Below are 144179 nucleotides of genomic sequence, written 5' to 3'. Positions count from 1 at the left end.
GATATATATATAGATATGAGAGATGTGAGATAGATAGATAAAGGAAGATGTGAAGCAGCACAACCACAAAAAGAGGCGGTGATGGGTGCCAGCAGACCGTTGTCCCAGGTAACGGGTCAGTAGTAGACACCAGAATGAATAAGTTCCGCAGCACTCCAAAATAAGATGCAAAAAGTGATGGATTTATTAGCCTGACGGCAAGATCTATCTATCTAGATAGATAGATAGATAGATATTTTTCTGAAGTGCTGTGTATTGGATGTATACCATTGCTGATGCATAAGAAAGGGAAGGGCTGTTGCATCATCTCTTGTGTTTAGTGATGTGTCACTCTGTGGGGTACCACATCCAGGAACACCACATACATTATAATGCAGTCATTGCATGAAGAATGACTGATCCTTTGAGAATTGGTGAATCATCAAGTCTCACTTTTTCAGAAGTGTTTGCCTTTATTTTCTACTTCTTTCCACAAGCAGATTCCTTTCCAGCTCCTTACACTTCCTTTCCTCCCACATCGGGCGGCTGGAGTGACTATAAGGACACAGTGATTCCATCCTGATTCCATCCTGCCCGCGCTGAGATTCTGGGAATATGGATTGTGTCATTTCACAGCAGCTTCTCAGCCATACTCTGTGCAGAAATCATCTACCCCCATGGTCAGGTGGCTATTATCTTATAACTACTATTAGTGACAATGCATCATAAAGACTTGCATGTCTAATATTATATAGGTTATACTAAGCTCTGCAATAAAATAGTGCCAATTGGGTATTATTTTAGAAAGTATTCTCCTAATTCTTGGTACACAAGATATCCCAGACATGTGCATTATTTAAGGTTCCGTGGCGGTCACCTCCCCCGCTTCATGCAGGATTGGCAGACGTGGCCAATTCTTTATTTCCAGACCCATAAATCATTTTCATTCCCCTAACACCCTTGTACCCAGCTGTAATGACCCGGGGATCCTGCCATGTACTGGCCATCCAACCACAACCCTGGGATAGTCCATATATTCAATATAGAGGCCAACAACTACCCACTATACACAGAGACCTCTTATCATATGCCTGTACTTTTCGCTGTACGGTTTATGGAGGTAATTTTGCTCCCTCCCGCATGAGGGTAGAGACTGGTGGATCTGAAACCTGACCCATCCCCTTCCTTACCTCTCCTCCATAACTCCTTCCATGATAGGACAGGTGAAACTTTTAAAGGGGTATTCCAGGAACATTTTTTTTTTTTTTTTTTTATCAACTGGCTCCAGAAAGTTAAACAGATTTGTAAATTACTTCTATTAAAAAATCTTAATACTTTCAGTAATTATCAGCTGCTGAAGTTGAGTTGTTGTTTTCTGTCTGGCAACAGTGCTCTCTGCTGACATCTCTGCTGACATCTCTGCTTGTCTCGGGAACTGCACAGAGTAGAAGAGGATTGCTATGGGGAGTTGCTTCTAAACTGGGCGGTTCCCGAGACACGTGTCATCAGAGAGCACTTGGACAGAAAAGAACAACTCAACTTCATAAGCTCATAAGTACTGAAAGGATTAAGATTTTTTTATAGAAGTAATTTACAAATCTGTTTAACTTTCTGGACCAAGTTGATATATAAAAAAAAAGTTCTTTCCTGGATAACCCCTTTAAAGGGGTACTCCGCCCCTAGACATCTTATCCCCTATCCAAAGGATAGGGGATAAGATGTCAGATCGCCGGGGTCCCGCTGCTGAGGACCCCGGAGATCACCGCTGCTGCACCCCACTATCTTTACTGCGCAGAGCGAGATAGCTCTGCACGTAATGACGGGCAATACAGGGGCCAGAGCATCGTTATGTCATGGCTCCGCCCCTCGTGACATCACGGCCCGCCCCCCGTCAATACAAGTCTATGGGAGGGGGCGTGACGGTCGTCACGCCCCCTGCCATAGACTTGCATTAAGGGGACGGGCCGTGATGTCATGAGGGGTGGAGCCATGACGTCACGATGCTCCGTCATGTGATGTCATGGCTCTTCTTAGATAAGTATAGCTTCCTTTGTGCTATTTACCTTTTGCAAGTTTTAGCTTTTGTCTTTGTTATCACTTTTTGGCGATACTGGAAGTTTACTTAAATTTGCCTTCTAGATTCTGTGTTTGTGGCTGCCATCTCTGGGTCCTGTTGATTTTATCTGTTTGTGTACCTAATATAACTTGTGTGCGCAGTTTTTTCAGCGACTATATCACCTTTTGTGTGACAACAGCCATTGTCTTTGAATGCTAAAACAGACAAAATAGGGTACAGCGCTCCATGGTGCATTAAAAGATAACCTGTGAGGCGTATAAGATATAAATTGAATGCTCACCTATAGAGGTTATGTTTCCACATACACAACAATGGTGAGCACATGTAGTGGTAGTGTCCGCAGGCGGCCGGTCAGGTATAGAGATCAAACAGGTAGCTTCAAAGAGGAACACCAGTCTTGATATGGCGCTGGACACAAATGGTGCACACGAATGGACAAAAGCAGGTAGTTTATTCTCCCATCATGCAACGCGTTTCACTGCGATAGCAGCTTCATCAGCTTCATAATGCCTGATGAAGCTGCTATCGCAGTGAAACGCGTTGCATGATGGGAGAATAAACTACCTGCTTTTATCCATTCGTGTGCACCATTTGTGTCCAGCGCCATATCAAGACCGGTGTTCCTCTTTGAAGCTACCTGTTTGATTGACTTTGAATGGACTCTCTTGGATTTCCATAGCATGTCCATTGTTTTTCAGGAGATGAGGGGAGAAAAAAATGGACTGATCAAATCCCGTTATTTGGACGGGGGATTCTATTATTGGTCCAGACTCTGGTCCAAGGAAAGCCTCTCCTAACAGACATCATTTGGCCTGCAGATAAAGGCATGATTCTCTATATTTCAACAGTTGTACCCCTCATCACCTATCTTCTAGCCCTCCATACACTCAGAATGTGATCATTTGGGTTCCTCAATAAATGAAATAAAGGATGAGCTTATGATTTCACTCTATAGAGATGTCAAGAGTTCAAGGAATGTTAAAGGTTTTGTGCCCAGTCAAGTAACTAGCACTGACCTTATGGTCCTTGATGCGGTCCAGAATCAACCATAGCTGTTATGGGCAGCACTCTGGCCATTCATTTTGGCCGTGAGTGCTCCCTCCCTGCTGGTACCAGTGGCTCCGGGAAAAGGGTGCGAGATGTGGCCGCATGCAAGTCCCGGGTGTTGATATGGGCAACGCTCCGGCCGTTCTGCCCTGCCATGAGTGCACCCCTTCCTATGCTTGCGGCGGCCCCGGGACTCATTGTGCGTGACGCACCCGCACACGAGTCCCGGGCATCTCCTTACCCCACAGTGCTCCCGGCCTCTCTCTTTCATCCCCTTTCCTTAGGGCGCTGCTAGATTTAAAGGGGCAGTGTGCCCTTAATTGGTCTGCTGCAGGGCGGACCTTATTTAAGTCCGGCACCTCCGTATCATGGTGCTCGATCTTCGTGCCTTGTGCCAAGAGAAAGCGTTTCTACTGTGATGGCCTATTTTGTGTTCCTGACCTCATGCTCGTTACCTGAGCTTGCTCCTTTGCTGCCTGCCTCCTGACCTAGTGCTCGTGACCTGACCTTGCTCCTTTGCCACCTGCCCTTCTGACTTGTGCTTGTCCTGACTACGTCTCGCCATCTGTGCCAAGTTACATCTGGGCAACCTGCGTGGACGGATAGTAACAGGGGTTGCGGCCTGGGTGCCGCCTACTGCAGCAAGCCCATCCTGCTTTTCGGCGGGCTCTGGTGAAAACCTGTGGCACCTTAGACTCCGATCCCTGGTACGGTTCAGCCATTGTCCACACAGGCCAGTGGATCCACTACCCAGTGCTTACAATAGCTCATGCAATGCAGTTCAGTCAGAAGATGTGGAGACCAACCAGAGGGATAGTGACAAGTCTATGGTAAGTTTTCAAGAACCTCTGTCCTTGGCAAAGCTTATTATTAATCTGCTGAGGAAGAAAGCACCAAAGTCAGCTTTTAGCATTGAGAAGAAACTATGCTCATTCAGGCATTCTGGTATGGGTTCCTAGAGACTGCCTAGAGGCAGGTCATTGTGAACCTTGGCCTTTGTCAAGGCTCATTCTTCCCTGCTGAGAAAGACAGAACCAGACTCAGGCTTTAACATGAAGTTACCAAAGTCATTTGGGCATTGTGGTCAGAGTATGTGGAGACCGCCCAGAGGTACAGTGACAAGTCCAACCTAGAGTCTAGGGTTTTCTAAGTGGACATATCTGTCATAGCTCTGATGTCCTCAAATATAAAGCTTCTCACCATCACTAGTCATACAGCGCCATTTGTTTTGTTCCAGCTCATCTGCATCTAGGTGTTTCATCTTTCCCTTGATCATGTGATCACCAGTCTGACACAAAGAAAGTTACTGTGCTTAATATGAGTGACAGGATGTCAGAACTGGTTTGTGACGTCCCACGAACTACAGGATGACATAATTACATACCAGATCCCTCCTACTTGCTATCTGATCGTCCCCTACCCCTCCCAGCTCCATCTGCTTTCTCTATGAGATCAGGACATAGAGATCAGGATATATAGTAGTGATAAGTTTCCCCTGAGATGTAATTTACATGTTTCATTTCTTTCTGCTTTTTTCTGTATTTGCTATGATTTTTCCCAAGTTATGACAAAAATAAAGATATCGTTTGACAATTGTGCAAAGTATGGCAAAACCATCCACAGTAACAAGTCACTGACTTTAGTGAGCATAATGTAATGCTTTATTTTACCTGTGGAGGGGCTGCAGATTACATGTGATCTCTGAGGTCCCAGGCAACAGGTCACTATGTGATAAGGTTATGTTTGTCCGCAATGAGGAATTGTCTAAAGAGCACAACCTCCTTAGGTCTCATTTACCCTACTTTCTCTTTTTTTTTTTTTAGCATTCACTTTGCTGCTTGAACATTTTCAAGGTTAAATATGAATTGTAAATTGCATCATGTAAAACTAGGGCTGACCGAAGGAAATTAATTTATTATGGCTTATCAGGCAGGTTGCTTACTGTAAGTGAAGTGTAAGTAAAGGTCAAGAACAGCGTCTCGTCTGTCTGTAATTAATAGAGCTGGGAGTCTGCCTTCAATTAAAGGGGCGTCCATCCTCTCTGTTCATCAGCCTTTTGGATGTTCATAATAGAAGTACTGCTGCTTCACCCCCCACCCCCACCTGCTGTTTACTGAGAAGTGATCAAATAGCAGAACACTTTAGACTTTTTTTCAAATTGGAATAATTTTGTGTTTTATTGTTTTTGCTTAAAAGCAGAATCCTTAACTTGTCCTTTTTACTCATGAAAAAATAAATAAATACATTTAGTCATGTTTTAGCTTTAGCCGATTCTTGGAAAGCTGGTTAAGCTGATTTTATAGGAGCATCGGAGATACCTTTGTGTTGTAGCTGGGTATCTCCAGTGCTCCCATAGACAATGCATTGAGCAGATGCCAATCCCACCGCTCAATGCAGTCGAAATCCCATTCTGGAAATCATGGGGATCTCAGGGGTTGTACTCCCTGCGATCAGACACCTATTCCCCATCCTGTAAAATACCACTTAAGGGTTTATTCACAAGTATAGTATCCAGCACATATTTGATGCACAGGATCTGATGCGCAGGATTTCAAGCTGTGTTCAGTCATTCAGTTTACATAGGAATCTGCAGCATAAAATCCTGCACCAGTCGCATTGCTATAGGGGGCTGAGCGCACCTGGTGACACCACCCAAGTAATCGCGCAATGGTGTCACCCCAGAAACGCAGTGCACTAGAATGCTGGAGGTGGAGCTGTCAGCTCCGGCTTCACCATTTACACTCACTTCATGCTTGCAGCGTGTGAGCAGCAGGGATGCTATCCCCGGCAGCAATGATGTGACATCATCACGCCAGCCCGAGATCCTGTCCCTGCGGCTCACATGCTGCAAGGATGAAGAGGAAGAAAGCTGCCCGTGCATTAGGTGGGTATAATTGTTTGAGAGAGAGGCCTGTAATTTTCATCATAGGTATACCTCAACTATGAGAGACATAATGAGAAAAAAATCACATTGTCTGATTTTTAAAAACGTATTTGCAAATTATGGTGGAAAATAAGTATTTGGTCAATAACAAAAGTTCATCTCAATACTTTGTTATATACCCTTTGTTGGCAATTACAGAGGTCAAACATTTTCTGTAAGTCTTCACAAGGTTTTCACACACTGTTGCTGGTATTTTGGCCCATTCCTCCATGCAGATCTCCTCTACAGCAGTGATGTTTTGGGGCTGTTGCTGGGCAACAATGACTTTCAACTCCCTCCAAAGGTTTTCTTTGGGGTTGAGATCTGGAGACTGGCTAAGCCACTCCTGGACCTTGAAATGCTTCTTTGAAGCAACTCCTTCAATGCCCAGGCAGTGTGTTTGGGATCATTGTCATGCTGAAAGAATCAGCCAAGTTTCATCTTCAATGCCTTTGCTGATGTTTTCAATCAAAAGCTCACGATATATGGCCCCATTTATTCTTTCCTTTACATGGATCAGTAGTCCTGGTCCCTTTGCTGAAAAACAGCCCCAAGGCATTATGTTTCCACCCCCATACTTCACAGTAGGTATGGTGTTCTTTGGATGCAACTCGGCATTCTTTCTCCTCCAAACACGACGAGTTGAGTTTTTACCAAAAAGTTCTACTTTGGTTTCATCTGACCATATGACAGTCTCCCAATACTCTTCTGGATCATCCAAATGCTCTCTAGCAAACTTCGTCGCTGAGCCACGGAAGAAACAGAAAGAAATGATTCGCCTCGGACGTCAGAAGATAGGAAGGACAGAAGCAAGAACACACCCCCCGACATCCCACTTACCGAACACAACATGGCGGAGGCCGAGGTTACACAGCAAGCCGCTGGAAGAAAAAGGGGCCAGCTTCTGGATCTTCACAATAGGTAAGAAAATACATATATACATAATCACAACACACGTAAAAAAACACATACTTATACACACATAACACACAAACATAATAACAAAAAACAGTATAAACAAGGGAGAACCCCTTTAATTTTCGCATGTGCTAATTTTTCGCATATGCGAATTTTTGCTTATGTTAATTTTTGCATATGCTAATTTCCGCATATGCAAATTTTCTCATATGCGAAAATAAAACGCGAATATTATGAATATGCGAATTTAGCGAATATATGACAAATATTCGTCCATATATTCGCAAAATATTGCGAATTCGAATATGGCATATGCCCGTCAACACTACCCACTAGTAACCATCACCCAATCAGAATAAGTACCATTAATAACCACCCTCTGTTTCCTATCACTGAGCGAGTTACTTACTCGCTTACACACATTCTCCCCCAGTCCAAGCCTTCTCATTTTATGCACCAACCTTTTATGTGAAACCGTATCAAATGCTTTGGAAAAATCCAGATATACGACATACAGCGACTGCCCCTGGTCCAGTCTGGAGCTCATCTCCTCATAGTTGAGGTATACCTATGATGTAAATTAAAAGCCTCTTTCATCTTTTTAAGAGGGAGAACTTGCACAATTGGTGACTGACTAAATACTTTTTTGCTCCACTGTATGTGAGGGCCATGAAATGGCGACATAATATGCGAGTGGCAATGAACGGGGGCCTGAAATGTGAGGAGCAATGAACGGGGGCATGATATGTGAGGAGCAATGAACGGGGGCATGATATGTGAGGGGCAATGAACGGGGGCATGATATGTGAGGGGCAATGAACGGGGGCATGATATGTGAGGAGCAATGAACGGGGGCATGATATGTGAGGGGCAATGAACGGGGGCATGATATGTGAGGGGCAATGAACAGGAGCATGATATGTGAGGGGCAATGAACGGGGGCATGATATGTGAGGGGCAATGAACGGGGGCATGATATGTGAGGGGCAATGAACAGGAGCATGATATGTGAGGGGCAATGAACGGGGGCATGATATGTGAGGGGCAATGAACAGGAGCATGATATGTGAGGGGCAATGAACGGGGTCATGATATGTGAGGGGCAATGAACAGGAGCATGATATGTGAGGGGCAATGAACGGGGGCATGATATGTGAGGGGCAATGAACAGGAGCATGATATGTGAGGGGCAATGAACGGGGGCATGATATGTGAGGGGCAATGAACGGGGGCATGATATGTGAGGGGCAATGAACAGGAGCATGATATGTGAGGGGCAATGAACGGGGGCATGATATGTGAGGGGCAATGAACAGGAGCATGATATGTGAGGGGCAATGAACGGGGGCATGATATGTGAGGGGCAATGAACAGGAGCATGATATGTGAGGGGCAATGAACGGGGGCATGATATGTGAGGAGCAATGAACGGGGGCATGATATGTGAGGGGCAATGAACAGGAGCATGATATGTGAGGGGCAATGAACGGGGGCATGATATCTGAGGGGCAATGAACGGGGGCATGATATGTGAGGGGCAATGAACAGGAGCATGATATGTGAGGGGCAATGAACGGGGGCATGATATGTGAGGGGCAATGAACAGGAGCATGATATGTGAGGGGCAATGAACGGGGGCATGATATGTGAGGAGCAATGAACGGGGGCATGATACGTGAGAGGCAATGAGGGGCAATGTCTATATGTGAGAGGTACATGACAGGGGCCAATGTGATTATGTAGGGGAAAAGGATGGGGGCATCATTATGTGGGGGGCACAGGACAAGGGGCATTATTATTATGTGGGGAGACAGGATGGGACATTATTGCTACATGTGAGGGGCACAGAGTGATTTGAATTTCAGTGGTATGTTGTATATTATAAGGAAATTCTGGGAATGGTACAGTTTTTATGGGCCACAATATGTATTGTATTCAGAGGGTGCACTTTAAATGGTGACACCATTTTCTACCATTTCCTGTGGCAGTGACTGCCGGCCCAGTAGTGGGCAATATGCTCAAGGTACATTGTTCCATCAGTGACCCATTCTCTGCATATAGCTCTAAATGCACTTACAGTGATAAGAAAAAGAAATATAGAATAAATAATAATATAAATATACACATATACACTGCATATATGTGATGCACAAACTGGACAGTAAATGCGCTATAGGTGAAGTCTCTCATTTTTAAACGTACAAACATGGCATCAACCCCCCTCTCCTTCCCCTCATCTCTCCTGTATGACTTTATTTCTGCATGGATAATATTCCTTTCAAAGCAAAGCACCTGCCACTAAGCTCAAACATATCTGCTGACCATGGAGAAAATGTGAGCTTTGTTGGCTGTCAGTGAAATGCATATTGCTTTTCGGATGATTGAATCAGATAATTTACATTTCGGACTCTTCCAGTCTATTGATTCCACTGGGAGAAGGTACAGGCTCTTCTCTGCGCTCCGTATGTAATAAGCTAGGCTAGTGACACCTGAGGCCAGCCGCAGAAGACGTATTACAGCTACATCATCCATAGGAGGAGAAGCTCAAGTTCTTGGTTAATCCTATGAGATGTCTATGGAGGATTGAGAAATAATACTGTCTACATTTGACCGCAGCAAACAGTAGATATAAGAATTTCTAAGGCTGGAATCATACATTTCCGCTATTAATGTAGTTTTTTTTTTTACCAAAGCCAAAAGTGGACCCATAAGAAATGAGAAATAAAAGTCCTTTCTTTATTTTTAACATTACACAACTTTAATCTGATCCTTCCACTTATATGGGGAAACAGTCACATGTGAGTCCCGTCAGCACCTCCAACTTGCTAAGATGTTCAGGGGGCTGTTTAGTGGATGCAATAACACCAGTAGTTTAACATTTACACATGAGGTTCTCTGCTGCCTAAGGCTATGTTCACATAAGAATTTCATAGTGGATTTCAATGGAATTCTGCTGCACTGTGCACACGTCCACAGGAGATGTTTCTGCTGTGGAAATCCGATTCCGGGTCCGCAGAAAGAATAGACATGTCTATTCTTTTTGTGGATTCTGTTTAGAAATGCATTGCCATCTATGAGACAGCGCATTTCGAAACATGGGCAATGTATACCCCCATGTTGTGACTCCTAATAAAGCACAGATGAATCAAATGGTGAGTGCAGACTTTCATTACCTCTCTATTGTGGATCTATGCTGGATGTCTGGTTGCTAAGGCTTTTTGCACCATCATACCACTGCTTGCCAAAGTGAATCTACCATCTTAGGGGGCATACCTTGTACTTGATGAACGGATCATAGGAGTGCCAGTGCATTTTCTCTTTTTGGAATGGCCTTAGGTTATGTATTCCAGACAATCCCCTGACCTGAGACTGAGTATTTTTGTAGTTTGCTATTTTTACCCTGAAGTCCCATCACATAGATAGGCAGGGACCGTCTTTGTGGTTGTGGATCTGTCAGTTAGGGTGGATACACAATAGGAAGGGAAAGACGAGTGCAGGACTTTACCTCTTCCCTGCCCATACGTGACAGCCATGGCTCAAAATATTTTCCAAAAAAGGATTAACAGCAAAAAAGAGCTTGCAGTCATTTTTTCAGCAGTTCTTTGGGACAGATTTTTGAGACTCAAAAGACAGATGAACAAAATGCGTGGGAAGATAGCCTTAAAATAATAAAACCCACAAACAAACCTGACAGACCCCATTAAGGCTATGTTATCACATAGTACAAATATATATAGTGGAACTGACACAAAGCAAATCTATAAAGGAAAGATTTGTACCTTTTTCCTACAGTAAAATTTCGGTTTCTGCAACACAATTTTGGCTCACAAATTTGAATGCAGATTTCTTTATGGAATTACAAAGTGGAATTTAGAAGGGACATGCCATTAAAATGAAATGCTCCAGCATGATCATATTATGCTACATAATGTTTTTTAAATAATTTTAGGAGTGATCTATAACGTATCTATTGTCAAATGAAATGATGTACTTCATTTACATAGAAATGTAAACAGCATGCAGATCTCCTGGATGCTTCCAGATCTGTTAAAGCCAATAAATAAATTGATAGCAGCTTTGTGCTAAATGTAATTTAAACACCATTATGACACCACGGGATACATTTATTGGCAAACAGTGGATTTGGCCTATTGCCCAGTTCATTAGAGATGCTCAGAAGGACTGAGCCGGGTACATTTATTACCAGCGCTAGACCAGAAGGAGACATTTCATGTTCCAGGATCGTTCCAGAGTAATATCATGTATCACACTAATTGCTGCAAGAATTCTACAAATGTATTTTGATAGATGCCAATGGATCTTGATGCGCACAGCTAACAACATAACCACATTCATGTCATGTATCAGATACACTTGTCATCCTGCTGGCACTAAGATAGTCTGCAGAAGTTTGAATACAGAAATGATAAATTATCATACCTAGTAGCATTTTTGGCTTTACATATTTAGAGATGTGTATAAAAATATACCCCCTACTCATTTTGGCATCAGATTATTATTAATATTATTAATAATAATATTATGCCAAAAGAGGCAAAGTGTTATTTTTCTCCTTTTTTTTTTCACTTCTTTTTTTATTTTGTATTTCTTTTTAAAGCTTAAAGTGCACATGTTGTGGTTATCTTCCTTTTGATCTTTAGATTTAGTGGGCATCTAGGTTACCAAGACCACTGTATTATACCCAGTGAATTTCATGCATGACCCATGCACAAAACCCCCTTGGGGATTCATATGGTTGCATTGGCAATTGATACACGCAAAGTGTACTTGTGCCTCTTTAGATAGGGTGGGAGGTAACCATTATGGGTACACTTTAGCTCCATTTCACTGTCTATGTTTTATAATAATCCTAAAATATTGCAGTTTCCATTTTGGCTTCTAGGCCTAAAACTAATCAGTATTGTACAGATCATTTCCCAGTAATGCCTTTCTTCTCATCACAGACAGGATTACAGTGAAATGTCACAATAGTTGAGAGATAACACTGGATCCACCACCATTCACAGCAGAGCTTAGGGTCCCCCCTCCTTGTAGAATGACCTCTGAAAATGTTACAGAGAATTCCCAGTAGCATCTTCAATTTATCTAAATGGGTCAGATTCTGTCTATTGTTTTCTAGCATGTTAAAACAGCTCAAGCTAAATGGCAGCCCAATAATAGTGGACAGAAAATGTAATAAAAATACAATGAGAAAATAGAAATAGGAAGGTGTTTCATCATGTGTCTCCAATCAGGAGAACAAATCTATGTGATACATTCCATTTAAGTGTCACGATTCGGCTTCCAGGTAGTGGATCCTCTGTGTCAGCGAGGGATTGGCGTGGACCGTGCTAGTGGACCGGTTCTAAGAGGCTACTGGTATTCACCAGAGCCCGCCGCAAAGCGGGATGGTCTTGCTGCGGCAGTAGCAACCAGGTCGTATCCACTAGCAACGGCTCTACCTCGCTGACTGCTGAGAAGGCGTGGGACAGAAGGACTAGGCAGAGGCAAGGTCAGACGTAGCAGAAGGTCGGGGGCAGGCGGCAAGGTTCGTAGTCAGGATGGGTAGCAGAAGTTCAGGTACACAGGCTTTGGACACACTAAACGCTTTCACTGGCACAAGGCAACAAGATCCGGCCAGGGAGTGCAAGGAAGGAGACTAGATAAAGGCAGGGAGCAAATTAAGCTAATTGGGCCAGGCACCAATCATTGGTGCACTGGCCCTTTAAGTCTCAGAGAGCTGGCGCGCGCGCGCCCTAGAGAGCGGAGCCGCGCGCGCCAGCACATGACAGCAGGGGACCGGGACGGGTAAGTGACCTGGGATGCGACTCGCGAGCGGGCGCGTCCCGCTGTGCGAATCGCATCCCCAACGGCCAAAACAGTGCAGCGCTCCCGGTCAGCGGGACTGACCGGGGCGCTGCAGGGAGAAAGACGCCGTGAGCGCTCCGGGGAGGAGCGGGGACCCGGAGCGCTAGGCGTAACAGTACCCCCCCCCTTAGGTCTCCCCTTCTCTTTGTCCGGTAACTGCCTCCCCTGGGATGAGGACACCGGGAAAGAATGGAGGGTTTCCTCAACGGCAGGCAGTACAGCAGGAGTGGGGATGGGGAGGGAGGGCAGAGGGCGAGGCCTGGCACGGGGCAGTGTGACACCAGGACGGGGGCCATGGGGAGGCACAGAGGCTTGCCTGATGGGACTGGGAGGGGGGGAGAGGCACTTCCTGTGGCAGGCAGAGTCCCAGTTCCTGATCTCCCCGGTGGTCCAATCAATGGTGGGGGAATGAAGCCGGAGCCAAGGCAGACCGAGGAGGACCTCAGAGGTACAGTTGGGGAGAATGAAGAACTCAATCCTTTCGTGGTGGGGTCCAATAGACATCAGGAGGGGTTCTGTGCGGAAACGCACGGTGCAGTCCAATCTGGCTCCGTTGACCGCGGAAATGTAGAGCGGTTTGACGAGACGGGTCACCGGGATGCTGAATTTATTAACAAAGGACTCCAACATAAAATTCCCGGAGGCACCAGAGTCCAAGCAGGCCACGGCTGAGAGGGAGGAGTTGGTAGTAGGAGAAATCCGCACGGGCACCGTGAGACGTGGAGAAGAAGACTTAGAACCAAAAGATGCAACACCCACGTGAGCTGGGTGCGTGCGTGCGTTTCCCAGGCGTGGAGGACGGATAGGGCAATCCACCAAGAAATGTTCAGTACTGGCACAGTACAGACAGAGATTTTCTTCTCTACGGCGATTCCTCTCTTCCTGGGTCAGGCGAGACCGATCCACTTGCATGGCCTCCTCGGCGGGAGGCCCAGGCGAAGACTGCAAAGGATGCTGTGGGAGAGGTGCCCAGAGATCTAAGTCTTTTTCCTGGCGGAGCTCTTGGTGTCGTTCAGAAAAACGCATGTCAATGCGGGTAGCCAAATGGATGAGTTCTTGGAGGTTGGCAGGAATCTCTCGTGCGGCCAGCACATCCTTGATGCGACTGGATAGGCCTTTTTTAAAGGTCGCGCAGAGAGCCTCATTATTCCAGGATAGTTCAGAAGCAAAAGTACGGAATTGTATGGCGTACTCGCCAACGGAAGAATTACCCTGGACCAGGTTCAGCAAGGCAGTCTCAGCAGAAGAGGCTCGGGCAGGTTCCTCAAAGACACTTCGGACTTCAGCAAAGAAGGACTGGACTGTGGCTGTGGCAGGATCATTGCGGTCCCAGAGCGGTGTGGCCCAAGACAAGGCCTTTCCTGAAAGAAGGCTTACTACGAACGCCACCTTAGACCGTTCTGTAGGAAACAAGTCTGACAACATCTCCATATGCAGGGAACACTGAGACAAAAATCCACGGCAGAGTCTGGAGTCCCCATCAAATTTGTCCGGCAGGGACAAGCGGAGGTTAGGAGCGGCCACTCGCTGCGGAGGAGGTGCAGGAGCTGGCGGAGGAGATGGTTGCTGCTGTAGCAGAGGCAGAATTTGCTGTAACATGGCGGTCAACTGCGACAGCTGCTGTCCTTGTTGGGCAATCTGCTGCGATTGCTGAGCGACCACCGTGGGAAGATCAGCGAGACTTGGCAGCGGCACCTCAGCGGGATCCATGGCCGGATCTACTGTCACGATTCGGCTTCCAGGTAGTGGATCCTCTGTGTCAGCGAGGGATTGGCGTGGACCGTGCTAGTGGACCGGTTCTAAGAGGCTACTGGTATTCACCAGAGCCCGCCGCAAAGCGGGATGGTCTTGCTGCGGCAGTAGCAACCAGGTCGTATCCACTAGCAACGGCTCTACCTCGCTGACTGCTGAGAAGGCGTGGGACAGAAGGACTAGGCAGAGGCAAGGTCAGACGTAGCAGAAGGTCGGGGGCAGGCGGCAAGGTTCGTAGTCAGGATGGGTAGCAGAAGTTCAGGTACACAGGCTTTGGACACACTAAACGCTTTCACTGGCACAAGGCAACAAGATCCGGCCAGGGAGTGCAAGGAAGGAGACTAGATAAAGGCAGGGAGCAAATTAAGCTAATTGGGCCAGGCACCAATCATTGGTGCACTGGCCCTTTAAGTCTCAGAGAGCTGGCGCGCGCGCGCCCTAGAGAGCGGAGCCGCGCGCGCCAGCACATGACAGCAGGGGACCGGGACGGGTAAGTGACCTGGGATGCGACTCGCGAGCGGGCGCGTCCCGCTGTGCGAATCGCATCCCCAACGGCCAAAACAGTGCAGCGCTCCCGGTCAGCGGGACTGACCGGGGCGCTGCAGGGAGAAAGACGCCGTGAGCGCTCCGGGGAGGAGCGGGGACCCGGAGCGCTAGGCGTAACATTAAGACTCTTTATTGGGTTGTACATTGATCTGCAAGGAAGCTACTTCCAATGGGAGGCACTCAGGGCCATCTGCCCTGGGCCCTGTCATTCATGGGGGCACAAAGCAGCTAGCCCTTTAGCCCCATGCTAAAGCAGCTAGCCGCCGCTGCTGGTCCAGGCAGGGCCGGCCCTGCCGCTGCGCTGCGGCTCACTGTTCTGAAGCTGTGCCGCGGCCTTCAAAACAGTGAGCCTGTGGCCGGGACTGACGGGGGATGTCGGGCAAGTGACGTTCCTCCGCAGACTTGCGCAGGAGGACATCAGCTATGTCATACGTCAGTCCCGGCCGCCGCAGGAAAGAAGAAACCACGGACGGGTAAGTGAGTGTGTCTGTAAGTGTATCTGTCTGTAGTATGTGTCTGTAAGTGTATATCTGTTAGTGTGTGTGGGTCGGTCAGGCGGGGGGGGGGGTAGCATGCTGTCTAATGTCTTATGTGGGAAAATTATGCTGTCTACCTAATGTGGGGGTACTATGCTGTCTACCTAATGTGGGGAAACTATGCTGTCTACCTAATTTAGGGGTACTATGCTGTCTACCTAATGTGGGGGTACTATGCTGTCTACATAATGTGGGGGTACTATGCTGTCTACCTAATGTGGGGAGACTATGCTGTCTACCTAATGTGGGGAAACTGTGCTGTCTACCTAATGTGGGGAAACTATGCTGTCTACCCAATGTGGGGGAACTATGCTGTCTACCTAATGTGGAGGAACACTGCTGCATACCTAATGTGGGGGGAATATGCTGTCTACCTAATGTGGGAGAACACTGCTGCATACCTAATGTGGGGGTACTATGCTGTCTACCTAATGTGGGTGAACACTGCTGTCTACCTAATGTGGGGAAACTATGCGGTCTAACCTTATTTGGGGAAACTATGCTGTCTACCTATTGTGGGGAACTATGCTGTCTACCTAATGTGGGGGAACACTGCTGTCTACCTAATGTGGAGAAACTATGCTGAGGTATTGAGATTGTGCAATTGTGTGTGCACAAAAATTGCTTGCCCAGGGTCCAATCAAAATTTAAGACAGCCCTGGAGGCACTAGACAGTTTCTTTCTTCTAAAGGAGAGCTAATGTAAATACTTTTTCCCAGGGACCATTGTGTGGCCTGTAAGACTCACTAGCTGGCGGTTTCTGCAAGTAGAACAAATATCCCTAAGGTTGGCATCTTACCTAACCAACCAGAACTCTCATCTATACTTAATATGGATTGGAACCCCAAAATAGCTGTCTGCAGATGATGTTTTGTACATCAAATAGGCAGCTTTCTTCTTCTTGGAGGACTGCTAATTTGCATACCTTCTTAAAGTTGAAGGACATGTAGACTTTTGTAATCACACATAAAAAGTTTGGATTCAAAAGTATTCCGGCCATTTGGTATATTCTGATATACTGTGACTTTAACCATAGAGACATAAATGTCAATTTAGGGCTCTATTGTCAATTTCACAGTCAGGGATGTTGTCAGTTTTATAACTATGAGGCTATGTTCACACACAGTATTTTGATCAATTTTTGTGAGTGTGAAATGGTCCAAAAACATCAAAAAATGGTAAAAAAAAAATCTCTACTGAATTTTTTTCTACTTAATTCCATTAAACTTGAATGGAATAAAGACTGATAACTCATTTAAAATTGTACAGCTTTAAAATTAAGGGGGTTATCTGGTAGGAGGGTTCTCTTTTTTTTTATTTTTTTTTTATTTAAAGAACAATGCTCATTCTACATCTGCCAGTCAAGCGTCACACTGCAGTTTAGGAAGAGGATTGCAACTGGGGGCTGGAGCAGGACTTCAGGGGCACCTCAGGAGCACTGAAGGAAAGTAAAGGTTAATGCCTACTGTACAGGGTGGGCCATTTATATGGATACACCTTAATAAAATGGGAATGGTTGGTGATTTTAACTTCCTGTTTGTGGCACATTAGTATATGTGAGGGGGGAAACTTTTCAAGATGGGTGGTCACCATGGCGGCCATTTTGAAGTCGGCCATTTTGAATCCAACTTTTGTTTTTTAAATAGGAAGAGGGTCATGTGACACATCAAACTTATTGGGAATTTTACAAGAAAAACAATGATGTGCTTGGTTTTAACATAACTTTATTCTTTCATGAGTTATTTACAAGTTTCTGACCACTTATAAAATTTGTTCAATGTGCTGCCTATTGTGTTGGATTGTCAATGCAACCCTCTTCTCCCACTCTTCACACACTGATAGCAACACCGCAGGAGAAATGCTAGCACAGGCTTCCAGTATCTGTAGTTTCAGGTGCTGCACATCTCGTATCTTCACAGCATAGACAATTGCCTTCAGATGATCCCAAAGATAAAAGTCTAAGGGGGTCAGATCGGAAGACCTTGGGAGCCATTCAACTGGCCCATGACAACCAATCCACTTTCCAGGAAACTGTTCATCTAGGAATGCTCGGACCTGACACCCATAATGTGGTGGTGCACCATCTTGCTGGAAAAACTCAGGGAACGTGCCAGCTTCAGTGCATAAAGAGGGAAACACATCATCATGTAGCAATTTCACATATCCAGTGGCCTTGAGGTTTCCATTGATGAAGAATGGCCCCACTATCTTTGTACCCCATAAACCACACCATACCATCATTTTTTGTGTTCCAATCTATGGATCTATCCAATGTGGGTTAGTGTCAGACCAATAGCGGTGGTTTTGTTTGTTAACTTCACCATTCACATAAAAGTTTGCCTCATCACTGAACAAAATCTTCTGCGTAAACTGAGGGTCCTGTTCCAATTATTGTTTTGCCCATTCTGCAGCACCTGAAACTACGGATACTGGAAGCCTGTGCTAGCATTTCTCCTGCGGTGTTGCTATCAGTGTGTGAAGAGTGGGAGAAGAGGGTTGCATTGACAATCCAACACAATGGGCAGCACATTGAACACATTTTATAAGTGGTCAGAAACTTGTAAATAACTCATGAAAGAATAAAGTTATGTTAAAACCAAGCACATCATTGTTTTTCTTGTGAAATTCCCAATACGTTTGATGTGTCACATGACCCTCTTCCTGTTTCTCCGAAAATAAGACCGGGTCTTATATTAATTTTAGTCGCAAAAAACACACTAGGGCTTATTTTCAGGGTAGGGCTTATTTATTTACGATATGTACCTTGAACAACATGGGGGGGCTGTAGCAGTGTGGAGGATGGGGGGCTGTAGCAGTGTGGAGGATGGGGGGGCTGTAGCAGTGTGGAGGATGCTGCACCCCCCATCTTCCACACTGCTGCAGCCCCCCGATCCTCCACACTCCTGCAGCCCCCCCATCCTCCACACTCCTGCAGCCCCCCATCCTCCACACAAACAGCCCCCCATCCTCCCCTTCCCCCGTCGTCCTCCTCCACACTCCTACAGTGCCCCCCACCCCTCTGCCATAATAAACTATGGTACACATTTCATCCCCAGCGGAGACCAGCACTTCCCTACCTTCATACGGTAGCGTCCGCAACTTGTACTGTATGGAAGCTGCAGCTCTTGGTGGCGGCGGGATCTCGTTCTGTTGCTTAGCAGCCGGGGGCGCGGACGTTTTAAAGCGACAGCGTCCCTGCCCCGGCTCGGTTACGGTAACTTGCCGCAAGACCAGCCAAGGGGGGGGGGGGGGGGGGTTGGGAAGTCTGTGGGCATTACTGGCGTACTGGCGGATAAGGTCCAGATCTGGACCGCGGTCTGCCAGTTGATTACCCCTGGCCTAGGTCTTATTTTCGGGGTAGGGCTTATATTGCATCCCACCCTGATAATCCTGCTAGGGTTTACTTTCGGGGTAGGGTTTATTTTCGGGGAAACAGGATATTGAAAAAACTAAAGTTGGATTCAAAATGGCTGACTTCAAAATGTCCGCCATGGTCACCACCCATCTTGAAAAGTTTCCCCCCCTCACATATACTAATGTGCCACAAACAGGAAGTTAATATCACCAACCATTCCCATTTTATTAAGGTGTATCCATAGAAATGGCCCACCCTGCAGAATAGGCATTGTTCTTACCCCTCACCGGGAAACCCCTTTAAGAGTCCTTTTTCATCCAATTACGGCTACAAAAAAGCAGGATTTTTTTTTTTAGGAAAAAAACATTTCACATTCTTTGGGCTCCTTCCCAATTAATGGCTGTTTTGCAAATTATATGAGAGCATTTGTCTTAGCCATAAAAAAGGATAAAAGATGTCTCAGTGTTACAAAAAGGTTTAGAAAATGGCTTAAAAAAAAGACTATATGATACATAATATTTTCTCTGTTGTATGAATACAAAAGATTTTGAGGCTGGACAGTAGAGGCAACCGATTGTGCACATAGCCTTACATTCGTATTAGTGATAAACTTTGGGAGATAAAGGGGGAGATTTATCAAAGGATTAAGACTGGTTTTTCCCATCTAAATTTATCGCACAGAAAGTCGCAGTCTAAATATGTGCGACTTTTTTGCGAATTTTTAGAACATGATGCGTTCTAGTCTATTTTAGACGGAAAAATGCATTGGTGCTGAATTTATCAATAGCGACTTTTCGGGGACAAGTCACATCGGCTGAAAGTACGCTGAAATGTCAGACCATGCTGGAGCAGGTTTAAATACAGTCTAAAGCAAAGATCCCGAAGTCCATGTGCAGAATTTATCAAGAGCTGTGCGACTAAACTGTTATGCAATGTTTAATGTATTGGTATTTTCTATGCACCTGTTACTTTAAAGATCCTGTTTTTAGGGGCCTTGTTGTTAGGAGAGTATGCAGAGGTGAACCATGTGACTTATATGCCCAATGGGACTATTCCAAACCTGCTCCATATATAGTTTAACCAGAGTTTAGTGTTCTGCTGAGGTACAGATGAGAGAACTATGGAGTCTGTCTGTGAGGTGATTCTGAAGGAGGCCTGAGGCCTAGTCCAGCAACCATGCATCTGCTACCAGTTAACCCCTGCACCTGGGGGAAAGTCAAAGCCTGGCCGTAAGCCCTAAAGTCCGGGGATCAATTCAAGTGAAGTTAGTCAAGTCCAAGTAACTACAGTATAGTGTGGGTTGCAGAAAACTCAAGTCAGTCATATACAGCACAATCAACTATAAGTTCCAGCAAGCTGATAAGCTTCCCAAAGTTCACCGTGCATCTCCTTCATGCTGATCTAAGCTGTAACTGATTGTACCATCTTTCCAACCTCAGTAAAGCAAGCCAGTTTTCCGTATCCTTGTGTCGGAGTAATTATTTGCCCTGTACCTGGCACAGGAGAAGCTGGTCTACCTAGGGTGGTGTATAGGTAAACCAGACCTCGGTCTCTCCCAGTTACCCCTGTAACATCATCTGGGCCACCACTCATTATTCTGCTTTCTACTTCCTAGATGGACTTGTCTTTGCAGTGACGGCTCACTCAACCAATCTTTGACTGCAGTGGTGCCACAACTCAGTCACGGAAGCAGTAAAAAGAGTGACAAGCGAGGGATCTGCAAGAAACCGAAGTATGTATAACTTTTTTCTTATTTTCATGCCATTCACAGACATATTTGTAGCATTTTTTTTAACATCAGCTACTATCACATTTATGGGTCTATAAAAACATTTAAAAAAAAAGAGCAAAACATTTACAGCAGTATCTTCTGTGTACCAAATGTACTCATTTCTTGCTATGGGGGATAGGAAGTGGTGGGGAATAGCAGGGACAGGTATGTAGGGAAAAGAAGTAGGGAAAATCAGTTCAGGCCATCAGTGACCTCTGCAGAGATATGCTGGCCTGAACTGACAATCTAACTTAAATTCCCCCCCCTCTCAGCTACATCTGGAGATCGGTCTCAAAAGTGGGACCCTGGCTAATCAAAACCTTTGACATGTCCAGGTAACGCTTTAAAGGGGTATTCTTAGTTGCTTTTGTTTTTTTCATTTAAGTGATGTGCTCAGCCTATGGGGGGGGGGGAGTATAAAAAAGTGGTAAAGTGGTTCCCTGCCTCAGCTGCTGATTGGCTGCACTGGTAGTGAACAAGCCCTCCCCAAACATGGCAATGGCTGTAAAACGGAATCGGCTCTAGTAGGACAGCAGTGATGGGAGCAAGTTAAGTATGTATTCACTTTAGTATGTTCTGCCCTAGGCTGAGCACATTGTTTTACTAATTAAAAAAAACACCTTGGAATACCCTTTTGACCATCTTACATATAAAAATGTATGATGTAGCACGTGATAATAGAAATTTAGAAGGAATTTAGACATTTCTTTTGTAGATACCATCTTACTTGGACATATCTTGTATTCGCCCCTGACTTTGACCTACACTCTCAGTATTATTACCATGGCAATCCATCTTGTAGGGACCAGGGCCGAGATCCCTCCTAAACCATAGTCATTCTATTACTTTTTAGCTTTTGTTCTGCACTGAATACAAATCAATAAACCAACACCATAATACCCTGTAATAATGAGAATTTAATGAGAAAGAAAGAGTGATGTGCAATTCATAAGCCCTCCACAACACTGGAAAATGTAATCGGTCATTTATGGGCCTAAGTAGCTGCTATTATGACACATCAGTGCAATGTAATCCCTGTTCAATTATCAATGATGTATGTTTTATTTCTAAAAAGATAGCTTAACATTGCTGACACAGCTATGGAGAAAATGCCCGGGCATTAAGGTAAGCACGTTTTCATTAGTAATGTCAGAAAAATAAAAACTGCGGTTATCTTTCAGATAGAACATGTATCTTATGAAATATTTATAGAGCATATAATATGATTATTCATTCCCACCGGGACGCAGATTGCAGATGACTGATGCTCCATGCAGCCTGAATGGCAGAGTGCATGAGGTAAGGCCCAAGTACATTAACCATCGAGGCTCTTTAGTGGTGTAGCGGTCAGATGGGGAGACAACAAGGCGTCTCTGTGACACCATTTATCCCACTTACATAATAGATCATTCTGATGTCACTTTTCATTTAGTGTAGAGGCAAAGGTGAATCCTCAGACATCTCAGTTACAATTAGCTTCCTGTTTTTTTTTTTTTTTTTTTCTTTTTTTACTTTTAAAGTGAAGTTCAACCTGTAAACATCCAAACTATAGAGGCCTATGTGTAACCTATGTGTAATAAAATAGAACTGTCCTGAAATAGGAAGAAGAAATAATGGGTTTGGAATTCAACTGCCTGATCCTTTTGTCAATATGTATGTATACAAGAAGAAACAATAAGAAGAGATAAAGGAGGGGCATGGAGCGCAGAGTAGCGTGGGCCAGGCATGTTTGGGTTTGATTGGATGCAGGGAATGGTAGTTGTGGCTGGGGTGTCCACAGTTGTAATACGCTCAGATATATCCTAGTAAAAAAAAAAAATTGGGAAGACCCCTTACTATACACCAGTGGCGTTCCATATGGTCCCATGCTTCTAAATCCTCGTTCTGTGTCATACACAAAGAAAATCAGTATAAACTACTGATGCGCTGGTACCGGACTCCAATGTATATTCCCTAATGTATCTCCTTTATGTTGGAGGTGTAACCGTGAAGTGGGCACTATTACCAACATTTTTTGGGATTGTGCTCCTCTACGCCACTTCTGGCTGGAGGTTCAATCGCTCATCAAGAAACTTCTTGGAGTGGATATTCCTCTACTCCCAGAGACCTATCTACTGAACCTCCCCCCTGACCATATCTCCAGCAGCCAAACTAAGTTACTATTGTCTGTCTTGACGGATTCTAAATGCATAATAGCCCGTTGGTAGAAACGCCCTGACGTTCCTTCTCTTCAGATGTTAAAGGGGTATTCCAGGAATTTTTATTTTATTTGACAATGCTACCAGGGCTGTAAAGTTAGTGTAGTTCATAATATAGTGTCTGTACCTGTGTGTGACGGTTTTCTCACAATTCTTCTGTGATTTTCACCCCAATATTTATTTTTTACAGCGTCCAAAATAACTGTTGTCTCAGATTTTTCCCAGCTTGCAATGCGGCCGAGACCTGACCTCACTAGTCAGCTGATGACAGGGAGCCTGTCTGCTTCAATGGGTGGAGAAACAACAAAAAACGTGGTCTCAAATGGCTGGAGGTGCTCAACCCCAAATGCGGTTGTGCATTTATACTGGGGGAGCAGATCCTGCCCTTGTAGTCCGTTGCTAAGGGCGATCCCCAGCATAAAAATGCATACAATGGAGGATGCCTGCAGCGGACTACAAGTGCCACAATAGAATCCTACACCAGATAAACGGTGTGGATGTGTAACAATTAGAATACAATACAGGAATATGGGTGCACTACTGTGGTAGATGTATACGATGACATTGGCTAATCCCTCAACACTGATGTTAAAATTGAGACATTCGCCAGTGTATCCTTATATGAAGGACACACCAGAGCCCGCACACCAACGCCAAGGTTTTTCAAGATGGTGCGAGACCTAACGCTAATCCTACCTGTGCTTGATAAGCAAAACAGGGGCCAGTGGGCAATTACGGCAGCATTCGGTCGACTCACAACTTCCTCCCAGATACCCTCCAGCGTGACTGAGCACACATGCAATGGGAGGAGGGAGGCAAGCTGCATCAATGGGTGGAGGGATCGCTTGGTGGGAGAGTGATCAATCTGCAACTAATGCAACAGCTGTAGGAACCCTGATTGAAAACCACAGGTCTTTTGAATGGATGCAGCTTATTTATGTTTCAATGGGAGGGGTGGCTGATAAGTGGGAGGGAGGAAAATGGAATTGTGGGATTTGTAGTAAAAAAAAAAAAAGAAAAGTCAAACAGGAAATACAAGTTTACAAAAAGCTAGCCACAGTGTTATGGTAATCTCACAACATAGCTATTTAGGCCCAAGACAAGTGCAGATCCTTCCTAAGCATGTACATTACTGTCTGCCAGGTACGTACTAAAATCACCTTTATGGTGGATAACCCCTTTATCAGACAGGATAAATGAGGATAAGAGGATGGTATATCTCTCTGCCACGATAGACATTAAAATACCTATCTTTCAGAAAATCTGGTTGTCGTGGGATTCACTAGATATTAATCAACCCCCACAGTAGTCCCCCTTTAAGGGTGAGGCCATGTGGGCCTATGTTCTTTGCCTTTCTGTCTCTTTCTATATTTCTTTCTCACCTACTGTATCTTTCTGTTAGTATATGTCTTACACTATTTTTTTCCTCTCATATCTTTTATGTGGCTTTCAATTACTCAATCTCTTTACTAATTGATATACCTTGATGAAACGATATTTCCAGAGCATGGTCTACAGCTAAATCAGCTTATTTATGTTTACATAAAAAGAAATGTCTTTTATTACTTCTGCTGAACTCTTCAGATTTAAAGGGGTTATCCAGGAAAAAACTTTATTTTTGTATATCAACTGGCTCCAGAAAGTTAAACAGATTTGTAAATTACTTCTATTAAAAAATCTTAATCCACTCAGTACTTATGAGCTTCTGAAGTTAAGGTTGTTCTTTTCAGTCTAAGTGCTCTCTGATGACACGTGTCTCGGGAAACGCCCAGTTTAGAAGAGGTTTGCTATGGGGATTTGCTTCTAAACTGGGCGTTTTTCCCGAGACACGTGTCATCAGAGAGCACTTGGACAGAAAAGAACAACCTTAACTTCAGAAGCTCATAAGTACTGAAAGGATTAAGATTTTTTAATAGAAGTAATTTACTAATCTGTTTAATCTTTCTGGAGCCAGTTGATATATAAAAAAAAGTTTTTTCCTGGATAACCCCTTTAATCCTTTCAATAATTATCAACTGCTGAAGTTGAGTTGTTCTTTTCTGTCTGCCAACAGTGCTCTCTGCTGACATCTCTGCTTGTCTCGGGAACTGCACAGAGTAGAAGAGGTTTTCTATGGGGATTTGCTTCTACTCTGTACAGTTCCCGAGACAGGTGTCATCAGATTGCACTTAGACAGAAAAGAACAACTCAACTTCAGCAGCTCATGAGTACTGAAAGGATTAAGATTTTTTAATAGAAGTAATTTATAAATCTGTTTAACTTTCTGGAGCCAGTTGATAAATAAAAAAAAAGTTTTTTCCTGGATAACCCCCTTTAATTCTCCCTAGTGACATTTATCTACCTCCTCATATAACAAGTGGATTCTAATACAATGTCTAGGAGATACTAATATGACCATGCAAAACTTACTTGTTCCATTGGTATTTACATTGAAGATATGTCTATATTTCTATTTCTTATACTGACTTATGTTGTTTGATATTTGTAAAATGTCTTTAACATTTTAAAAAATAAACAGTTATTTAAAAAAAAACGGAAAAGAAAAAGTAAGAAAGAAGAGCGTAAATGGAGGAGGGGGACTGAGAGTGGTTTTGAAGTGGTACTGTTTTTGCGTGCGGGGTCAGCCACGCTCCTCGTGCCATCACGGCAACGCCCCCACCTCAATGCAAGTCTATGGGAGGGGGCGTGATGGCTGGCACGCCCCCTCCCAGAGACTTGCATTGAGGAGGCATGGCCATGACATCACGAGGGGGCATAACCGACCCCCACAGCGCAAAAACAGTGTTTGGAACATTTAGTTTTGAGCGCTGGCCAGTGAAGTACCCATTTTAAGACATTTTTGTCTTGTTTGATATTATAGGTGTAATCGACTTTCATGGCCAATTCACTTAAGGACGGAGCTACACTTGATATTCAGCATCTGGGAATCACCATTCTGGCTGAAGTCAAGAAGTCCCATTTTGAGGTATAAGAAGCATGTATCACTGTCCCGAAAAAAACTGAGAAGAGGTAGTAAAAGGATGGCCATTAAGGTTATTAAGTGTGGAAAAAAAACTTTACTCAGAGTCTGTAAGAAATTTGGCATTCCCTCCAGATATGTAGTATGGACCCAGGAGCATTACCATGTTGCCATGGTTCTGACACAGAGGGGAATATTTTATATAACAGTGAGACAACAGTACCATCTTTTTTTGTCAGCTTTGATTAAACATTTGAGTTGGTGGAAAGATCCTAGGAAAGACTAGAGCCATATGTATGCTAGTCAAGATAAAGGCCTCTGCCAAGAAGAGTATGAGAACACTTATGGGTCACTAGACCATAGAACCAGGCTTCACCATTAGCAGTTGCCTTTATTGGATCCTAATAATAGCTGCCAGTGCTCTGATACCCCCAGGACTTTCAGAACCAAAAACAAAGGGCAACTCACTATTAGATCTTCATGGTCCATATGGATAGTAGTCATGCGGAGAGTATCAGTCTTGCAGGATGGCTTAAATAAAGTGCAAAACACAAACACACACTAAGCCAATAAAGATCGAGGGAAATACATACCAACAATACACAGAATTGTGCAATACACCAGTGAAACTTCCAAAACACAGTGGGCAAAACCCAGAGAGCACATGGCAGTTCTTGACCAACAAAACACTATATCCAGCTACTGAGGTTAGTAGCTTGATATTTAAATAGACTACAGCATCACATAAAACCAGATATAACAAAAACCTGGCATGGACCATTACTCCAGCAAAAACTAACCCTTCTACGAGCAACACATCTAAACTTCGAAAGACGTGCATAACAAGATAAAATACCCTTCCAGATATATGAAAATGTTGTGTGGGTATTATACAGTTTTGGGCACATGACAATAATAGTAAGGATTTATTAGTAGTATCAAATGCCCGCTTACTCTTTACCAAGAGAACTTAAAGGGGTACTCCGATGGGTAAAAAACATTTCAAATCAATTGGTACCTGAAATTTAAACAGATTTGTAAATTATTTCTATTAAAAAAATCTTGTAAGATAAGTAGTTATTTTCTGTCTGACCATAGTGCTCTCTGCTGACTGTAAGGAGCAGGAGAGGGTTGCTATGAGGATTTGCTCCTGCTCTGGACAGTTCCTGACATGGACAGAGGTGTCAGCAGAGAGCACTGTGGTCAGACAAAAAATAACTACTCAACTTCCTCTGTAGTATACGGCAGCTTATAAGTACTGGAAGGATTATGATTTTTTTTATAGAAGTAATTTACAAATATGTTTATCTTTCTGGAGTCAATTGATATGAAAAAACTAGCTTTTCCCTGGAGTACTCCTTTAACTGTTAACAATCTTTAGAAAAAGATAGGGCCATGGTTTTTACTTATTTACAGACCCTATTTCTTGATCAGCGAAGGTATTGGCTAGGGCTTCATGACCTATAGGCTTCAAGACAGGCAGGGCAGTGTCTGCTACCGATAGGGTGGGCGTCCTGTGTGGTGACTTGAGTGCTTCTTTATGTGGGCATTGGTTTCTGGGATGTTTTATTGCCTGTTTTCTCTGTTTGCACTTGCATTAGACTTATGTATTTTATTAGCGTTGTCTGTACCCAGAGTTGCTGCTGTCTTTTTACACCTGTTTTTTGTATATATGTGACTGTGTCTTGTGTATGTTTTTAATGTAAGCTAATAAAATATATATATATTTATTGAAATTCAGTATCTGCTGCAAGTGGTTCCTATAGGTTTATATGTTTTTTTTTTGTTTTGTTTGTTTTTTTGTGTGTGTAAACAGAGCGGTATTGTCCAGGTACTGTAGCTAGGAATACATACAGGTTGTAGCATTAAAGGGGTACTTCGTTCCTAGACATCTTCTCTCCTATCCAAAGGATAGGGGATCAGATGTCTGATCACGGGGTCTCGCCGCTGGGGACCCCCGAAATCTCGTCTGCGGCACCCCAGACATCCAGTGCACGGAGCGATCTTCTCTCCGTGCCGGATGACTGGCGACATGGGCGGAGGCTCATGACGTCACGGCCATGCCCCCTCAATGCAAGTCTATGGGAGGGGGAGTGCACTAAACGAAAGCCGGGTGCAGCAGGGAGATTGCGGGGGTCCCCAGCAGAGGGACCCCCGCGATCGGACATCTTATCCCCTGTCCTTTGGATAGGGGATAAGATGTCTAGGGGTGGAGTACCCATGTAAGTTTATGCCCCTTCCCATATATTGCTTCTGTTCACACTGGTGTGTGCAGTGTCATTTATCATTGGTGTGTGCAGTGTCATTTATCATTGGTGTGTGCAGTGTCATTTATCATTGGTGTGTGCAGTGTCATTTATCATTGGTGTGTGCAGTGTCATTTATCATTGGTGTGTGCAGTGTCATTTATCATTGGTGTGTGCAGTGTCATTTATCATTGGTGTGTGCAGTGTCATTTATCATTGGTGTGTGCAGTGTCATTTATCATTGGTGTGTGCAGTGTCATTTATCATTGGTGTGTGCAGTGTCATTTATCATTGGTGTGTGCAGTGTCATTTATCATTGGTGTGTGCAGTGTCATTTATCATTGGTGTGTGCAGTGTCATTTATTATTGGTGTGTGCAGTGTCATTTATCATTGGTGTGTGCAGTGTCATTTATCATTGGTGTGTGCAGTGTCATTTATCATTGGTGTGTGCAGTGTCATTTATCATTGGTGTGTGCAGTGTCATTTATCATTGGTGTGTGCAGTGTCATTTATCATTGGTGTGTGCAGTGTCATTTATCATTGGTGTGTGCAGTGTCATTTATCATTGGTGTGTGCAGTGTCATTTATCATTGGTGTGTGCAGTGTCATTTATCATTGGTGTGTGCAGTGTCATTTATCATTGGTGTGTGCAGTGTCATTTATCATTGGTGTGTGCAGTGTCATTTATCATTGGTGTGTGCAGTGTCATTTATCATTGGTGTGTGCAGTGTCATTTATCATTGGTGTGTGCAGTATCATTTATCATTGGTGTGTGCAGTCATTTATCATTGGTGTGTGCAGTGTCATTTATCATTGGTTTGTGCAGTGTCATTTATCATTGGTGTGTGCAGTGTCATTTATCATTGGTGTGTGCAGTATCATTTATTATTGGTGTGTGCAGTGTCATTTATCATTGGTGTGTGCAGTGTCATTTATCATTGGTGTGTGCAGTGTCATTTATCATTGGTGTGTGCAGTGTCATTTATCATTGGTGTGTGCAGTGTCATTTATCATTGGTGTGTGCAGTGTCATTTATCATTGGTGTGTGCAGTGTCATTTATCATTGGTGTGTGCAGTGTCATTTATCATTGGTGTGTGCAGTGTCATTTATCATTGGTGTGTGCAGTGTCATTTATCATTGGTGTGTGCAGTGTCTGTTACAGTATGAAATCATCCGCCCCCTCTCTCTGAGGCCATCTGAAAATATGTCACAAAATGACTGTGTCTATTATAAGGAGAAATGTAGGGTTGGCGTGTCACAATTCAACTTCCACTGCCTAAAGCAACTGGAATAGTCAGGTATTGTAGAGTCAGGTGAGTAGATGGTGGCTCGTAGCTGATGGCTATGAGGAGAGTAATAAGTGCAATCTCTAACTTCTGGATATAGAACCAGCCAGATGTCAACAAGTTGTAGGGATTGGAGCTTTCATGTGGGAATGAGAATGGTGATTCCTGCCAATAGCATATCCAAAGATGGATCGAACACTAAATGGAAATCGTCTCCTATAACAAGAACCTCTGCGCATTCTTCTAGTCTTTGCAGAAAAGTCTTCTGCATGCTTGGATCTGACCCTGGTTAGGGAAATTAAAGTTAGCCAATGTGAGAACTTTGTAGTATACAAAAAAGGACGTATGCTCCAAGACAGAATGTGGCAAAGCCTGTGTCTATTTTGTAGAAATGTGAGGTATTTTTTAATATTATTTTTCATTTTGGCACACTACTGACCAACAATAATGAATATGCTCTTTAATTTAATTTAATTTAATGGCTGTTGGCATTACGCCTATTTTTCCATAGACTGTAGTATGACACATTATCAAATGACAGCCATTTTTTACCGACTCATAAACTGTAAACCGGCCATCTTGCAGTGTAAAAAAAACTGGCTGATTTTACAGCATGTGAACATGGCCTTAGAGTGTAATTGTGTAGAAAGAAGTGACACTTTTTTTTTTTTTTTTGCACAGTTCCCCTGTCTCCCATTGAAATCAATAGTAAACAGTCTTTTAAGGTGACTCTACTTGGTTTTCAAAGACAAATCGGCATTGTTTTTTTGCATGATAACCATACAGTAATAAGCCTGTGAACATGTCCTAGCAAGGAAGAAGTGACAAGTGAGTGGGGGAGCTCATGATTATTGGGGACTCAACGTACATAGCGCTGGAAACCTTTTCCAGCCCACCGGAGCATCGTAAAGCTAAACTACCGTATATACTCGAGTATAAGCCGACCCGAATATAAGCCGAGGCCCCTGATTTCACCCCAAAAACCCAGGAAAAGTTATTGACTCGACTATAAGCCTAGGGTGGGAAATACATCATCCCCCCCCCCCATGTAATCATCCAGACCCCGTCATTAAGATCCTCATCATCATCACCTGTCATCATCCCCCCTTCATCATCATCACCTGTCATCATCCCCCCCTTCATCATTACCCTGTCATCATCCCAGACCACCCCCTTCATCATCACCGCTTGTCAATGTCTGATTTAACAGTGGTCTTCAACCTGTGGACCTCCAGATGTTTCAAAACTACAACTCCCAGCATGCCCGGACAGCCGATGGCTGTCCGGGCATTCTGGGAGTTGTAGTTTTGAAACATCTGGAGGTCCGCAGGTTGAAGACCACTGCCCGGGCCTTTGTCATCATCCAGCCCCCCCCCCCCCTTTAGTTTTGTACTCACCTCCGCTCGGGTGAGCTGGTCCGGGCCATCTGTGCAGCAGGACTGTCCGGTGGGGAGGGATAGTCGTTCCGGGCTTTCCATCTTCACCGGCCTGTCCATCTTCACGGGCCTCTTCTCCGCGCCCGGCCCCGGAATAATGACGTTGCCTTGACGACGACGCACAGGGACGCAACATCCCTGTGCGTCGTCATCAAAGCAACGTCATTATTCCGGGGCTGAGCCTGAAGCGCGGGGAAGAGGCCCCCCCGGTGAAGATGGACAGCCCAGAACGACTATCCCTCCCCACCGGACGGTCCTGCAGCACAGATGGCCCGGACCAGCTCACCCGAACGTCCCGCCGAGCGGAGGTGAGTACAAAACTAAAGGGGGAGGGGGGGGGCTGGATGATGATGAAGGCCCGGGCAGCGATCTTCAACCTGCGGACCTCCAGATGTTTCAAAGCTACAACTCCCAGCATGCCCGGACAGCCATCAGCTGTCCGGGCATGCTGGGAGTTGTAGTTTTGAAACATCTGGAGGTCCACAGGTTGAAGACCACTGTTAAATCAGACATTGACAAGCGGTGATGATGAAGGGGGTGGTGTGGGATGATGACAGGGTAATGATGAAGGAGGAATGATGACAGGGTAATGATGAAGGGGCTGTCCGGGCATACTGGGAGTTGTAGTTTTGAAACATCTGGAGGTCCGCAGGTTGAAGACCACTGAGGGCTGAGAGTTCACTCAAGTATAAGCCGAGGGGGGTGTTTTCAGCACGAAAAATCGTGCTGAAAAACTCGGCTTATACTCGAGTATATACGGTAATTTATTCAGGCTAAAGTCAGCAACTGCCGAGCCGTTCGTGACAAATCAAATTACTGTAACTTTGCTCTACTGGCAACTAATAATTTGTAAAAATACTGAATATTTCCACATAAGTAACTTAATCCAATGCGCCACACAATATTACATTCAGCCCTCTGGGCAATAAGAAGATGATAGATTCTGGTATACCTGGTTTGAATGTATTTAGAGAATAATTTCAAGGAATTGAGTTACCATTTTTTCCCAATGTGCCCCTAAGTTTCCAGGGTAATTTACATTCTTCACTGGCTTTCTACCAGCATACCTGCTGTTTTATGATAGCCTGTGGCCTCTGTGCAGAATGATGTGATGGGGAATGTGAAACTTCACTGACTGACTGACCCGCTCTACTTTACAGCTGTATACACTAGCATGCTGCTGTGTAGGAAGTGACTTTATTTGCTATAACTTAATGTTAAAATCCAAAAGCAGTAGTCCGAGTTGTTAAGCTATTTGAGCTTCCTAGGCTGGATCCATTGCTTTAGATCCATGCTATTAGAAGAACTAGGTCAGTGCTGTTTTCAGCATCTGAATAAAAAATTAAAAATAAATTAAAAAAAAAATCAGAATTATAGTCAGAATTTCAATAACGTTAGAAAGGTTTAAAAAAAAATGTTAACACAGACTACCCCTTTATTCCTTGTCAAATCAGTAATTTTTTTCCTTCTCAATTTCTAAGAACCATTAAAAAAATGTCATCAATGGGGCCACATGAAGGCTTGTTTTTTGCGGGACAAGTTATATTTTTTTATGGCAAGCTTCATTGTATCAAAACAAAAAGAAAAAAAAATTCTAGGATAAAATTGGAAAAATAAAGAAAGCTTTGGATCTTAGGGGCTTTAGTTTTTAGTGCATTTACCGCACAGTAAAAATGACATGTTAACCCACCATACTCTGACTCCTGTAACTTATATACTGTATACGTATTTTTTCATTTACTGAAGTGAATTAGGGCTGATTTTTTTGTTTAGCTAGCTGTTACTATCATTGCCCTGTTTTTTGGGTCGAAAGAACTTTTTAAATGCTTTTTATTCACTGTTTTCTGTGATGGAAGGTGACAATAATAATTGTATTAAATATGATGACCAAATAATGGTGTAATTTACCATGCAGGATAAATAATGGAATATTTTACTAGTTTGTACATGCAGTACATACAGTTTCTACATGCTCCAATACAAATTATGGTCATTTGTTTTAAAGTTAGTTTTTTTTTTATTTACAAATTGGAAAAGATATATTTAAGTTTTTATGATGCAGTTTTTTTTTATATACTTTTAAGACTTTTTCACTTTTTTTTAGGGAACTGTACACTGCAATACTAATATATTGTAGTGTACTTTTTAAAACTTGTTTTATTAGAACAGTAAAAAAAACACCGATTTACAGTAGGGATACCATCAATACAAAGGCATCAACTTCAGCATACAGCATACAGTTTACGCATTGACGCATAAAAGTTAACATTCCAAGTGTATACTTGGAAATAAATATGTAGGAGATTACGGTATCAACGTAAAAACATAGAACATAACATTGCAGTCCTGCAAAAGTGCAAATCATCTCCGTCCTGCCCAATCCGTGCAAAACAATTGTAGTGTACTTTGACTTTCACTATCTCCTATTACACCATTAGGTGGATGCCTCCTGCAGATAGATAATTTCCTATGCCCCCAGTAGGTAGGTAATTTCCCCACTATTAGTTAGATACCCCAAATAGGTAGATGCCACCATTAGACAGACCCCCCCCAATTAGATAGATGCCCCATTAGGTAGATATCCCTGTGGTGGGTCACCGGTGTTATAGCGGGACCACGGGGTGTAGCGGTGTAGGTAGTGGGGCCAGATGGTATTAACCCCGGGAGCAAGATGTTGTTAACCTCTAGAGTTCGTGACGCCAGGATGTGGTTGTACGGTGTAGGGTACCGCCAACAACCAACCTAAAACGGCATATAGTAAATCAGAGTCCAAAGCAGGGTTTTGATGCAACTAGAACTTTACTGAAGGAGGCAGTATAACCGTCTTTTTTCATATAGCCAACTTCCACAGAGGTGACCGGGACACAGGGAACCTCTCAGGCTTGCTTGGACTTGTAGTTGCAATAATAATGTTGCAGGCAACTGTGCTACTGTTATGACTTGGTAGGGACAGTAGAGACTTGACTTGTCCTCACAGATTTGATGTGGCTGCAGATTTATAGCCTTTGGCCTAGATATGCTAGACTTGAATTGTACAGGGGGCTGGACTAAAGCCCATTGGTGGCTGGTTGCCTGTGGTTACCTGTGCCTCTGGAACTCTGGGTATATCATGTGATTACATATCACATGACATATCACATGACCTTAGGAAGGTCCAATACAGTGAAAACGTCCTAACAACCTTCATATATTACTTACATTCACTGTACAATAAATACAATAGATGTACATACATACGTATACAATACAATACCATATCATGACTTAGGGGGGAACCCTGCAGGAGAGCCCTGTGGACCTGAGGGACTCTACCTGAGGGGACTCTAGGACTGTACAAAACCATGTTTTGTACCGGGACACTGCATCCCCAATAGGTAACTGCCCCTATTAACAGTTCTCCCATTAGGTAGATATCCCCAATAGGTAACTGCCCCTATTAACAGTTCTCCCATTAGGTAGATATCCCCAATAGGTAACTGCCCCTATTAACAGTTCTCCCATTAGGTAGATATCCCCAATAGGTAACTGCCCCTATTAACAGTTCTACCATTAGGTAGATGTTCCCATCAAAAAGATCCACCACATTAGATCCCCACCTCTCACCAACATAAAAAAAAATAATAAAAGTCAAACTCTCCTCCTTCACTTCCATGACAAGGTAGGTCACCCTTCCTCCCCACTCCTTACCCAGTCACCTGCTGCCTACAAAAGGTTGGATGCAGCGCAGGACTTGTGCAAGCCATGCGTGATGATGTCATCATACACCTTCACCAGAAGCCCTGCACCGCTATAAGCGCAGTACAGTCCATAAGTACAGTACATGAGTTTAGGAGTCCCTGCTCCTGTCCGTGAAGCCATAGTGCACAAAGCTATTGGCGTAACAAACTAAGTAATGTGCGTGCAGGACCTCCTGTTTACTGCCAGACTCCCTGCTGCTGAACATTACTGAGTTGCAACGTGTACATTGTATGGTACACGTACAAGTATATTGGAAAAAGTATTGTTTTGCCAAGATGTACAACATATAAAAATTTTTTTTTTTTAATCTGACAGTGCCCTTTTAAATTTTTACCAACTCTGAATTGTTCAAATAACAATAGAAATATAATGATAAATATAACATCAATCTGAAAAAGGCCAGCGACATTTAGTAGACAACTGTAAATGTTAGCAGCATGGTCTGCTATAAATGCCTGTTCGCAGGTTCAGAGCCTATTCTCCTATCTGCAGCTACAACATAATGCGTGCCTATTATATAATTTTCCCCAGGGCTTTTAGAGTTTAATTAACTGCAAATCCTATATTTATGGCCAGAAATAGAGAAGATCTTGGCAAATATTATCAAACCATCATCCAGTTCACAATTCTTGGGTGTTGACTCAAAAGCAATCTGCCCAAGCTTGTGGTGTGGTGGTTTAACATCTCATTTGTTGGCGAATGTGTTTGCACGAGACATTGCTGTGTGTGGCTGGTAATAAATCAGATTTAATTTTATTCTAGTTCTATAGATACAGGCCTTTACCTGTGTCAAGAGGGAGGTCTAGGTACTAGTTATTAATATGAATCAGAATTAGAAACAGTAGTTTCACTTGCAGTGTCCTAGTACAAATCTAAACGCCGATGAAGTATAAAGGTTGCAGCAGACTGTAAAAAAAATATCCTAGATATCCTTGAATTAAATCTTGTTCAGGTAACTTAGTTGAACTTGTACAATGCTTCTCATGTCCATACACTAAAGTACTAATATGTGCAAGGGTTAATTTCATCTGTACTGCCACCGCTGGTGAAAAAATGTAAAAGTATATGAGTTACATGACCTTGCTACAGACAGGCTTTTGCCATCAGCTCTGCTTCTGCTCGGAAGACCATAGTCAGTGTCATGGTTAAACCCGAAAAAAAAGAGGAGATGTAGCTCTAGTCCAGTGTGCCTCCCTGCCAGTAAGACCATAAGAACAGTCTAGTTTCCTTACCTAGTGCCACAGATATAACTGTGGAAATAGCGGTTTGGTACCATTTTTAGAAAAGTGCCACCTTCCTTCCTCACATCCTCCACCCAGGGGCGGATCCAGAGTCGAGTCTCGGGAGGGGCACTATTAGAGTATTTTGTGTTAGCGGCCAAAAAAAAAGGTGTTGCTTACGGAACTTACAATATTATTAAATGTATCATACAGTCCTAACCTTGTTTAAGACTCTTAGGCCATGGTCACATGTCAGAATAATTATCAAATATACCAATTGCCACAGAATGGGAAAGTGCTAAAGAAGTTTTTACCATTTAAAACTACAGCTCCCAGTATGACCTAAGTAGTGGTAAGGGGATGCTGGGAGTTGTTGTTTCACCCATCATTACTGCAGAACTTCTTCAGTGACTACAGCTCCGATGGGACACACACAGGAGGATACAGAATGATATCAGTGATTACAGGTGATGTCTTCTCTATAGTCTTTCCTTATCTAATTCAGATAGTACATACCACCGGGACTTTTTTCAGCTAAATGTTCTCTCTGCAGAACTTGACGCCCAGACGTCTCCTCACTATGTCAGCGGATTCTGATCCTCTATATGAAAACAATAATTATTATAATACTGCCAGACACTGTATTCTTCTAATATAATACTGGCACATACCTTCTGAATATAATTCTGACACATTGTACCTCCTGAATATACAACACACTGTACCCTCTGAATATAATACCGCCACACACCGTACCCTCTGAATATAATACTATCACACACTGTACCCTCTGAATATAATACTACCACACACTGCACCATCTAAATATAATACTACCACACACTGTGCCCTCTGAATATAACACTACCACACACTGTGCCCTCTAAATTTAATACTACCACACACTGTACTCTCTGAATATAATACTACCACACACTGCACTCTCTGAATATAATACTACCACACTGTGCCCTCTAAATGTAATACTACCACACACTGCACTCTCTGAATAGAATACTACCACACACTGCACTCTCTGAATAGAATACTACCACACACTGCACTCTCTAAATATAATACTACCACACACACTGTGCCCTCTAAATTTAATACTACCACACACTGCACTCTCTGAATAGAATACTACCACACACTGTACCCTCTGTATATAATACTACCACACACTGCACTCTCTGAATATAATACTACCACACTGTGCCCTCTAAATGTAATACTACCACACACTGCACTCTCTGAATAGAATACTACCACACACTGCACTCTCTGAATAGAATACTACCACACACTGCACTCTCTGAATATAATACTACCACACACTGTACCCTCTAAATTTAATACTACCACACACTGCACTCTCTGAATATAACTTGCTGTGCAGTGCACCCTCTGAATAAAATACCCAAATGTATTGTGGCCCATAAAAAAACGTCCCACCCCAGAAATTCCTCATAATCTACAATATACTTCTGAAATGCAGAACACTCTGTGCCTTCACATATAGTAATAATGCCCCATCTTGTGCCTCTACATATAATAATTATGACCCGTCCTGTTCCCTCCACATAATAATGCCCTGTGCCCCTAACATATATTGCCCCCTGTGCTGTGCCCTTCACATATAATGCCCCCATCATGCGCCCCTCACATATAATGCCCCCTGTCCTGTCCAGTCAGGGGGCATTATATGTGAGGGGCACAGCACAGGGGGCATTATATGTTTGGGGCACAGGACAGGGGGCATTATATGTGAGGGGCGCATGATGGCGCATTATAGATGAGGGGCCCAGGATGGGGGCATTATATATGAGGGGCGCATGATGGGGGCATTATTTGAGAGGGGCACAGCACAGGGGGCATTATATGTGTCGGGCACAGCACAGGGGGCATTATATGTGATGGGCACAGAACAAGGGGCATTATATGTGTGGGGCACAGCACGGGCATTATATGTGAGGGGAACAGCACAGGGGACATTATATGTGTGGGGCACAGCACAGAGGGCATTATATGTGTGGGGCACAGCACAGGGGGAATTATGTGTCGGGCACAGCACAGGGGGCATTGTATCATATAATGCCCCCTGTGCTGTTCCCCACACATATAATACCCCCTGTGCTGTGCCCCTCACATATAATGCCCCCTGTGCTGTGCCCACACATATAAGTTATATGTGTGGGGGGCACAGAACAGGGGGCATTATATGTGTGGGGCACAGCACAGGGGGTATTATATGTGTGGGGCACAGCACAGGGGGCATTATATCATATAATGCCCCCTGTGCTGTGCCCCACACATAATTCCCCCTGTGCTGTGCCCCACACATATAATGCCCCCTGTGCTGTTCCCCACACATATAATGCCCCATGTGCTGTGCCCACACATATAAATTATATGTGTGGGGGGCACAGCACAGGGGGTATTATATGTGTGGGGCACAGCACAGGGGGCATTATATGTGAGGGGCACAGCACAGGGGGCCCCCCTGTCATGTGCTCTTAACATATAGTGCCCCCAGTGCTTTGCCCTGCAGCACCTCACATTAAAAATTCCCCTTTCTCTCCCCCCCCCCACCTAAGTTTTTAAATCCCCCTCCCCCTCCGATACAGTGCCCTTAACAGTGGCAGATATTCTGTCTCCCAAATCCCCTGGGCCCTGAGCATACTCTTCTTACTTACTGTATGCTGGCTGCGGGAACGGGATTTCCGTCATCGCGCCGGCCTGCAGAGGATCGTGTCTCCGCAGCTCACACGCTGTGTACTCACAGCGTGTGACTGCCTAGATTAGTGAATGGTGGGGTGGAAGCTTACAGCTTCGGCTCCACCATTCTAGAGGGTGGGGGGCAGCAATCTCGGGGGGGGGGGGGGGGCAATTGCCCGGTTGCCCCCCCCCCCTGGATCCGCCACTGCCTCCACCACAACAAATTAATCCTCTGGATAGCTAAACACCCAGCAGCCCTTTTTTAGGGAATCTAAAGACCCTAGGGAATATGAGAATAAGGGACTTCTTCCAACCCAAAAAAAACAAAAAGGACAAACACAGAAGAGGTAAATGAGGAGGAAAAAAAGAAAAAAGAAAGAAAAGAAGTATAATCCCAGCAAATCCATCCTCTCCAATCCCTCCACAAAACTCCACAATAAAAATATTTAACCTTTTTTCCCATAAACTCACACCCCACGAGATTAGTCTCATACAAAAGGGACTATTCTACAGTCCAAGAAATTATCATGATGATTGTGAATTATTTCTAGATTTGCACCAATATACCCATAAATCGACACTGCATCGCCATTTTTTGTTACCCTCCAACCGGAATCCTGCTACGCCGGCCAGCACAGGAAAAGATGAAGGAACCCATATCCTTGGTAAACATCCAGAGTTCCAATGTCCATCCCAATTTTATGCTGTTCACAATCAGGATTCTCATATAAAAGTATTTTATGATCTAGTATCCCGGGATTTAGAATCCATGGTGAAAAATCGTCACCAAGGAAACAAAGAGGGATACCTAACCCTAAAGGAAAAGAAAGCCCTAAAAGCACTTAAAAATAATTATGATCTGGTAATTCACCCAGCCGATAAAGGTGGGGGAGTGGTGCTACAAGATTACTCAGATTATCATGCAGAAGCTCAAAAAATATTGAGTAATGTGAACTATTATGAGATCACCAAAGAAGATCATTTTACAACCCTGGAGAAAAAACTGCAAGATCTACTGATGGAAGCAGTACAAAACTATATATTGACAAAAAAATTGAAAAAATTCCTGACTGTAACCAATGCATCTATTCCATACTACTATCACCTACCGAAATTACATAAAAATCCAACATTACCACCAGGTCTCCCAATAATTGCAGGTACTAATAGTTTATTATCCAACATGTCACAATATTTAGACTTAATTTTGCAGGAACATGTGCAAAACCTCGATAGCTACCTTAACAATTCAGATCAGTTATTAACAATACCAAGACCCATAACTTGGCAAGCCAAATACATTTTCCTCACATTAGATGTGGAAGCCCTATATACCAATATCCAACATTCTATCGGCTTCAAATGCATTTAAAAGGTGTTACAAGAAGATGCTGACATTCCAGATGTACAAAAAAAACTTTCTTCTTGCAGGTTTGGAACTAATCCTGGGGAAAAAAAAATCAGATATGACAGATTTACCTATCATCAGATCCGCAGGACCGCCATGGGGACACGGGTAGCCCCTTCCTATGCCAAACTAGTCATGGGTGAGTTTGAGGACAAGTTCCTAAGGTCCCAGACATTGTTTTCTGCCCATGTGAAAATATATAAGTGATATATAGATGATCTCTTTATTTTATGGGGTCTAACCCTTACGGCCAATTGGGCCACAGATAACATTTTTAGATCTTGAGATCACTCACCAATCAGACGAGATCATCACATCCATCTATTTCAAAAGCGTGGATTCCAATAGCTATCTTGCATTTCATAGAGGACATTTGAAGCAATGGCAAACCAACGTGCCCTTTGGACAATACAAACAGGAAAGGAAGAACAGTACCCGTAATGATACCTTCTTTAAGCAAGGAAAAACACTACAAAAAAGGTTTATCGACAAGGGCTACCCAAAATCGCTTTTGAAAGATGCCTTTAAGACCAAAAACCTGATCTAACCATCAAAATCTGACCCAACCATCAAAAACTAGAGAGACCTCCAATGAACAAAATTCCATTCCTAAATGTATTACAACATACACAGTGGCCAACACCGAAATAAAGGGTATGCTAAGAAAACATTGGCACATACTAAAAGAACATCCCATGCTGGGACCAGATCTGAAAAGAAACCCAGACTTAAAGGGGTACTCCGTGGAAAACTTTATTTTTTTTCAATGAACTGGTGCCAGAAAGTTAAACAGATTTGTAAATTAGCCCCTTAAGGACCAAGTGTTTTTCAGTTTTTGCACTTTCGTTTTTTCCTCCTTACTTTTTAAAAATCATAACCCTTTCAATTTTGCACCTAAAAATCCATATTAGGGCTTATTTTTTGCACCACCAATTCAACTTTGTAATAACATCAGTCATTTTACCCAAAAACTACATCGGAACAGGAAAAAAAATCATTGTGTGACAAAATTTAAGAAATAACACCATTTTGTACATTTTGGTGGCTTCCCTCTCTACGTCGTACATTTTTCGGTAAAAATTACACTTTATTTTTATTCTGTAGGTCCATACAGTTAAAATGATACCCTACTTATATAGGTTTGATTTTGTCGGACTTTTGGAAAAAATCCTAACTACATGCAGGAAAATTTATACATTTAAAATTGTCCTCTTCTGACCCCTAGAACTTTTTTATTTTTCCATGTACAGAGTGGTATGAGGGCTCAGTGAATTATTAATCTGTACCATTTTAGTTTTGATCAAACTTTTTGGTCGCTTTTTATTCCTTTTTTTCATGGTATAAAAAGTTACAAAAAATACGGTATTTTGGACTTTGTAATTTTTTGGCCGTACGACATTGACTGTGCGGTTTAATTTATGATATATTTTTATAGTTTGGACATTTACACACGCGGCGATACCATATATTTGTTTGTTTTTATTATGTTTATATATTTTTTATATGGAATTTGGGAAAAGGGCGGTGATTTAAACTTGTAATAAGGAAGGGGATAATGTTTGTGTTTTAAAACTTTTTTTGAACTTTTTTTTTTTTTTTTACACTTTTAGTCCCCTTAGGGGACTTTTAGGAGGAATCATTTGATTCCTCATACAGATCAATGGGATTCCATAGAATCCCATTGATCTGTGTGCTCTGCACGGGCACAGTTATAGCAGCAAATAATTTTAAAGAAATGTTATTTTATAAATGTAACATGTTTCCGGGCTGACACCTGATGAATGGGCTAACACAGCCCAGAAACGTATTGCATGTTTTAAATAGAATTTTGAAATAATATTTGCTGCTATTATTGTTTGTCTGACGATACAAAATCCTTGAATCTCTACAGTGATTTGCCCTTTGAGCGATTTACATTGCACAACTCTGTTTTGTAAGTGCATTTTATCCCATCATCGGGTAATGAAATTAAAGGAATCCACAAAGGGGACGCTATTTCTTTTGATTTCATCTTTCCTATTCAGGTCACTCTAAAGAAAAAAAAGTGCGTTACACAAAATATGCCAAAAAAACTGCCATTTGGGCCACATGCAGCCATAGGGCATTAATTTCAAGATATGGAAATGGGAAATTGGAATTTTTGTTAACATTATCCCCAGCACCATAATGTACTTCATATTTGTAGACAAATAGATTCCAACCAGTGACTGGCTCATCCCCCTTTATGTGTATAACCCTATTTTATTTTATTATTTTTTTTAGAAAAGATGTCTGTACCATTAAACAAGAACCTTTTACCTTTTTCCCCCTATTTAATCATAAAGTGTAAGCCCTCACTTCTATTGTTTGAACTGACAATTAATTTCAAAGGCCCTGTTCACACCAATTTTATGGCAGCATCTGTGTGTTGCAGCGCTAAAATCCTTTTTTGCTCTATGAAGTTGTCCTTTAATGGGATTTCAAAAAATTAGCTCGCAGAATAAAACAAGTGACATCTCCCTTCCTCTGTCATCTAAATGATTTTATCTGTACCTGTCTCCCATGCATTGTAGAGTGCTGCGTAATATGTTGGTGCTTTCTAAATAAAAATGTATGTTCTCATGGGTTTGAGTTATTTTGTGTGTATTTTTTTTTTTTATATATATATCAACTGGCTCCAGAAAGTTAAACAGATTTGTAAATTACTTCTATTAAAAAATCTTAATCCTTTCAGTACTTATGAGTTTCTGAAGTAGAGTTGTTCTTTTCTGTCTAAGTGCTCTCTGATGACACGTGTCTCGGGAACCGCCCAGTTTAGAAGCAAATCCCCATAGCAAACCTCTTCTTCTCTGTTCAGTTCCCGAGACAAGCCGAGATGTCAGCAGAGAGCACTGTTGCCAGACAGAAAACAACAGCTCAACTTCAGCATCTGATAATTATTATTAAGGATTAAGATTTTTTAATAGAAGTAATTTACAAATCTGTTTAACTTTCTGGGGCCAGTTGATATAAAAAAAAAAGTTTTTTCCTGGAATACCCCTTTAAAGGAGTACTCTAGTGCAGAGTATTCCTGCTCCGTCCTGTCCGGGCTGCAAAATAAATGAAAATGAACCATCATTCACCTCCCTGGGTTCCCGCAGAGCGCCACTACAGCTGATCGGTCCTCCGGTCCATCTCCTTCATACTTCCGGGTGTAACGAAGCGTCACATGGCGCTTAGCCTATCACTGGCCTCCGCGATCTTCTGCCTCGGCCGGCGATAGGCTGAGCGCCATGTGACGCTTCATTACACCCAGAAGTATAAAAGAACACAGAGAGCGCTCCGTAGTGCAATAAAAGATGGGTAGGAATCACATACAATAATAATTTGCGCTTACCCAAAGAGTTGTGCTGACAAACAGGCACAACTCTGGTGATCGTGTATAGGAAAATGTCCAAAGTGCAGCCGGTCCCTCTCCACCACCTCGTGGTGTTCAGTATTCCAATAAAACCTCCAAACCACTAAGGGTTAATTCAGGCGCAGGCAATGGATCGTGGTGTGTACAGCAATGCTGATAGATGGCTTATAGGGAAGTAGGATCAATGTGGATAACCAAAGGTCATTTATTCAGAACAACGCGTTTCAACGCCGGAGCAGGCGTCTTCCTCAGGTCATGAACCTGAGGAAGACGCCTGCTTCGGCGTTGAAACGCGTTGTTCTGAATAAATGACCTTTGGTTATCCACATTGATCCTACTTCCCTATAAGCCATCTATCAGCATTGCTGAGCACACCACGATCCATTGGCTGCGCCTGAATTAACCCTTAGTGGTTTGGAGGTTTTATTGGAACACCCAGAAGTATGAAGGAGATGGACCGAAGGACCGATCAGCTGTAGTGGCGCTCCACGGGAACCCAGGGAGGTGAGTGATGGTTCATTTTCATTTATTTTGCCGCCCAGACATGACAGAGCAGGAATACTCTGCACTAGAGTACTCCTTTAATGTTGTGGCTGCTGCATGGAACAGATAAAACAACTTTTATTCTCCACATCCCATTGCAATATACAGCATTGTTCTTATTGTTCCTGTTTAAGGCAATAAATAGCATTCATTACCCAAAAACTGTGCAAACATCCTAAATCCCTCACAGGGAGTGCCTTACCCACACCTTTCACACACTGTGCTGCTTTCACTTAGAATTAGGAGATGAGCCGGTATCGATTAGCGTCTTTAATGCAATGTTCTTTGTGCTATAATTACAGGGATTGTAAAGCTATTGATGCTGCTGGGTCCTGAAAAACTTGTGTACATGAGTATTTAAGCCATTGCTTTATACAGCCTGCATTTATATATATAAGCGTGACCTGAGGAATAGAATAAGAATGTTACATACACACAATAGCGGAGAACTATTATCTGCCTTCCAAGCATTGTGGTGTACTATACACAATGGCCCTGATCTACTAAAAGTGGAGTGTAGTTTTCTTTATTAAAGGGGTTGTGCGCTGCCCTGCCTTTCGGAGCTCCGCTCACAGCGTCCGGAAGTTCATTGCTCCAAACGCTGTGTGCGGGCCTCCGTGTTCGCGGGCGCCGGGCGTGACGTCACTCTCGGCCCCTCGTGACGTCTCGCCCGCCCCCTCTACCAAAGTCTATGGGAAGGGGGCGTGACAGCGGTCGCACCCCCTTCCCATAGACTTTCGTTGAGGGGGCGGGCGAGACGTCACGAGGGGACGGGCGAGACGTCACGAGGGGCCGGGCGTGACGTCAAGCCCGTCGGCCTCGAACACGAAAGCTCGCACACAGCGTTCGGAGTAATGAACTTCCGGACGCTGTGAGCGGAGCTCCGAAAGGCAAGGCAGCGCACAACCCCTTTAATTCCCTGCAATTTTTTCCCCTGTATTTACTAAGGTTTCCCTACATTTTGCTTTATTCTATTTTGCTTCTAGTAACTAGCATTTATAGTGTCTGTATTCTGAATTCTGGCTTTCTGACTTCGAGTTCAGTGTGTGTGTTTAGGTTTTTTCCTGTTAGTTTTGTGTGCCTCCAGCTGTTCCCCACGTTTGTCAGTTATTGTAATTTATTGTTTTGACCTGTGACTGCCCATCACTTATCATAGGAAGGGACCGGCACAGTGGTTGTGGCCCAGCTGCTTATGGTGGGTATGCAAGTAGGCAGGGACAGAGGGAGTGGGCAAGTTCAGGGCTTCACTTTATTCCTGCCGGGCATGACACTCTGATCTGTTGGGTTTTCCTCAGTTCAAATCGACTACATTTTCTGTGGAAACCTTAGTAAATATGTTGGGTTTTAGTGAAAATGTCTGTGACATGCTCCCTTTTCAGCAGCCATGCCCACTTTCCCTGATGACCACCTCCTTTTTTCAGGTTTCCTTTGTAAAATGGAGAGTTAGTTTATTTTCTTTTTTTTTTTTTTTTATTAATTATGGAGCAAATTCTGGCACACAACCCAACGAAGCATGTCGGGTTGACAATAGTAAATCAGGGCCAATATATATATACCAGTACAAAATACAGCATTACCTAGCCAGTCCAATATAGATGGATGATTTATGCTTCATTCAAGTTGATTGTACAATGGCCCTATGTGTATGTGACCAGTAACGGCACATCTTAGTGTACTACCTGGCCTTCACATTAAGGACTGGTTTAAGTGTTTGTCTTTGTAGAGACTTGATATATGATTATCTATCTCTGGACATCTCCCGCAGGAAGGAGTCATCTTCCTGAAGCTGTGAGAGATACCCAGGTGGCTCGCACAATCAGTGTCATATTTGGAATGCAATTTTTGGATTGTTTACCCCAAGGGGGTTTTGTGTTGTGCATCTTGATTTGTTAAATTCTGCAACTGTTTTATATTGAATTTGACTCTGAGTTGCAGGGTCTATCCACATGCCCTTATGTGTATCATTGACATGTGTATTGTGAATTGCAATATAGATGGGTGCCAGCATCCTCCAGACCTGATCAAAGTCCCTTCAGATAAGCAAAACACAACGGTGCATCACCTGTCCTCAATGGCAAAAAAAAGTTGTGTTATATACATTTTTATTTATATATACATATACAGTGGTCCCTCAAGTTACAATATTAATTGGTTCTGGGACGAGCATTGTATGTTGAAACCATCGTATGTTGAGACCAGAACTCTATGTAAACCTGGTAATTGGTTCTAAAGGCACCAAAATGTCATCCAAAAATAGGAAAAAGTGAGAATTGAAGAAAAATAAGTAGATAACTAATATACCCTAGATAAAACAAGTCCTTACATATAAAAGTAGGAAAGATCTGCTGGGAGCTGTAAATCACTGTCTATGTCAGTGTTTCCCAAGCAGGGAGCCTCCAGCTGTTGCAAAACTACAACTCCCAGCATTCCCGGACAGCCAAAGGCTGTCCGGGCATTCTGGGAGTTGTAGTTTTGCAAAAGTTGGGGCCATCCTGCTTGGGAAACACTGGTCTATTTAGAGGACAGGAGCTTCTTCCGGGTCCTGTACAGTACACACAATGTCCTAAAAAGTAATGGAGTCGCCCTCACCTGGTGTCGAAAGGAGCAGCTAACCCTGGTACAGGTAAAGTGTACAGAACATGTAATACCAGACACCAGTCAGTGCATACACTTCAGTAATACAGGGGTTTTACCAGTGAAATACCCATTTTGATTGGTCGGTTCTTCCGTCTATTGACACGTTTCACAAATCTGGACTGTCTGTACATTGTATGTTAAGTCTGGTTTCAACTTACGATGGTCCAGAAAAGACAATTGTATGTTGAAACTATTGTATGTTGAGGCCATTGTAAGGGATCACTGTATACACACACACACAAACCAGCCTGACCATATATGATATACACACATACCAGCCCGACCACCTCATTTAGAGTGGAGTAGTGGTCTGTTAGGTGCCTTTCACACTACCATTATGCCCCGTCAATAACGGACGTCAAACTCTCTTTTTTTTATTTTTTTAAGTTTGACGGCCGTCATTTTCCTGATGGACCCCATTATAGTCAAGCACCATTTTTTCTCCCGCTATTCACGATCCTAAAATAACGGGCTTCACACTGCCAGAGAAAAACGGCAGTGTGCATGTAGCCTAACATAGGCAATGAGCTGTCAATAAGGGAAGGAAAGAAGAAGGAATATCAGGAGGAGGCAAATTGCTAAATTGATGAATTAAGAAAAATATTTAACTTGACATGCCCTACAGGTTTAACTACATTATTTGAGATGGAAATACCCCTTCAAATATGTTGCAGAGTTGGGCCCATAGTAAGCTATCCAAATATGGCTGGCTGTCACACCTCCTCCCATAGACTTGCATTGAGGGGGCAGGGCATGACGTCACACGGGGGCGGAGTCGTGACGTCACGATCTTCTGTCCCCGTGGTCGGGAGCCAGACCCTCCAGCGCTTCCGGAGCAGTAACAGGTGGGTGCCGCATGCTATATTGCGGGGGTCCCCAGCGACGGGACCCCCGCGATCAGACATCTTATCCCCTATCCTTTGGATATGGGATAAGATGTCTAGGGGTGGAGTACCCCTTTAAGGTGTATCCATATAAATGGCCCACCCTGTACATTGCGAATAGACACAATAAAATAATATCTTTACCAATAATGAGCACTCTTTGAAAAACTCTTTCGATGCGAATAAATATACCATACATCCATTCTGGTGTCCAAACACATACGGGCTATAAGGGACTCAGCAGCATTTTTTGGCATACAGATGTGCAAGTTTTTGCATCTAAGATTTTTGTCATTTTTTTTGTAGCTATCACCATAAATATGGGAAGGGGAGGGAGAAAAACTGGGACAGGGCCTCAGCAGCCAAGGAGTTTCCTATAATTTACAACAGAAAGAGCTCATAGCTGGCAGATTTTAGTCCAAAACTGCACAGGTAGTCATAGATGCAGCAAATGTTTTAAAGGGAATCTGTCTGCTTTATTTGCTGCTGAGAGCTGCAGACACCATTGGACAGTACCCCTACAGCCTGCTGCTCAGCACCCTCCCCCACACAGACTGCTGCTCAGGCCCCCCTACAGACTGCTGCTCAGCACCCTCCCCCACACAGACTGCTGCTCAGGTCCCCCTACAGACTGCTGCTCAGCACCCTCCCCCACACAGACTGCTGCTCAATTCCCCCTACAGACTGCTGCTCAGCACCCTCCCCCACACAGACTGCTGCTCAGGTCCCCCTACAGACTGCTGCTCAGCACCCTCCCTCACACAGACTGCTCCTCAGGCCCACCATATAGACTGCTGTTGAGGCCCCCAGAATGACTGTTGATCAGGTTTCTGACAAACCAGTCTCCTTGTCCCCCTTTACAGACTCTCTTTGCTTCCCCCTATTATTTTACATGCTCCTATTCTGTACACAGTGACTAGAGCTCAAGCACCTTTGATGACATCACAGGGGTTCCACCAGGTGGCAGCTGGGCATCCCAAAAGTGCCCAGATAACAAGAGTATTACATACTCAGGTGATGACGCGACATACCAGCAGTGAACAGGTGACAGAGGACATCTAAGTAGTGACAGTGGGGACATCCCAGCAGTGCCCAGGTGATAGGGATATTTGAGCAGTGACAGTGGAGACATCCCAGCAGTGCCCAGGTGATGGGGGTATTTGAGCAGTGACAGTGGGGACATCCCAGCAGTGCCCAGGTGATGGGGATATCTAAGCAGTGACAGTGGGGACATCCCAGCAGTGCCCAGGTGATGGGGATATTTGAGCAGTGACAGTGGGGACATCCTAGCAGTGCCCAGGTGATGGGGATATTTGAGCAGTGACAGTGGGGACATCCCAGCAGTGCCCAGGTGATGGGGATATTTGAGAAGTGACAGTGGGGACATCCCAACAGTGCCCAGGTGATGGGGATATTTTAGCAGTGACAGTGGGGACATCCCAGCAGTGCCCAGGTGATGGGGATATTTGAGCAGTGACAGTGGGGACATCCCAGCAGTGCCCATGTGATAGGGATATTTGAGCAGTGACAGTGGGGACATCCCAGCAGTGCCCAGGTGATGGGGATATTTTAGCAGTGACAGTGGGGACATCCCAGCAGTGCCCAGGTGATGGGGATATTTTAGCAGTGACTAGGTGATGGGGATATTTTAGCAGTGCCCAGGTGATGGGGATATTTTAGCAGTGACAGTGGGGATATCCCAGCAGTGAACAGGTGACGGAGGACATCTAAGCAGTGACAGTAGGGACATCCCAGCAGTGCCCAGGTGATGGGGATATTTTAGCAGTGACAGTGGGGACATCCTAGCAGTGCCCAGGTGATGGGGATATTTTAGCAGTGACAGTGGGGACATCCTAGCAGTGCCCAGGTGATGGGGATATTTTAGCAGTGACAGTGGAGACATCCCAGCAGTGCCCAGGTGATGGGGATATTTTAGCAGTGACAGTGGGGACATCCCAGCAGTGCCCAGGTGATGGGGATATTTGAGCAGTGACAGTGGGGACATCCCAGCAGTGCCCAGGTGATGGGGATATTTTAGCAGTGACAGTGGGGATATCCCAGCAGAGCCCAGGTGATGGGGATATTTTAGCAGTGACAGTGGGGACATCCCAGCAGTGCCCAGGTGATAGGGATATTTGAGCAGTGACAGTGGGGACATCCCAGCAGTGCCCAGGTGATGGGGATATTTGAGCAGTGACAGTGGGGATATCCCAGCAGTGAACAGGTGACGGAGGACATCTAAGCAGTGACAGTGGGGACATCCCAGCAGTGCCCAGGTGATGGGGATATTTTAGCAGTGACAGTGGGGACATCCTAGCAGTGCCCAGGTGATGGGGATATTTTAGCAGTGACAGTGGAGACATCCCAGCAGTGCCCAGGTGATGGGGATATTTTAGCAGTGACAGTGAAGACATCCCAGCAGTGCCCAGGTGATGGGGATATTTTAGCAGTGACAGTGGGGACATCCCAGCAGTGCCCAGGTGATGGGGATATCCCAGCAGTGCCCAGGTGATGGGGATATTTGAGCAGTGACAGTGGGGATATCCCAGCAGTGAACAGGTGACGGAGGACATCTAAGCAGTGACAGTAGGGACATCCCAGCAGTGCCCAGGTGATGGGGATATTTGAGCAGTGACAGTGGGGACATCCTAGCAGTGCCCAGGTGATGGGGATATTTTAGCAGTGACAGTGGGGACATCCTAGCAGTGCCCAGGTGATGGGGATATTTTAGCAGTGACAGTGAAGACATCCCAGCAGTGCCCAGGTGATGGGGATATTTTAGCAGTGACAGTGGGGACATCCCAGCAGTGCCCAGGTGATGGGGATATTTGAGCAGTGACAGTGGGGATATCCCAGCAGTGCCCAGGTGATGGGGATATTTTAGCAGTGACAGTGGGGACATCCCAGCAGTGCCCAGGTGATGGGGATATTTGAGCAGTGACAGTGGGGACATCCCAGCAGTGCCCAGGTGATGGGGATATTTTAGCAGTGACAGTGGGGATATCCCAGCAGAGCCCAGGTGATGGGGATATTTTAGCAGTGACAGTGGGGACATCCCAGCAGTGCCCAGGTGATAGGGATATTTGAGCAGTGACAGTGGGGACATCCCAGCAGTGCCCAGGTGATGGGGATATTTGAGCAGTGACAGTGGGGACATCCCAGCAGTGAACAGGTGACGGAGGACATCTAAGCAGTGACAGTGGGGACATCCCAGCAGTGCCCAGGTGATGGGGATATTTGAGCAGTGACAGTGGGGACATCCCAGCAGTGCCCAGGTGATGGGGATATTTGAGCAGTGACAGTGTGGACATCCCAGCAGTGCCCAGGTGATGGGGATATTTTAGCAGTGACAGTGGGGACATCCCAGCAGTGCCCAGGTGATGGGGATATTTGAGCAGTGACAGTGGGGACATCCTAGCAGTGCCCAGGTGATGGGGATATTTTAGCAGTGACAGTGGGGACATCCTAGCAGTGCCCAGGTGATGGGGATATTTTAGCAGTGACAGTGGAGACATCCCAGCAGTGCCCAGGTGATGGGGATATTTTAGCAGTGACAGTGGGGACATCCCAGCAGTGCCCAGGTGATGGGGATATTTGAGCAGTGACAGTGGGGACATCCCAGCAGTGCCCAGGTGATGGGGATATTTTAGCAGTGACAGTGGGGATATCCCAGCAGAGCCCAGGTGATGGGGATATTTTAGCAGTGACAGTGGGGACATCCCAGCAGTGCCCAGGTGATAGGGATATTTGAGCAGTGACAGTGGGGACATCCCAGCAGTGCCCAGGTGATAGGGATATTTGAGCAGTGACAGTGGGGACATCCCAGCAGTGCCCAGGTGATGGGGATATTTGAGCAGTGACAGTGGGGACATCCCAGCAGTGAACAGGTGACGGAGGACATCTAAGCAGTGACAGTGGGGACATCCCAGCAGTGCCCAGGTGATGGGGATATTTTAGCAGTGACAGTGGGGACATCCCAGCAGTGCCCAGGTGATGGGGATATTTTAGCAGTGACAGTGGGGACATCCCAGCAGTGCCCAGGTGATGGGGATATTTTAGCAGTGACTAGGTGATGGGGATATTTTAGCAGTGCCCAGGTGATGGGGATATTTTAGCAGTGCCCAGGTGATGGGGATATTTTAGCAGTGCCCAGGTGATGGGGATATTTTAGCAGTGCCCAGGTGATGGGGATATTTTAGCAGTGTCTAGGTGACAGTAGGCCATTCAGTGTGACCAGGTGAGATATCCAAGGAGACTGTTGAGAATAATATATTATGGTGCCTGGCAGACAGCGCTGCAATTCTTTTTGCTGGTTCTTGTGGTACTTTTTCTTGGAAAGCACAGTCTGAAGGGTGTTCTTGCCACCAAGAATATCAGGAGGGTGACAGAAACCATAACTATGCCCAATCTGGATTTCCCAATATCTACTTGGAAATATAACTGCCACAGTCCTTACTTTATTACAAGGAAAACCGTGACTAGTGTGAACACAGCCTGAATGTCAATCGTTACTTGAGTCATTTCCATGAGGAGTAATTGAGGACGTGCCTGGGGTATGGTGGGTCCCCACAGGTTACACGTACGGTCAGCTCAGGCTGTAGTATAGAGTGAAGCCCCCACTAGACACCTGAGCCCCCCGGACACTATACGCCACAGACACACGTGTGTGCAGGGTAAACACTCCCCGCTGTGGACGTGACCCGTGTAGTGGGAGGAGTGTCACATTCTAGTGGGGGTCACTCTCCCACACTGGGGGGTAACTACATAGCCCACTCACACATCAGGAGGGGGTGTGGCTACCCGCCCCTCGGTCCGCCCATTAACCCTGTACAAGCCTTGGGCAGAGACAGCAGTAGTTGCTGTAGGGACGTCTTGTTGTGGCTGCAGGACTTTAAGGGGTTAACGGGAGTCCTGCTGCGGGGATCCGGCGGCGGAAGTAGCGCGCGCTCCCGGGATCTGCCGGGATCCGCTCTCCCGCCGCCCAGCATGTACTCTGGCCGCTGCTGCGGGGATGGACACCGGGGGGATGCTGAGCGGACGGCCGCCTGTACTGCTGCTGATCACGGGCTACGTCCTCTCCGGGCTGCTCCGAAATACGGAGGCGCAAAACGGTGAGCGGGGCCGGGGGCTGAGCCGTCCGTGTGTGTATACTGTGTGATTGTAGTGTGTGTATACTGTGTGATTGTTGTGTGTGTGTGTGTATACTGTGTGATTGTAATGTGTGTATACAGTGTGTACGGTGTATGATTGTAGTGTGTGTACAGTGTGTTATTGTAATGTGTGTGTGTACAGTGTGTGATTGTAATGTGTGTGTGTACAGTGTGTTATTGTACAGTGTGTGATTGTAATGTGTGTGTGTGTACAGTGTGTGATTGTAATGTGTGTGTGTGTACAGTGTGTGATTGTAAGTTGTGTGTGTACAGTGTGTGATTGTAATGTGTGTGTGTGTGTGATTGTAATGTGTGTGATTGTAATGTGTGTGTGTGTACAGTGTGATTGATGTGTGTGTGTGTACAGTGTGATTGATATGTGTGTGTGTACAGTGTGTGATTGTAATGTGTGTGTGTGTACAGTGTGTGATTGTAATGTGTGTGTGTGTACAGTGTGTGATTGTAATGTTGTGTGTGTGTACAGTGTGTGATTGTAATGTGTGTGTGTGTACAGTGTGTGATTGTAATGTGTGTGTGTGTACAGTGTGTGATTGTAATGTGTGTGTGTGTACAGTGTGTGATTGTAATGTGTGTGTGGTGTACAGTGTGTGATTGTAATGTGTGTGTGTGTACAGTGTGTGATTGTAATGTGTGTGTGTGTACAGTGTGTGATTGTAATGTGTGTGTGTGTACAGTGTGTGATTGTAATGTGTGTGTGTGTGTACAGTGTGTGATTGTAATGTGTGTGTGTGTGTACAGTGTGTGATTGTAATGTGTGTGTGTGTGTACAGTGTGTGATTGTAATGTGTGTGTGTGTGTACAGTGTGTGATTGTAATGTGTGTGTGTGTGTACAGTGTGTGATTGTAATGTGTGTGTGTGTGTACAGTGTGTGATTGTAATGTGTGTGTGTGTGTACAGTGTGTGATTGTAATGTGTGTGTGTGTGTACAGTGTGTGATTGTAATGTGTGTGTGTGTGTACAGTGTGTGATTGTAATGTGTGTGTGTGTGTACAGTGTGTGATTGTAATGTGTGTGTGTGTGTGTACAGTGTGTGATTGTAATGTGTGTGTGTGTGTGTGTACAGTGTGTGATTGTAATGTGTGTGTGTGTGTGTGTACAGTGTGTGATTGTAATGTGTGTGTGTGTGTGTACAGTGTGTGATTGTAATGTGTGTGTGTGTGTGTGTACAGTGTGTGATTGTAATGTGTGTGTGTGTGTACAGTGTGTGATTGTAATGTGTGTGTGTGTGTGTGTACAGTGTGTGATTGTAATGTGTGTGTGTGTGTACAGTGTGTGATTGTAATGTGTGTGTGTGTGTACAGTGTGTGATTGTAATGTGTGTGTGTGTGTGTACAGTGTGTGATTGTAATGTGTGTGTGTGTGTGTACAGTGTGTGATTGTAATGTGTGTGTGTGTGTGTACAGTGTGTGATTGTAATGTGTGTGTGTGTGTGTGTACAGTGTGTGATTGTAATGTGTGTGTGTGTGTGTGTACAGTGTGTGATTGTAATGTGTGTGTGTGTGTGTGTACAGTGTGTGATTGTAATGTGTGTGTGTGTGTGTACAGTGTGTGATTGTAATGTGTGTGTGTGTGTGTACAGTGTGTGATTGTAATGTGTGTGTGTGTGTGTGTGTACAGTGTGTGATTGTAATGTGTGTGTGTGTGTGTGTGTGTGTACAGTGTGTGATTGTAATGTGTGTGTGTGTGTGTGTGTACAGTGTGTGATTGTAATGTGTGTGTGTGTGTGTGTGTACAGTGTGTGATTGTAATGTGTGTGTGTGTGTGTGTGTACAGTGTGTGATTGTAATGTGTGTGTGTGTGTACAGTGTGTGATTGTAATGTGTGTGTGTGTGTGTGTACAGTGTGTGATTGTAATGTGTGTGTGTGTGTGTGTACAGTGTGTGATTGTAATGTGTGTGTGTGTGTGTACAGTGTGTGATTGTAATGTGTGTGTGTGTGTGTGTACAGTGTGTGATTGTAATGTGTGTGTGTGTGTGTGTACAGTGTGTGATTGTAATGTGTGTGTGTGTGTGTGTACAGTGTGTGATTGTAATGTGTGTGTGTGTGTGTGTACAGTGTGTGATTGTAATGTGTGTGTGTGTGTGTGTGTACAGTGTGTGATTGTAATGTGTGTGTGTGTGTACAGTGTGTGATTGTAATGTGTGTGTGTGTGTGTACAGTGTGTGATTGTAATGTGTGTGTGTGTGTGTACAGTGTGTGATTGTAATGTGTGTGTGTGTGTGTGTGTGTACAGTGTGTGATTGTAATGTGTGTGATGTGTGATTGTGGTGTGTACAGTGTATGTATATACACAGATATATTGCTTTACACAAGATATATACACGTTGTCTGTATATGTATAGTATGTCTGAGATATATTAATATAAAATATATATTTTTTTAGTTTTTTTTTTTGTTTAAATAAAGATTGTATATAATGTCTGTATACTCCTTTATAGTTGGTGTGTATTGTGTGTACATTCTCATCGTAGGGAAATGGTGACTGTTATAATATCAAAGTGTTTTTATAATGTCTATGCAGAGGTGTGTATTTACAATGTGTGCACATTAACATGGGGACAGAAGTGTGTGTGTGTGTGTGTGTATTAAAATATGGACACTAAATAAGGCAAATGCAGAGGTGTCAGTATATAGAGGTGGTGTATTTGTGCTTTATCCATAAAGTGATTTTGTGTGTGCATTTTGTATATCAACATCTATGACTGATCTCTATCGATATACAGATGTTTGTATTCTATGCATCTATAGTATGTAAATATTTAGTGTTTATAGTGTGTGTGTTTAATCTATTGTCACTCTGTATCTCTTCCAGTATAGTGTTGTTTTTATTACTGTACCACAACTATTGTCACTATCCTGTATGCAGCACATTGTTCTTGTCCTAAGACATTAATTCATACATTGTATCGTTTGTGTTTTCTACTCCTTGTCTTTAACCCTTTCATGCTGTAGGCTCTCCTTTTGTTACTCTGCTGAAGCTTGAGATCCCTGTGATGACATCCTGGGGTATGAGAGCATCTGTGATTTTTTTTTTATTTATTTATTTGGGGGGGGGGGGGGGGGGGGGGGGTTGGGTTGGTGCTCCTGTGCTTTGTTGGTTACAGTCAGAGTGGAATGGACAATACACTGTGTCAGAAGATAGTGAAAATAGTTACTTGTGCTATACACTAGTTTACTGATCCCCCTGCATTACCCTATTGACTTAAAGGGGTACTTCCGTGAATTAAATTTTTTTTTTTTTTTTTTTTTTTTAAATCAACTGGTGCTAGAAAGTTAAACAGATTTGTTAATTACTTCTATAAAAAAAAATCTTAATCCTTCCAGTACTTATTAGCTGCTGAATACTACAGAGGAAATGGTTTTCTTTTTGGAACACAGAGCTCTCTGCTGACATCACGACCACAATGCTCTCTGCTGACATCTCTGTCCATTTTAGGAACTGTCCATAGCAGCATATGTTTGCTATGGGCTTTTTCTCCCACTCTGGACAGTTCCTAAAATGGACAGAGATGTCAGCAGAGAGCACTGTGGTCATGATGTCAGCAGAGAGCGCTGTGTTCCAAAAAGAAAACCATTTCCTCAGTAGTATTCAGCAGCTAATAAGTACTGGAAGGATTAAGATTTTTTTTATTAGAAGTAATTTGCAAATCTGTTTAACTTTCTGGCACCAGTTGATTTAAAAAAAATTAAATAAAAAAAAAAAATAATAATAATTTCCGCACAGGAGTACCCCTTTAAAACAGGGTTCCTTCAGCTTTTGGCTGTCTGGACATGCTGGGAGTTGTGGTTTTGCAACAGCTGGAGGCACCCTGGTTGGGAAACACTGAGCTAGTATGATCTAGCGCTATTAAACATAATAGTACACGTTTCCTACTGTAACTTATGCTTTCGGGGCATGCTGGAAGTTGTAGGTTTGCAACAGCTGGAGGCACCCTGGTTGGGAAACACAGACCCAGTGTGACTTATCACTAATATTAAACATAATAGTGCACAGATTTGTCCTATTGTAACTCGTGCATCTACACAGCAGCATCTAGCAGCGTTGCGATAAGAGTTTTCCACAGGAAACATTTAAAAACATTGTTTTTTTTTTTTTTTTCCATTGGAAAATTGTCCAGATCATATTGTTCAGTATATTGTGTATGGACAATAGGAAATCTAGGAATGCTGATGGGATCAGAAGCCATAACTCAGGGTTTCCCAAGGTGCTGTCAGCTGTTGCAAAATTACAACTCCCAGCATGCCCGGACAGCCGAAGGCTGTCCGGGCATGCTGGGAGTTGTAGTTTTGCAACAGCTGGCGGAGCTCTGGTTGGGAAGCACTGCCATCACCTATTGAGTCTTGGGCTGCAGGGTCTCATCCTTATGGGGTCCTGGAAAATGTTGAGAAGGGGATGTCACATTTATCAAACAGATTAGGCACTTAAAGGGGTACTCCAGTGCAAGAAATGTTTTTTTTTTTTTTTCTTCCCAAATCAACTGTTGCCAGAAAGTTACACAGATTTATAAATTACTTCTATTAAATAATAGTAATCCTTCCAGTACTTATCAGCTGCTCTATGCTCCAGAGGAAGTTGTGTAGTTCTTTCCAGTCTGACCACAGTGTTCTCTGCGATCACCTCTGTCTATGTCAGGAACTGCCCAGAGCAGGAGAGGTTTGCTATGGGGATTTGCTCCTACTCTGGACAGTTCCTGACATGGACAGAGGTGTCAGCAGAGAGCACTGTGGTCAGACAGGAAACAACTCAACTTCCTCTGTAGTATACAGCAGCTGATAAGTACTGGAAGGGTTAAGATTTTAGTTTTTTTTAAAGAAGTAAGTTACAAATCTGTTTATCTTTCTGAAGCCAGTTGATAAGAAATAAATTGTTTTCCACCGGGGAAATCATTTTTTGTTTTTAATCAACTGGTGCCAGAAAGTTAAACAGCTTAGTAAATTACTGACACCTCTGTCCATGTCAGGAACTGTCCAGAGCAGGGGAGGTTTGCTATGGGGATTTGCTCCTGCTTAGAGATGAGCGAACTTATAGTAAACTCGATTCGTCACGAACTTCTCGGCTCGGCAGTTGATGACTTATCCTTCATAAATTAGTTCAGCTTTCAGGTGCTCCCGTGGGCTGGAAAAGGTGAATACAGTCCTAGGAGACTCTTTCCTAGGACTGTATCTACCTTTTCCAGCCCACCGGAGCACCTGAAAGCTGAACTAATTTATGCAGGATAAGTCATCAACTGCCGAGCCGAGAAGTTCGTGACGAATCGAATTTACTGTAAGTTCGCTCATCTCTACTCCTGCTCTGGACAGTTCCTGACTGGGCCAGAGGTGTCAGCAGAGAGTACAGTGGGCAGACAAAAAAAGAGATTCAAAAAGAAAATCACTTTCTCTGTATTATACAGCAGCTGATAAGTACTGGAAGGATTAACTTTCTGGCACCAGTTGCTTGGGGGGAGGGATGGGGGGGGGGGGAAATTGGATTTAAAGGAGTGTCCCTTTTAAGTCCATGTGGGATTCCCCTTTAAGGAGTGGATGTGTGTTTTTCTGTTTGGTATATAGAGGCAGCAGTATAATATATTGTGTTGGCATGGACTTCCACTAGTAGACGGGCTGCTGAGTCTCCAGGAATCGTTGCCTGTCAGCTTAACAGTGAAGTAGAATAAATGTGATCTCCGGAGCAGGCGATATTGATTTCTCCTCTCCAGACAGTGAACAGATTGTGACACCCTGCTATCAGCCCTGTTATCACTCCCCAGGCTCCTGGTGGAGGGCAGACTGGCACAGAGCGGGCATTGTCTGATGGCTGACTATATAGTTCCTTGTACTGAATGCAATGGTTCATCAATTGTATTTACAGTGGAAATGCTGTCTGGCTGGCAGACGATAACCAACCTAATACCTCGTCAAAGGGAGTTCCTATCATGGATACATTAATAGGGGTCCACAGAGACATCCTCCAATCCCCAAAATTTGAGGTGGTCTGAATACTTAATGAGGGGGTACCTATAGTCATGGCTGTAAACATTGGCACCACTGAAATTATTCAAAAAAAAAAAAAAAAATGAAGTATTTCTCACAGAAAAGGATTGCAGGAACACTTTTTGCTATACATATGTTTACTCCCTTTGTGTGTATTGGAACTAAACCAAAAAAGGAGGGGAAAAAAGCAAATTGGACATAATGTCACACCAAACTCCAAAAATGGGCTGGACAAAATTATTGGCACTCTTTCAAAATTGTGGAAAAAATAAGATTGTTTCAAGCATGTGCTGCTCCTTTAAACTCACCTGGGGCAAGTAACAGGTGTGGACAATATAAAAATCACACCTGAAAGCAGATAAAAAGGAGAGAAGTTCACTTTGTTTTTGAATTGCGTGTCTGTGTGTGCCACATTAAGCATGGACAACAGAAAGAGAACTGTCTGAGGACTTGAGAACCAAAATTTTGGAAAAATATCAACAATCTCAAGGTTACAAGTCCATCTCCAGTGATCTAGATTTGCCTTTGTCCACAGTGGGCAACATTATCAAGAAGTTTGCAACCCATGGCACTGTAGCTAATCTCCCTGGGTGTGGATGGAAGAGAAAAATTGAAAGGTGTCAATGCAGAATAGTCCAGATGGTGGATAAGCAGCCCCAAACAAGTTCCAAAGATATTCAAGCTGTCCTGCAGGCTCAGGAAGCATCAGTGTAAGCGCGAACTATCCGTCGACATTTAAATGAAATGAAACACTATGGCAGGAGACCCAGGAGGACCCCACTGCTGACACAGACATAAAAAAGCAAGACTAAATTTTGTCGTAATGAATTGAGTAACCAAAATCCTTCTGGGAAAACGTCTTGTGGACAGATGAGACCAAGATAGAGCTTTTTGGTAGAGAACATCATTCTACTGTTTACCGAAAACGGAATGAGGCCAACAAAGAAAAGAACACAGTGACTACAGTGAAATATGGTGGATGTTCAATGATGTTTTGGGGTTGTTTTGCTGCCTCTGGCACTGGGTGCCTTGAATGTGTACAAGGCATCATGAAATCTGAGGATTACTAATGGATTTTGGGTCGCACTGTACAGCCCAGTGTCAGAAAGCTGGGTTTGAATCCGAGATCTTGGGTCTTCCAGCAGGACAATGACCCCAAACATACATCAAAAAGCACCCAGAAATGGATGGCAACAAAGCACTGGAGAGTTCTGAAGTGGCAGCAATGAGTCCAGATCTAAATCCCATTGAACACCTGTGGAGAGATCTTAAAATTGCTCTTGGGAAAAGGCGCCCTTCCAATAAGAGAGACCTGGAGCAGTTTGCAAAGGAAGAGTGGTCCAACATTCCAGCTGAGAGGTGTAAGAAGCTTATTGATGGTTATAGGAAGCCACTTATTTCAGTTTTATTTTATTTATTTATTTTTTTCCCCAAAGGGTGTGCAACCAAATATTAAGATTGCCAATAATTTTGTCCAGCCCATTTTTGGAGTTTGGTGTGACATTATGTACAATTTGCTTTTTTTCCCTTCCTTTTTTGGTTTAGTTCCAGTACACAAAGGGAATAGACATGTTACTGCAATCCTTTTCTGTGAGAAATACTTCATTTTCATGAGAAATTTTCGGGGTGCCAACATTTACGCTCATGACTTCACCTGCTATGGGTTGGAATCAGTGGGGCTCCTTTTTTTTTTTTTAGGGTGTATTCACACTTATTCGCAGTTTAGTTTGCATTGAAATCTGCACACCCTGAGCATCAAATATGTGCATGATACTGTACATGTAAATTCACCCTAAGGGTAGATGTGCTGTTTTATGCTGCATGTTTTCCTACTCATTGAAATCAACTTCAGTGGGTAGTAAAATAACGCAACAGCAAAATACGGCTTGTATGGCCCTACCCTTAGGGTACGTTCACACAGGCGGATTACCTGCGGAATTTCCACAGCATATTTGCTGTGGAAAATCCGCTGCAGATTTTGCTGCCATTGACCTCAATGGGTCCAAAGGAAAATCTGCAAATCATCCTCTATTGCGGATTTTCACACCCATTGAAGTCAATGGTGGAAACTCCCCAGGTAATCCACCCGTGTAAGCATACCCAGATGGCTCATTCACACGAGCAGATTTCTTTCCAAACTCTCAGCCGAACTCCTGCTGCGAGTTTGAAAAGGGGCGGGGTGTCCGTGCGCTATACACAGCAGATTTTTGCCAGCAGAATCTCCGTTGTTGAAAATCTGCTGCAGACCCCATTGAAGTCAATAGGGTCTGCGGTGGATATCTGCAGCAGAGAGCCCGCCCTATTTCTAACACGCAGAGGGAAACTCACAGATCTGCTCGTGTGAACGAGCCCTTATGGTGCATTTGGATGCCCTCCAGAGCAAATACACCATGCAGTTTTCAGTAAGGGGGGTGGATATTGAGTTCAAGGACAGCAGTGTCGAATTTTTTTTTCTTTTATTTTTTCCCCTGTTAAAGTTAATGGAGAAATTCTTTACCAAATCCATGGCAGCCTAAGCATGCTGCAGATTCTGTCTGTAGGCTATCTTCTACTTAGTGTTTTTTTTTTTCCTCTTTGGATCTGACAAATAAGACTAGACTTCCATGTTTGTTTGTTTTTTATAATTTTTTTTTTTTGTTTTTTGCCATTTTTCCTGGTAAACACTCCCCTGGTTTGGCATTTTTTTTTTTTCTTCTCATGACAAGTTACGATTCAAGGATTTCTATAAAGCTGTGTTTCCACTTGTCAGTTTGGCTCAAAAACTGAACTTTCAAAAAAGCCTGAAATGGATCCAGGAAGAAGTAGTAGTAATTGGGGAAGAGGGGAAACCTCAAACGCCAGTCTTAAACCCACATGGCGTTTTTGATGGGAGTATGAGTTGTTTAAAAATGTTGGCCTTTGCAAAAGACAATCTAGCCGTCCTACCAGGTTGCACTTGTGTCAGGAAATTCATGGTCTGATCTAGGCTGGATCAAGAGGATGTATCTTTATCCACTGGGATAGTGCAGAATGTTTCCAGTAACATTAATCTGCTAATGTGACACAATTTCTGGCATTCACTATGCTGTACACCAAGGAGATGGCTATAAATGATGGAGAGCGGGCTGTAAATTACACAGCAGTCACTTTACAGCATAGCGTCCGGAGATTGCAGCGTTTGGCTTTACAAGTCACTTTGCTGTCTAAGAGGTTATGGATTTTATTTTACACTTTTCTATTTGCATCAGATTGATTTCCATTTCCAGTCTGTGTTTGGCACCATTTAGATCAGTGGGGTTTTTGAAGAGAACCACTGCTTACTTAAATAATTTGTCTACTTTTCGAAACTTCTTGGCAAAACCCCTTTTAGGTTGATACGCTTCCGATAATCTGTCCGATTTAGCTGTTGGAAAATCTCGTTTCCACAGGAAAAATCCATATTAAATCATACAGATTGTGGTGCTGTCCTGTTGATTTTACTGCAGATTCTGAAAAGAATACAAAGTCATTGGGTGTAAAATGCACATTTGCAGTGCTCCGACCATACGCCGCACAATGCATCAAGATGGTTTGCATGGTTGTCGTCCCAGAAGGAAGCCTCCCATAAAGTTCATGCACAAGAAAGTCTGCAGTTTCTTAAAGACAAGCAGACTTAAGACATGGATTACTGGAACCATGTCCTGTGATCCAATGAGACCGAGAGAAACTTATTTGGTTCAGATGGTGTCAAGCGTCTGTGGTGACAACCAGATGAGGAGTATAAAGACAAGGGTGACTTGCCCCCAATCAAGCATGGTGGTGGGAGTGTCATGGTCTGGGGCTGCATGAGTGCGGCTGGCACTGGAGAGCTACAGATCATTGAGAGAACCATGAAATGCCAATATGTACTGTGATATACTGAAGAGCATGATTCCCCCCCCCCCCCCCTCCCTTCAGAGACTGGGCTGCAGGGAAGTATTCCAACATAACAACCCCCAAACACCTCCAAGACCACCACTGCCAGCTAAAGAAGCTGAGGGAAAAGGTGATGGACTGGCCAAGCATGTCTCCAGACCATGGGGCATCCTCAAAGGGAAAGGGGGGGGGTAGTACAAGGTTTCTAATATCGACCAGCACTATGATGTTGTCATGGAGGAGGCAAGAGGACTCCAGCAGCAACCTGTGAAGCTCTGGTGAACTCCATGTCCAAGAGACTTAAAGGGGTACTCCGCCCCTAGACATCTTATCCCCTATCGAAAGGAAAGGGGATAAGATGTCTGATCGCAGGGGTCCCGCCACTGGGTACCCCCGCGATCTCTGCTGTGGCACCCCACCGTCATCACTGCAAAGAGCAAACTCGCTCTGCGCCTGATGACTGGCGATACAGGGGCCGGAGCATCAACCCCTCGTAATGTCACGGCCCGCCCCCTTAATGCTATTCTATGGGAGGGGGCGTGATGCCTGCCACGCCCCCTCCCATAGACTTGTAATGAGGGGGTGAAACTTAACATCATGAGTGGGTGGAGCCATGACATCACAATGCTTCGGCCCCTGTATCTCCCGTCATCATGCAGAGAGCGAGTTCGCAGAGCTTATGTCCCTTGGGTTATGTAACTATTTAGTAACCGTGCATGCTTTTAGTCCATTTGTAAATAAGTGGATGACCACTGTGGGGATGTATGGAGCCCATCTGTCTATAGATCTATCCAGAAGTTGACTAGAATTTGATTTATGAGCCCAAACCTGCAGTTTAGCTAATTGTTTAAAGCTAGACATGGAAAGTAGGATTCAGCAGACAGTCCTAATCCCTATTGGCAGAAATAAATGACCATCCATGGATGGGCTCAGTCAACCAGAGTTGCCATTGGTCTTATGTACAACCAGTTTAAAAGGATTGTCTGGGATTTGAGGATCTGGGATTGGTGTCAGATAACAATTACTCACCCGTAAATCCCCAGACGGTCCAGCAGTGATGAGACTTGTTAATCATTCACGCAACACCGCAGCCAGTGAGTGACCTCAGCGGTGACGCTTCCATGTACAGCACAAGGCCACTAAGGCAAGTGACTGGCTGCTGTTCTACATGAGGGATATACATAGGGTAATGCTGCTAGACCCCAAGGGACCCGCGGGGGGGGTTCATTTTTAAAGTTTGCAGAAAAACAGGTTAGCCGAAATGGCTAGTTCTGGATATACTATTTTATCTCCACGGCCCTCTCCATCATGTCTTTCTGCTAATATGCACGTTAGGTTTAAGTGCCCGGGGAGCGTTGAGCCCAGGTGAGTCGATCATTCTGGGAGGGAGGCTGCACATCTGCATAATAACAAGTTATAGCAAAGATTTTACCAAATAGAATGCGTTGCCCTGCGTTATGTATGGTAAAATCAGATTAATGGTTAACTTTAAAGCGCTACTGTCATTATAAACAACTTTTGACATGTCATGGCCCAAGAATTGCCCAAGACTACAGCGATCAGGACAGACTTGTATGTGACTTCTGATGATAAAGCTGATCCCTGCAGCCTTGGGCTATGACGTTGCCAGGAGATTTAAACGGATCTCCTGCCGCCGGACCATCATCTGAGCTAGGAAGTCTGATCCTAGCCTAACTTCTCCTACCTCACAATTCCTCCATGGCCCCATAGATGCTGACTTCCCTTTTTTTGTTTTGCATCATTGTCTTTAGAGATGAGCGAAGTTACAGTGATTCGATCCGTCACAAACTTCTCGGCTCTGCAGTTGCTGACTTTAGCCTGTATAAATTAGTTCAGCTTCCAGGTGCTCCGGTGGGCTGGAGACTCTCCTAGGACTGTATCCACCTTTTCCAGCCCACCGGAGAACCTGAAAGCTGAACTAATTTATACAGGCTAAAGGCAGCAACTGCCGAGCCGAGAAGTTCGTGACGAATCGGATCACTGTAACTTCGCTCATCTCTAATTGTCTTGGTGCCTACCTCAGGTATACTTCCCCCTTAGGATTCCTTAACACGTTGCAATTTAGTCATGTATTTTTTATTTTGTTTTGTTCTGTATGCTGTGTGAATGGACACAAATGGAAGAAACTGTTCCCCCCGATATAGGCCCAGATTTATCAAACTGTGTGAGAGAAAAAGTGGAGAGATTTTCCCACAACAACCAATCGCAGCTCAGCTTTCACTTTACCACAGCTTGTTAGCTGAGCTGTGATTGGTCGCTGTGGGAAAATCTCTCCACTTTTTCTCACACACAGTTTGATAAATCTGAGCCATGGTGTCCAGTATGTTTTTATTGCTGTGCGGTTACTGACTTGATATACAGCTTTATGTTCAATTTATAATGTATTGGGCTATTTGCTAGTATTTTAGTGTGTTTATTTTATTTTTATTTTTTTTATTGTCTTTTGTGTTCTAGCTTTTTTCATGAGGTAAAAATCATACCTAAAGCTAAAATATTGTGCCCCATTTGCCGCCTTGTCTTTAGTTCTGCTTCATTTACCACAAGCATTTATCTAGTAAGTCGTGGATGATGCTTTTTAATATGTATATTGCTCCCAGGCTCTGCCTTTGTGTTGCATTTTCCTCTTAGTGTAAGGAGGGGCTCCGTACTTTCTAATTAGCACTCGGGCCCCTGAGGGACAATTTAGTTAATGTGTAGTTACAGGTATTCATTGTCACCCATAAAACCCCCCAGGTCATCCAGATTGGCCATGATGCTCTGTGGCTACTTTCTCATGTTTTATGGTAAAATTTCCTCAGTTTAGCCCAGGGCTTTCCAAAGAGTGTGTGTCTCCAGCTGTTGCAAAACTACAACTCCCAGCATGCCCGGACAGCCGCAGGCTGTCCGGGCATGCTGGGAGTTGTAGTTTTGCAACAGCTGGAGACACTGGGAAGCAATGAGCTAGCCAATTTATTAAGGAGAATTCTTATCGGGGTACAGACCCCATATTCTGTTCCCAAATGTAATTTATATATATATATATATATATATATATATATATATATATATATATATATATATATATATATATATATATATATATATATATATAGTGTATATGTGTGTGTGGTTGTTGAATATTACTAATAATAATAATATTATTATATTTATTATTTATTTTATTTTCCAACTTAATTATTATTATTTTTTTTTTAATATATTTTAAGGTGTACTCCCATAGAAAACTTTATTTATTTATTTATTTTTTTTAAATCAACTGGTGCCAGAAAGTTTAACAGATTTGTAAATCACTTCTATTAAAAAAAATCGTAATCCTTCCTTCCAGTACTTTTTAGGGGCTGTATACTAAAGAGAAATCCAAAAAAGAAATGCATTTCCTCTGTCATGATCACAGTGCTCTCTTCTGACTCTTCTGTCCATTTTAGGAACTGTCCAGAGCAGCATATGTTTGCTATGGGGATTTTCTCCTGGACAGTTCCTGAAATGGACAGCAGAGGTCAGCAGAGAGCACTGTGGTCGTGACATCACAGGAAATGCATTTCTTTTTTGTATTTCTCTTTAGTATACAGCCCCTAAAAAGTACTGGAAGGATTAAGATTTTTTTTTAATAGAAGTTTTTACAAATCTGTTTAACTTTCTGGCACCAGTTGATTTGAGTACCCATTTAAGGAAGCATTATAAAGAATAAAAGCACTGTTGGAAAGGCTACAAACCTTCGTGGTGTTGCGAGCATGCATACATACATTGGGATTCTTATGTAATGCATGCAGTAAAATCCATATTCTGCAACTAGAGAGCAAGCGCTCCAGAGTCAGCTGACACTCTTGGGTCAGAAAGGCAAGGGATTGGCGGAGGAAAGCGAATGTGTCGTTGTGAACCGGTTTGGCGTTATTCAGCAACGCATATCACAGGGAAATGTATCAGATGGTGGAGTCACGCAGGCCTGCTGCAGCTGTGCCCAGTTTTTCTGGTCAGGGTTTGGACTTTGTTCCACTCTCCCTAATCTGTTGGGCAAGGCCTGTGATCCAGGCCCTGTGCACTTCACTTTGGAATTTCTTCTTAGATTTTAATATTTTTAATTTTTTTCCTGAAGGTTTGCCGCAAGTTTCTGGCTGAGTGTCATGAAAGGCGGAAGCTTGTACAATACGGGCTCTATGTGAGAAAACACTCAGATGAACAGCGCTGCAGGAACGAGAGGGGGGGGGAGACAACTTCTCTGCTGCTTAAAGGAATAGTTCAGCTTAGGAAAATGTGCCTGATGGGGGGGGGGGGGGGGGGCTGGTGTCAGGTGTCAGGGTCTGATTGGTGGGAGCCCCCAGGATTTCCTGCGCAGCTCTCCCCATTCACAGAGCTATGGGAGAGCCAGAGATACACGAGTACAGTGCTTCAGCCATAGAGATGCATGGAGGGGCGCATGCTGACTCACACTCTGTGCATGAGGAGAGCCGGGGGGGGGGAATAATAACAGTCGGACCCCCTGTGATCACTTATCTGAGGATACATTTTCCTAAACTGGAGTACCAGTAGAATATAGATTTGAGTGACTATAGATCTATATTTTATCATTTCCTATTCCAGTGTTTCCCAACCAGGGACCCTCCAGCTGTTGCAAAACTACAGCTCCCAGCATGCGGATTCTGCACATTTTTCAATGTCGGTAAATAAGGCCGGTAAACCCGGCCTTATTAGTGAAAAGTGACACCAGTAGATCAAATCAAGACAAAAGATGATGTTTACAGCTCAGCCTCCCCCTCTTTTTTGGGGGTGGGTGGGGATTTGCATTTGCAAAGGTCATAGAACATGCTCAGAAACCTTTCCCATTCATGTTGTTGGGGCTTGCAGTAAAGCATATCTCTAAATGCTGTTAAAATCCTCTTGGGCTAGAATAGAACCAGATTAGAAGAAAAGAACATGTTTCAGTATCTGGCTTTAATTGGTAAAAATTTTATTTCGCCAATATGTTCCCTTGCCAAAAGTAGTTTATTCACCTATTAGATCATTCTTTGTTCAGGTGCTTTCTAACATTTTAGTTGCTGCCTGTGGTCACTGGCTGTAAAAAACACAAAACCAAAATGTTTGTTGTACTCTACCGGAATATATTAGAAGGTCTGCACAAAAGGATCTGGCCAAAAAAGTAGCAAAATCAAGAAAGCAAAAAAAATGTTTAGTAAACTGCGTTAATAAAGGCCTTGTATGGACTCTGATGTGTAGGCTTCTAGTTCTCCTTCCGCAGTTAATCGTGCAGTAGGTTGGATGTGATGCGTATGAAGGTCAGAACTGCATGTCCATGTGGGTGTGATGTTCCTTCAGATAAATGCGTTTCATCAGGCTGTGTAACGTGACCTATAAATCTGATATTCTTAGGGTCCTCATTGCCATTGTTGACTTCCGTCCAGTGTGTGTTCTGTTGTATATCCAGCTATAAGTTCCCTTTACACAGGGCAATTATTGGCTGAATGTGTCGATTATCCTGTATAAGGGTGCGTTCACACGCTATTATTAGCAGCGGGTTTCACGCTACGAGTTACACTACCATTGATTTGAATGGGTCCACAGTCTGCAATAGTGTCAGATCTGCGGGCCTGCCCGCGGACCCGCTGCTAGCGTGTGAACGCACCCTAAGTGTAGCACAAGGGTGCCACCAGCCGCATCTATTGCTTGTTTTAATGATAATTGCAAGCACGACCTGAACTTGCTGCTTCACACAGCAGACTGTCCGTTCGGATTTCTGCTTGAATATTCTGCACAGACATTCTGCTGCAGCAGTGTCCCATAGATTTCAATGAGATTCTGCTGCAATGTTTACAAGGCAGAATTTCCTTGCCAATGTTTGTGCCGCAGAATATCAGATTTCGGCATTTATTCTTTCTGCGGATACCACAAGGAAATGCATTACCGACTATGAGAAGGCGCATTTCTGAGCAGTCCTAGCGCCCGCCAGTCAGTCAAATGTGTGAAATGTCTGCACTGGTTTTCTGTAAGTACGTTCCGCACGTTTTTTGCCAGTATGAACTCAGCTTTAAAGGGGTACTCCGCTGCTCAGCGTTTGGAACAAACTGTTCTGGAGCCAGGAGCTTGTGATGTCAGCCACTCCCCATCATGTCACACCCCTCCCCCTCAATGCAAGTCTATGGGAGGGGGTGTGACAGGCATCACGCCCCCTCCCCTAGACGTGCATTAAGGGGGCGGGGGTGTGACGTCATGGAGGGGGCGGCGCTATGACTTCATGAGCTCCCGGCGCTGTCTCCAGCGTTCTGAACAGTTTGCTCCAAATGCTGACCAGCGGCGTCCCCCTTTAAGCAGAGACATGTCCAGGTGCAGTCCATGTTTATCAGTGAATAGCAAATGCTAGTGGCCGCGCTGGCGATTTACTGATTATTGCAAGCTGCACCTGGTCACTGCTTAAAGGGGTACTCCAGTGGAAAAACATTTTGATCATTGGGACGCTCTGCATGGATCAAGCTGCATTCGGGCTAAAGTAAATGGGGTTTTGTTGTGACCCATAAGTGACTGACCAGACAGTCACAGGAAATCCATCTGAGCCTGCAGCGCATACTATGCAAAGCCTCCTCCGGTATCGGAGCAGATTGCCGTGGATAGGAAGTTCCCTCCCATTCACTTACAGTGTGGTGCCGTGACTTCTCCAACAGATTCTACTAGAAGATTGAACATGTTCAATCCAACCCGCTATGGAACTTCTGTATTGTGAACTTCACAGCAGAATCCCCTTGAGAACAATGATAGTCTGCTGCAAGGGGAATCCACACGTAACTTCCTTGTGGACATCTGGTACTGTTCACAACGGCATTGGAGACTCCATTGCAGATTGTCATATTTTACAGAGAATAGCATAGCAGGATTCTTGCATTACAGCAGAGCCTGTGGGACTACATAAGGGGCCAGGCGCACTCCTGTGAAGGAGCAGAATAATGGAAATGAGCTTGAGGGAGAGGATGGTGTCTGGGGGGTTGCAGAGTGGTAGAGTAGGGTATAGGATTAACCCTTAATTGTCGTGACGCCAGGGTGAGGTTTCCTCAATGCAATGGTCCTACCGTCAACCGTCCCAAAAAACGATATGGAGGAATAAATGAATGTCCACAGCAGAAGATGATGAAAAAACGGAATAAACTTAACTGTATATTTTATGCAACTGCAGGTAACATAAGTCTTTTTGCAGAGGACCGTGGTGCAGGTTCCTCACAGGTTTGCTGGGACTTCTGAGGTTAATGAGCTTAGGTTTGCTAGCCACTGTGTTACTGAATTTAGGGTATTTTGGAGTTGCAGTAGTCACACAGGATTTGTAGTTTTGAGCTGGATAACTCACGGTTTTGTTGCTGCGGAAGATAAGGCTTCAGGCCTAGCTTGAATTGATGATTGTGCTGAGATTAGTGCTTTCTTTAAGTGCCAGGAACAAGAGAGAGGTTACTGCTTTTGAGTGCAAGGAAGAGAGCGAATTTAGTGGCAGCAGCCCCTTATATATCAAGGGGGCAGGTACAAAGCTCATTGATTCTGCAAACCTGTCAGTCCTGACCTAAGGAACTATGGGTATAGCACAACATAAATTATTTAAAAGCACATGACCTCTAAGGTCCTATACAAAGGTATACTACTATTAAATACGTAAATATGTACATTTATTACACAGCGTTAAGAGGCGACTAGGGGTAGCCCTCCAGGAGAGCCCTACTAGCATGGAGGGACTCTGGCTGAGGGGACTTCAGACAGAGGGACAGGACCAAGTCCTGTACCAGGACACCATAACTGCAGATTTATCAATCCGAGACAAACTGTCCGATTTGCCAATATAACAGTAACCATTACGGCTCCTTTCCCTTTTCAGATTGCTCTTGTAAAAAGAAAGCTAAGCTGTGGTTGCAATCCCCGAATCAGACGGGGGATGTCAGCTGCAATGTGGCAGTCGTGCATACATTTGCTGGCAAGCTCATGCACTTATTGGCTGCCACAATCCTGTTGCATGCCGGCCATGTGTTATTACCCTTTTTGACAGATGAATAAATCTGGGCCAGAGAGCTATATTTAGGCCGGTTTTTACACAAGTATAATTTAAGGGTAGGGTCACACCTGCCATATTTTGCTGCATATTTTCCTACCTATTGAAGTCAATGGGTAGCAAAAGACGCAGCTGATTTTGCTACCCATTGACTTTAATGGGTAGGAAAATACGCAGCAGCAAAATATGGCACGTGTGACCCTACACTCAATCTATTATGTCCATTTATTGCTGTCCACAATACGGAGCAATTGTTAACCTATAGAGATATTTAGATTGTGATATTAAATAATGACTTATTGTAAAAATTCATGTGCTGCTTTTATCCGTTGTGTGGATGGAATACGCCCATTGAAATCTATGGAGAGGCATTAAAATTGGCATGTATATGTATTTTATCAGTATAGTATGTTATATTTACTATGCATTACTATAATATGATTTTCATTAATTTTCAAAGTGTTAATTTTCGGTCTAGAAGGCATTGGATCAGTATTTACTGTACAGAATGTGGATGTAATAATGATGCTATTTTATTTAAAATGGGTCTGTATTACAGATCCATATTTCGAGTACTTTTGTAAAGCTGGTCCTATCTTACAAGCCTAAAAAATGTAAATGAGACATTACTGCTGAATGTGGCCAGTTCAACTTTAGAGGGCACGTAAGAAGTATAGTAAATACGTCAGTAAAAGGACGTGTAGGGGTTTTATCCATAGTTAAGGAGTTGAAATAATGTTATGTTTGATAGAATACCCTTTTTACATAGAGAATTTAATTTGAGAGAAGTTTACCAGCTGTATAGTATTACGGGGCCTTGTTTACTGTGGGAGGGTTCACTTACATACGGCTGATTGGCTCTATACAAAGTGGCCGCTAACTGGTGCTTCCAATTATGCTGGGACTTCCTGCTGGGGATGGGGAGTAAAGAGCTGGTCTCAGAAATGTATACTGCAGTTTCCATGATAAGAAATGTATCGGAGATTCCTAGCAGATCTAGATCGGTGTCTTGAAAGTGCAGCTTGAACTCTTGGAGTGCTGGGAATAGGAGTGTTCGCTGTATGCAGCTTTTTCTTCCTTGACCTTTCAGAACAGGCCCATTAAACAGTCGGCCCCAGTAGGAGCTGCCAGCTTCCCTGTTTATACAGGATTACTCATTGTTGCATGTGCTGAGCTATGAGCAGAGCTCCGACTATTCTCAGCTCAGCAGCTACATAGACAGTCGTCGTGATTGATGCTGGTTTGGAGTAAGCAGGAAAGTGCTCTTATTAATGATCTCTAAGAGCGTCTACAGCTCCTTTCTGACCCTTACGCAATAACCATTTCTGAAAATCTGTAGAGCAATTTTAACTTCTTATCCTTCAGAACTCATCCATGAGCGCTCAGTTTACTATTGGCTTTCCACCTGGACTAGATGTTCAGCTGGTGAATCATATGAAGATAAGGCCACGAACATATGCATCAAATCACTTGTGGGTGGAAACACGGTTTGGCTGTGTAAGACTTTATCAAAATAAACTTTTTGTGGCTTTTTAGCACAGTGGTCAGACTTGACTCATGGCTTTACTGCAGCAATGAGTTGGGCAACATCTTAAAGGAAAACTGTCATCCTGTTCACCCACACGAAGGTGAACGGGGTTATAGTAGGGATCGACCAATTACCGGTTTGGCCGATATTATCGCCCGATATCGGTAGGCATTATCGGTATCGGCAATTACCTGGACGATAATGCACCGCCCCCACCGCACTGCGACCCGCCCCACCGCATCAGGAGGACGCCACCAGAGCCAGATGTAGAGTGGACCCCGGGCCCCAGGAACAGGTAATTATAAAACCGGGGATGGGGGAGGCAATGGGGCGGTAGGGGGCATGGAGCGGTGCGGCGGTGTGGGGGGGGGGGGGGGGTGGCCGTGATAGGACTCGGGACCCCCGGACAGGCAGGGGGAGAGAAGCGGGCGGCGGTCTATGGCACCGCAAAAGCCGCTGCAGTTCATAGATTTAAAGCGCCCGTTTTAAATCAATGATGTGTCGCGGGGGGATAAATGGCCAATAACTTATACCGGAATATCGGTATAAGCTATCGGCCCTAACCTCCACAGATTATCGGTATCGCTATCGGCCCTAAAAAAAACGATATGGGTCGATCCCTAGGTTAAAGTTAGAGTGCGGGTGAAAAGATACCTGAGTGGTGTCCCTCTGAAGGTCTGCTTCTTTCTTCGGTGAATTGAAGGAGTTGGGCCGTCGGTGAATTTGAATATTCATGGCCGCTGGTTAGGGCTGGGCGGTATACCGGTTCATACTGAATACCGAAATTTTTGTGCTGCACAATATGAATTTTAACCCATACCGCAATACCGGGTTGGCCCCTCCCCCTCGGGAATGAATGAACCAGCGCTGTGCTGTCCCCTCATCGGGGAACTAATCCTATGTGACCTGCAAGTGCTGTTCATGGGGCCCCCCCCCCCCCCCCCCAATTATTAGCCCAGCGCTGCGCTGTTCCCATCAGGGTACTACTCACGTGTCACCCGCATGCGCTGCCCTCCTCGTCCTGTTTGTTGCGGCTGCCGGCACTGACACTCTATACCAGTGGTCTCTAACCTGCGGACCTCCAGATGTTGCAAAACTACAACTCCCAGCATGCCCGGACAGCCATCGGCTGTCCGGGCATGCTGGGAGTTGTAGTTTTGCAACATCTGGAGGTCCACAGGTTGGAGACCACTGCTCTATACTGTACGCTATGCCCGGGCTGCAAAAAAAATAAAATAAACTTTAACTCACCTCCCGTTAGTCCGGTACCGGCCTCACTTGTTTCCTGGAGACGGGAACGTCAGAAAAAAATAAATAAATCCCCGCTACAAGTAAGGGTGTCACTCTTGTACAAATGGACTGTCCCTAGTATTGCAGATTGTGACCATTCAAGTGATACATTCCATGGCCAAGAGTGGGATTGTTTCTTTGGAAAAGCAGACCTTTCCTACTTTAAAGGAGAACTATCGTGCAGAAAAAACGTATCCCATATCCATAGGTTAGGAAATAAGTTTCAGATCGCGATCTCCTGCACCGGACCTCAGCGCTCCCTGGGGACGTTCTCTGTGGATATCTCTGGCTATCCCATAGAGATACATGGAGGGGGCTTGTCGGCTGGCACTTCGTGTCGACACTCTCTGTTCCAGGGAGAGCTGGGGTCCCAGCGGTCGGACCTCCATGATCTAAAAGATAGGGGCTAAGTTTTTTTGCATGATAGTTCTCCTTTAATCCTATGTCTCACAGAGCAGCCAACGCCAATAGGGAAGGAGCCATCTATAAAGCAATCTTCTGAAGTCATGGCGTGGTTTTTAATGTATTGCTAGTATAACCTACACTTATTTTTTTTAATTATTTTTTATATTTGCAGGGAGCGTTATTGCCCCCTGGGGGTGAGGGAAAAAGTCTTCAATTTTTTTTTACTCTTTATTGTTCAGCATAGAATTACTTGTAACACCTTTTTAAGGGGTATCACAGGGCTCAGACCTCCACTGATTTGCTAGTCATCCCTTATCCTGTGGATACGGAATTATTTAGTGAACACTGCATGATTTGTTTTGGTACCATGGTAGACACAAAGACAGAAGCTCGATGAACTCATTAACACTGCTGTTGCATGCGTTCCATTAGGGCTAGTTCACACAGGTGGATTTTCGGCAAGAGAATTTTCGCTGCAGGCACCATTGCTTAAAGGACATCTGTAGTGTAAAATGACTTTTCCCCTATCGTGGGGGGTTCAGGCGCTGGGACCAGCGATCTCCTGTATGGGGCCCCAGTATTCTGCTGAAAGGGGTTCGTCCCCAGCATAACGCGGCAGCCAACACGGCCCCCCCCCCCCCTAAAATGTATCCCATAGAGATACATGGAGGGGGGCATTTCAGCTGCCGTGTCGTGGGGACAAAACGCTCCCTTCCTTTTGGATAGGGGAGAAGTTATTTTACACTACAGATGTCCTTTAAGTGGTGTCTGCGTTGGATTTTCTGCAGTGGAAATTCCGCTGCCGAAAATCTGTCGCGGAGAGGCTACTACCGTTCAAACTCGCAGCGGGAAACACAATTAAAATCCACCCTAATAGAAAACTAGAGAGAGGGAAGAAGGCGCCTCATGTGCGGGATCAGCAGATCTTGTGAGTGGGGGGAAGGGAGGTAATCCCAGGCCGCTTACCAAAGTTGGTTGTGCGCCCACACACAACAAGGTCTAGCGTGAAGTGTGTAAGTCGGCCCACTGCAGCCCTCCTTAGTAGAGTAGAAACAAGGATGTGATGACCATAAAAACAGGAGTTTTGTCCGGCGCAGAAATGAACCGTCAGAAGGCAGGATAAAATCAAGGGATTTATTGAATGCAACGCGTTTCGCTGCGCATGCGCAGCGAAACGCGTTGCATTCAATAAATCCCTTGATTTTATTCTGCCTTCTGACTGTTCCTTTCGGCGCCGGACAAAACTCCTGTTTTTATGGTCATCACATCCTTGTTTCTACCCTAATAGAAAAGGAAAACCATTGAACAGGCGCACATGTGAACATAGCCTGAAATATAAAATAAAATAACCATTTTTCATGGAATTTTACAATGTCACATAGTGGGGAGATTTATCAAAACATGTCTAGAAGAAGAGCGGTGCAGTTGCCCACAGCAACCAATCAGATTGCTGCTTTCTTCCCACTCCTCTTTAAAAATGAAAGAGGCAATCTGGTTGCTATGGGCAACTGCACCACTCTTCCTGTGTGCAGGTTCTGATAAAGCTCCCCTATAATGTTTTAAAGGGGTACTCTGCTGCTCAGCGCTTGGAACAAACTGTTCCGAACGCTGGAGCTGGCATCGGGAGCTCCCATAGACTTGCATTGAGGGGGTGGGGGTGATGAGATGAGGGGGCGGGGCTATGACGTCACGAGCTTCCGGCGCTGGCTCCAGCGTTCAAAGCTGTTTGTTCCAAACGTTGAGCAGCAGATTGCCCCTTTAAAAATATGCTTGCCATCTATGACACCTTTTTGCATAGGGCTACCTATAGTCAATAGTCTATCCATAAAACCTACACATCTGCTTTCTCAGTTAAAGGGGTACTCCGGTGAAAACCTTTTTTCTTTTAAATCAACTGGTGGCAGAAAGTTAAACATATTTGTAAATTACTTCAATAAAAAAAAAATCTTAATCCTTCCTGTACTTATTAGCTGCTGTATACTACAGAGGAAATTCTTTTCTTTTTGGAATGCTCTCTGATGACATCACGAGCACAGTTCTCTCTGCTGAGATTATAATAATAATAATAATAATAATAATAATAATAATACACTTTATTTACTGTTATCCTTAGGGGGATTTGAACCCAAGTCCCCAGCACTGTAAGGCAGCAGTGCTAACCACTGAGCCACCATGCTGCCCTTAGGATACATCTGCTATGCACGGTTGCTAAAATGGACAGAGATGTCAGCAGAGAGCACTGTGGGCATGATGTCATCAGTGTCCCAAAAAGAAAGGAATTTCTCTCTGTAGCATTCAGCAGCTAATAAGTACTGGAAGGATTAAGATTTTTTAATAGAAGTAATTTACAAATATGTTTAACTTTCTGCCACCAGTTGATTTAAAAGAAAAAAGGTTTTCACCGGAGTACCCCTTTAAAACTTTTTCTAGCCCTTTGGTCTGAACCTGTGATTTATTGGTGAAAATAGATTTCACATTTACAGCCGCTTTAAACGCATCTTGTAATGATGGTGGCGATTAAAGCCTTGTACGGAGGGGGTCACCATGCTAAGGAAGCTTTCCTAGTGATTGTACCAAAGGGACGTGTAAAGCCGGCACTACGCTGAAGAGCGTGCACGTTCCACTGTGCCAGACCTTGCTTTGCAGTCTTGCAGCGTTCACTGTTGCGCGATCGATTGGCAGTGGGCAGAAATACAATTGCGAGCGTTCAGCGCTTGTCAGAGGGTCATTTACTTTATTTACTATACATTTAATGAAATACCCCAGTGACTTGTATTCATTTACTGGGTAAGTAATGATTAGCTTTCAGCTAGGCCGTATTAGAAAGCCTTGTGGTTCTGCTGTATCCTGCCGTGGAGAAGCTTGTTTTGCCGCTCTGTATGACTTGCTGAGCTTGTTTATCGGCAGATTAATACTTTGCAGATGTGAGCGTCTAAATGTTACTTATATATCATTGTCTGCTTTTCCAAAGAGGAGCAGGAAGTGTATGATGTAAAGATGTTTTTATTTTATGTGCGTATATAGGACAAAATGCGACCTTCCTGATGTTGCAAAACTACAACTCCCAGCATGGCCGGACAGCCGTTGGCTGTCCGGGCATGCTGGGAGTTGTAGTTTTGCAACATCTGGAGGGCTGTAGTTTGCAGACCACTGGTATATGAATCTCTCCTGATTCAAGATATCCGCATATGGCCGATTAGTGGGAAATTTTCTTTATAGGGGAGATTTATCTAAACCTGTGGAAAGGAAAAAGTTGCCCAGTTGCCCATAGCAACCAATCAGATCGTTTCTTTCATTTTGCAGAGGCCTTGTTAAAAATGAAAGAAGCGAGCTGATTGGTTGCTATGGGCAACTGGGCAACTTTTCCTCTGGACAGGGTTTGATAAATCTCCCCCATAATGTGTCTTGATCACGTGATCCTTGAACGCATGCCGAAAATTTGTGGACCTGTCCTATAACTGGGGCTGAGGCGTCCCTGTGAATGACTTGGTCTAGAATTCATATGGACAAAAAAAATTGCTCCATCTTTTCCCCTAGAAGCATTTCTGCAAGGGGAGACTGTCTGTAAGGCCATGTTCACATGGAGTAAAATGTGCAGAATGTCTGCCCGGAAAACAAGGGTGGAGAACGTGACGGCATTAGGACCACTTGGAAATGCACAGTCTCTATAGACAGCAATGCATTTTGCTGATAGAGTTGACATATCAATTCTTTTGGCAGAGCCAGAATCGGAAGACCTCTGCCGCAGACACTTCGCCGTGTATACGGTGCAGCAGAATCTCATTAAAAGCAATGGGACTCTGCTGCAATGGAATTTCCAAGTGGATTTTTTTTCAAGCCGAATTCCGCTTGGAAATTATGTCGTGTGGACTTGACCAAAGGGTATGTTCACACTACGGAAATTCTGTAAATTTCCTGAAAAAAATCTGAGCAGAATCCATTTGAAGCTGCCTCCTCCAGAGTTGGTGCTTAGTGTCCACGCAGACATTTAGCGCTGTCCCGTTTACCGCAGCACAGCCCACGGGTCTTTTCTGGTGGATTCCACAGGAAAACTGAACATGCTCAATCTTCTAGCTAATTCCTTGTCAAATGTTCAACGACAACTTCCACCGTGTGAACAAAGCTTTATTCACACGTTGTATTGTGGTGTCCCGGTACCTGTATATAAGTCCCCATAGCCAGAGTCCCTAGGACGTCGGGGTCCTTCTTATCTAGTCCGCCCCTTATCACCTCTCATCTAGGTATTAGTAATTTAACAGTTTATTCAGGATTTATATAAATATAATTGTACAAATGTATATAATTGGTTAATTACCTGTACGGAGCGTAGCAGGACCTGCGGGTCACGTGATCAGGTAAACTCTATGGTTTTTGCTTAAGGACCTTTGGAGGTCCCTATGATGTATTGCACCCATCGTTCCTTGTAACGGTGAGTGACAGTTATTCGGACCAATCGTGCTTCTTGTTCCTGGGCTGTTGTGAGAGAAGGATCTGCGCTGCGGTCATCAGTGAGTTTAGGCCCGAACCTTGCGGCGACGGCTGATTATTACAAAACCGTAAGTGTATCAATCCCTAAGCACTCTGCAAGATCACCGTACCTTATCTATCCCCTAAATCCGGACGGATCTTCGCAATTAACCCTAAATTCAGAGACTTATATCCAAAGTCAAGGTCCGCAACAACTGTTAATCACTGAAGTGTATAGAGACTGTTTAAATGAGACTGTTGCTGTTCATTGGATGTACACCAAGCCTTTAAGTAAAGTTTATTCAAGTTCAACTTCCTTGTGGACCTTCAGTCATTATTCGCATGCACCTATCGTTACTGGGAAGGGCGGCGATAGGCCGGAGAATTACCTCAGCATACTAGCCCTCAGCCTGGCGTCACGAACAATAGGGTTAATCTTAACCCCTCATATGCTAAAGCAAAACCCTGACTACACTACCACTACCCCAGAGGCCTACCACAGTATATTTGCAGAAAAGCTGGCACTGGCAGAACATGCCAGCACTAGGACCACTCGGAAACGCGGTATCTCCATAGACTGCAATGCATTTCTGAGCAGATTTCACCATAATTGACATGTCAGTTTTTTTTCAGCAGTCGGTAATTCGGATTTCCGCAGAGGTAATTCCACCGCGTGTGTGGTGCTGCAGAATCCTCAGTGAAGGCAATAGGGCTGCAACAGAATTTCTGAGCTGGATTTTTCTGTCCAATTCTGTTATGTGAACATGGCCTTAAAGGGGTACTCCGCTCCTAGACATCTTATACCCTGTCCAAAGGATAGGGGATAAGATGTCTGATCGCTGGGACCCTCCATGATCTCCGCAAGTTATTTTCAGAACGCTGGGTTTGGGCGGCCGTTATCATGATGTCATGCCACCTCCCCTTCATTCGTGTCTATGGGAGGAGGCATGGCGGCTGGTGTAATGAAGAAAACTGTCTCATTAGCGGAGTGCTGCCCTCCACACATGGACACAGTTTTCTGCTTTACAGCCCACTTGCTCTTCATCCCCGCTACCCTCTCTCTGGGGGATGGGGACACATTTTCTCCGCACATCTCCCAGCCTTTCTCACACCCGCCTGTGCCGTACATCCGCCATCCCTCTGCCAGCTGTTGCAAGATTACAACCCCCAGCATGTCCTCACTGTAAGGGCGTGCTGTGGGAGTTGTAGTCTTGCAACAGAGAGCAGGCGGGTCATAGATGTGCGGGCAGGTGGAAGAAAGACTGTGGCTGTGCTTCCATAGTCTGTCTAGGCCAGTGGTCTTCAACCTGCGGACCTCCCATATGTTTCAAAACTACAACTCCCAGCATGCCCGGACAGCCGATGGCTGTCCGGGCATGGTGGGAGTTGTAGTTTTGCAACATCTGGAAGTCCTTAGGTTGAGGACCACTGGTCTAGGCAATGGGGAGAGGTGCGGAAAAGCTGTGTCCCCATCCCCCTGCGAGAGAGTCTGCTGTAACGCTTCCCTGGGCGGAGGGACACTGTTTACTCCATTACACCGTCACGCCCCTTCCCATGGGTATGAATGGAGGGGGCATGATGTGACATCACGCCACCTTGTGACGTCACAACCACGGCCACCCAAACCCAGCATTCTGAAAAGAACTGTCAATGCCAGGTGCTGCACTGAGATTGCAGTGGTCCTAGTGGTGGGACCCCTGCGATCAAACATCTTATCCCCTACCCTTTGGATAGGAGATAAGATGTCTAGGGGAGGAGTACCCCTTTAAGCAAAATACTCCTACTGAAATCAATGAGATTATGCTGCAAGTGGAATCTGCCCAGCATTTTGACAAGGAAATTCATAGTGTGAACATACCCGAATGCAGTGCTCTATGTAGGCACCATATGGCAGCAAATTTCAGAGTCTTATTCCATACTACTGATCCATAAACACTTGCAGGGCTCTGGTCTCCGTTTTATTTTTATTTTTTCTTAGAGAGTTTACCGTAATTTTAAAGGTAATCTGTGGGAGATGATTTGGCACAGGCAAGGTAGGGGTTAAAGCACACTCATACAATTTTCTGTTTCTGAAATTTGACATCATGTTACAGGATAAATTGATGTTGCACTAAGCAGTAAGTGCCACCAGGGTGGGCATGATTGTTGCCCACCACCTCCCCTTTGCACTGCCTCTGCAGATTGATTGCCTCTGCACGGTCTCTCTTCCATCTATCTTCCTCCTCCTCTTCTGATATGGGAGGGAATTGAGAAGTACCGTGCTTGTGGCGTTCCGTAAGCACATGGTACATACGCAATATTTAAATGGTCCTTGTCATTTAAAATAACCTCCTTCTGTTAAATGACCTATGTGATTCCTAACATTTGTAAATAGTTTTACTTGCCAAAAATGACCCCCCCCTCCCCCCCCCCCACATTGAAAATGTTAGGGGTGTGAATCTGCAAGAATTTGGCGATACGATACGTATGACTATACGATATATCGCGATATATCCCGAATCTGTCTCAAAAACAATGTCTTTTACACCTTTTTATTTATATATATATATATATATATATATATCACACACACACACTTTATTAGACTTTTAGGAGGAATCATTAGATTCCTCAGACAGATGAATAGAGTTCTGAAGCAGAGGTAAGCCCTCCGGCTACCTCCACAGTGGATCGCCTGCCCGCGACCGCGCTGCGGGGGGGCTCAATCCACCCCACCACGGAGCATTCACAGAGCATTCCCTTTAGACGCCATTGTTTTTTATAGTGACGGGACATCGTGGCGGAAAAATTACTGCATGCAGTAATTTTTCCGCCTTGATGTCCCATCACTGTATAACGTCCATAATGAATTACAGGCATATACGGGTGCAAACGGGCAGTTACAAAACCCCATAGGCTGCAATGCGATTTAGTCACGGCCGTCAGGGGTTTTGTAACGGCCGGTTTTCCCCGATATAGTGACGGAACTTCTGACGGAAGTTCCTAAACGGAACGATTTCATAGTGTGAAAGAGGCCTTACAGAATTCTGTTAGTCTAATAAAAAAGGTATTACAAGATACTGCAACATTTTTTGATGTGTGTGTGTGTGTGTGTGTGTGTATATATATAAATATATATATATATATATATGTATATATATGTATATGTATATGTGTAATGTATATATGTATTTTTTTTTTTTTTGGGGGGGGGGGGGGGGGTTCTTTCAAGATCTGATGTTGTCATGTCAGCTATAGATTATGACCCCTACAGCAGCAATAATACACAACTCCTGCTTTTTATATTATATAGATAATTCCCAGGAACATTTTTGTTGCCATACTTTGATGGGTCTACCTACAATGTGAATATTTGACATTTCAGATGCCATCAGCGTGCTATCCGGGGCGTTGGGCATATGCTGTAGACTTTAAGGATACTAGAGCCTGTGCTGCAATGCATTTATAGACCTATTGACAGCTCTTGTTACTCCCGGCTTCTGAATCTCAGGAAAGATCTTTCCTGTCACGAGGACGCAGAAAATATGCCTGAAGAATGCTCAGTGAATGCTGGAATTATGCAACGTGAGAAAACAATGCACATAAAACGGTGCCCAGAAAGAAAAACAACTTTCATTAAGGATACCAAAAAGCGTGATCCAGAAATCCAGCCTGATGTAATTTCCTGAGGAAAGCCCATGGACCTGGCTCCATCCCAACATTCCTCTGCAGACCTATTGAGGTCAGCACCATGTTTTGCTGCTCGGAATTCTGTTTCACAGCGCTTTTATTTTATTTCATTTTATTTTTTACGAATGGAGAGAGATGTTTCCTAGAACAACTTAGTCGTTTTTCCATTTAAAATCCCTGGGGGCTAATTTCCAGGTCACAAGAACTTTTGGAATGTAGAACACCAAATGTCAATATTGTCCGGGTGGATTTGCGAGATATTGTACTTGTCGTATGACAAGGCTCCGCATATTTTACATGTTGGAAGACATATCTAGCAAACGCCAAATGCTCTGATCACTTCTGCATGGTGCCTGCTGTTCATAGTGGAAGCCTCTCCATAGACTTATAATCTGTTCCTTCATGGTTTGTCATCTTGCCGAGTGAACATAGCCTTAGTAGAACAAAGTACATTACAGAAAACCGGTGCACATCATTCTGCTTTATTAAAAATGTACACATAATTCCACTTTGGATTCTTCATGTGGTTATACTCATAAATGCGCCCCATATGCATTAGTGAAAAGCCGGCCAAGCCAACCATTTTCTATGGCCAACTTTCTAATGTGTATTGAGGACTTCTGACTCCACCAACCGATGATTTTGGAGGAGAGGAGGATTGGGCATGTTGTTTTTATTTTTATTTTCTTTCTACCCTATCTTTTTTTGTATACAAGAAGATAAGCCATCCCCAGAGTTGTCTGGCAGCACCTTACCCTCCCCTCTCTCTTCAGAACACAAACATCCATGTGTATGTATGGGGAGATGGTGGAAAGAGAACTGTCGGTCAAACGAAAAATAAGACACCGAAGCCAGACCAGCATTTGTATACTGGGGGATCGAGAGAGATGAAGGCCAACTGCAAAATGAACAATCAATGGAAATGAGTTAGGCAACCTATAATATAATCGTTTGTGGCTTTTTTTTTTCTTCTTTTTTTTAAACACAAGACAAGCCGCCACCTATTGTATTTAGTGCAGCATAAAATATGCTCTTTATTTGGCTGATTACAGGACAATAATGGCCCTGATAATTGGTCATGTAATAGACCATAAAGGGGTATTCTGGGGTGTCAGTTCAAGCCATCAGAAAAAACAGAACCAGAACTTATGTCGGAAATATAGACGTCAAAAACATGCTTGTGTGAAACTGGGCTTCAATGGGTTGTCCAGCGGCAGTTTTTTTGTTTTTTTTTAATATAAATAAAAAGCACTGTACATACCTTCCACATTTCCCCGCTGCTCCCAGTCTCTGCTGCACTTTTCTTCTTTGTTCTGGGACCCAGTACGTCAGTGGTGCTAAGTCAATCACTGGCTGAGGTGGGACACCACAGTGGCCAGTGATTGGCTGAGCGACAATTAGCACATTCACCCCTAGCACCCAGAAAAGGAGAGCAGCATTACCTGGGGCAGCAGGGGAGCGAAGAAAGTATGTACATATACAGATTGATTGCCCACACTGTCTTATTTATAATATCTAGTGTGTGTGTGTGTGTGTGTGTGTGTGTAAATATATATATATATATATATATATATATATATATATATATATATATATATATATATATATATATATATATATATATAATGTATGTGTGTATATATGCGCATACCCCTTTAATTCACAGAAATGCTTATCAGCACTTGCTCTCCATAAATTTGACATTTTCTGTGCTATTTGAGGTCCATTCCTAGACAAGGATGGACATTCACTTATCAGAGTTTATATCATGTAGCACTTGTAAATAAAGGATGATAATAATAGTCTGACATTTAGTGGCTGTATCGGTGGCACGTCTTCTCCACCCTTTATGTTATGGCTCGTGCTGCTCTTTAGTTATATTTAAACTACGTCTTGACCCTTAGAAAGGGCAGAAGCCGAATCAGAATGCGTTAAGGAAGTCTCTGTAGCTGATATGGGTAAGTGTTACATGTTCTCAGAGCATACTTGTGGCTTAGCTGAAAGTCGCTGACCAAGTGTCACGCAGAGGAATGTCACGTCTTTGATCTCGCTCCTGGGGAGGTGCTAAATGGGTTCTCAGTCCCGTCGTCTTCCTTTTCCTTTCGCATCCTTACAACCCATAAATCTGCTCAGCCTACTTAAACCATGGGATATATGTTCAGTGAGGCAAAAGTATTTAGTCACACCAATTGTACAAGTTCTCCCTCTTAGAAAGATTAGAGAGGCCTGTAATATTCATCATAGGTATATCTCAACTATGAGACACATGAGAAAAAAAAATCCTTAAAATCCTTATATTTTTTTTTTTTTATGTATTTGCAATTTATGGTGGACAATAAGTATTTGGTCAATAACGAAAGTTCATCTCAATACTTTGTTATATACAGAGGTCAAACTTTTTCTGTAAATCTTCACAAGGTTTTCACACACTGTTGCTCGTATTTTGGTCCATTCCTCCATGCAGATCTCCTCTAGAGCAGTGATGTTTTGGGGCTGTCGCTGGGCAACACACTTTCAACTCCCTCCAACGGTTTTCTATGGGGTTGAGATCTGGAGACTGGCTAGGCCACTCCAGGACCTTGAAATGCTTCTTACGAAGCCACTCCTTCGTTTCCCGGGCAGTGTGTTTGGTATCATTGTCATGCTGAAAGACCCAGCCATGTTTCATCTTCAATGCACTTGCTGATGGAAGGAGGTTTGCACTGATACATTGCCCCATTCATACTTTCTTTACACGAATAAGTCGTCCTGGGCCCGTTGCCAAAGAAAAGCCCCAAAGCATGTTTCCATCCCCATGCTTCACAGTAGGTATGGTGTTCTATGGATGCAACACGGCATTCTTTCTCCTCCAAACATGAGCTTTTACCAAAAAGTTCTACTTTGGTTTCTGACCATATTACATTCTCCCTATACTCTTCTGGATCATCCAAATGCTCTCTAGCAAACTACAGACAGGCCCGGACATGTACTGGCTTAAGCAGGGGGGACCAGTCTAGCTCTGCATGATATGAGTCCCTTGTGGCGTAGTGTGTTACTGATGGTAGCCTTTATTACTTTGGTCCCAGCTCTCTGCAGGTCATTCACAAGTTCCCCCTGTGTGGTTCTGGGATTTTTGCTCACAGTTATTGTGATCATTTTGATCATTTGAGAACTTGCGTGGAGCCCCAGATTGAGGGAGATTATCAGTGGTCTTGTATGTCTTCCATTTTCTAATAATTGCTCCCACAGTTGATTTCTTCACACCAAGCTGCTTGCCTATTGCAGATTGTCTTCCCAGCCTTGTGCAGGTCTACAATTTTGTTTCTGATGTCCTTCGACCACTCTTTTATCTTGGCCATAGTGGAGTTTGGAGTGTGACTATTTAAGGTTGTGGACAGGTGTCTTTTATACTGATAACCAGTTCAAACAGGTGCCATTAATACAGGTTATGAGTGAAGGACAGAGGAGACTCTTAAAAAAAGAAGTTACAGGTCTGTGAGAGCCAGAAATCTTGCTTGTTTGTAGGTGACCAAATGCTTAATTCCACCATAATTTGCAAATAAATTCTTTAAAAATCAATGTGATTTTATGGATTTTTTTTCCTCAAGTCTCTCATAGTTGACCTATGCCTATGATGAAAATTACAGGCCTCTCTCAACTTTTTAAGTGGGAGAACTTGCACAATTGGTGGCTGACTAAATACTTTTTTGCCCTACTGTATCAGGCATACGATGCTATAAAAATCTAATGAACAGATTAACCAGATTATAATAGCGAATACATTGGGTAGACTTCTGATGGCGAGAGGGAACCTCTATCCTGCCGATGTAGTTATTAACATGACAAGAAAGGTCTCCTTTAAATTCTTTTCACACTCGGTTAGGTGTTTTTCTTTACTATGTTCACCACAAATGCACATGGCGTCGCTAAACATTTATATTTTTTTATTTTTACCTGTGTTCAGGCAGAATATATCTGGTTTGTTTGTTGGCTGTATGGAATAGTAAAACAGAATGTGCTAGTTCCTCTAGACCAGTGGTCTCCAAACACCGGACCTACAGCTGTGGCAATGCGATCACTCCCAGCATGCCTGGACAGCCAATGGCTATCCCGGCATGCTGGGAGTTGTAGATTTGCAGTAGCTGAAGGTCCACAGTTTGGAGACCGCTGCTGTAGACTATGAAACTTTATGGTAAATGGGTGTTTGACCTATGGGACCCTCACCGTTCCTGGGAATTAAAGAGACTCTGTAATGCTGCATTTCTTCACTGTTTGTTTGTTTTATTTATTTATTTATTTATTTTTTCATGCTTTGCCTTTAATATAAATATATATATTTCCCCACCGGGCATTATACCAAAATAATGGCCTTTTAGCGCACATTGGTTAATGCCTGGAAAATGTTAAATGTTAAATGGAATATATAAAATATAATGGGTGTCTGACAACCAAACCTTGTAAGCCCTTGCCAAACACCCATGGTGGCTGTTTCGCAATGTGAAGAACAAAATGATTTGTTATGTGTTGGTCCTTTTTCGAAATGATAAACATCAGCCAAAAACTTAATTTAATTAGGTTTTTGGATACCACCAAATTCTGCAGACTTGGCCCGCATTTGCCTAATACGTATAGCCACCTTAATGGTGTTCGCCGGGAAATTATGAACATGAAATAAGACCGTTAATTAGTATACATTACTATAAATATTCCTAAATGCTATTTATTAGTTATACCTGCTGATTGTCTTAGTGGTAATGTCCAGTTCAGTTTATTCAAGATGGCGGCTATCCTGTAACTGCGGACAACTTAACCTGTGTTAATACTAGGGCTGGGCGGTATGACCAAATGTGTGTATCACGGTATTTTTAAAACTTTTGGCGGTTCCACGGTATATAACGGTATTTCCTAGGCCCCCCCCCCCCCCCCCCCCATATTAATTCAGCCCACATCCCCATCGGGGTAAATACTCACAGGTCACCCGCATGCGCTGCCCTCCTTGTCCTGTATGTTGCGGCCGCCGGCGATGACACTCTATACTGTGCGGTATCCCTATGCCCGGGCTGCAGAAGGTAAACAAAATAAACTTTAACGCACCCACGTCGGCCTTACGCTAGGGACAGGAACGTTGGACAGCCGTCAGCCTATCGCCGACCGCAGCGATGTTCTGCCTCGTCCGGTCATAGGCTGTGCCCACTGTCATTTAAGAAGACTGCTTCTTACATGACAGTGGGCTCAGCCTATCACCGGCCGAGGCGGAACATCGCTGCGGCCGGTGATAGGCTGACGGCTGTCCAACGTTCCTGTCCCCAGGAAACAAGTGAGGCCGGTATCGGATCAACAGGAAGTGAGTTAAAGGGGTACTCCGCTGCTAAGACATCTTATCCCCAATCTAAAAGATAGGGGATAAGTTGCCTGACCGCAGGCTTGCATTGAGGGGGCGGAGCGTGACATCACACGGGGCGGAGCCGTGACATCACTATGCTCCGTCCCTGTGATCGCTAGTAATCCGACCCGCAGCGAGCATGCTCCGGGAGCTGATGCTAGCGGGGTGCGGCGTGGAAGATCACGGGGGTCCCCAGTGGCAGGACCCCCGCGATCAGGCATCTTATCCCCTATCCTTTGGATAGGGGATAAGATGTCTTGGCGCCGGAGTACCCCTTTAAAGTTTATTTTTTTGTTTTTTGCAGCCCGGGCATAGGGATACCGCACAGTATAGAGCAGTGGTCTCCAACCTGCGGACCTCCAGATGTTGCAAAACTACAACTCCCAGCATGCCATTGGCTGTCCGGGCATGCTGGGAGTTGTAGTTTTGTAACATCTGGAGGTCCGCAGTTTGGAGACCACTGGTATAGAGTGTCAGCGCCGGCGGCTGCAACAAACAGGACGAGGAGGGCAGCGCATGCGGGTGACGTGAGTAGTACCCTGATGGGGACAGCGCTGGGCTGGGCTAATAATTGGGGGGGGGGGCAGAACAGCGCTCGCAGGTCACATAGGATTAGTTCCCCCATGTGGGGCTGATTCATTCATTCCCGAGGGGGAGGGGCCCAACCGGTATTGTGGTATGGGTTAAAATTCATATCGTGCAGCACAAAAATTTTGGTATTCGTTATGAACCGGTATACTGCCCAGCCCTAGTTAATACACATCCAGTGTAGCCATTTTCCTTGCTTTGTCGGTCATCCAATATAAAGGGCTAAATGTAGGTTGTTGAAGGTTACCAACATTTAGCCCAATATTAAACTACATGAACGATGAAACTGCCTCTGCTGAAGTGGAAGGAGGGAAAAGTTCTGAAAACTTCAGAGACCCCCTTTTAAACATTGCCCATTTAGCCATGAACAATTTTCCTATTTCCTTAAAAAAAAAAAAAAAAAAAAATACCAATAGTGACTGTAAATGTAAAATGATGATGTAATGCTTAAGTGGCCTCCATTCTGGCTCATACAGAAGGGGTCCTTTAGCAGGGGGGGCCCTACTGATATTCCCTGATGGAGCAGGGGACAGCAGGTCTTCTAAAAACAAACCGCTTACATTTTAAAATATCAGGATCCTTGTTTGCACTTGCTTAATAAGTGACTGACTGTATTAATGACCAAAATAGTTCAGCTATGTTAGATATTAGCAGTATATTGTGTATTGAGGCTGGTGGACCTCTGTATTATGACGGTGTGAATAGTCTTTTTGTGTTTGTTTATACCTTCAGGACTCCAATATTACTCTACAAACATTACTTGTAAGTGGCTTCCGTGTGGTAACCAAGCGGGCATAGAACCAGACAACAGTACAGACGTGTGCCCTCAGGCCTGTCTGAACAATCTCATGTCATTATCATTCTGTTCCAGCAGTTTAAGGGCCTTTTTCTCCTTTTTACCTTCCAGATCTCCTGCCAATTGTTGTCTTTTGATTGGTGTTTGTTTCTGAACAATGATACGTGACCATCTGTTCGAGCCCTTTGGGATGTGATTTTGTGTGGGGGTTTTTTTTTTACGATTTCAATTGTGCAATTTTTATTAAGTTAATTTTATTTTCAGGTGATGGTTGTGGTTACACGTTTTTTGGCCCAGAAAGTGGAACATTTACATCAAAGAACTATCCAAATACCTATCCAAACAGCACTGTGTGTGAGTGGAAAATACAAATGAAACCCGGTGAAAGGATTCTCCTGAAGTTTGGGGACTTTGATATTGAGGATGTGGATTCCTGTCATTCCAGTTACTTGAGGATTTATGATGGCTTTGGAGCCTCAAGAACCGAACTAGGTAAGTAGTCTTTATAAATTTGTGCATATGTATTCTCTCTCTATCTATGTGTGTGTGTATATATGTTCCAGCATCACGTCCAAACGACTGAAGATATTAACATGAAACTTGGCCACATGGGATAGGTGATTTAACCCTTACTCACCCCTATTTGCCAGGGTCGGGGTTTTTGTTTTAAAGTACCATACAAGTCTATGGGAAATATGTTACTGCAGGACTTCCAAACCGCTGGAGATATTTCGATAATACTTGGTCACATGTTACTTAAATGTCCACTTAAAATATAGGATAGTTAATTTATGAGGGTCAGTGTTTTGGTTTAAAGTCCCATGCCAATCAATAGGAAATTTATGTTCCCACGTAACTTCCGTACGGCTGGAGATATTTCAATAATACCTGGTACACATATTACTTGTATAACAAATAAAAATAAATTATAGTTAAATTAACCCTTATCTACACCCTTTCATAAAAGATGGGTTTTTGTTTCAAGTCCCATGCGAGTATATGAGATTTCTAGTACCTTACTCCACAAGCTCCCCTCTGCATCTCCTGGTGAATGTGTCAATCCGGCTTGCAAGCCACACACCCCATCTAGCAAAGAGAGTAGGTCGGGACAGGGGGGTCAGGATATGAAGTCAAAAGCTTCCTTATTTGTTGATTTTCCTCCCCAACAATGTATGTGTGTGTATATGTATATATATATGTATGTGTGTGTGTGTATAGAATATATATGTATATAAACTGTATATGTGCATCTAACTTCCTTTATCATTCTGTGCTCAATTCTCCTTAATGAGAATGTGAAAATTAGTTTCAGAATTGTAATGTGTTGTTTTTTTTCTTTTCTTTTGCTGCCCGTAGTTTGGGCAGAAATAAAATGGTGACAGGTTCCTGTTAACGAGCAACTGCAGCTCACGTAAAGTGGCTTCGGCCACGGTACAATATAGTGAGCTGCCACGGTGATTGCTCAATCCAGTCCCCGCTCTGCACTGGCAAATACTAGGCAATGCATGGCCAGTATTTATCAGTGAATTGCCATACCCTGCATAACCCTTGGTGTACCCCTAGGGGTACGCATACCCTTGGTTGAGAACCTGTTTTAAAGTAAAGGTGCCTGGCTCCTATTGTTTCAATGTGAAATCTGACTTCCGTTCTTGAGGTGGAAATTTAATTCCTTTTCAGGTCTCCATGTTCTGTATGGCCCCATAAACAGCCATAGAGGTGCTTGTGGCCCCTGACTGTACTTGATATATACCGACTGAGACAAGTATAACAAAGTTATCTACAGATTGGTTTCTGGATTGGCTATTATCCAGGGCATGCTGGGAGTTGTAGTTTTGCATCAGCTGGACTGCTAAAGGTTGGGGAACACTGCACTTGAAAGCCCTGGACTTATGGTTGATAACCTGTGAAGTTTTGCTTGGATCAGGTGTTGTCCTTTCTTCTTCAGGAAGTCCAGGCTGCTGCATGTGTTTAGTGCTTCCACACTTTATGTAGCAGGGTTAGATGTGTGATTGGTAGTTGGCGTAATTTAGTTTTATTAGGCAAGCGACTAAAACAACAAACGTGGTGTAGAATTTGTAATCCTGTCTGCTAAAAATGTGATAAACACTCAGGCCCTTAAATGGCAAGGAACTGTGCACGGATCTGCGCAATGGTTTGTGTGTGATGTTCTCCAGGTCTCTGGCTCTCTCCTCTTTGGTCATTACTAGTTATAGTTTATAGCGTACTGTAAATGACTCCTATGAGCTGTGTACGGTGTAACTATTAGTGAAAAACAACTGCAAGGAGCGGGCACTGAATTGTGCTGGTCTCCAGCAAGGGATCCTGAGACATCTCGGCATGCTGGAAGGGGAACAAAAGAAACTCCTAATTTTCAGAAGGAATATTGCATTTTACATTGAAATGCCCACATGCCCCCCCATTTGGGTAATGCCAGGTTCACATTTTAATTATACCTTTTGATGGCATACATGCGTCCACAACATGTCAAAATGGGACTTCAAAGTACACGAGCAAGACTTTGATGGCCCAAATCTAATCAGCTTGTGACTACATTCAGATAATTTCTCAAAAGTGTGTGTTTGGAATAAGAGCTGAATTCCCCCGTGGCGCTGCCTTACCTGTGCCACCCCCACAACCATTGTTGTGAGCCCTTGTCATTTCTCAAAAACACAGCACACCATGCTCTTAAGTCAGTCTGTACAAGTACGTTCAGGAAATGGCCTGTACGATAGATGACTGTTTGGGCCATCAAAGTCAGTCGGGACGTGCCTGTTTGCGCTTGTACACATTTGCATGCTCTTTTGAGGTCTGAGATTTATCTGTTGCACTTTGCATTGCACGTGTGTTTTATTTATTATTATTTTTTTAAATAGTGTATTTGGGAAGTTTTTTATGTGCTATGTTAATCTAGTTATTAGAGACTTGTTTAATGGCCCAGATTTCTCAATCTGTCTGTGACAAAAATGTATAGCAATCAGTCACAGCTCAGTTTATTTCTCATATTGCTCTGGTACAATAAAGGCTGAGCTACAGTAGGGCAAAAAAGTATTATTTAGTCAGCCACCAATTGTACAAGTTCTTCCACTTAAAAATATGAGAGGCCTGTAATTTCCATCATAGGCAATGTAAACCTCAACTGAGACCTACTGAGTACAAAAAAATCCATAAAATCACATTGTCTGTCTGATTTTTAAAGAAATTATTTGCAAATTATGGTGGAAAATAAGTATTTGGTCAATAACAATGAATACTTTGTTATATACCCTTTGTTGGCAATGACAGAGGTCAAATGTTTTCTGTAAATCTTCACAAGGTTTTCACTCACTGTTGCTGGTATTTTGGCCCATTCCTCCATGCAGATCTCCTCTAGAGCAGTGATGTTTTGGGGCTGCCGCTGGGCAACACGGACTTTCAACTCCCTCCAAAGGTTTTCTATGGTGTGGAGATCTGGAGACTGGCTAGGCCACTCCAGGACCTTGAAATGCTTTTTACAAAGCCACTCCTTCATTGCCCGGGCGCTGTGTTTGGGATCATTGTCATGCTGAAAGACCCAGCCATGTTTTATCTTCAATGCCCTTTGCTGATGGAAGGAGGTATGCACTCAGTCTCACGATACATGGCCCCATTCATTCTTTCCTTTACACAGATCAGTCGTCCTGGTCCCTTAGCAGAAAAACAGCCCCAAAGCATGATTTTTCCACCTCCATGCTTTACAGTAGGTATGGTGTTCTTTGGCGCGGCGTTACGGACCGGGGACCGGTGGCAGGCAAGTGAAGAAGCAGCGGCACGCAAGTGGAAGCAGCAGTGAAAATCGCCGTAAAGGCATATTCACTGCTGCTTCTGGGAATTTCAAAACTACAACTCTCAGCATGCCCAGACAGCCTTTGGCTGTCTGGGCATGCTGGGAGTTGTGGTTGTGCAACATCTGGAGGGCCGCAGTTGGGCCACAGTCTCCAATTTGTGCTCTTCCAGATGTTGCAAAACTACAACTCCCAGACAGTCCAGGCATGATGGGAGTTGTAGTTCTGTAACATCTGGCCCTTCAGATGTTGCCGAACTACAACTCCAGCATGCTTGGGCAGTCTGGGCATGCTTGGAGTTGAAGTTTTGCAATAGCTGGAGGCACACTGGTTGGGAAACACTGAGTTAGGAAACAATGTTTCCCAACCAGTGTGCCTCCATTTGTTGCAAAACTACAACTCTCAGCATGTCCAGACAGCCGAAGGGCATGCTGGAAATTAAGTTTTGCAACAACTGGAGAACAGTTGGGAGACCGCTAAGTAGGGGTGTCCAAACTGTAGCCCTCCAGATGTTGCAAAACGTCATCTCCAAGCAGGCCCAGGCATGCTGGGGGGTGTAGTTCGGCAACATCTGAAGGGCCAGTTGTTACAGAACTACAACTCCCAGCATGCCTGGACTGTTTGGGCATGCTGGAAGTTGTAGTTTTGCAACATCTGGAAGGGTACAGATTGAAGACCACTGCACAGTGGTCCCCAAACTGCGGCCCTCCAGATGTTGCAAAACTACAACGCCCAGCATGCAAGGACAGCCAAAGGGCATGCTGGGAGTTGTAGTTTTGCAACAGCTCGAGGTTTGCCCCGCCCATGTGAATGTACAGGTACGGGCGGGCTGCAGCTCAAACTCCCAGCAGGAAACTCACTGTGAACCAGACCGTGTGAATGTACCCTAAAAACACTACACAAAATAAAAAGTTAAAACACTACATGTACACATACCCCTACACAGTCGTCGTCCCCCAATAAAAATGAAAAACATCAGGTACAGCACTGTTTCCAAAATGAAGCCTCCAGCTGTAGCTCCTAGTATTGCCGGACAGCCATTGGCTGTCCAGGCATGCTGGGAGTCTTACAACAGCTGGAGACACCCTGTTAGGGTTATTCTACACTAGTGATTCCCAATGTCCATCCCCATGCAAATCCCTAATTTATGCCTCAAATGCGCATGGCACTCTCTCACTTCAGAGCCCTGTCGTATTTCAAGGGAACAGTTTATGGCCACATATGGGGTATTTCCATACTCGGGAGAAATTGCACTACAAATTTTGGGGGGCCTTTTTCTCCTTTTATCCCTTATGAAAAGGTAAAGTTGGGGTCTACTCCAGCATGATGTTGTAAATTTTTTTTATTTTTTTACAGTGACTTGCTGGTGTTGCCTCATACTTTTTATTTTAACAAGCAGTAGAAGGAAAAAAAAGACCCTCAAAATTTGTAACGCAATTTCTCCCAAGTATGGAAATACCCCATATGTAGATATAAAATGCTCTGCGGGCGCACAACAAAGCTCAGGAGTGATAGAGCGCCATGTACATTTGAGGTGATTTGCACAGCGGTGGCTGATCGTTACAGCGGTTCTGACATAAAGGGGAAAAAAAAAAACTCCCACATGTGACCCAATTTTGGAAACTACACCCCTTAACCCCTTAAGGACACATGACGTACTGTAACGTCATGTGTCCACTCCCGATCTATAACGCGGGGCCACAGCTCAGTGCCTGAGATCCAGGCAGAATCATCGATCACTGGTTTCTTATGATCAATGATAAAGATCAGTGTGTGCAGTGTTATAGGTCCCTATGGGAGCTATAACACTGCAAAAAAAAGTGAATAAACATCATTTAACCCCTCCCCTATTAAAAGTTTGTATCACCCCCCTTTTCCCATTAAAAAAATTGTAAATAAAAATAAACATATATGGTATCGCCGCGTGCGGAAATGTCCGAATTATAAAAATATATCGTTAATTAAACCACACGGTCAATGGCGTGCGCACAAAAAAATTCCAAAGTCCAAAATAGTGCATTTTTGGTCACTTTTTATATCATGAAAAAATGAATAAAAAGCGATCAATAAGTCCTATCAATGCAAAAATGGTACCGTTAAAAACTTAAGATCACGGCGCAAAAAATGAGCCCTCATACCGCCCCATACACAGAAAAATAAAAAAGTTATAGGGGTCAGAAGATGACAATTTTAAAGTATAAATTTTCCTGCATGAAGTTATGATTTTTTCCAGAAGTACGACAAAATCAAACCTATATAAGTAGGGTATCATTTTAGTCGTATGGACCTACAGAATAAATATCAGGTGTCATTTTTACCGAAAAATGTACTACGTAGAAACGGAAGCCCCCAAAAGTTACAAAATGGCGTTTTTTTAATTTTTTTATTTTGTCTCGCAATGATTTTTTTTTCCGTTTCACCATAGATTTTTGGGCACAATGACTGACATAATTACAAAGTAGAATTGGTGGTGCAAAAAATAAGCCATAATATGGATTTTTAGGTGCAAAATTGAAAGAGTTGTGATTTTTTAAAGGCAAGGGGCAAAAAACAAAAATGCAAAAACGGAAAACCCCCCGGTCCTTAAGGGGTTAAGGAACGTAACGAGGGGTATAGTGAGCCTTAACTACCCACAGGTGTTCGAAGAATTTTTGTTGAAAATTTATTTTATTTTTTCATTAGAATGCTGGGGTTATCCCAAATTTTTCTTTTTCACAAGGGGTAATGGGAAAAAAGCTTTTGGAGACAGAATTTGGCTGGAATTGAAGGCCATGTGCGTTTTTAAAGCCCCCAGTTTGGCACCATGGTTTTTTTTGTAAAGGCACATGGCCCCTGACTTCCATTCCAAACAAATTCTCTCTCCAAAAGCTCCTTCTCTTCTGAGCATTGTAGTGCGCCCGCAGAGCACTTGATGTCCACACATGGGGTATTTCCATTCTCGGAAGAAATGGGGTTACAAATTTTGGGGGGTATTTTCTCCTATAACGTCCTAAATTTTTTTAAATTTTTTTTTTTTTTACACATCCGACTTTAGCTAAAAGTTGTCAAACACCTGTGGGGTGTTAAGGCTCACTGTACCCCTTGTTACGTGCCTTGATGGGTGTAGTTTCCAAAATAGTATGCCATGTGTTTTTTTTTTTTTTGCTGTTATGGCACCACAGGGGCTTCCTAAAAAAAAATTGCTTTCAAAAAGCCTGATGTGACTCCTTCTCTTCTGAGCATTGTAGTGGCCAGCAGAGCACTTGATGTCCGCATATGGGATATTTCCATACTCAGAAGAGATGGGGTTACAAATTTTGGGGGGCATTTTCACCTATTACCTCCTGTAAAAATTGTAAATTTGGGGACAAAACTGCATTTTTGTGAAAAAAATATTTTCTATTATCATAGTAACATAGTTCATAAGGTTGAAAAAAGACCAGAGTCCATCAAGTAAGTCCCTATTGAGTTGAGTTGATCCAAAGGGAGGCAAAAAAAAAACATACTAGAGGTAAAAATTCCTTCCCGACTCCCGATTCCTTCCCTGGATCAACGTTCTGTCCCTATAAATCTAATATCCTTAACCAGCAATGTTATTACTCTCCAAAAATGCATCCAGTCCCCTTTTGAACTCTATTACAGAGTTCACCATGACCACCTCCTCCGGGAGAGAATTCCACAGTCTCACTGCTCTTACAGTAAAGAACCCCCGTCTGTGCTGGTGTAGAAACCTTCTTTCCTCTAGACGTAGAGGATGCCCCCTTGTTATAGATACAGTCCTGGGTATAAATAGATCATGGGAGAGATCTCTGTACAGTCCCCTGATATATTTATACATAGTTATTAGGTCTCCCCTAAGCCTTTTTTCGAAACTAAATAACCCTAATTCTGATAATCTTTCTGTGTACTGTAGTCCTCCCATTCCCCATATTACTCTGGTTGCCCGTCTTTGAACCCTCTCCAGCTCCACTATATCTTTCTTGTACACGGGTGCCCAGTACTGTACACAGTATTCTATGTGGGGTCTGACTAGTGATTTGTACAGCGGTAGAATTATTTCCTTGTTGTGGGCATCTATGCCCCTATTGATACACCCAATTATTTTATTTGCCTTGGCAGCAGCTGCCCGACACTGGTCACTACAGCTAAATTTACTGTTAACTAAGACTCCTAAATCCTTTTCCATGTCAGTCGTTCCAAGGGTTCTCCCATTTAATACATAATCCCAGCCCTGATTTTTCCTCCCCATGTGCATTACCTTACATTTATCAGTGTTGAACCTCATCTGCCACTTCCCAGCCCAAACCTCCAACCTATCCAGATCATTTTGTAACCATTCACTGTCCTCTATTGTGTTTACCGCTTTACAGAGTTTAGTGTCATCTGCAAAGATTGCTACTTCACTATTCAACCCCTCTTCAAGGTCATTAATAAATATATTAAATAGAACAGGACCCAAGACAACCCCTGTGGTACCCCACTAGTAACAGTCACCCAATCAGAATAAGTACAATTAATAACCACCCTCTGTTTCCTATCACTGAGCCAGTTACTTACCCACTTACACACATTCTCCCCCAGCCCAATCCTTCTCATTTTATTCACCAACCTTTTATGTGGAACCTTATCAAATGCTTTGGAAAAATCCAGATATATGACATCCAGGACCGAGGTCATTTTGGCCTTAACGACCAGAGCACTTACACATCCGAATTTAACGAAAAGTTGTCAAACACCTGTGGGGTGTTAAGGCTAATTTTACCCCTTCTTACATGCCTTGAGGGGTGTAGATTCCAAAATAGTATGCTATGTGTTTTATTTTATTTTATTTTTTTTTGCTTTTATGGAACCATAGGGACTTCCTAAATGTGACATGCCCCCCTAAAACCATTTCAGCTAAATTCACTCTCCAAAATCCCATTGTCGCTCCTTCGCTTCTGAGCCGTCTAGTGCACCCACAGAGCACTTTACGTTCACAAATGAGATATTTCCTTACTCGAGAGAAATTGGGTAACACATTTTGGGGGGCATTTTCTCCTTTTACCTCTTGTAAAAATTCAAAAACTGGGTCTACAATGAGAACGTTATAGGTGGTCAAAATAGGGCAATTTCAAACATACTAATTTTGTTAAAATGGTTTGAGACTTTTTTATTTTTTTTAAGCGGTACAATTATAGGAAAGCATATAACATGGGTATCATTTTAATCGTATTGTCCCACAGAATAAAGAAAACATGTCGTTTTTACCGGAAAGTGTACAGCGTGAAAACAAAACCTTCCAAAATTTGCTAAATTGCGGTTTTCTTTTCAATTTTCCCACATAAATATTTGGTTGCGCCGTACATTTTATGGTAAAATAAGTGATGTCACTACAAAGTACAATTGGTGACGCAAAAAACAAGCCCTCATATGAGTCTGTGGATGGGAATATAAGAGCGTTATGATTTTTAGAAGGCGAGGAGGAAAAAATGAAAATGCTAAAATAAGATTGGTCTGGTCCTTAAGGGGTTAAGGTCAAAATGGGCTTGGTCCTTGAGGGGTTAAGCAGGGGGACGCGTCTGGCAATGCATGATTTGAGTCTCTGGTGGCGGCATTTGTTACTGATTAGAGATGAGCGAACTTGAGCGAAAGTGAATTTAGGCTGCATAAATTTCTTCAGCTTTCAGGCTTTTCAGCTGGAAAAGTTTTTGTGATCATTTTGACACCACAGGGTGAGATCTTGCGTGGAGCCCCAGATTGAAGGAGATGATCAGTGGTCTTGTATGTCTTCCATTTTCTAATAATTGCTCCCTCAGTTGATTTCTTCACACCAAGCTGCTTGCCTTTTGCAAATTCAGGATGGGTGCAGGTCTACAATTTTGTTTCTGGTGTCATTCGACAGCTCTTTGGTCTTGGCCATAGTGGAGTTTGGAGTGTGACTGTTTGCGGTTGTGGACAGGTGTCTTTTATACTGATAACAAGTTCAAACAGGTGACATTAATACAGGTAACGAGTGGAGGACAGAGGAGACTCTTGGGGTATGTTCACACTGAAGGTTTGGAGAGGAATTTCCGTGAGTAAGGCTAGGTTCAGACTACAGAATCTACGGGCAGAAAATTTCCGCCCGGAGATTCTGAATTCCGCCTGCGCCGACTGAATAAGTCGGCGCTAGGACCGCGCGGACACTGCAGTCTCACATAGACTGCAATGTGTTCCGCGAGGAATTCTGCCTGAAGAAAGAGCACCGCCTTTCTTCAGGCGGAAATTTCTAAGCGGATTTACGAAGAGTGAATTTGTGAACGGAAAACCATTCACTACACTAGACATTTTAGCAAGCGGAATTTCTGACGGAAATTTTACGACTGAATTTCTGACGGAAATTCCATAGTCTGAACCTAGCCTAATTCTGCTCGCTTATTCCTCTCCAATTCATTCAGCAGTGAAAAACCCCATAGTATGTAATTCAGTTTCTACTCCTCAGTTCACACTGAGGAATTTCTGCTAGCGGAATTCTGTCACTGAATTCTGTTCCGGATGAAGAATGAACATGTTCGTTCTTCATGCAGAATTTGCGTCCTAACCCCTAGAACGCAATGTAAATTTTTTTTTTTTTTCAGTCCGCCACATTTTCGCAAAAAATGTTTTTTTTATAATAATGTCTCCTATGCTGCGCTGAATTCCGCACTGATTTCTGTGCTTAATTCTGCACACATTCCACACACCTTCTGCGCGGAAAAAACTAATTTCTGAGCGAATTTTTTCAACGAGAATTCCTCGCACATATTAGTCAGTGTGAACATACCCTTAAAGAAGAAATTACAGGTCTGTGAGAGCCAGAAATCTTGCTTGTTTGTAGGTGACCAAATACTTATTTTCCACCATAATTTGCAAATAAATTCTTTAAAAATCAGACAATGTGATTTTATGGATTTTTTTTTTTTTTTTTTTTTTGCCAGACACATTTCTGTCTGGCAGATTGGCCCTGATTCATTAATGTCTATACACTAGTCATGCAGTATATAGGGCTTTGTGCACACTGGGTACTTGCAGCACTTTTCATGTATATCAGTAGGCTGGATGACTTGTCTTCTTCTATGAGCTATATAGTTCTGGAATGTGCAATGCTAAAGTGTCCAGAAGCCAGCTATCTCTGAGTCAGGCGTTGCGGAGACGTGACTTTTCCAATGTGTCAACAAGCTCTGTTATATTTCAGGCAACTCCCATATCTCTGGGTCTGAGAAATCACTATTTAAAGGAGAACAGTGATCCCTGAACAGAAAGCTGTATTGTCCGTGTGCACAGTAGTTGGCCTCAATATGTTGGTGCATACACTGAGCTCTTACCTTTCCTGTTATTTCTGTGACGCCTGTTTATTTTACCTCTGTTATCACTTCTGGACATCATTGTGTTTACATTCTAATTTATTGCAATCTGTGCAGACTCCTGGCTTGTCAATCCTCCTGATGTGTGATCCTGAGCGTGTCATAGAGCATCAGTGCAGCCCTGCCGTTCCTCTGCGCGCAGGGCCCTGCCGTTCCTCTGCGCGCAGGGCCCTGCCGTTCCTCTGCGCGCAGGGCCCTGCCGTTCCTCTGCGCGCAGGGCCCTGCCGTTCCTCTGCGCGCAGGGCCCTGCCGTTCCTCTGCGCGCAGGGCCCTGCCGTTCCTCTGCGCGCAGGGCCCTGCCGTTCCTCTGCGCGCAGGGCCCTGCCGTTCCTCTGCGCGCAGGGCCCTGCCGTTCCTCTGCGCGCAGGGCCCTGCCGTTCCTCTGCGCGCAGGGCCCTGCCGTTCCTCTGCGCGCAGGGCCCTGCCGTTCCTCTGCGCGCAGGGCCCTGCCGTTCCTCTGCGCGCAGGGCCCTGCCGTTCCTCTGCGCGCAGGGCCCTGCCGTTCCTCTGCGCGCAGGGCCCTGCCGTTCCTCTGCATTCTGTAATATTCGTTATTCAATCAAATATTTCCATACTCTGCAAAGTCATGCCGTGCTGCAGAAAAATTGCGAAGAAATCCAAAATGTAAATCCGTGACAAGTCTTTCATATTTGTCGGTGCAGGTTTTTCTAAATATAAAGCAAAAGAATGTTTTTAAAATTTGCAGTAGTGAATTATACTGAAGATCCACAGCAAATGTTATCTTTAGCATAAGCCAGTCGGTGTGGGATCCTTGGGTGCCCAATATAGGGGTTTCAACCAATCCTTAGTGTAAAGAGGCAAGTGTGTCTTTTAGGCATTTGTTTTCTGTAACTGTGCCATCTGTATATGTGACTGTGCTTGGTACTGTGCCTCAGCCTCATTAAACTAAATAGACAGAGCTGCAGCATTGGTCACCGCATGGATAGGTAGCAAATTCCTGGAAGATATCATTCAACAATTGACATCATTCTGCATAGACTTCAGCTTCTGTAGAACTCGCACTGCTATTCATATTTGGCATTAATAATGTGCAAAGTATTGAAATGTGCTAAAAATAGATAGATAGATAGATCTCTAATTTTTTTCTTTTTTTTTTTTTTACATCTTGGCAAAACAATAAGTTTTTCTAATATACATCTTTAATAAAAATTTGATTTTTATTTTAATTTTTTTTTTTTTTAAGAAAACTGCCTTTGAAAGATCCTACCACTAGGGGGCAGCATGAGAATGTCCAAGGGTCATGGACACAAGATGGATGATTGACAAGGCTGCAGGAGGAACACAGCCTGCAGAAACACTGCTGTAACAGAGTTTTATCAAACATGTGCCTCCAGCTGTTGCAAAACTACAACTCCAAGCATGCCTGGACGGTCAGAAGATGTTGGGGCATGCTGTGAGTTGTAGTTTTGCAAAAGCTGTAGGCACACAGCTAAAGGCAACACTGCTGCAAAAAAAAAAGGTTATCATGACACTGTACCTCCAACTATTCCAAAACTACAAGTCCCAGCATTACAGGACTGGCAATTGATGACACATGAATGACATAGGAACTTACAGAAAATGTATGCATAAAAAACGACTGTACTTTTAGCACTAAACCTTTGCACTAATTTAGGAAGATTTAAGTTATACACTCACCATCTTGTCTTTGGTGGTAGAGTACAGGCAATCTCCAATAATCATTTGTGTGTGTGTGTACAGCATAAAACCAGAGAGGTAAGGGTTACAGAGCAGGGCTGCCAGGCTCCCCAGAGCAGGATAGATGAAAGACATTAAGCAGCTGTAATTTGCTATTTTTTTGTGAAATATCAGTGATACATAAAAATTTTGATTATGTACATAATACATGTACATGATCAGGATGAGGTACGAAGTAACAACAGTTTTTTTTTTTTTTTTTCTTTCTTGTTTGTTTGTTTTTTCCATGGCATCTGACAGGCACACTTTAAAGGGGTTCTCCGGTGCTTAAACATCCCCTATCCAAAGGATGGGGGATAAGATGCCTGATCGCGGGAGTCCGGCCGCTGGGGACCCCCGGGATCATGCACGCGGCACCCCGTTTGTAATCAGTCCCCGGAGCGTGTTCGCTCCGGGTCTGATTACGGACGACTACAGGGCGGGGGCGTGTGACGTCACGCTCCGCCCCTCCATGCAAGCCTACGGGAGGGGGCGCGATGGCTATCACGCCCCCACCCGTAGGCTTGCACTGCGGGGCAGAACATGACATCACACGCCAGCGCAGGCGTGACGTGTCACACCGCCCGCCCTGTAGTTGCCCGTAATCTGACCCGGAGCGAACACGCTTCGGGGACTGATTACAAACGCGGTGTCGCGTGCATGATGCCGGGGGTCCCCAGCGCTGGGACTCCCGCGATCAGGCATCTTATCCCCTATCCTTTGGATAGGGTATAAGATGCGGTGTGTGTGGGGATCGGGACACACACAATGCTCTGCTAGGAGTCCCCAGTGTCCCTTACCCATCTCGAGCTGCCCACACTGCCTGCTTGACTTAGTTGAACAGTTCCCCCCTAGTGTGCTAAACCTGTAACTGCATCTTTTGTGCACTAGACACTAGGGGGAACTCTGTGGGTGTGTGTGTGTGGGTGTGTATAATATATATAAACAAATGATGGCAGCATAAAGTAGACATGTTGTCGATGTGAATTAAAACTACATTTATTTGACATGACTATTTTTCTTACAAGTAGAGTTTTAAGCAGAGAGAAATGAAAATGTAAAAAAAATTCACAATATTTTAGTTTTGCACAAAATTACCACTAATATAAAGTACAATATGTCTCGAAAAAATAATTGCAGAATCACTTTGCCATTATATATGTATGTATAAAAATTATAATTTTTTTATTTATGTTTTTGGCCAGGGGCTAAGTATTGCGGCTTGGCATTAAAACCAGAAGATATGGTCGAGTCAAAGAGCCATGAGGTCACGGTGCTGTTCATGAGCGGGATCCACATTTCTGGGCGAGGCTTTCTGGCTTCATATTCCACCACAAATAAAACAGGTATTGGTTGCTTTAATGTAAATGTTGGGGGCTGACTGAAGTTTTCTGGTCATCTCTCACCAAGTGAATGCATCATGTATTGGCTGCTAGATTTACCGTATGTATATCTGGAGGGTGCGGTACATAAACTGTATTAATGGTTTGACTTCTATTATATTTGTTTTCTGTGCGCTTTTTATTCACGTTCATGGTGGTCCCCTGCAACACTCTCTAAACTCGACTCCTGTATTAATGTTAGTGAGGAGAAGCAATCCACTGTGCCCATCTGGGTTGAAACCTAGAAAAAGCCATTGTCTAGGGCGAAATGTTTTTTCATACATGTAAGTAACGTTTAGTTTATGAACTACTTCATCAATTTAGGGTATATCGGGGGATTTCCATGCTTTAGTGATAATACATAGCAGGTCAGGTCACGTAATTTAGAAGGGATAGAATGCAAATCGAGCAGGAGGAGGGCTAAGACCAAACAGGAGACAGGAAGACCAAAAGGGGGAAATGGCTGGACATTCCTACAAGAAATTTAAGAGGGTACCCCTTTGGCCACAAGTTCGCCAGCATAGGGAAAATGAACCTGAGTAGATGAGTGCTAAGCGATCAGGTGTGTAATACCACTGTAAAGGGGTTTTTGAGATGGACTCTGTGAGAAACTCATTGAAATGCATTATGTGCTGCAATAAGTCTAAAGTATAAGAACCGTAGATGCGTTTCTATGATGTATTGTGGAATAGAGCACCAGGCTCGATCAGGTCCTTTTGGGTAATTTATCTGGTCCGGCATCTGGATGGACCTGGCTCAATTTTTCTAAACAGGTTGATCAACTAACTATAATAATAATACCCGGGACGGTGTGGACAAGTGCTAATTATGGGTAAGTGAGGAGGCTTTACACTGTTTGGCAATTTATTCAGGATGTAGTACATTATCAACTATGGAGCAGTTAGCTATAGATTTAGAAGTGGGTTGGTAGTCCGTACCCCCTTTAAATTATACTACATACCAATAGAGCCTTCAACTATTCAATTTTACCTCACTTGTCTTATTGCTCGTTACAGTGAATAGATATAGTTCACTTGTCTCACCAACGTATTAGAGTTGTTTTCTGTTCATACTCATCATATTGCTTTATATACTGTACTTGGTATTTTGTCTCATTACACTCTAGTCACATATGGTGACTTTTTAGAATGTGTTAATTTACAATAAAATGTATGCACCTTTTCAGTAGCAATTGCTCTTTGTTTTCTTTTTGGTTTAAGTTAGTTATAGAGCTATACTGATACATTATGAGTTAAACCCTCAGCACACAGTATTTATAAAATGTGGATTGAAAAATAGAACCTAAAATGTCAGTGCTGTACCCTTTTGTGTCTGAGGAGGAGTAGAAAGCCTGAAAGCTCGCAGTAATATCATTTAGGGGTGTACGCTGTGGATCCCGACACAGGGTGCTTAAGATGGGCTATACGAGAACGTTCATGCCCGCATTTGAGGCGTGAAGCCAGTAGCTTGCCCGCTTTGTCATTTTGAGAATAGAATCTGGCTTTAGTTCGCCTGAGATTCTTCTCATAAGTGAATAAAAGGAGTCCCCTAAGCTCATGTCTCAGGGTGGACAGCTGGTTGGCCAGGTCAGAAGAGGGCTTCGTTTTATTTCGGTCTTCCAAGTCCCGCAGTTTTTGAAATGTCATTTGCGCCTCTTTTTACTGATGGCACCATATTTTATATAAAAAAAAAAAAAACTCTAATGAATGCCTTGTGGCAGTTCCACAGGTTTATTTGGTCAGTGTCAGGAGTGGCATTGATTTGTAAAAAGTCTTTTAGATTGTTCTTTAGCAACTGGACATGCTTCGGATGGGACATCAGAAAAGGACTCGCTCTCCACATGTAGGTAGGAGAGGTGTTGAAAGATGCATGCAAGGATAAGGATATAGCCGCGTGATCCGACCAGGAAATGGTTTCAATAGTGGATGTCGCTAGGCTGGATAAGAGTGGGCGGCCCACCAGAAACATGTCCAGCCGAGAGTAAGTGTTATGCATTAGGGAATGATGGGTATAGTCCTTATCAGTCGGGTGCTGTATCCTCCACACATCATACAGCTCCTCAGACCAGAGGAGGGAGGCCAGAGAGGCTGGAGCATGGCGAGCAAAGGATGTGGAATCTTGGAGAGAGTCCGCTACTAGGTTAAAGTCCCCACATACCACATGTGGGCCCTGTTGTACTCCATGGGCAACTTTCAGGGTACTACATAGGAAGTGATATTGTGCCTGATTGGGTGCATATAGTGCTACAAAAGGGTAAGGTATGTTGTTTATGGAACAGGAGAGGACAATAAAGCGACCATTAGGGTCACATGTAGAGTGAGCAACAGAAAAAGCAACAGTATTTTTAACTGCTACCATCGCTTCTCTGGATTTAGACTTATAGTGAGTGAAATATATGTGGCTACAAGGTGTGTTTGAGTCAAAGGCGTCTTTCCTTAGATGTGTCTCTTGTACACAAATGATATCACCTCCTAGTGATAAAGCCTCTTTCCAAAGGAAAGCACAATTGTGTGGGCTATTTAAACCATTCATTCATACTAATCAGCTTAATAACCGTAAAGTAGGAGAAAAAGCATAATAACATTCGGTTTTGTCAAATAATGAATTGACCACAACCGCCTCCCAGCCAGCCCGCTCGGGCAATGAGAGAATAGGTAATACATCAGGGACAGACATGTAGTAGGCCATCTGAAAGAAAACAAAAATAAACAAAAGACAAACCAGCAAACAATAAGCATAGTATATATAAAGGATATAACAGGTGAAGGCCAAAGCCAGTCTTCCTGAGTGGGGGAAATGTCCATCCCGAAGCCAGACCAAACTTCACGGCAGAGCAGCCCAAAATAAAGTAGAGGTCATCCTAAACCAGAGTCAGTGGATAGTGGACCATCTGTCATGGATCTTGTGAGGTGTTGCAGAGGAATATCTGTTGCCTGGTCCTAAGGAGATGTTCTAGCTACGCAGAAGAGCTGTTCCTTCCTCCAGTGATCGGATTACATGCATCACATCTTTGTCGGACTAGAAGGTGCACCGAGAACTCCAATCTATATTGAATTTTTGCTGAATGCAGAACAGAGGTAATTGTTACGCCGAGCGCTCCGGGTCCCCGCTCCTCCCCGGAGCGCTCGCTTCACTCTCTCCGCTGCAGCGCTCCGGTCACGTCCTCTGACCCGGGGCGCTGCGATCCCGCTGCCAGCCGGGATGCGATTCGCGATGCGGGTAGCGCCCGCTCGCGATGCGCACCCCGGCTCCCCTACCTGACTCGCTCCCCGTCTGTTCTGTCCCGGCGCGCGCGGCCCCGCTCCCTAGGGCGCGCGCGCGCCGGGTCTCTGCGATTTAAAGGGCCACTGCGCCGCTGATTGGCGCAGTGGTTCCAATTAGGGTAATCACCTGTGCACTTCCCTATATTACCTCACTTCCCTTGCACTCCCTTGCCGGATCTTGTTGCCTTAGTGCCAGTGAAAGCGTTCCTTGTGTGTTCCTTGCCTGTGTTTCCAGACCTTCTGCCGTTGCCCCTGACTACGATCCTTGCTGCCTGCCCCGACCTTCTGCTACGTCCGACCTTGCTTCTGCCTACTCCCTTGTACCGCGCCTATCTTCAGCAGCCAGAGAGGTGAGCCGTTGCTAGTGGATACGACCTGGTCACTACCGCCGCAGCAAGACCATCCCGCTTTGCGGCGGGCTCTGGTGAAAACCAGTAGTGGCTTAGAACCGGTCCACTAGCACGGTCCACGCCAATCCCTCTCTGGCACAGAGGATCCACTACCTGCCAGCCGGCATCGTGACAGTAATGAGTTGTAGTGCGTGTCTCAATTGCAGAGTTGCTGCAGATGACTCGGCGTATATAGCGACATGGTGCTAAGGTGATGGTAAACCGCCATTTGTGTGGGATAAGTTCATCCGCTTTCCTTTCACTGTGAAGAAGTGTACTCTCGCCAAAATGTCATGAGGGACTGATTGATCCAGGTGTTTGGCACGAGGTACTCTATGTGCCCTATCTATCTCTATCTACTGGGGGGAACAGGAGGGCAATGCAGCTTGTATTAGAAAGTGGACATATGTTGAAATTTCTGCAGGCGTGGCTGATTCTGGCACCCCGCACAGCTCGATATTGTTGCGTCGACTGCGACTGCTTTTAAACCAGCAATATCTTCCTCTGCTGTGTGATGGGTCTATGACTTCATTGGGGGAGCAGCAAACTCCCCGAATTTCTGTTCTATATGGTCCACCTGGGCACCCATGTCTTCCATTGTGGCATGCAAGGGGTTAATCAAAGCAATCATGTCCTTCCAGAAGCATTTTTTGCAAAGTTAGCAGTATGTGCTTTATCTGAGTGTCTGTGACAGCCTGGTAACACATGGAGACCTGATGTAAGTCATCCTCCTCTGCGGGAGGGAAGGGGTTAGGTCGCCAGGCAGGTAAGGAGTAGTGTTTGGGCAGAGGGGAGCCGCATGGCTGCTTCAGCAGGGGACTGTGTGGTGGGGTCCCTGACAGGCCGGAGGTGGAGAGAGGTCTTGGTGGGGAGAAAGTACTCGGTACCTGTGAGTTGCGTCCCGGGGAGGGGGCAGGAGACAGTGAGCTGAAGCTGCAGTCTCTTTCAGCCGGAGGCTGGACGCAGTGCTGGGTCTGAGGTGAAGCACCTGTGTAGCGCAGGCAGTGAGAGTGTAGGCTCCAGATCCTGCGCGCTGTCGCCATCTTGAAGAGTATCCTGCCGACCGGGAAAAGAAGAATTTCGCCAATGTACCTTGTTTTTATCCTTTTTTTTTTGGGCAGGCAAGATTGCAACAATATTCCATGTCTGTGGGTTTTATTTGTGCTCTGGTACTTGCTGTATAGTCATTGTAGTGGACTATTGAAAGCGGAGCTCAGTTAGACTGTGACCATTCAGTCCCACAGCCATGCCACTCCCCACAGTTCAATGGTCTCAAGTCCTGCCATCGTGTTGGTAAAAGTGCCATTGGAGTTTCATGCATACATACAGTGTTCCACCTAATTCTGCCCCGTCACCCTTTTGCATTCTCGTTTTTTTTTTTCTCATTTGTAACTGGAGCTAGGACTGTTGCCCAACTGTGAGACAAAACTTCTACTGTCCAAATTGTGTTCAGATGAGGTGCAGTTTTAGTTTAGATGACACACTCGTATTACATACATACATACACACACACACACACACACACACACACACACACACACACGCATACCTAGACGCACACGCACATACACCTCTACATGCTGCACACTGAGGAAAGTGAAGTATGTAGCAGTCGGAGTGCGGAGTAGAAAATCTGTATAAGATCAGGTTATTGTATGATTTGTATGGTGAGGCAGATGCCCCTGCTTTCAGCACTATTTTGTCTCTTCCCATTGTAATCCATTTATTTATTTATATTGTCCCTTTCCCTGGGAGAACTATGGAAATGTCATCTTTTATTTGTTTGCCAAGAAGTCCAGGGATGTTTATTTCCTCTCCTTAGATGAGTTTTCACAATGCCCTTGAGATCACATAAATTCCCTTTCATTTCTGTGGATAGCTGTAAATAGAAGTGTAAACACAGCCTATCCCTGAGGCCTCAGACATCGCGCAGGTCATACGATTTAGCATAAAGACAGTGGGCTCTACTTCTAAATTCCGTTTACATTTTATGTTCTAGCTTCCTCTAAATTCTGTACCCAGAGCTTAAAAAAATATTTTTTTGCTATAGAAGTCATTGCATGGGCTCCATTGAATACCATTGACTGACAGCATTGTTTCTTCAAAAAACCCACTCTTTTTTAGTCTCATAGGATATATACACCAATCCCCTAAAATACGGTTGTAAAAAATGAGAAAATGGCCTATGAATTTTTTTAAATATACACCAGCAGGTTTTATTCTGGCAACTAAGCCTAATACGTGGACACTTCCTGTTCTGTAGATATCACTTTTTTTTATTTAATTTTTTAATTTTATTTTTAAGCTCCACCATACTTTTTATCATGAATGGTGAAAGGTGTTATGTTTATTAGAAGGCAAGGAGTTAAATACAAATAAAGGCAAAGAAAATTTTATGCGTCCTCAAAAAACAAAAATAAACCTACCCCAAAAATAAAAACAGGGGATACATTCCCTTTTTTAAGGCTAACTTCACATGGGAGGATTTCCTCAATTCTGCAAAAATTCTGTTCAGCAAAGCTTGCTAAAAGCAATTGCAGAAGTTTTGCAGAATTGCAGTGGAATTTCTGTATTCTCAAAATTCAGTATTGTGCTTAAACTCAAAGCCCCATTGGCTTAAATTTGCTTCCACAAATTTAAAGATAGGACTGCCTTGGGAATTCTGCTGTGTGAATGGGACAGCAGAATCCCATTCAAGTCAATGGGCAGTAAATCTCTGTGCAGAATTCCGCCATGTGACTGTAGCCTAATAGTGAAATTGCTTCCCTGTTCACTTTAGTGGGGGAAGTCCCCTCACTGCATATTTACAGGTCAAGTGAAGGGACACGGTGAGGTGCCCCACAACCAGTATATTTGGATACTGCCGATTTATTCTTGCATTCTGTATTACTCTGCTCTTAATGTATATAGTTTTCCTTATGTATATAGTTTTCCTTCTTCTTTTCTAGATCTTATAACCTGTTTGGAGAAGGCCAGCCGGTTTTCTGAACCTGAATACAGGTAATGCGCTAAATACCAATAATATAGTCTGTAATAGTCTGTAAGCTTTTTTAAAGGATTTGTAAATTACCTCTCCTTCAGGAGGAAGACAATTCTTAGAGAAGTGGCACTAGAGACAGTTTTCTTTCTTTATGGAGTGCAGCTTTTTTGCATTTGTTTTTCCAGCGACCATTGCCATACTAACAGGATCTCGGCATGGAACATTTAAGGGGGTACTCTGTTGCTAGACCTCTTATCCCCTATCTAAAGGATAAGGGATAAGATGTATGATCGAGGGGGGCCAGCCGTGAAGGCACAATGTTGCTGTCATGCCTCCTCCCATAGGCGTAAATGGAAGGAGTGTGACCTCATGACCACGACCTTCTAAATCCAGCATTCTTAACATAATGTTCAGAACGCCAGGTGTCTGCACGGCTGGACCCCCGTGATCAGACATCTTACCCCTATCCTGGGATAAGCGTGCCGCAGTGCACTCTACTCACCGGCTAAAAGTGATCATTCCCGTTGCTCCATTATAAGTCTATGGGGCAGCGAGACGAAGATGACTGAGAGCTTGGGGGTGGGGGGGGGTGCGTGCGACCGCGTGCTTTTCCCACCCTTTTCTCCAATAAAACCAGGAAGTAATGGCAAACTATAGGGGGCGTGTACATATATACACAATTTCCTAAATGTCAAGATCATAGTGTAGTCCTATATGAATATATCCTAACATGAGTAAAATAGCAGTATTTAAGCTTAATTCATAAATTGAACTTATTCTAAAGCACAGAATAAAATTGAAAATGAGAAAATTGGGGGAAAAAACACTTTTTGGGGTTTTCGGTGTTAATCTGGCAACAGGTTAATTTCCTTAATGACCTAACAAACCCTATCTAACTGGCAGCCTAACTTTCCAGTTTTCACTGACTTTGCAAAAATGGTGTGCCGTTCCAAAGTGACTGAAACCCTCCGGCAGCAGGTTGTCCAGATGAAGACCAAAGGGGTGACCCTATCAGCCATAATAAGAGAATTTGGTGTTCCATGTCTGGGATTTCTAGAATGTTGCATCTTTACAACATCACAAACTCATTCAAGTCCCCCAAGAAGGCTGGTCACCCACGAAAGACAAATGCAATAGATGACAGGATAATGCGGAGAATCTCCATGGGTAATCATTTGAACACTGCAGCTGGAATTGCTCACCAGCTCAGCACTGAACAGGACATTTTATCCTCTATCCAAAGGATAGGGAATAAGATGTCTGATCGCGGGGAGCCTGCCGCTGGGGCCCCATGCTATCTCCCTGCAGCACCCATTGTTACACCCCCTCCCATAGACATGAATGGAGGGGGCGTGGCGTGATGTCATGAGTGGGGCGTGGTGTTACGTCACATCTGCAATCCAGAAAATCGGAGGTTTCCGAAACTGGAGACGCAGGGAGATCGCGAGGGGTCCCAGCGGCAGGTTCCCCGCGATCAGACATCTTCCCTATACTTTGGATAGGAGATAAAATGTTAGATCCCAGAATACCCCTTTAAAGAGCATTTGGACTGAAAGCCCACTCTGCAGTGACCAAACCTCTTATTAGCAGAAAGAATCAAAAGGCTAGACTCACCTTTGCTGAGGAACATGTTGTGTGGACAGAGAAGCGGTCCAGAGTTGTGATGAAAGAAAGTTTAATTTATTTGGGTCTGATGGGAAACATTATGTTCGTCTACAAACTGAAGAAAGACTGAACCCAAAGTGTGTAAAGAAGTCGGTGAAAGGTGGAGGAGGAAGTGTTATGGTTTGGGGAATGTTTTCTGCAGCAGGAGTTGGCCCTCTCATACAGCTACATGGCAGAGTGAATGCAAGTGTGTATCTGAACCTTCTTCAACAACACATGGTTCCTTCCTTGCGTTTATCACTCAATCAGCAGCAATTTTCATGCAGGACAATGCCCCCTGTCATACAGCAAAACGGGTAAAGCAGTTCCATGGAATGACTACCCAGAATCCTGATCTAAACCCAATAGAAAACCTCTGGAAAATCCTTGTTGACAAAGTTATGGCCAAGAAACCCAGAACAGTCACAGAAGTGTAGAAGAGACTGGAAGAAGAGTGGAGCAAAATCCCACCAGAGCAATGTGAGAGACTAATGATGTCCTGTGGGGGGCGCAGATGTGTGAGAGACCAATGATGTCCTGTGGGGGGGCACAGATGTGTGAGAGACTAGTGATGTCCTGTGGGGGGGCGCATATGTGTGAGAGACTAGTGATGTCCTGTGGGGGGGGTGCAGATGTGTGAGAGACCAATGATGTCCTGTGGGGGGGGGGGGCGCAGTTGTGTGAGAGACTAGCGATGTCCTGTGGCGGGGCGCAGTTGTGTGAGAGACCAGTGATGTTCTGTGGGGGGTGCAGATGTGTGAGACCAGTGATGTCCTGTGGGGGGCGCAGATGTGTGAGAGACCAATGATGTCCTGTGGGGGGGCACAGATGTGTGAGAGACTAGTGATGTCCTGTGGGGGGGGGGGGGGGGCGCGGGCGCGCATATGTGTGAGAGACTAGTGATGTCCTGTGGGGGGGTGCAGATGTGTGAGAGACCAATGATGTCCTGTGGGGGGGGGGGGGGCACAGTTGTGTGAGAGACTAGTGATGTTCTGTGGGGGGTGCAGATGTGTGAGAGACCAGTGATGTCCTGTGGGGGGGCACAGATGTGTGAGACTAGTGATGTCCTGTGGGGGGGGGGGGGGCGCATATGTGTGAGAGACTAGTGATGTCCTGTGGGGGGGTGCAGATGTGTGAGAGACCAATGATGTCCTGTGGGGGGGGGCGCAGTTGTGTGAGACCAGTGATGTCCTGTGGGGGGCGCAGATGTGTGAGAGACTAGTGATGTCCTGTGGGGGGGGGGGGGTGCAGATGTGTGAGAGACCAATGATGTCCTGTGGGGGGGGGGGGGGTGCAGATGTGTGAGAGACTAGTGATGTCCTGTGGCGGGGCGCAGTTGTGTGAGAGACTAGTGATGTTCTGTGGGGGGTGCAGATGTGAGAGACCAGTGATGTCCTGTGGGGGGGGAGCGCAGATGTGTGAGAGACTAGTGATGTCCTGTGGGGGGCGCAGATGTGTGAGAGACTAGTGATGTCCTGTGGGGGGCGCAGATGTGTGAGAGACCAATGATGTCCTGTGGGGGGGCACAGATGTGTGAGAGACTAGTGATGTCCTGTGGGGGGGCGCATATGTGTGAGAGACTAGTGATGTCCTGTGGGGGGGTGCAGATGTGTGAGAGACCAATGATGTCCTGTGGGGGGGGCGCAGTTGTGTGAGAGACCAGTGATGTCCTGTGTGGGGGGGGGGGGGGGGCGCAGATGTGTGAGAGACTAGTGATGTCCTGTGGGGGGCGCAGATATGTGAGAGACTAGTGATGTCCTGTGGGGGGGGTGCAGATGTGTGAGAGACCAATGATGTCCTGTGGGGGGGGGGCAGATGTGTGAGAGACCAATGATGTCCTGTGGGGGGGGGGGGGGCGCAGATGTGTGAGAGACTAGTGATGTCCTGTGGGGGGCGCAGATGTGTGAGAGACTAGTGATGTCCTGTGGGGGGCGCAGATGTGTGAGAGACCAATGATGTCCTGTGGGGGGGGGGGGCAGTTGTGTGAGAGACTAGTGATGTCCTGTGGGGGGCGCAGTTGTGTGAGAGACTAGTGATGTTCTGTGGGGGGTGCAGATGTGTGAGAGACCAGTGATGTCCTGTGGGGGGGGGGGGGGGGCGCAGATGTGTGAGAGACCAGTGATGTCCTGTGGGGGGGGGGCGCAGATGTGTGAGAGACTAGTGATGTCCTGTGGGGGGCGCAGATGTTCTGAAGTCATTCAAAGCAAAGGCCTGTACACTTCCTACTGATTGGTGACTGTTGGAACCTTCAGAAAATGTACTTTTTGCTACAGTCAGTGCTGTTCTCGATCATCACGTTTTTTGCAAAAGAAAGGTTTAATGTTGCTATACTTTGGTCATTTTTAAAACACTGTTCTAATGGCATTGTGTAACCCTTACAAAAATCCTTCAAATGATGATAAATAGGGATGTCCCGATACTGCAATTTTCCTTTTTTCTGGGACTCGTTCAATGTCCCCGATACCTGCTGCCGCTCTGCTGCCCCTCTGCTCCCCCGTTCTCCCATCCTCCTGTCCTCATCATGGCGTTCCATGAAGGAGCATGTGACACACACGTCACTCCTCCTCCTCCACTGCACTCAGCATAACGCTACGGAGGAAGCAGAGTGATGTGTATGTCACATGCTCCTCCATAGAACGCCATTATGCGGACGGGAGGACGGAAGAATGGGGCAGCAGCACCCGTCAGAGAGGACAGCCGCAGGTGAGGTGTTTACAAGGGTGGGGGCTGCCGTCTACAGGGGGCTGCTACTAATGTCTACAGGGGGCTGGTGCTAGTGTCTGCAAGGGGATACTACCTCATATTAAAAGGCAATCTTAAAGCAGAGTCACCTGCATTAACTTGAATTTATAGGTAGGTAGTGTAGGTGGGCCCGGCTTCTACCGCTGCTCACCATGTGGTCATCTGTCTCGCCAATAATGCAAATTTTTTTTTTTTCTGCCCAATGGAGAAGAGAGAAATCTTGGCTCATATTACAGCAGCCCCCTCCATTGTGCACAACAAGGACCCACATATCGGCACAGTAAGCAGCGCCATAAACCGCGTCACCCTGATGTAAGATTCCCTTTAAAATAAAAGTACTCGTACTTGGTATCGGCGAGTACTAGAATTAAAGTATCTGTACTCGGTCTTAAAAAAAAAAAAAAACTGTATCAGGACATCCCTAATGATCAATGTAGATTACATTATTTCTGAAAAACAAAGTGTTCATAAATTGTTCTCTAATTTTGGGCACTGTCACTTTAAAATTTGAATCTTTTAATCGGTCATGGTCTAAGTGTTCAGAACATGATTGATAGCTAGAACTAGCTGGGAGAAGAGCACGCTAAGTGAGACGGACTTACAATTTAAGTCTATAGGATTGTCTCGGTCTGCTGTACTTTTCTCCCCGCTCGCTCTAACAATTGGTTGGGGTCTGAAAACTCAGAACCCCACTCAACACTGTGGACCTCCAGCTGTTGCAAAACTACAACTCCCAGCATGCCCAGACAGCCAACGGCTGTCTGGGCATGCTGGGATTTGTAGTTTTGCGACAGCTGGTGGTCCACTGGTCTAGGCTGTACAACAAAGGGCATCACATAATGTTTTTTATCTTTCAGAAAATACTGTCCGGCTGGTTGTCTGACACCTTTCGGGGAAATTTCAGGAACTATCCCGGTCGGCTACAGAGATGTATGTGTGTGTGTGTATATATATATATATATATATATATATATATATATATATATATATATTTTTTTTTTTTCCCTTCTAGTATCTGTAACTTCCTATGTGAACAAATCGATATCTCTCCTAATTTGTAGAAGCCCAATTATATCCTGTTTCATGTGAAATTATTTAAACATCCATATTCTTAAAAAGGGAAGTTTTGCTATTAGATTAACATGTCTCAAATAGCAATAGCATAGTAATGTGGCCTTCCAGTATAGCAGAATTCCTAAAATGCCGCCATACTGTCCCCAATGCATTCGCGATTGTTCAGTTGTTACGTCTTTACATAGTTTTGTGATTTTATGTTCTCTCGATTTAAGAACTTTTCTAATCAAAGTAATTTATTCTCTGGGTCGGACATTGTCAAGCCTTCTCAGCTTTCCTGTCCATCACACATCAGACTTGTGCGTCTGGAGATCCCGTGTAGCCCGGGCTTCACACACGCAGCCACTTTATACTCATTACACTGATGGAATTACTCGCCGGCCTTCATGATGTTCAGCTGGAAATTTCACGGTTGAAAAGTTCATTGAGTTTGTGACCATTGGGCATGTGATACTACCGTACAGCATATGCATTCATAGATCTTGTTGCATTGCTAAGGCTGCATTCACACCTCGTTTTTGCAATACGGTTGCCGTATCCGGTTTGATTTAAAAAACCGTATCGAACCGTAGTGCAAACCGTATACATAGACATTTCATTGTAAACCGTATGCCAACCGTAGCATCAGGTTGTGTACGTTTTGCATCATTTACGGTTGTATACGGTTTTTAACGGTACACCAAACCATAGTCTACTACGGTTTTGTGTCCCGGTCAAAAACCGTATCCAACCTGTATACGGTTATTTTAAAATGGAGTTCTATGGTAACCGTATGTGCATACGGTTACATCCGGTTTGCACAATACGGTTTTTAACTTTTTTTTTTTTTTTTGGGAAATTCAATAAAAAGAACTTTGTTTAAAATGTTGACAAACTTTAAAACCGTATATATTTTTTTTCAAGAAAAACATATTAAAACGTATGCCAACGTATATCCGTTTTTTAAACCATATACAGTTTAAAAACGTGAGGAGGCATATATGGTTGCATATGTTTGCAAACGTTTCGGTCCAGTTCGGTGACATACGTTTTTTTTTTTTACAGAAACTGGATACGGCAACAGTATTGCAAAAACGAGATGTGAATGCAGCCTAAGGCTGGGTTCACTACTCGTTTTGTACTTACAGCTCCCGTATACGGCTGGGAGGAGGGGTGGGCGGGGCTTAATCGCGGCACCCGCACTCAGCCGTATAGGAGAACCGTATTTAATGCATGTCAATGAGCCGACCGGAGTGAACCACAGCCTCCGGTCGGCTGCGTTTACGGCCGTATGCGGTTTCCCGACCGCAGGCAAAAACGTGGTCGACCGCGTTTTTGCCTACGGACGGGAAACCGCATACGGCTGAAAACGCAGCCAACCGGAGGCTGCGGTTCACGCCGGTCGGCTCATTGACATGCATTAAATACGGTTCCCCTATACGGCTGAGTGCGGGCGCCGCGATTAAGCCCCGCCCATCCCTCCTCTCAGCCGTATACGGGAGCCTTAAGTACAAAACGAGGTGTGAACCCAGCCTAAGTACCATTTATAGCGTTAACGCGAACATGTTGTGTTGTCCCTCTATGCAATGTGTTGTCCCTTCTCTATACATTTCCATTATAGGGGCTCGTTCACAGTAGGGTCTTAGATGTCTACAGAGCTCTTTAATACATCCATATTCCTGTTATTGAAGTTTGTTTTTGTCTGTTGTCTTGTGGCTGAGGTGCAGTTTGTTAGCAGGAACAGGTTTCAGTGATTCTGAATTTCTTTTCGATTTATTGTCTATTTTTATTTCGATATAAGAAAATTTATAATTTTGCCACACAGTCCCCGAATATCACCATAGTGTTACATACAGTCACTTACAGATGACGTCTTCTCCGATTGAACATGGTCACTTTCCCTTTTTCATGTCCGTTCAGCCCAGACCGCCAGGACAATTTCTTCCAGCCACTGCTAAACCTGTTGGATTAGGCTCGCAGAAAAGAGTATTCCGGCACAAACAAGGATCCACTTTATTGAAGCATAAATATAAAACAGAAGCTGGGAATACGGCAGCCAACGCGTTTCGGACAAACATGTCCTTAGTCATGGCACCTATGCCATGATTAAGGACATGCTTGTCTGAAACGCCTAGGCTGCTGTGCCCAGCTTGTATTTTATATTTAGTCTTCAATAAAATGGATTGTTTTACCTGCTGTTGGTGCCAGAATACTCTTTTCTGCTTGTACTGAAGGAGGGAAGGCGCCACCCCACAGCCGGAGCACAACGGAGGTAGTGAGATTTGGAGTGATCACTTGCTATATGGATAACATCTTAGGCTCTGCACTTTTCTAGCATCCGCCTTACATTTCCCCATCTATAGTGCCCCAAATTGTAATATTACTACCTGATTGTCCTACTCACTGAAGTGGGTAGGTAAGTGGATTGAGAGACAAGGGATAGGTAGGGCGCTCCAATAAGTAGACAGGTGCCGTCATAGAGCTTTTCAGTCAATGCGTTAGGTGCCCATGTAAGTAATTATGTATGTAGGCCCAGAGTATGTAGGTTCCCCTCTCACCTAGACTTAAAAAATCTAGGTGGCCCCCCACCAGCAGTCACTGACATCCTCTTTCACCTTCATGCCTGTGGCCGCTAGAGGCTTGAGGGCACCCATACACTTGAAGAGGGCTCAATGGGGCAGTTGAAACAGTGCAACTGCCCCCGCCCCACCCCCTCCTATACTCTCCTGAGTATGAGTTAGAATGGACGTGGCTTCTTCTGGTTAATAACTAGTAGGGCGACAATATAGTATAAGGCTTTGTAAGCACTCACCGGTGTTTATATATATATATATATATATATATATATATCAATGAAGAAAATCTGCAGCACTACTTATCCAATATAGCAGCGGGTGCCAGCGCCCCAGACCCGATCAAAGTCCATGTAGTATAAACGTAGAAAAAGCGCAGCACTCCTTAATGACGTGAAAAAAAGTGGTGATTTATTGGCTCACATAGCAGCAACGTTTCTGTCCTACCATAGGACCATTTTCAAGCTTGAAAATGGTCCTATGGTAGGACAGAAACGTTGCTGCTATGTGAGCCAATAAATCACCACTTTTTTTCACGTCATTAAGGAGTGCTGCGCTTTTTCTACGTTTATATATATATATATAATCATTTTTTTTTCTTTTTTATTTCAGTCCTCATTGCTGTGCATGGCAGGGATACATGCAGGAGTGGTGTCTAATGCTCTCGGAGGACCACTTAACGTTGTCATCAGTAATGGCATTGCATATTATGACACTGCGCAGGCAAACAATGTTACATCTAAAGTGTGAGTATTGATGACCTGTTCCCTTTATGATCTTTGTCGTTTCTATACTGGGGATATGGGCAGGTTGCATAACTAGAGCTATTGTAAAAAAATATTGCTGTAAAAGGTCCTGTCTTCTCAGTGGAAAAAATAAAGTAGAATTTGTGGTGGGGATTGGCTAGTCCTAGAAAATTGGTATGAAAAGTAACATTCTGTGACTTAAATTTTGATGCCCTATGTTTTTTGTTTTTTAAAGGGGTTCTTTGTCATCTACTCTCTTCACATTCAAGACAAGTGGTATGTATTTTGTCTACTTCTCAGTTTTGAAGGGTCCCAGTGGAACCCAGTAGACCCTACTAATGACCTATGCAGTCCATTGGCTTTCTTCATGGCTGCTTTAGTTTTGATTGCAAGAATAGCACTAATCCAATGCAAATTCTGATAAAATTTTGGACCTGAGGCTCCGAACGTTGCCTCCTGTTCATGTGTACACAGATAATAGAGCACAGATTGATGCAAAACTATTTTATGGTCTTTCTGACACTGCCCTGGATGTGGCCCAGTCTGTGTCATCTTAGATGTTGTATTGCACCTTGGGGGACTATGCTAATACTAGTCTATTGGTGTCCAGTGAAGACTTAAATTGAATTTGATCCTTTTTTTTTATAGGCTGCTATGGATTTCTGGGAATGGAGAATGGGGCTATCCCCGATTCTCAGATAACAGCTTCAACCGTTCTGGAATGGACAGACAATGCAGGGCAGGTCAATATATGGAAGCCTGAGAGAGCCAGACTGAAAAAACAGGGGCCCGCCTGGGCTGCATCATATAGCGATGAGCGCCAGTGGCTGCAGATCGACCTGAACAAGCTGACAAAGGTCACAGGTCTGTACGAAGATTATTGGGGTCGACACTTTCATTTACTAACCAGAGCTGCCTTATGGTTTTCAGTGCAGCTGCAGGATGCTGTTACATTAGTTAGCATTGAATATAGTGGGGCTCCCAAGCGTACTGCGCAGTGTACACCACAAAGGGGTGCAAGGTCAAGTTAGTTAGTCATCTAATCCTTTCTCAGGTCTAGGAGCCAGCCAAGAAACCAAGAAATACCCATGTAAAATGAAGAGCCTCAGCAATGCCTTTATAGTTAAAGGGGTTATCCAGGATTAGAAAAACATAGCCGCTTTCTTCTAGAAACAGTGCCACCATTGTCTTCAGTCTTTGTGTGGTATTGCATCTCGTTTTCATTAAAGTGAATGATGTGGATTTAGAATACCCCACACAACCTGAGAACAGGTTTGGAGCTGAACAGAAAGCAGCTGTTTTTCCAATCCTGGCTATCCTCTTTTTAAGCCTTTGAAAAAAAAGAAGTTTAATACTAAAGGTGTGTTTTAATGTTTATATAGCTTTGTAATTTTACCTTTATTTGAAAAATAAAAATTGGTTTTGCGATGTGTTTTTTATTTATTAATTTTTTCGGTTTTTTATTACACACCTTTATGCCCAAGGGGAAGTTCTGGACTTCAAATCACTTTAACACGCTCTCCCTGCTGCCCCCTCCGGTTTTTGTCAAATTGAGCAGCAGCAGAAGTGCAGTAGGTTTTGGCAATTGCCACTCACTACATTCGCCCACGTTCCCGGGTCGGTGAATGTAAAAGAATAAATAAAGATACAGTACTGTATGCATTGCCACTCAGCTTTCTTCTCTTTCTCTAACCGCAATACATGCATGCTCGGCTGAGCCAAGCATGCATATGTATGTGTGTGTAAGCAAACTATTGCAGTCAGCTCCTGTTAAGAGGGTCCTGCTAGAAAGAAGATCTTCTGGGTAAGATTCTTTCATTTTCTATGCCTGGAAGGCGGCTGCAGTAAAGCGAGACAGAATGACATAAATCTGAGATTTGTGATGGGGAATTACAAAATGTAGTCATTTAAAAGTCTGTGAATTATAACCTGTGAAATTGACAAGAAAAGAACGGAGACGGCACTCACCACATCAGAGGTAACGGTGATTCTTTATTCGGTGACCGGCAGACTACAGCATAGGGAGGAGGGACACCGGGAGCGTACGCTCCCGGTGTCCCTCCTCCCTATGCTGTAGTCTGCCGGTCACCGAATAAAGAATCACTGTTACCTCTGATGTGGTGAGTGCCGTCTCCGTTCTTTTCTTGTCAATTCTGCTGTGAATTCTGGACTAAGCACCCTGTTAGAGAGTACACGGATAGAGTATCCATAGGCATCCAGTATTGGGTAACTTGTAGCTGTGCCGAGCGCTACGCCTCTTGCTACTTGTATAACCTGTGAAATATTTGCCTTTTATAGGTATCATTACCACCGGATCTACTATGTCTGCTTACAATTACTATGTTACATCGTACAGAATAGAGTACAGCGAGGACGGCTTGAAATGGACAGTTTACAGAGACCCTAATGTGGACAGAGACAAGGTACAAGTGTTGAGATTTTTTGAAACAGCTGGAGGCACCCTGGTTGGGAAACACTGGGTTACTCAATTGGTTACATTTTTGTGCCCTTTTTAATATTGCTTCTTTGTAGATTTTGGAGAATAGTAGGATGAATAATATTGTGACTATTCATGTAATTCATGTATCTTGTATGTTTGTGAAATTTTCCTAGCTAGAAATTTTCCTTCTAACATAGCTCAAAATATGAATGTTTCATAAAACAAGCTCAGTGCCCAGCAATGTTCACAAGACCCATAGACATTAAAGGGGTATTTCAGGGAACTAAACCCATAGCCCATCCTTTTCCCTCTCATCAACCTATTAAATTGTCTAAATATCATTCATTAGCTTTATAGAGCAGTTTTCCCCTCTTTTTGTTGTGACTTACATGTGTGTAGTGAGGGAATGACCTAATTCAGCCATCCACTCGCTCTGTCCAAATCCCTCTCTGAAAGCAGCCCCCATCCTCCTAAAAGTCCCAGACCATGTGACTTCTGTGCTCATGCTCTCTTTAGTGCTGGGAACTTGGAGGCGTGTGCAGCCTCAACCCATCAGAAATTGAACCTCTATGCTGCTCAGAGCAGGGGGATGGGGGCTGGCAGAGCTGCAATGATTGCTGGGAGATGTTTGCAACGGGAGTGAAGAGTGCAGCCTATCAAGCAGCCAGAGAAGACATGTAAATACACCCTTTAAATATAAGACATGTAAACATAAAGACATGTAAATACACCCTTAAAATAACTTTAAATTTTTGCAGCTATTTCAAGCCAACTCTGACTACTTCCAAGAAGTCCGAAATAATTTAATCCCTCCCATAGTGGCAAGGTTTGTGAAGATCAGACCCACGGGCTGGAACCAGAAAATAGCAATGAAAGTAGAGCTGCTTGGCTGCCAGTTTATACCAGGTAAGAACCAATATTTGTATGTATGTGAGAAGCGTCTCTCTATCGTATGAAAGGCGTCTAAGTGGTATCCATCCAAGAGATCAGGTGATCACTGGAATTCAAACTAAACACGGACCTGTCGGCAGGCAAAATGGGTGTAAATTAGCCCATGGCCATATCAGGCTGGTCACCATGATTTGGGGCACACATTTTTAATTTCAATAGTCCCCTCAATTAGCAAGACTGAAACCTTTTTCGTTAATATGCAGATAAGGCTTAAAGGGGTACCCTGGCGAAAATTTTTATTTTATTTATTTTTTTAAATCAACTGGTGCCAGAAAGTTAAGCAGATTTGTAAATTACTTCTATTAAAAAGCTTAATCCTTCCAGTATGTATCAGCTTCTATATACTACAGAGGAAATTTTTTTATTTTTGAATTTTGAATAACTTTGTCTGACCACAGTGCTCTCTGCTGACACCTCTGTCCATGTCAAGAACGGTCCAGAACAGGAGAAAATTCATCATAGCAAATCTATGCTGCTCTGGACAGTTCCTGACACGGGCAGATGTGTCAGCAGAAAGCACTGTGGTCAGACAGAAAAGAAATCCAAAAAGAAAAGAATTTCCTCTGTAGTATATAGCCTCTAATAAGTACTGGAAGGATTAAGATTTTTAAATAGAAGTAATTTACAAATCTGTTCAACTTTCTGGCACCAGTTCATTAAAAAAAAGTTTTCCACTGGAGTGTCCCTTTGAGGTTTCCAGGGAATGTTCTCCAGCACTGCAAGAGCCCAGATAAGTCCAGCCCATGTCCTCTCGATCAACGCCCCACAGCCTTCTTGATTCCACCTATACTGTTGTTTGACGACAACTAGATAAAGGGGACATGGACTGGACTTAGGGTGCCTTCACATAAAATTTTTTACATACAGTTGCAGTATCCGGTTTTCAGTGGGAAAACTGTAAGGAAAAAATTAGAAACACAACTAGATGTACAGTGGTCCCTCAACATACGATGGTAATCTGTTCCAAATGAACCATCGTTTGTTGAAACCATCGTATTTTGAAGGATCAGTGCAATGTAAAGTATAGGACAGTGGTCTACAACCTGCGGACCTCCAGATGTTGAAAACTACAACACCCAGCATGCTGGGAGTTGTAGTTTTGCAACATCTGGAGGTCCGCAGGTTGAAGACCACTGGTATTGGAGGTTATACTCACCTGTCCCCGCTGCTCTGGACTGTCACTGTTCATCACCGCTGCCCTGGATGCATCCTCGCTCTCATGTTGCCGCAATCACGTCGCTACGCACGCCGCTACTACTGGATGACGGGATGGCATGCGCGCGACGTGATGACGATGGAGAGCGCCGTCGATGCAGGGGATCCCAAAGAGAACGCGTCGGAGCCCCGAGGACAGGTAATTGATCGTCAGCAGACCACAAGGGGCACTGAAAACTTATATCTGGTGGCAGCTGAAGCAGTCTGCGCTGCCGGATAGCCGTTTATGTGATGGCCCCGACATACAAAAGCATCGTATGTTGATGCTGCCTCTGAGAGGCCATCTTATGTTGAAATGATCGTAGGTCTGGGGGGGGGGGGGTCACTGTATTTGGTTGTGCATGTTTTTGTTTACATTCTGTGATCTGCCACTGTTATGGCCATGGGTCTGTACGGTTTTGGAACATTGCACTCGATGCAAAACGCATTGATCATTTAAAATACATACGGTTGTGTACACTTTTTGTTTCCCATTAGGGCAAACGTATGTAAAAAAAACGAGTTGTGAATGGAGCCTTACCTGGACTCGTACCCTACAAATGACATGTCCTATGTAGCCTTGTGCTTATTCACAGCCCTGTTTCCTGCCTCTTTTAATAACCTACATATAAAAGCAGGTACTTTTGGCAAGAGGCAGATAAAATGTCTTTATTTTTCCTACAGCACATCACTGTATTTCACCACATGATCAGTTGCTTGAAATGTTCAACGTATGTTCATCTATATGAAAAGATTAACTTCCATGTATTTTCTTCTTTCCTAAGCGCCCATTCCGAAATTAACAGCTCCCCCAGCATTTGTGCCACGTGCCAAACATAACCCACTACCCATAGACAAGACCACCTCCCCTCCGGAGATTAAGAACACAACAGTGACTCCAGACATTACCAAAGGTGAGCCTCCCGTGGTGACGCTTCCCTGCATAGTCCCTGCTGTATGCATTACCTGGGGTTGCAGGTTAATAGCACAGAGTTTCGGGTTTTTGATGAAGTAAGTCTTGTAACACCAATCAAAGTATAATACGAAAATTGTATAGTCAGAAGTACGTATAGGTCTTTATTAAACAACAAATGGATAAAATCAGTACCAAAGCAAAAGATCAGTATATAAAATTTAGCAGGAATTAAATCGTACGTACAGGCAATGCTCTAAAGTACACAGATAATAAAATTAAATTAACAAAAAATAAATATCAACAAATGGCTGCAAAGGCAAACACCAGAATAGTAATAACACTAGGGTGATTGGTACAAAGAAAACTAGTATGAATGCACAGCTCCATATGCCACAACAGGCAACAACTACCATAAATGTAATAACCAACAACTAAACCTGCATCTGTGTACAGTGATCCCTCAACTTACAATGGCCTCAACATACAATAGTTTCAACATACAATGGTCTTTTCTGGACCATTGTAAGTTGAAACCAGACTCAACGTACAATGCTACAGACAGTCCAGATCTGTGAAACGTGTCAATGGCTGGAAGAACTGACAAATCAGAATGGGCATTTTACTGGTAAAACACCTGTATTACTGAAGCGTATGCACTGACTGGTGTCTGGTAGCGCCCCCTACAGTACAGAGAGGTATTACATGTTCTGTACACTTTACCTGTACCTGCTCCTTTGGAAACCAGCTAAGGGCAACTCCATGTTACTTTTTTAGGACATTGCATGTACTGTACAGGGCCCTGAAGAAGCTCCTGTCCTCTACATAGACCAGTGTTTCCCCAGCAGGGTGCCCCCAGCTGTTGCAAAAACTACTGTTTGGAAAACACTGACAGTGATTTACAGCTCCCAGCAGATCTTTCTTACTTTTATATATAAGGACTTGCTTTATCTATATTAGTTATCTACTTATTTTTCTTTAATTCTCACTTTTTCCTATTTTTAGATGACATTTTGGGGCTTTACAACCAATTACAAGGTTTCCAAAGAGTTCTGGTCTCAACATACAATGGTCGTCCCAGAACCAATTAATATTGTAACTTGAGGGACCACTGTACTTAGGCCTAGCAGTGCCTTGCCCAACGCCGCTTTGTCACCCCCCTGATGAAGCCTGTGTGGCAAAACAGCGTTTGGGGCCAGGAAATGCTTTGCTTGCATTGTGATGCACCTGAAAACCATGGAAGGCTTTAGAGCAGTGCTCGCTTAAGAGTTTCTTCTCTCTGCCTTATGTCAGCTGTGAGCGGTCGGCCTCCAGCTCAGGAATGTTGGGGTTGACATCAGACTGCTGTGAACTCTGCAAGCGCACTCTGAGTCATACTGAGCAGGCAAGGCCAATGTATCATCCTTAACTATGTCATTCCCAGGAGGACTTCGCTTCTATTTGAATCCTTTACATTGCTTAGTCTTAGCTATTGTATTTTTTTTATAGACCAGTGGTCTCTTAATTGTGACCCTCCAGATGTTGCAAAACTACAACTCCCAATATGCCCGGACAGCTGTTAGCTGTCCGGGCATGCTGAGAGTTGTAGTTTTGCAACATCGGAAGGGCCACCATTTGGAAACCACTGTTTATAGACTCTTTGCCCTATTGGCTAACAATGTGTGGTCTATAGGGTTGTATTGATGAGAACCGAACTTTGCGCCAATGTGAATTGAGCGCGTTTAGACACTACCTACTCTATTGGAATGACAATACTAAAAGGGGTACTCTGGTGAAAAAAAAATATTTTTTCAAAAATCAACTGGTGCCAGAATATAATTTTTGCGCAAATGTACTATAGTAACCAGCTGGCCTAGGAATATGCGTAAGCTTGTCGCCCTTTCTGCCCTATTCAGGGGCTTTCTGTAATTTCTGCAAATTTTGAAAGTGACGTGTGCAACTAAGGAGACCAAATTCGCATTGCGCAAAAGTCTGCGCAAATGATGATAAATTCCCTCCTAAGTAACATTCGTACCCTGTACATAAAGGGAGAGATTCAGCATTGTCTTTAGATCTTTTTTTTTTTTTGCCTACACTGGGCCCTTGTGCTTAGGCGCATGTACGACATTTCATTTCATTGCAGTTTTTTTTGTTTATTCAATTTCAGTTTTTACTTTGCAATGGTAAGGAATAGAGATGAGCGAACTTACAGTAAATTCGATTCGTCACGAACTTCTCGGTTCGGCAGTTGATGACTTTTCCTGCATAAATTAGTTCAGCTTTCCGGTGCTCCGGTGGGCTGGAAAAGGTGGATACAGTCCTAGGAGACTCTTTCCTAGGACTGTATCCACCTTTTCCAGCCCACCGGAGCACCTGAAAGCTGAACTAATTTACGCAGGATAAGTAATCAACTGCCGAGCCGAGAAGTTCGTGACGAATCGAATTTACTGTAAGTTCGCTCATCTCTAGTAAGGAATTTCGCAAAGCCCCTCAAAACAACGCAAATCTACACCAGACCTGGCTTACATAAAGAGTGCTTTCAAAAAGAACTTTTAGTGCAAAAAGTTGCAGAGGAGAGGAGGAGTCATGCAAAATTTATTTTCTGCTTATGTGTGCCACATTTATCAACCCCCGCCCCCGATTCCCCCCCTCCCCCGCCCACGATAGTATGATACATTTTTCACACGTATGCAAAACTGAAGGTCACCTAATGACTTGGAGACTAACTTTCAAAAGACAACAATGATAATTTAGTGTAGCTGCTACTCTGAGAGATACAGCATAACATTTTACCAAAAAATAGTGACTATGCCTAGCTAGAAATGGTGGTTCCAGATACCATTTTACTACTAATACAGGGGTTAAGAGCGATTACGTCCGTGTTATCCTTGTCCCGTATTTTCCAGACGAGTCCTAGTCCGCCGCAGTTGAGTTTTGCAGAGTGCGGTGTGAAATTTTGTTGCTTTTGTTACACCAGTGACCGGGGAAGAGGTTACTCCTTCCAACACCTACACAAGAATTTGGTCTGTGATTAGCGTGTAAGCTGCTCTGTTCTTGTTTTTAATGGATTACAGATGTACCCTTGGCAGCCATCCTGGTCCCTGCGTTAGTCATGGTCTGCACCAGCATCGTAGTGCTGCTTGTTTGCGCCTGGCACTGGAGAAACAGGTTGGTCAGATCTTTACACTGTATATCTATGAAGTGTTAAAAGTTGTGTGGTGTTTTTGGTCATAAACTTGTATAATGGATAGAAAAGATTGCACAACTGCCTGAACAGACATTTCCTCCTTGTGAAACATGATGGAGCGATGTTATCACCACATAGTAAGCCTTATGTAATCTGGGTCAAGGTCGTTCTGTTTCCTTTCATCAGAAAACTAGTTATCTGGAATGACACAATCGTGGACCTGAGGAAGGGGCCTGAATGGCCTGGAAATGCGTACTGTTTTTAACTATGTTTTTATTAGCTACATTGGATCCATTATTCCCAGGAGGAGTTAGTGTTTTGGGGGGAGGTTACTACTACACAATCGTGCAAGAGGAAGACAGTAGAATGATTCCGAACTATTATAAAGATTAGTTTACTTTTTAATTCCTGTTGCTTGTATAGTGCCAGCATCTTCCTGGGCGCTGTATAAAGATTGCCTTCACATATGTAGGGATTGTAATCTAGTCACTTACCTCACATATTAGGAGAACTGGTTAAAATTGTCCCTATCAGTATGTTTTTAGGGTGCAGTAGAAGACCCACACAAACATGGGGAGAAACTCCATACAAATGTTGTCCTTGGGTGGATTTTAACCCAGGATCATAGTTCTGCCCCACAGTCAGCTCTATATTTATTTTTGCATCTGTAATGCCATTGTTTCCCAACCAAGGTGCCTCCGGCTGTTGCAAGACTACAACTTACAGACTGTCTGCATGCTGGGAGTTCTATTTTTATGAACGCTGGAGGCACCTTGGTTGAGAAACTCTGTATTATGCAGATATAGAAGTTGAGAAATGGTCAGTCTTCAATATCCAGAGGGAAGTAAACCAAAATCACTCTGTCACGGTCCGGTCAGACAGCATTAAAGGCTGATTTCTTTAAAAAGAAAAAAAAAGGTTGTGTGTGGTATTGCAGTTCAGTTCTATTTATGTGAATGGAGAAAAGTTGTAATACCCAACACAACCTGAGGACAGGTGTAGTGCTGTTTTTAGAAGAAGTTGGCTCGGATTTTCTGTTCCAGGATAACCCCTTTAGCAGTGTGGTCTCCTAAGACTTACACCATCTCCTGTGACTGCAGGAAGTGCCCTGACATGGTCCTTGCTGAGAGTAAAGTGTTGTAGTTCACACTCCTAAGGGTGCTAGAGACGGCCCATTTGTCAATTTATTCAATAATTAGCATTCGGAGTTCAAATAAATATGGCTGATTGCGGGCCAAATGAAGTACGTAGAAACAAAAAGAACAGCTCTGAGGGAATGGTGCAAGTACATTTTTTTTTAGAAAAGGTACAAAGACAAGTCATGAAAAAAAGGTATGATTCATAGAGCGCAAGATTGTAACTTAGAATTGTTTCACGCTACCTGTTAGAAAGCTGCGTGCAATGGAAGCACGGTTACCATCTGCTATACCAGCGCCATCTGCTGGAGAAAAGAAGCTAGTGTAGAACCTGCTGTATATTACATAGTACCAATACCACTCAAGGACAGCACACTAGATTTCAGAAACACTTTAAAATATTAGAACACTAAATAATCTTCATCAAATCATAGTGATCTAATCATGATTCTGGTTTGTCTTTTCCCATCAGAAAGAAGAAAACAGAAGGTACTTATGACTTGCCATACTGGGACCGTGCAGGTAAAGTAACAAGATAAGTGTAGATATGGGTCATAATGTAACCATGTGCTTAGCGTTTAGCTCCCTTTGAAGTGAAATAGAGTTGAGCTGCATATAATCTGGCACGACCACTACACAATGTACAGAGCTAAGGCTTGAGGCTCCGTACACTGTGTGCACATCCGGGTGCCGTGGCTCACGCAAAAGTCTCAGGAGTGCCAAGTGCCAGCACGCCACCAACCAGCTTGAGAATAGGCCTTCAGGGTCTATTCACACATACAGTATCCTATGCAGATTTAATGCACAGGATTTGAAGCTGCAGATTTGATTCTGTGTTCAGTCATTTAGTTTACACTGAAATCTGCAGCTTCAAATCCTGTGCATCAAATATGTGAATGACACTGTACTTGTGAATACACCTTCAGGATAGGGTCACACGCAGCACATACGCAGTGAATTTGCTGCTGCGTTAAATCTGCTGGGCAGCAGAAAATACAATGCGCTATGAGCAAACACACAGGACTACGCCTGCTGCAGCCCTGTGTGTGTGCAGTAAGGTTTAAAGGTGGTCCTGCTCTTCAGTCACATGGGTGCACTGGGCCAGCCTCCAAACCTTACTGCACACACAGGGCTGCGGCGGGGATGTCCTGTGTGTTTGCTCATAACGCATCCACAGTGTATTTCACTCTGCCTGGCAGATTTCATGTATTTCATTTCATGTGTGAACATAACCCTTAATCAGTTTTGCCTTGAAAACTGATATTTCCATAAATTCTTCATGTAAATGTTTTATAGTTCTGGGTGATTATATTCATATAACGTTGACGTCATGTCCTGCAGGCTGGTGGAAAGGGATGAAGCAGTTCCTACCCGCCAAATCGGCAGAACACGAGGAGACACCTGTGAGATATAGCAGCTGTGAAGTCAACCGCCTGAGGCCAAGGGAGATGACCGCCATGTCAGCAGGTAGTGCCTTCTGCTGGGTGCAGTAGTCTTTTTAGCTATAGACTCAGCAGGTTTCTAAACATGGAACATTTCATTTGGTATTATGTGACATTTATATGCAGATTGATAGAAAAACATTTGCATGGGGATAAAGACTAATTGTGGTAAATATACACTGCTCATAAAAATAAAGGGAACACTTAAACAACACAATGTAACTCCAAGTCAATGACACTTCTGTGAAATCACACTGTCCACTCAGGAAGCAACACTGATTGACAATCAATTTCACATGCTGTTGTTCAAATGGAACAGACAACAGGTGGAAATTATAGGCAATTAGCAAGACACCCCCAATAAAGGAGTGGTTCTGCAGGTGGTAACCACTGACCACTTCTCAGTTCCTATGCTTCCTGGCTGATGTTTTGGCCACTTTTGAATGCTGGCGGTGCTTTCACTCTAGTGGTAGCATGAGACGGAGTCTACAACCCACACAAGTGGCTCAGATAGTGCCGCTCATCCAGGATGGCACATCAATGCGAGCTGTGGCAAGAAGGTTTGCTGTGTCTGTCAACGTAGTGTCCAGAGCATGGAGGCGCAACCAGGAGACAGGCAAGTACATCAGGAGATGTGGAGGAGGCCGTAGGAGGGCAACAACCCAGCAGCAGGACCACTATCTCCGCCTTTGTGCAAGGAGGAGCACTGCCAGAGCCCTGCAAAATGCCACAAATGTGCATGTGTCCACTCAAACGGTCAGAAACAGACTCCATGAGGGTGGTATGAGGGCCTGACATCCACAGATGGAGGTTGTGCATACAGACCAACACTGTGCAGGACGTTTGGCATTTGCCAGAGAACACAAGATTGGCAAATTCACCACTGGCGCCCTGTGCTCTTCACAGATGAAAGCAGGGTCACACTTAGCACATGTGACAGAGTCTGGAGACGCCGTGCAGAACGTTCTGCTGCCTGCAACTTCCTCCAGCATGACCAGTTTGGCAGTGGGTCAGTAATGGTGTGGAGTGGCATTTCTTTTTGGGGCCGCACAGCTCTCCATGTGCTTGCCAGAGGTAGCCTGACTGCCATTAGGTACCGAGATGAGATCCTCAGACCCCTTGTGAGACCATATGCTGGTGCGGTTGGTCCTGGGTTCCTCCTAATGCAAGACAATGCTAGACCTCATGTGGCTGGAGTGTGTCAGCAGTTCCTGCAAGAGGAAGGCATTGATGCTATGGACTGGTCCACCTGTTCCCCAGACCTGAATCCGATTGAGCACATCTGGGACATCATGTCTCGCTCCATCCACCAATGCCACGTTGCACCACAGACTGTCCAGGAGTTGGCCGATGCTTTAGTCCAGGTCTGGGAGGACATCCCTCAGGATACCATCTGCCACCTCATCAGGAACATGCCCAGGTGTTGTAGGGAGGTCATACAGGCACGTGGAGGCCACACACACTACTGAGCCTCATTTTGTCTTGTTTTAAGGACATTACATCAAAGTTATATCAGCCTGTAGTGTGATTTTCCACTTTGATTTTGACTGTGACTCCATATCCAGACTTACATGGGTTGATAAATTTGATTTCCATTGATAATTTTTGTGGGATTTTGTTGTCAGCACATTCAACTATGTAAAGTATTTCATGAGATTAGTTCATTCATTCAGATCTAGGATGTGATATCTTAGAGTTCCCTTTATTTTTTTTGGGGGGGGGGGGAGGTTTGGAGCCATGTTATGGAGATTGCTTGGTGTCCCAATCTTAAGTGATCAGACTCTTATTCCCCTGTGGTTAAGGGATACATTTTAAAAAAAAAATGCTGTAGTCACTCTTTGTCCTGGCCATCAAATCCCAATCTGGTACTATCTCATACCTGACGCCCACTATTCTGGACACGTTCAGACAATACTATACATCACTGTACAATCTGCCCAAGCCGAATGACACTACCTCTTCGGCCGCGGACAAGCCTGTCCTCTCGCAGTTCATCTGACACCGGTCTCCCTACCTTGCCCCCGGAGGCTGTTCTGGCAATGGAGGAGCCTTTCTCTCTGCTTGAGCTAACTGACGCTATAAAAGCGATGCCGTCGGGCAAAAGTCCTGGCCTGGACAGCTACACCTCTAAGTTTTACAAAACTCTTCAGACTGAAGTGGCTCCTCCTTTGCTTGCGGCATTCAATAGCATTTCCGCCTCCTCTCTCCCCCCCCCCCCCCTCTCTTTCTTGAAGGCGTATAGAACAGTCATACCTAAAGACGGTAAAGACCCGATGCTATGTCCCAGCTATAGGCCCATCTCCAAGCCCATCTCCCTCCTTAATTCGGATGCTAAATTGTTTGCAAAGCTGATAGCTAATAGACTTGCCCCTTACATGAGATCCCTTGTTCACCCGGATCAGGTGGGATTCATCCAGGATAGAGAGGCGAGAGACAACACCCTCCGCACCTTCTCTGTAATTCACCAGGCCCGTATGTGACAAAACTCCCCTCTTCCTACTGTCCCTGGATGCAGAGAAGGCCTACAACCGGGTGGACTGGGATTTCATGTTGGCTTCCCTGTTACAGATTGGATTGGGAACTGTCATGCACTCTAGAATAATGGCACTCTACTCCCACCCGCAGGCGCAGATTAGGCTAAATGGTCGTCTGTCGGAGTCATTTAGTGTTCGCAATGGCACGAGGCAGGGTTGCCCCCTAGCTCCCTTGATATATGTACTCTGCATGGAACACTTGTTGGTAGACATCCGCAACAACCCTGACATTAGGGGGCTGATTACTGCCTCGGGCCACTGTAAATGCGCGGCGTTCCCAGACGACCTCCTGCTATACCTCTCCTCCCCTCACCACATTTCCTTCCTTGCTCTTGACCGTCAAACGTTTCTCTGCCCTCAGTAACTATAAACTTAACGCGTCAAAATGTGAAGCCCTGAATATTACCCTTCCCCCACATATAGCACGTATACTTCAATCCTCATACCCATTCAAGTGGCAACCCACCTCTATCAAATACCTAGGGATTATGGTTCCCTCCAACCCGCTAGATTTATATCGACTTAACTTTCCCCCGATCCTACAACTAATAAGACATGACCTGTCAAGATGGGAGAGGAAAGATTTTTCTTGGCTAGGTAGAATAGATATTCATAAAATGAATATCCTTCCGCGTCTTCTCTACCTTTTCTCCTGTCTCCCCATCCTACTCCCCCGCACCTTCTTTAAGGAACTTACGTCCCTGCAATCGGACTTCATATGGGCTCACAAACACTCCAGGTTGGCGAGACATGTCCTGATACGACGGAAAAGAGATGGAGGTCTGGCATTGCCTGACTACCAATCCTATTATCTGGCATCGGTCCTGACTCGCATCCTGGACTGTTTCCATCATTCACAAGACAAACAATGGGTTAATCTTGAGAGCCATTGGTTGGGCTGCGATATATGGACCTTCCTTTGGAGCTCCTCGGCCTCTTCTAAAATTGCAAGAATTCAGGACCTGCCCCCGATCCTCTCCTCCATCCACCGCAATAAAATCTTATATGTCCCGAATGGCATTGTTTGATCAAGATGGCCCGCTTACCCCTTTATTCCATAATCGAGCCTTCCCTCCTGCGATGCACCAAAGCCCCTTCCTCGCTTTTAGTAAACACTCATATACTACATTCCTGCCCCTCCTAACACACTCAGGCTTGAGACCGTTATCTGAAATTATGGGTGGACTTCCTCTCTCCCCGTCCCTACAGTTCCAATATTCTCAGCTGACACACTTTCACAATACCTCCAGCCAATCTTTGCGCCTACATAGGCCACTCTCTACTTTCGAAAAGCTCTGTGTCAACGTCGCCGATACCCCACACTGTAAGTGTGCTCTACCCCTTGCTTTTAAAGATACATCGGTCTAAACCCCTGCCCTTCAAAGTGGGTTGGGAGAGAGACAGGTCACCTGATTTCTGATGCGGATTGGTCGGCCGCCCTTACCAGATGCCATGGCACCTCTATCTCCTACAAAGCACAGGAGGTTAACTACAAGCTGCTCACGAGGTGGTACAGGGTGCCAGCTCTGTTGGCGACAATGTAACCAAATGTCTCTGATGCTTGCTGGAGGTGCCATTCTGATAGGGGAACGATGGCGCACATTTGGCTCACGTGTCCCTCTCTGACGACCTATTGGTCTAAGGTCCTAGATATAATTAAACGTATCACCTCTGTGTGTCTCCAGCGTTCCCCAGAAATACTCTTACTTTCTATTATACCAACATCGATCCCTAAAAATACGGCACACTTGATACTATTCCTGCTCTTGGCAGCCAGGACTGTGATACCGAGGATCTGGAAATCGCCGAATCCTCCGTCTGTTTCAGCCTGACTCCAAGAGACCGCTAGGCTGCACAGGATGGAGGAATTGGCGGATTCACGCAGACAATTGTCTAAATACCAACTGATCTGGTCCCCCTGGGTAACATATACGTCCTCCTCTGACTATGGGACGCTACACTTAGATAACTAGTTCCCTTCTCTCCGACCCCTCTTTGTGACCCCTCACGTGACATTACTGACGTCCTAACAGTCCGATTCACAGACTACCTGACTCATGTGACCCGGAGGCGTTGGGGGTCCTGGTTGTCTTGTACTAAGAGTTTGGTACATTTTTCTTCTCCTGGTTCCTTCTCTTGCTCTTCTCTCTCACTCTTCCCCGGCTCCTTCTCATCCCCACTTCCCCTCTACTTATATACTCAGTTATATATAGCCTGAGGAGTCCTCATACCTCTACAGCTCATATTAGTACTCTTGGCTACTTTGCACCACACTCCATATCACTTGATCTGTTGTCCTTTACTACACGTTAGTTGGTCACAACTTCATGTAGTTGCTGTAACACGCTGAGCCCGTTTATGGACAGAACTGTATTTGCTTAGAGTGTACTTGTCTCTTACCTGATTATTGATGACTTATGCAATTGTTACTGTTCTTCTTGGTAGAGATGAGCGAACTTACAGTAAATTCGATTCGTCACGAACTTCTCGGCTCGGCGGTTGCTGACTTTTCCTGCATAAATTAGTTCAGCTTTCAGGTGCTCCCGTGGGCTGGAAAAGGTGGATACAGTCCTAGGAGACTCTTTCTTAGGACTGTATCCACCTTTTCCAGCCCACCGGAGCACCGGAAAGCTGAACTAATTTATGCAGGAAAAGTCAGCAACCGCCAAGCTGAGAAGTTCGTGACTAATCGAATTTACTGTAAGTTCGCTCATCTCTACTTCTTGGTTCTTCTTTTATTGTATGTTGGAAAATTCTATAAAACATTTTATTATGAAAAAAAAAAGTGCTGGAATACCCCTTTATAATGAACCTGCATATATATTAGAACAGAGTTTCCCAACCAGTGTGCCTCCAGCTGTTGCTAAGCTACAACTTCCAGCATGCCTGGGCAGCCAAAGGCTGGGTAATGGTCTGAGTGCGTTTCTTTAGGACAAGTGGAGAAAGAAGCATGTGACTGATCACTTCTTTCTGTGGGCATGACTGAGAGAGTCCCATAGGCTCACACTGAAAGTCCATCTGTCACACGGCACAGGAGAGGACGCACTTAGCACACTCTTCCTCAAGCTTGTTCTAGCGATTGCTCAGGGAAAATACAGAGCAATATCAAGGTATAAAACTAAAAAATAATAATAATAATAATAATAATAATAAGAAAGGCAGGGGGTGGTTTATCATGATTGGGGCAGTGAACTGGGGGGATTACAACAATTAACAAGATCATGAGAGGTACTCTTTAAGCTTTACCTATCAGAGTAGTTGCATTCAACTTGTGACCCTTGCTAAATTTTGCAAACTTTTATTGATTAATTTGTTTTGCAATAGTAGTCATTGGCAATCTCATCCCAACACGCTTCATCACACTAGTCTTATGGACATGGGCATGTTGATGTTGCATTGGAAGAAGATTGTAAAATAATGTACCATCAGTGTTTTAATATAGGATAAACCTTACATTGCAAATATCCCAATATTATTCTCACTATGTGCACCAGATGATAAATGTTCTTTTAATAATAAGGAATTTTCTGCTTTATCCATACAGAGTATGCTCAGCCCCTAGTTGGGGGAGCAGTTGGCACCTTGCATCAGAGATCAACCTTCAAACCCGAAGAAGGTAAAGAAGGTGGCTATGCCGATCTGGACTCCTACAACTCCCCAGACACGGACATCTACCATGCCTACGCAGAACCACTGCCAACCAATGGGCCAGAGTATGCCACGCCCATCATCATGGATATGTCGGCGCATCCTGCCGGAACAATGTGCTTGCCTTCCTCATCTACATTTAAAGGGACGGCAAGCCAGGCCCCTGTACTAGTAGGGGCTTACAACAAACTTGTGTCTAGGACAGACAGTTCGTCTGCACAGGTACTATATGACACACCAAAAGTAACGCCGGGTACGTGTGCGGTGGAAGAGACGGTTTATCAAGTGCCACAGCCAACAGCAAGCAAAGATGTTCCTCCTTAAGTGTCGGTGAAGAAGCATAGACTTCCTTATGTATTCAGTTGAACAAAATGGCTTTATTTTCTATAAGCACGCTGCAGTGTGTGTCCATGAGTCAGTAGATTGTAGTCACGAAGGATCCGAATCAAAAGTTCTTCAAGCCACTGTTCACAAGCTATATACCGAAACACAAAACTACTTTTTTAACCAAAACACCCGTACGAATATGCAATATCACTGGGGGAGGGTGCTGTATACAGAAGACTCTATCGACGTGTCACGCTGGCTCCTGATTGGTTCACAGAGCATTTCCCAGAACAGGGGCCGGGGCTTGTAAGTGGTTTCATTTTATAAAGTGTTTCTGGTGCTGATTCCCACTCAAAACTTACTATGTTATTTAATGTTAGTTTACGCTGTCCAGTTATATTTTTGTCGCAGGATCTGAAGTTCTGCGGTTGACATGCCGATATTTATTTACTGCCTGTTTATCCTACTGAGCTCTGCTTAGGACCGTGCCCGCCCTCCTGTGTGTGTCATCCCCGATACAAAAAATGCTGTGATGGATATAGATGTGTGTGTATGTATGTGTATGTATCAGTGGTCTGTAATGGATGTTCAGGCCATTTTGGTATATGAAAAATGAAATATATGAGAGAGTTTTGACATGCCGTGTAGCAGTTGTCTTCAGTAGGGGCTGGTATCAGTTGCTGTGTATGTTACTGTATGTGATTTTTATAATGGACACTTGCAAATCTCTTCAATTATATAGGGAACTTGTGGACTGGAGGTTGAAATCTTAGTGAATGTCCATCATATAATATATATATATAATTTAAAAATAGTATAGACAAAGGGCCCTCTGCACCAGTGTATACTATTTTTAATATCATTTGTCTGTGGTGGTCAGGTAGGGTCCACGCTTATACACATGGTCAGCATACTCCATAGTACCGGGGGAACCCCTTAAACTATAATATTCTCATTATATCATTTTTATTTTTAATATATATATATATATTAACGTGAACCTGTCATGTTGAGATACAGCCCAATCTGCATGCATCCTGTTATAGAGCAGAAGGAGTTGAGCAGATTGATATATATTGCAGTGGTCTCCAAACTATGAACCAACAGCTAGAGGTGTGACTGGTTCACTTTTAAACACCATAGCTGTATGCTTAAATATTGACTATAAACGGATTTATTCTTTAATGGCCTATGGCTTTCAAACTGTCCAAAGGATAGGGGATAAGATGTCTGATTGCGGGGGTCCCGTCGCTGGGACATTAGCGTTTTCCCTGGGGTCCCAGCGGCGGGACCCACTCAATAGGGGATAAGATACCTAGCAATGGTGTACGCCTTTTAAAGTTATTTGGCACAGAATGTGAGACCTAAATACAAGAATATATGGACACAAGTTGACCACAGTTTGATGGTTTAAGCAGAAGTTTGCCCATCTTTTGTTTGCTACAATCAGTTCTTGAACTACTTGAGGGGATTTGGGGCCCTATTTGTATATAGTCTTTACAGTCAATGGAGAATTTCCTGTGGGGAAATTAAAGTGTTATTCTGTTTGTTTGGATGCAAGAGGGGAACATTCTCATGTTTTATGCTACAGGCAAATGTGATATTGATTTTAATATGTGCGCCCCTATAGAACCAGAATTTACCCTAACACCTCCTGACATTCAGCCCATCTATAGCATTGGTGGACACTTATTCTCTCTACCACTTGTACCTTTGGTACCACATTTATTCACAGCTATGACATTACATCAATAGTATTCCAAAAAAGCAACTCTCCTCTGCCACATGTTTGTGGATTCCTCCTACGTAGCCTAGTGGTCGTCACGACCTAATGGCTTTTACTGTACTGGCAGATTAATCTCTTAAAACAAATAAAGGTGGCAAGTTAGATCCATTTTGAAAGTAAGAGACAAAAAGCAGCAATCTGATTGGTATTGCACTAGATGTTGTGGATCTCCCATTTCTGTTCAGTGCTGACAAGATTTGATCTAATGTCTAAAGCCAAAAAGTTTTTAAATGCAATTTTTTTTATTCTTGCTCTGTACTTATTATGGAGATTTTTTTTTTCCCCATAGGTCTTCATAAAAAATTTGGTGTAGTTTATCTTTTTGAACAGGACAGAAGTGTGCAACAGAGGATCCTTTGTAATCCTCCATTAGAGGATCTGCCTGATGCTCTCGTATCCAAATTTGACATAAAGACCAATGATATATATATAATATTATAGTTTATCCTTTTTGTTCAAAATTAAGAACAAGTGACTCATTTGTGGCCAAGAATGTCCAAAAAGGTGCAAGGGGACCTGATTATTTAGGATACTTACTTGAATAAAATTCAATTTGGTTGACTAAAACGATATCCATTCGCCTCAGGCATGCTGTGATTTTCTTCACACCAGATCTTTTGCTTGAATAACTTCCTTGTATCCCAGTATTTGCTCACCTCATCCAAATACGGTTCAGTGTTAAATCCTATTCACACACTGTAGATGCAAAGTATGTGGATTTTTATTTTTTAACATCCCTAAATCCATCTACTGCGGATTTCTCGCACATGTATTGTAAAGTTTTCACCCCTACTGAATGAATGCAAAATCTGAATGTGGGATTACAGTACATACTTGCAAACCAGGCCTAAAAGTTTGCAGTTAATACTTACCGTATTTTTCGCCGTATAAGACGCACTTTTTCTTCCCCAAAACTGGGGGTAAAAAGTCGGTACGTCTTATACGGCGAATACACCCCTATCGCGGTGGTCCCTGCGGCCATGTGACCCATGTGACGTGTGACCCTACCCTTAAACTAGATTGGCAGAAGTATGAGATGGGGAGGGAAAAACGGCTTGGCAGCACCCGTACTTATCACAGAGGACGGTGTTTATGAGAAGTCTTGCATACAACGATATGAAAAAGTATTAATGTAAAACAGGATCGCAGGTACAATGTATATATGATTATGATAATATATGATGTCTAAGTTCATTCACTGGCTCCTTGTATCTAGATTATCCCATGTAAACAATGGTGCAGTTATTGTCAGTACGTATTCAGCGAATTTTCTTGTTCTTGCAGTCACAATACCTGCAGATTTTCATGCGTGGGAGACTCCTCACACTACTGCAGTTTTTTAACCAGGGTGTCCCCAGCTGTTGCAAAACTACAACTCTCAGCATGCCCAGATAGCCGTTGGGAAACACTGCACTACTGTCATGGTTTCTGTTTTTAAAGGGGCATGACCGGTAGGGTGCTGATGGGTCCTATTTAATGGGCAGGGTTACCTTTGAGGTTTCCAGTGGCCAAAAATGGTGCTGCAAATGAGTGGTACCCGAACAAATGGAACACAGAGCCTTATAGAAAATCTGCTCTTGGGCACCAAGTTAAAGGGGTACTCCACCCCTAGACATCTTATCCCCTATCCAAAGGATAGGGGATAAGATGTCTGATCGCGGAGTCCCGCCGCTGGTGACCCCCGCATTCTACCATGCGGCACCCACCTGTAACGGCTTCTGGAACCGCTACTGCTGTGTATTTGCTGCTGAATATTTTCCTACCCACTGAATTCAACGGGTAGCAAAAAACGCAGCTGATTTTACTACCCATTGACTTCAATAGGTAGAAAAAATACGCAGCAGCAAAATAAGTCACATGTGACCTTATCCTAAGAGGCATTATTGATAGAAGCAATCTGGTTGCTATGGGCAACTACACCGCTCTTCCTCAACACAGGTTTTAATAATTCTTCCCACTCTCCGTCTGCCACAATTAGTGAATAATCCCTTAGGGTAGAGTCACACAAGACTCATACCCAGGGTATTTCATGCTGCATGAAAATTGCCGGGCAGCAGAAAATACACTGCGGATGCGCTATGAGCAGACACAGGGCTTCCTGGCCGCAGCCCTGTGTGTGCAGTAAGGTTTGAAGGCGGCCTCACATGTCAGTCATGTTGAAGCACTGGGCCAGCCTCCAAACTTTACTGCACATACAGGGCTGCGGTGTGTCTGCTCAGCGCATCCTCAGCATACTTTCCGCTGTCCGGCGGATTTCACACAGCGTGAAAAACACTGCGTATGTGCTGTGTGTGACCCAACCTTAATGTGACGCACATATTTAAAGCATTCATAAGTGTTTTGGGAATGGAATTTTCTCTTATAAACCTCAGATCTGTCTGTCTTGTGCTTCATACCAAATTATAATTTAAAGTGGAATATGGAATGGGAACATTTTTGTAGGGTTGAAAATTGAGTTTTTAACATAAATAATCTAGAAAGTCCTCAGTACATTATATGGAGCGTATGATGGAAGTACGGTGGTGAGATAATACTTGAAATACTTTGTCAGTAGTATAAATATTATAGTGAGGGGTTAAAAGCCTCGAATGAAATATTAAACCTGGCTGCATGTACAGGATACTAGGCACATTACATTGGGAAATGCTTTTACGGGATGTCCTAGCAGCCTTGCTGTTTGCATCATAAATATTGCAGATGTGAATATGAAGCATGGCCGACTTCACGCAACCCTTCATGATTCGCAGATCGCTTCTGTAAAGAGGAGCGGAGATGAGAAGCCTGAGATTTCTGGATGTGTTATACAAGACCAAACTAATGTACGCTGCATTTTGTTATTGTGGTATTGTATGTGATTTTACTTTTGGACATGCTAAAGACACTGGGCAGAGCATTAATCCCTGATGGTTTTAGGCTGTTCTAATGTCCATCAAACGCATTTCTTCAGTATTGAATGTCTCTGTCATTTGTAAAAACGTAATGTATTTCCCAGACATGTAAAAAGTGTAGATTGCATCAGATTTCACTCCTTATACCCCGTGATAATTAGTAATAGCCGGGTAAAGTGCAGCACAGTAGATATTGGGAGCCCTAAAAAAAATAACTGAAGAATTTGGGAAAAGGTGCGGTTTACATTTTTGTTTTCCCCCTTAAAGCTGCTTGAAGTTTTTTTTAGTTTTTTTAGTACAAAGATAAAGTTGGGTATGAAATTGTTCCTTTTTTTGTAATGATAAAAGTTTAGAACATGTATTTAAAGGGGTATTCCAGGAAAAATCCTTTCAATAGTTGCTGAAGTTGAGTTGTTGTTTTCTGTCTGGCAACAGTGCTCTCTGCTGACATCTCTGCTTGTCTCGGGAACTGCACAGAGTAGAAGAGATTTGCTATGGGGATTTGCTTCTAAACTGGGTGGTTCCCGAGACAGGTGTCATCAGAGAGCACTTAGACAGAACAACTGCACTTCAGCAGCTCATAAGTACTGAAAGGATTAAGGTTTTGTAATAGAAGTAATTTACAAATCTGTTTAATCTGCTTTCTGGAGCCAGTTGATATGTATAAAAAAAAGTTTTTTCCTGGAATACCCCTTTAAACTGTCTAAGATTTAGACTTTCATGAAAGACCTCTGAGAATCTTTGTAAGTTCCCCAGTTTCACCTAAAAACAAGCAAATCCTGGAATCCAATTCTGATACTGAGAATGCAATTTTTAAAGAGCCATATATATTTCTGTCTCTAGGGGCGCTGCAGGGAAAATGTTTGTTTTATTGCTCAATCTTGTTGGTATTACAGTAGGTCATAGTAGTCTAGCTAACTAGTAATTTTTCCCCCACCTCTCAGTATAATGGTGAGACTAACAACTAGCAATGAAATTATTTCAATTTGTAAAACTGCTCCACTTTTTTTTTTTCGGGTAAAATTGACGGAAATGTAACATTTGTGCACGGCAGCACTCTTCACTCCCTGGCCGATCTGACTCTGTTTTATTCAATAGACTAATGCAGTGAATGAGTCTGATAGGATTAAAATCCAGGGAGAGAAGCATGACACTGCCACGCTTCACCCTGCTATTACTTACAATCACAGAGGGTCTCAGGACTGAGACTATAGTGCAATTAAAACTTGAAGAAGCTACAGTGCTGCGTGAGTTCCAAGACCGCTTTTTAGATCTAGATCAGTCAGGGTGGCAGGAGTCTGACCGCACTGATTTCATTGATGGCCAGAGGTCCTTATTATGCCTTGGTAACTGATTAAATGGGTACTCCACCCCTAGACATCTTATCCACTATCCAAAGGATAGGGGATAAGATGTCTGATCGCGGGGGACCCCCCGCAATATAGCATGCGGCACCAACCTGTTTCTGCTCCGGAAGTGCTGGAGGGTCTGGATCCCGACCACAGGAACAGAAGTTCGGGCCGTCACGGCTGTCACGCCCCCTCCCATAGACTTGCATTGAGGGGACGGGGCGTGACGTCACAGGGAGGCGGAGTCGTGATGTCATTAACTTCCGTGGTGGGGACCCAGACCCTCCAGTGCTTCCGGAGCAGAAACAGGTGGGTGCCGCATGCTATATTGCGGGGTTCCCCCCCGATCAGACATCTTATCCCCTATCCTTTGGATAGGGGATAAGATGTCTAGGGGTGGAGTACCCCTTTAACTGTTTCCACCCCCATCAATCAGATGTCAATCTAAAGATGGTCTGTATAATAATCCATAGACTTCACTAAAAGGACCTAATTCATCATTTGGGCAATGGGTTGGCATGTAGCAATATCATTGATTTAAATTTGGGCATGGAGATGAAAATCCAAATGAATGGCATGTGGTACCCAAACCCCTACACACAGCAGGAAGGTGGTGTACAATTCAGCACCGGTGACGAATACAACCCCCCCCCCCCCCCCCACCACCTTAGCAATGGTAATAATCACCAAGGTGTCTTGGAACTTGATAAGGAAATAGAAAGGAAGGACTTATACTTCTCCTCCCTGCTTGATCCACTTCTGACTGGCTAAAAAAAACTGCACGTGTGTGTTTACAGCCGTAATCTTGTTTTTCAGAAGCTGAAATGCTTTGATCTGTCCTTTGCTATAATACTATAGCGTTGGTTATCTACTAGTGAGCGCCAATGAGCACTGACCAATGTACTGCAATGTAAACTAGGAAAATGTGGTTCTGGATTTCTGTCCGGGGTTCAGCCATCTCAATGTGGTAATAAACTACACGATACTGCTGGTGTTGAATGTGAACGGAATTAGATTTCATTGACTTATTCAGGTACTGAATCGATTAGAAGCATTCACTGTAATAACTTTTATAATGGCTACGAAATGTTTTTAGTGTTTTTTTGTATTTATCTGCTTAGAATCGGCACATAAATGGACACAACTTCTAGTTTCCTATAAATCCACAGTGCTCTGAATGTAATGTTTGAAATCGGCATGTACTGTAGGCACATTGTATCTGTATATGTTGTTAGACTGTAGATTGTATAAAAGAAGAAAGTTTTATGTCTTTTGAAGAAAAAAAAATTGTACATAAAAGAATTTTGTGAGACTTGTGTTTTTTTTCTTGTTTTTATTTTATTTTATTTTTTTTGGGGTGGGGGATGAAGGTTTAAGTGTGGGTCTGCAGTATAATTGTATTCTAAATTAATCTACATGAAAGGTTGAGTTAGTAAATATATTTCTGTACTATCTTCCATTGATCCTGTTTTCTACATGGAAACACCCATTCAAGATACAAATAGTTGGTTGTAAACGGGGCCGTCCAGGAATGGAAAAGCAGCTTTTTTGTTTTTCAAATCAGCACCACTCTTGTCCATAGGTTGTGGGGTATTGCAACTTTGTCCCATGAACTTCAATAGAACTGAGGTGTAATTCAACACATAACCTGAGAACAGACGTGCTACTGTTTTTTGAAGAAATCGCCTCGGTTTTTCTAATATTAGATAAACCCTTTTTAAAGCAAAACTGACATGTTCACCCGCACTAAACGCAACTCACATATTAGCAATGCCAGCTAAAAACATGTCCATCTCAGGAACCAAACCACAGATCCAGGTAAGTTATGCCTCATTTTATGTAGGTGAATCGGAGTAAAATGAGGCATAACTTACCTGGATCCGCAGTTTGGTTCCTGAGATGGACATGCTAGCTTGCATTGCTTATATGTTAATCGCCGGCTTTGTACCAATGGAGGCAGGGGTGCTGGGCAGGCCTGGCCCCTTCTCTATTGCACGGTACTCAATACACTTGAGGGGAGGGTGTAAAAGTGTACCCTACCCCCAACCCAGTGTATAACCTAACTGAATTTTAGTACTAGGGGCAAGATCGGCGCGTTCAGGAGAAGCAATATAAGCAGAATGGTGCTGCCATCAATGTGCTTTTTGCCTGCTATTGATGACGGTGTTTTGCTGATCAGACATCTTTGGTAAAACTCTGAATTTGCTTCTCTTCCAAGGT

The 144179-nt window shown here is 44.0% G+C and overlaps 1 protein-coding gene across 3 annotated transcripts; it reads left to right on the top strand.

Moving 5' to 3' along the window:
• The first annotated feature begins 52260 nt into the window (after nucleotides 1-52260).
• Nucleotides 52261-143271, top strand: DCBLD2 (discoidin, CUB and LCCL domain containing 2). Of its 3 annotated transcripts, none has more exons than XM_056559299.1 (15): nucleotides 52261-52534; nucleotides 88840-89067; nucleotides 102619-102759; nucleotides 109396-109447; nucleotides 114671-114743; nucleotides 118052-118185; nucleotides 118421-118461; nucleotides 118834-119049; nucleotides 120484-120608; nucleotides 121384-121531; nucleotides 123556-123684; nucleotides 126737-126830; nucleotides 128458-128507; nucleotides 129327-129452; nucleotides 135506-143271. In XM_056559299.1, the coding sequence occupies exons 1-15, from the start codon at nucleotides 52435-52437 to the stop codon at nucleotides 135931-135933; spliced, it is 2085 nt and encodes a 694-aa protein (XP_056415274.1). In that variant the 5' UTR covers nucleotides 52261-52434; the 3' UTR covers nucleotides 135934-143271. The 3 variants fall into 3 exon arrangements, with proteins under 3 accessions (XP_056415274.1, XP_056415277.1, XP_056415276.1); XM_056559302.1 differs by lacking the exon at nucleotides 52261-52534 and adding an exon at nucleotides 64855-64926; XM_056559301.1 differs by lacking the exon at nucleotides 52261-52534 and adding an exon at nucleotides 72176-72293.
• Nucleotides 143272-144179: the final 908 nt, after the last annotated feature.

The sequence above is a fragment of the Hyla sarda genome, chromosome 2 (assembly GCF_029499605.1).
Source record: "Hyla sarda isolate aHylSar1 chromosome 2, aHylSar1.hap1, whole genome shotgun sequence".
NCBI classification, from domain to species: Eukaryota; Metazoa; Chordata; class Amphibia; order Anura; family Hylidae; genus Hyla; species Hyla sarda.
This window is presented reverse-complemented; position numbering and strand designations above follow the sequence as displayed.

What these genes read in the sequence shown, in the direction of transcription:
- DCBLD2 (XM_056559299.1), top strand. Translation starts at nt 52,435, where the DNA reads ATGGACACCGGGGGGATGCTGAGCGGACGGCCGCCTGTACTGCTGCTG. An exon ending in AAATACGGAGGCGCAAAACG is followed by an intron (nt 52,535 to 88,839) that starts GTGAGCGGGGCC and finishes TTTTATTTTCAG; the next exon opens with GTGATGGTTGTGGTTACACG. An exon ending in CAAGCTGACAAAGGTCACAG is followed by an intron (nt 119,050 to 120,483) that starts GTCTGTACGAAG and finishes TGCCTTTTATAG; the next exon opens with GTATCATTACCACCGGATCT.